Here is a 143,329-nt window from a genome sequence, read left to right as displayed (position 1 = left end):
TCTTTGTCTCTCTACTTCTTTGTCTCTCTGCCTCTCTGTCTCTTTGTTACTCTACCTCTTTGTCTCTTTGCCTCTCTGTCTCTTTGTCTCTCATTATGTCGATTATCTTCCTGACTCTCTTTTGTTCCTCATTAAATAATCTGACGCTCCGATCAGAGGATGAGATGTTGTTGTGATCCTCAGCTCGTCTCGTCCAATAGAAACGCTCGTCTGCCGTAGCTTTTAATATTCCATAAGACATGTCCGCCTGTCATAGTTTACAGTATATGCGTGTGTGTGTGGTGTGTGTGGTGTGTGTGTGGTGTGTGGTGTGTGCGTGTGTGTGGTGTGTGTGTGTGTAGGTTACTTCAAGGTCTTTCTGCTGCTCTATCACATTCCAGCTTTTCTAGAGCAGCGGGGAAAAAATAAGTTTGACAACTATTTCCCTCAAAGACGAAACGAGAGATATTCAGATTATTAGAGGTGTCAGCGACGTCTCCGGCGGAGGAGCGGCCTATCGGGCGACGGCCTGTCGGCCTATCGGGCGCCGGCTCCACCGGGGACGCCGGGTCTCAACCGCTCGACTGGCAGCATAATTACGGCGTGGACCGTAACTGTAAACGCATGCAGAGTGACTCCAGACGTGACATTGAGTTGTGGATTTATGGATCAATAACAAGTCATAACCCCCCCCCCCTCCCCCTCCCTCTCATGGTGGTTTATGAGGACGCCGTTATTACCGGCCGGGCGCGTGTGTCACGTCCTCTCGTCGGTCGTTTCTCTGTCAGCTTCCTTCTGCCGCAGCAGCTCTGTGCTGCTCAGGGTTTAAGGGTTTAATGGTTTACCCGGGACGGGGAACCAGACTACTACACGTCCCTGTATACTTTATCATATATTGGAGATTTAAACCTTTCATAAATCACAACTTGCTTGAGGAGCATCCGGCTCCCTCGTGTGGCTGACAGGTGAACTGCAGGTAGAAATATGAATTAAAAGTCGCTCTTTGTCTTCTCGTAATCACGGCTTTGACGGAAAAGATCGTGAAATACTTAATGAGCTTTAATAAAAGATCGTAAATTAGAAGTCGACCCGCCGGCACAGATCTCGGCGCACCGGGTGGTTGGTTGCCGGGTCACCGTGGCGACGATCGGCACAACGACGTGAATCATGTCGGTTTGTTTGAAGAAGAAAAACAATCTGCAGACAGCGAGAGGAAAAAGATTCAATCAGCACACACACACACACACACACACATACATTTCTTCCCCTTCTCATTTGATCTCAGCTGTAAACCACAAGATTCTCTCACAAGCTCCTCCTGCTCCTCCTCTTTTTATTCCTCCTATTCCTCCATCTCCTCTTCCTCTTCCTCCATTCTCCACCTCCTCCTCTATCCTATTCTTCCTTTTCCTCCTCCACCTCTTCCTCCATCCTCTTCCTGCTCCTCCTCGCATCTTCATCATCTTCATCATCTTCCTCATCTTCATCAGGGGAACAATTTGCCGCTGATTGCTCTCACTGTGTGAGTGAATGTAATGCAGGAGGAGGAGGAGGAGGAGTAATTCCACCAGGCACACATACTCCCGTTGTGACACCCGAGGACACGTTGGAGACATTTTTAAGCGTTTGTTGCAGAATTTGTTTCTGCTACTTAATTCTGCAATTATATATTAATTTTATTTTATTTATTTCATTCATACATTTGAGAAATGTAATACATTTTATTTCTTACATTTTTTATTTGTAATTTTATATTACAATCTTTTTAAATTAATTTGTTTTACTTTGTATTACTTTTAAATCGTTTTTGTTTTTTGTAAATTTTGTAATTTTTTTATGTTTAATTTTTATTTAGTATTATTGAAATACTTTTTTGTAATTGTTTAAATTGTATTTTTTTTGGGGCATTTAAAAAAAAAAAAACTTCTTTTATTTCTTTGTATTTCTTTTCGCGTTATGAAGCCTCACGTTCTGGAACACGTTTTATTTGACCATGACCCTGAAGTGACACGAATAACGTCTCCGGTAGAGACCTGTCTATCACCCTGTAGCCCCGCCCCTAATGCGCACACTCACATGAACGCATCACGAGGTACCCCCCCCCAAATAAAAAAATAAATAATAATACAAAATACATAAATTAAAGAATAAAATAAAATAAATGTGAATGAAATGAATTAAAAACATTAATAATTTAAATAAAAAAAATAAAAAATACATAAATGAATGAATAAAAAAGAAAAGTATATTTAAATATATAAATGCATCCTCCTCCTCCTCCTCAAACAGTTCCAGATCGATGAGCCATCAACCTGTGTCGCCCGGAAGAATCTGACAACAAAGCTCGAAGAAGCAACGACGTTTCTCAAAGAGCAGCTGGTGAAACGAGGAGGAGGAGGAGGAGGAGGAGGAGGAGGAGGAGGAGTCACTGCGACACAGGGGGGGGGGCAGTCATTAAGGGTCAGACTCTCTGGTTTGCTGGCTTATCAGGAGGTGGAGGGTTGTTCTGCTCGGGGCTCATGTGTGGAGCAGAGATACAGAAAGAGGGGAGGGAAGGGAGAGAGAGAGCGAGAGAAGAAGAGTAGATGGAGGGAGAGAGAGAGAACAAGAGGGGAGTGGAGGGAGAGAGAGAGAACAAGAGGGGAGTGGAGGGAGAGAGAGAGAACAAGAGGGGAGTGGAGGGAGAGAGAGAGAACAAGAGGGGAGTGGAGGGAGAGAGAGAGAACAAGAGGGGAGTGGAGGGAGAGAGAGAGGGGAGATGGAGGAGAGAGAGAGAACAAGAGGGGAGTGGAGGGAGAGAGAGAGAACAAGAGGGGAGTGGAGAGAGAGAAGAAGAGTAGATGGAGGGAGAGAGAGAGAACAAGAGGGGTGGGAGAGAGAGAGAGAACAAGAGGGGAGTGGAGGGAGAGAGAGAGAACAAGAGGGGAGTGGAGGGAGAGAGAGAGAAGAAGAGTAGATGAGGGAGAGAGAGAAGAAGAGGGGAGTGGAGGGAGAGAGAGAGAACAAGAGGGGAGTGGAGGGAGAGAGAGAGAACAAGAGGGGAGTGGAGGGAGAGAGAGAGAAGAAGAGTAGATGGAGGGAGAGAGAGAGAAGAAGAGTAGATGGAGGGAGAGAGAGACGGTTCATATGCAGCTCGTCCCCATAGACCAGGGGTCCCCAAACTTTTTCCTGAGAGGGCCACATAACGTTTCCCTTGTCTGCTGGAGGGCCAGGGGGGGGGGGGGGGGGTGCTAGTGAGAGGTGAGAGTGTGCTCACCTGTGCGTGCAGACAGCATTTAACGGAGCGGAGCAGCTCTGATCGCTCTTTTAATGAAGTATTGATACTAAAAATATGCTAAATCACATCGTTTTTAACGTACGGGTACTTTGTTAGCATCGCTACACTGTGCAGCGTGACAGCAGCAGATGTAGCGGACTAACATTCAAGCTAACCTAACTTCCCAAACGCTGTGGACATCTGAACGCTGATTGGCCGAGACTCGACACGTCTCTTCAAAGATGTTCTATTGTGAAGAAGAGCACCACTTCACATTTTCTCCGCGTCTCACTGCAATCTCAACGGCAGCGGGCCAGGTGAACAAAATAATGAATCGGAACGCGTCTCTGGTATTGTTCAAGGGGCCGGACCAAATGTGGAGGCGGGCCGGATTCGGCCCGCGGGCCGTAGTTTGGGGACCACTGCCATAGACCATGGAGGGATTATACTCAGAGAGAGAGAGAGAGAGAGAGAGAGATGCCAAGACTCTGCCTACAGCAGGGCTCTCAAGTGTCACGCATTGAGCGTGAGACTCACGCATTTAGGTCTTAAGTCACGCACTCCCGCCACACGTCGTATTTCTCACGCTGAAAAAAACTCTCGGCTATTTAATGTTTTAATGTGCCGCAGCGCGCAAACATGAGCCGCGCTGCCCTCACCGTGGAGAAATCAAGCGCTCCCCTGGAGTTCTGCTGTGAGGAGCCACTTATCAGCCAATCAACAAAAAGAAATGGGCCACAATAGCCAATCAGGAAAAAATCTGCATCTGGGTAAGATTGAATCCAGCAACCAATGAAAATAAAGCATCCTGGAATTGAGCGACGAACGAAAATATCCGAAAATTTCGTTGTGGGGGTGTGTGTGGGGGTGGGGGGGGGGTGCTGCTGATGGAAATGTCACTCTTGCCTGTCTTCAAAACTTGAGAGCCCTGCTACAGTCTTCTACACACTCACACACACACACACACACACCTACACACACACACACACACACACACACACACACACACACACACACACACACACACACACACATCGTCATGTAGACTCTGCAGCAACCTGTACAGGAGGAACACGAGCCAGGTGCGCTCCATTCATTGTTTGGGGGCGGGGGGGATTGTCGCTGTGTGGAGATCCACTCTCATTCTCTCTCACTCACTCTCTCTCACTCACTCATTCTCTCTCTCTCACTCTCTCTCACTCACTCTCACTCTCTCTCACTCTCTCACTCTCTCACTCTCTCACTCTCTCTCACTCACTCTCACTCTCTCTCACCTCACTCTCTCACTCTCTCACTCCTCACTCTCACCTCTCTCTCACTCACCTCACTCACCTCTCACCTCTCCTCACTCACTCCTCACTCTCTCCTCACTCTCTCTCACTCACCTCTCTCTCACCTCACTCACCTCTCTCTCACTCACTCACCTCTCTCACCTCCTCTCACTCCTCTCTCACTCACCTCTCTCTCTCACTCACTCCTCACCTCTCTCACCTCTCTCACTCACCTCCTCTCCACCTCACTCTCCTCTCACCTCTCTCACTCTCTCACTCACTCACTCTCACTCACCTCTCTCACCTCTCTCACTCCTTCACTCTCTCACCACCACTCACCTCTCTCACTCTCTCACTCACCTCACTCACTCACTCTCTCTCACCACTCTCTCCTCACCTCTCCTCACTCCTCACCTCTCTCCTCACCTCACTCTCCACCTCCTCTCACTCCTCACTCACTCACTCACCACTCACTCTCCTCACTCTCTCTCTCACCTCACCTCTCACCTCTCTCACCTCTCTCACCTCCTCTCACCTCTCACCCTTCACCTCTCTCACCCACCACTCTCCTCTCCTTCACCACCACCTCACTCTCCTCTCACTCTCTCCTCACCTCTCCCACTCACTCCTCACCTCTCACTCACCTCTCTCACCTCCTCACCCCACCTCACCTCTCTCACCTCTCTCACCTCTCTCTCACTCACCTCACCTCTCCTCTCACCTCTCCCACCTCACCTCTCTCACTCTCTCTCACCACCTCCTCACCCTTCACTCACCTCTCCTCACTCTCTCACCACCTCTCACCTCTCTCACCTCTCTCTCACCTCTCACCACCTCTCACTCTCTCACTCCTCACCTCACTCTCCTCTCACCTCTCACTCACCTCTCTCACCTCTCACCCTCTCACTCACCTCTCTCACTCCTTCACTCACCTCTCTCTCACCCTTCACTCACCTCTCACCTCTCTCACTCACTCTCCTCACTCTCTCTCCTCACTCTCTCCTCCTCTCTCACCTCACCTCTCCTCCTCACTCCTCTCTCTCACCTCTCTCACTCTCTCACTCTCTCTCCTCTCTCCTCTCCTCTCTCACTCTCACTCTCTCTCACTCACTCTCTCTCACTCTCACTCACTCACTCTCTCACTCACTTTCACTCTCTCTCACTCTCTCACTCCTTCACTCACTCTCACTCTCCCTCCTGCAGCTGCTCTACGCTTATCCTCTTTAGCAGCCCCGAGAGAACCCACACAATACTGTATATTGTATTATGTCATAATTTGAGGGCTTCAGAATTCACGTTGAAGCCGGTTTGACACCAGTTGGTTCTGACGTAGCATGATGAGGCTAGTCGTGCTAACACGCCGTCTGCAGCAGCAGCAGTTCCACCATCTGTTCACCCTCTGGGTGGTGACTAAAGGTCACGTCTTCATCTTCATCTTCTCTCCTTGGTTTCAATCCAGATGGACGAACAAAGCACTAACGTCTCTTGACCTCATGACCTTCAGGACTCAGGCCAGGACACAAATACCTCGTTGTAATTACAGGTCTTCTGAGGGGCGATGGACATCTGTGTGCTCCTAGGGGGGGGGGGGGGGTCTCAACGAATACACGATGAACGTCCATTAAACCGCCTCCGCCGCTCCTCGTGATTCACGCTAGTGCCGCCTGCACGCCGGCCCCAGCTCCGCTCGGCCCGCCCGCCCCAGCTCCGCTTGGCCCGCCCGCCCCAGCTCCGGCTCCGGCTCCAGCTCCGGGCTCCGGCCCCAGCTCCGGGCTCCGGCCCCAGCTCCGGGCTCCGGCCCCAGCTCCGGCTCCGGCTCCGGGCTCCGGCCCCAGCTCCGGCTCTGGGCTCCGGCTCGCTGCCCAGCCCGGCTCGGGCCCGCCCCAGCTCCGGCCCCAGCCTGGCCCGGCCCGCCCCAGCTCCGGCTCGCCCGGGCCCCAGCTCCGCTCCGGCCCCAGCTCCGGCCCGCCCGCCCGCCCGCCCGGCCCGCCCCAGCTCCGGGCTCCGGCCCCAGCTCCGGGCTCTGGCTCCGGGCTTCGGGTCTTTAACCAGCAGCCAGAGGAACGTTTTGGGCCATAATTGGCACTCGATTGAAATTGATATGATGCAACGTGTTGAGAGCTGTGGATGGTAAGCACATTATGCTTTGTGGGTTGGAGAGGGAGGAAGAAGAGGGAGGAAGAAGAGGGGCAGAGGGAGGAAGTGGGCAGGCCTTGCCAACAGTAGGTTGTGTTGCATCATCTTGAACGGCGTGGCGTTGTATCGGGGGGGGGGGGGGGGGGGGGTCTGGTGTTGTGAGACTCTCCATGAGGGAATTAATTATGAAGAAAATAAAATGTCAACCATGAGGTCCAAAGAAACCGGCGGCGGGTTTGCTGAATCGGTGTCGCGCCGCACGTCTCCTCCCTCCAGGAGCCACGGCCTCCTCCCTCCTCCCTCCTCCCTCCAGGAGCCACAGCCTCCTCCCTCCTCCCACATTTTCGATTCTGACTTGAATGCAACACGACTTTTCGTTTTTGAGAATTCGTCGTATATATAGGTATATATTAAATTATTTATATATTTATATATATAACATTATACGTATTTATTAATGTTAATATATTAAATACAATATATCTATATATTTATATATATACAAACATATTAATTGATATATTTATATATTAATTTATATACAGTATACATATATACCTGTCGTCCTGTGTGGTACAGTGCGTATCCTCAGGTGTTAATTTATTAAATAATGTATTAATTATTAATTTATACATCTATATTTTAATGTTTATATCTATATATATATATGTATATATATATTCTTCTTCTTCCTCTTCTTCTTCTTCCTCTTCTCTCTGCAGGGCGAGAGAAGAGGAAAGGTCCCATGATCTCTGCCGGCGATGCCGAATTCCCGCGAGACTACCACACGCTGGCCGGCGGCGGCCGGCGTTTCCATGACAACGCCAACGGGGGGTTCACGTCGTCGTCTCTGGACCGCCGGCACAACGCGGTGGCCGCCAAGAGCCTGGAGGCCCTGAACAGCATCCACAAGGCGGACATCGAGCGGCAGAGAGACGCCCTCATGGACCTCCAGAAGAACTCCTTCTCCAGCAGCACCGGGGGCCTGGGGCCCGGCAGCGGCCCCGCCCGACAGGTACACACACTGCAACACACAGGACGACAGGTACACACACCTGAGGACACACACTGCAACACACAGGACGACAGGTACACACACCTGAGGACACACTAAGGATGGGAGGTTTCTGTTTTAAAATCGCCTTAAATTCTTCTTGATGTGACTTTTTATTTAACCAGATACATCCCTGACCTTTGACCTCCCATGTGTATATATGTATACATATATATATATACATATATGTATATATATATATTTATATCTATATATACACTACCGTTCAAAAGTTTGGGATCACCCAGACAATTTCGTGTCTTGTATGAAAAATCACACTTTTATTTATCAAATGAATATAAAATGTAGTCAAGACATTGACAAGGTTAGAAATAATGATTAATATTTGAAGTATTAATTTTGTTCTACAAACTTCAAGCTCAAAGGAAGGCCAGTTGTATAGCTTATATCACCAGCATAACTGTTTTCAGCTGTGCTAACATAATTGCACGGGTTTTCTAATCAGACATTAGTCTTCTAAGGCGATTATCAAACACAATATACCATTAGAACACTGGAGTGATCGTTGATGGAAATGGGCATCTACAGGACTGTCTCAGAAAATTAGAATATTGTGATGAAGTTCTTTATTTTCTGTAATGCAATTAAAAAAACAAAAATGTCATGCATTCTGGATTCATTACAAATCAACTGAAATATTGCAAGCCTTTTATTCTTTTAATATTGCTGATTATGGCTTACAGCTTAAGAAAACTCTAAAATCCTATCTCATAAAATTTTAATATTTCCTCAGACCAAGTAAAAAAAAAGATTTATAACAGCTGAGTGTTTGTCAAGGCTCAGGAAACCCTTGCAGGTGTTTCGAGTTAATTAGACAATTCAAGTGATTTGTTTAATACCCTACTAGTATACTTTTTCATGATATTCTAATATTTAGAGATAGGATATTTGAGTTTTCTTAAGCTGTAAGCCATAATCAGCAATATTAAAAGAATAAAAGGCTTGCAATATTTCAGTTGATTTGTAATGAATCCAGAATGCATGACATTTTGTTTTTAATTGCATTGCAGAAAATAAAGAACTTCATCACAATATTCTAATTTTCTGAGACAGTCCTGTATACACCTCTGGAGATATTTCATTAGAAACCAGACACTTCCACCTAGAATAGTCATTTACCACATTAACAATGTAGAGAGTGTATTTCTGATTAATTTAATGTTATCTTTATTGAAAAAACAGTGCTTTTCTTTGAAAAATAAAGTCATTTCTAAGTGATCCCAAACTTTTGAACGGTAGTGTATATCTATATATAAATTCAGAATATTTATGCATACTATTCATGCATATATATGTATATATATATAAATATACAAACATATATATATATTATTTATATATACTATATATATATATTATTTATATATACTATATATATATGTTTGTATATATATGTATATATATATACAAACATATATATATATATGTAGAAATATTTCGTGCAGATTTCTGTCTGACAACAGGAGGAGAGTGCAGCCTTCAGGGGAGGAAGGAGCCTCTGAGTGCTTTCTGTTGGAATACACACATACACCACACACACACACACCACACACACACGCCACACACACACACACGCTCGCCGTGGGGCATTACCTCTTTGTTGTCCTCGTCTTCGGGCTCAGATTAACAGAACTAGCTGCATGAAAACAAAGTTGTGTGTTTGTTTATTGTTTCGTGTTCTGGCCAATCAGGAGGCTCTGGGTTCGGAGGCTCTGGGTTCGGAGGCTCTGGGTTCGGAGGCTCTGGGTTCAGAGGCTCTGGGTTCAGAGGCTCTGGGTTCAGAGGCTCTGGGTTCGGAGGCTCTGTGTTACGACCTCAGACACTTAGGAAGTAGGACCCAATTGCACGACCCGGGAGACAGAGATAAAGTATTTGTAAGTACTTTATTTTTCGGTTCGGCAGTGAACAAAATGAAAGCGCTCACGTAGTGAGGGATCAAAAACTTTTCAAGAGCATAACATAACCCGACCTGATCATGGCAAAAGACCAGACGAACTGACAAGGAACACTGGGAGACAGGGGAATTTAAGCACATGGTAACAAGACACAGGTGGGACCAATCAGGGCGGGCTGACACTGATGAGCATAGGAGACAGGTGTGATGACAGGTGAAAACAATCAGGAAGCCTGGAATGAGAGAAAGCGAACATAAATGACATGAACCTCTCTAGCATATCTGTCGGTGCACAACAGTACCCCCCCCTCTAGGGCCAACTCCTGATGGCCCAGGCTGATTGTAAAAGTCGTGGATAAGAGTCTTGTCTACGATAAATGAAGCAGCTATCCAGCTTCTAGCCTCAGGACCGTAACCCTTCCAGTCTACTAGGAATTGCTTGCCCTCCCCTATTACGGACCTCCAGTAGCTTACGGACCTTGTAAACGTCACCCCTTCAAAGAACTGGGGCGGTGGAGGGGCTTGAGGCGGAACAAGTGTGCTCACACACCGGCTTGATTTTACTAACGTGAAACGTTGGGTGCACTCTCAAGGTCCTGGGAGTTGCAAGCGATCGACGCCGGGTTGATGACTCTGGACACTGGAAACGGACCCACAAATCTCGGAGCCAGTTTCTTTGAGGCGACATGGAGTGGTAAGTCTTTGGTAGAGAGCCAAACCTTTTGGCCTGGACTGTAGGAGGGAGCGACCCTGCGATGAACGTCCGCAACAGCCTTCATCCGAGCTGAACTGGAGAAGAGACTGGCAGCACCAGCCCAAACTCTGCGACAACGCCTGATCATGGCATGTGCCGATGGAACCTCACCTCTTCCTCGTTGTTAGGGAAAAGTGGAGGCTGGAAACCATTGACACAATGGAATGGAGAGAGACCTGTGGCCGAGGAAGGGTATTGTGGGCAACCTCGACCCATGTGAGGTGGTCACCCAGGTGGTCTGGTTCCGGAGACGAGACAACGAGCGTAGTCTCTAGTTCTTGGTTCAGACGCTCCGACTGTCCATTTGACTGAGGGTGATATCCTGATGACAGGCTGACGGTGGCACCTATGAGTCGACAAAACTCTTTCCAGAAGGCGGAAATGAATTGTGGACCCCTGTCGGAAACAATGTCATTAGGGAATCCATGGATCCTGAACACGTGATTCATCATGACCTCTGCGGTGACTTTGGCAGAGGGAAGCTTGGTCAATGGGATGAAGTGAGCCATCTTTGAAAATCGATCAACCACTGTTAGAACCGTAGTCTTGCCTCTGGATGAGGGAAATCCTGTCACAAAATCCATCGAAATGTGTGACCAAGGACGATGGGGAATCGGCAGCGGCTGGAGCAAGCCCATCTTAACTTGAGATGAGGTCTTATTACACGCACACACCGGACAAGCCGCTACATACTGGCCACATTTTTCTTCATGGATGGCCACCAGAAACGTTGTTGAATCCTGAACATTGTTCTTGCTACTCCCGGATGGCACGAAAGCACAGATGAGTGAGCCCAGTGGATGACCTTGGAGTGAAGAGCCTCAGGAACAAACAGCAGATTGTTGGGACACTCGCTAGGCGCTGGATTCATGACATTTGCCTCTTTAACGACTGACTCCACTTGCCAGGAAAAGGCTCCGATCACCCAGTTAAGTGGAAGGATGGTCTTGGGCTCACCGCAAGTGGTTCGGGATCGTAAAGACGAGACAAAGCATCGGGTTTTGATTCTGAGACCCGTGACGAAAAGATAGTGTGAAGTAGAATCTACTAAAGAAAAGTGTCCACCTGGCCTGACGGGAGTTGAGACGCTTAGCCTTTCTTATATATTCTAGATTCTTGTGATCTGTCCAGACTAAAACGGTTGCTCTGCACCCTCTAGCCAGTGTCTCCATTCCTCGAGGGCAGCTTTACAGCTAACAATTCCTTGTTTCCCACGCCATAATTCCGCCTGCCGTTGTCAACTTCCGCGACAGGTAAGCACATGGATGCATCTTGTTGTCTTCTGCAGAACGTTGAGACAGTACTCCTCCAATTCCCTCATTGGAAGCATCCACCTCGACCATAAACTGGCGCTGGGGATCTGGAATGGTGAGTATGGGAGCTGATGTGAATCTATCTCTGAGAAGTTTGAAAGCAAGATCCGCCTGGGGGTCCACTTGAAGGAACCTTAGGAGAAGTCAGAACATGCAGAGGAGCAGCAACAGAACTGAAATTCCTAATAAACTTCCTATAGAAGTTAGCAAATCCTAGGAACTGCTGAACCTTTTCCTGGAGTCTGGAGTGGGCCACTGGGATACAGCGCTGACTTTCGCAGGATCCATTTGGATATTATTAGTGAGACTATGTATCCTAAGAAAGACACCTCTTCTGTGTGGAACTCGCACTTCTCTGCCTTGACATATAGCTGATTATCCAGTAGTTTCTGCAAAACTTGGCGGACATGGTTAACATGAGATTTAGCGCCTGGGGAGAAAATCACTATGTCATCCAGATACACAAACACTGAAATATTCAAGAATTCCGCAAAACCTCATTCACAAAAGCTTGAAAACAGCCTGTGCATTGCACAGTCCAAAAGGCATTACCAAGTACTCATAGTGACCATTCTGAGTGTTGAATCCAGTCTTCCACTCATCCCCTTGTTTTATTCTAACCAAGTGATATGCATTTCTTAAATCCAACTTGGTGAATATCTTGGCCGTTTGAAGCAGTTCAAAAGCAGATGACATGAGTGGCAGAGGATAGCGGTTTTTCACCGTAATGTCATTTAGTGGACTGTAGTCTATGCAAGGTCTCAGAGACCCGTCTTTCTTTCCACAAAGAATCCTCCGCTGGAGACGATGAAGGACGGATAATCCCTGATTTGAGTGAAGAGGAGATGTATTCATCCATTGCTGTTCTCTCAGGTCTCGAAATCGAGTAAAGTCTCCCTTGGGAATGGGGGCTCCCGGTACGAGATCAATGGGACAGTCAAAATCTCGGTGAGGAGGTAGCGACAAGGCTTTAGACTTGTTAAAAGCTTCTTTTAAATCATGGTAACAGGAAGGTACCTTCTGTAGATCAGGATAGTCAGGGTGATCTATAATGATCCTACTAGAGTCTGTTGGTGCATTACCAGGTTGCGAAAGTTTACACCTGCCCTTACAATCCTCTCCCCATTCCTTAACTTTCCCTGAAGGCCAGTCTATGTGAGGATTGTGGATCTTCAGCCAAGGAAACCCCAAAATAATCGGGTACTGATTCGACTCAAAAATATGAAATTGCATGCTCGGTATGGTCCTTATTTATAGTAATCCGTATGGGCTCAGTGCAATGGGTAACTGTGAACAACAAGCGGCCGCCTAAGGCACTGGCACTAACAGGATGAGATAGCGGGACAGTTTTTATCTTTAGCTGTTTGACTAGGCCCCAGTCTATAAGGCTTTCGTCAGCCCCTGAGTCTATTAACACACCCTGGTCAATGGTCTGATTGTTAATACAAATGTCTACCTGAGTAACAGGTCGAGGAGGGAAGTCTGCGGAAAACTTGCTCACCAGCGCCTCCTTTGACTGGTGAGCACGATCTTTCCCGGCACGAAGCGAGTTGATGACCCGGCTGGCCGCAGTAGAAACAGCAACCCTCCTGAGACGGCGCTGCCTCTCCTCCAGAGAAAGCCTGGTTCTTCCAAGCTGCATGGGTTCACCGGAGTCATTCGGAAGTGTAGTCCTCTGATGGTCCGGTAACATGAGCTGGAAATCCTCCGCTGGCGGCGCGACCCTCCGAGGCGAATTCTGGAAGCTGGGAATAACATCTCGGTTGCGCGACGCCCTCTCTCTTTCGAAGACGGTTATCGATCCGGATGGCTACAGCGATGAGGGATTCCAGATCCCGGGTGTCTCCAGTGGAGCCAGCTGGTCCTTTATCGGTTCCGAAAGTCCTGTCATGAAGGCGTCACGAAGAGCCGGAACATTCCATCCGCTGTCCGCTGCTGCTGTACGAAACTCGATGGCATAGTCAACCACCTGACGGTTGAGCTGACGTATTTGAAACAGTCTTCTGCTGGCCTCCGTAGCAGGCGATGAGTGGTCAAAAATGCGCCTCATAGTCTCTATGAAATCGCCAATGAGTAACATAGTTCGGTGTCTCTAGACCATTCTGCAGTAGCCCAGGCTGCAGCTCTTCCCGTTAAGTGAGACACAATAAACGCCACTTTACCATGCTCAGATAAAAAAGCTGCTGGGTTGTGTTGAAAATGCAGATCACACTGTACCAGAAAGGCTCTGCAATGAAGAGTCTCCGAAAATCTCTCCGGAAGAGCCAGCCGTAACGGGAGGAAACAGCCTGACCTGGGTCGTCAGCTGGAGTATTGACAGGCAAATTCTCAGCTGTGGATGACGTCACCGGAGGAGCAGTCTGTTGATGAGTGAAAAATTATTCATTTGGGCAACCAGTTGTTGCATCTGTGTAGATAATTCTTCCTGAACCCGGCCTGGCCCTCTCAGCTCTTGTATTTCCGGCTGACTTTGTCCAGTTTTTCCTCGTGATGAAAAATCGTCACGCCTGTACCGACAGAGCGGCGTGAAGCGTTTTGGGTCGGCTGGGTCCATAATGTGGTCAGTCTGTTCTGTTACGACCTCAGACACTTAGGAAGTAGGACCCAATTGCACGACCGGAGACAGAGATAAAGTATTTGTAAGTACTTTATTTTTCGGTTCGGCAGTGAACAAATGAAAGCGCTCACGAGTGAGGATCAAAAACTTTCAAGAGCATAACATAACCCGACCTGATCATGGCAAAAGACCATGACGAACTGACAAGGAACACTGGGAGACAGGAATTTAAGCACATGGTAACAAGACACAGGTGGGACCAATCAGGGGCGGGGCTGACACTGATGAGCATAGGAGACAGGTGTGATGACAGGTGAAAAAGCCTGAATGAGAGAAAGCGAACATAAATGACATGAACCTCTCTAGCATATCTGTCGGTGCACAACACTCTGGGTTTAGGCTCCTCGTCTCATGGCTTCTCATTCCAGTTGACACACACACACTTTAATGTTTCCTACAGGATCAATTATTTATTTTTATTTTGTATTTCATCTTTTTTACAGGATGGATTAGTTTTACGGTTTTTAAAAATATTTAATGTATTTTTAAAAGATCCATTTTTGGGGGGGAATCGGTTCATCAGAATTGTTTAATTCATGATTTAAATTATTATTATGAAAAACATTTCTTTAAATGTATTATTTAAAAAATGTACTGGATAATTTTTAGCGGTTTATCATTGTTTTTCTTGTTCTTATTTAATCTCTTTTAATAATTAGATAGATAGATAGATAGATATATACTTTATTAATCCCCAAGGGGAAATTTGTCGTAGCAGTAGCAGCACCAATAAACCAAACACACATGAATAAAAAATAAAAAATAAAATATAAAAACAGGGATGAAAGATATAGAAGCATACAAAGCAAAATATAAAATAAAATATATATGTATATATACAACATATATGCATAAACAATACACAATACTAATGACAATTAAACTAAATATAAAAACATCAAATATAGACAGTGTGCAAAATGCAAAGTGTGTGTATGTGTGTAGTGCAAATGAAATGTGTGTGTATGTGTGTAGTGTAAATAAAATAAATGAAATGTGTGAAGTGCAGATCAACATAGTGTGGATATGAAGTTATTATTGTAGTTATTACACTATGATCTGGCAAGAGGTGATCTGTTGTAGAGCCTTATAGCCGCCGGCAGGTTCTCCTGTATCTGTCCTTGTGGCAGCGGAGCGTGAGGAGACGTCTGGAGAAAGTCCTCCTCTGGCCCTGTAGGAGGTGGTGGAGAGGGTGGTCCGGGTGGTCCGGGTGGTCCAGTATGGACACCAGTTTCTTCAACGTCCTCCTCTCCACCACCTGTTCCAGGTGCTCCAGCTGGCAGCCGATGATGGAGCCAGCCTTCCTAACCAGTTTGTTAGACGGCTGGTGTCACTGCCCGATGCTGCCCCCAGCAGACAATGGCAAAGTGCAGCACACTGGCCACAACCGACTGGTAGAATAACTCCAGCATCTTGCTGCACACGTTGAAGGATCGAAGCTTTCTCAGGAAAAAGAGTCGACTCCTCCCCTTCTTGTACACAGCGTTGATGTTGGCCTTCCAGTTCAGTCGGCTGTCGATGGAGACGCCCATGTACTGGTCCTCCTCCACCAGGTACTGGTCCTCCTCCACCAGGTACTTGTCCTCCTCCACCAGGTACTGGTCCTCCTCCACCAGGTACTTGTCCTCCTCCACCAGGTACTTGTCCTCCTCCACCAGGTACTGGTCCTCCTCCACCATGTCCACGTCCACTCCCAGGACACTCAGAGGGGGAGGAGCTCTTCCTCCTGAAGTCCACCACCATCTCTCTGGTCTTGGCCACGTTCAGCCGAAGGTGGTTCTCATCGGCCCACTTTACAAAGTCGCTCACCACTGCCCTGTACTCCTCCTCCCGTCCATTCCTAATACACCCGACCACTCCAGAGTCATCAGAGTACTTCTGCAGATGGCATGACTCCGTGTTGGACTGGAAGTCACTGGTGTACAGGGTGAAGAGGAAGGGAGACAGAACAGTTCCCTGTGGGGCTCCAACATCACAGACCACCGTTCCAGACAGCACACGCCCCATTCTGACAAACTGTGGCCTGTGAGGTAGTCAGTGATCCAGGAGATGGTGGACGCTGCCACCACCAGCAGCTTCTCACTCAGCAGCAGTGGCTGGATGGTGTTAAATGCACTGGAGAAGTCGCAGAGAAGTGTGACTCAGAGAGACAGTTCGTTCCATCCAGGTGCGATTGAGGTTGCAGCAGGTAGATGATGGCGTCGTCCACTCCCACATGAGGCTGGTAAGCAGATTGCAGAGGGTCCAGCGACGATTTCACCTGCGGCCGGAGGTGGGCCAAGACCAGCCTCTCCAGCACCTTCATCACATGGGAGGTGAGGGCGACCGGTCGGTAGTCGTTGAGGCCAGATGGTGCTGACTTCTTTGGGACAGGGACCAGGCACGACGTCTTCCACAGCACCGGGACCTCCCCCAGCTTCAGGCTGAGGGTGAAGAGGCGCTGCAGGACACCAGACAGCTGGGTGGGCAGGTCTTTAGGACCCTGGGGCTGATGCCATCAGGACCTTCAGCTCTGCGCTGGTGTAGTTTCTCCAGCTGTCTTCTCACCTGGTCAGTCGTCACAGAGAGGGGAGGGGGAGGAGCCCATTGTTATTGAGGGCTCGGTGGATGTGCAGCTCAGCAGGGGGACAGAGGGGAGGTGTTTGGGAGGTGTGATGTGGAGGAGACAGGAGAGGCTGTGAACTGAACCTGTTGAAGAAACAGTTGAGCTGGTTGGCCCTCTCCAGGAGCCCCTGGCTGTCTCCTCCCACCTTGAAGCCAGTTATCTGCTTCATGCCAGACCACACCTCCTTGTGTTGTTCAGCTGGAGTTTGGCCTCCAGCTTCCTCCTGTAGGAGTCCTTGCCTCCCTGAGCTGCACCTTCAGGTTGCGCTGGGCTTTCCTCAGCTCATCCCTGTCTCCAGACCTGAAAGCAGCTTTCTTCATGTTAAGAAGCGCCTTCAGGTCCCTGGTGATCCAGGGCTTGTTGTTGGGGAAGCAGCGCACAGTCCGTGATGGGATGGTGGTGTGTTCACAGAACTTGATGTATTCCGTGATGCAGTCGGTCATACTGTTGATGTCCTCCCCGTGCGGTCCACACAACACATCCCAGTCCGTTGACTCGAAGCAGTCCTGTAGAGCGTCATCAGCCTCCAGAGACCACCTCCTCACAGTCCTGGTGGTCACAGCCTCTTCACCAGAGGAACAGACCTGGTGTCAGCCGGACCAGGTCATGATCAGACCTGCCGAGGGGGGGGGGGGCAGTGGCGCTGTATGCGTCCTTAGTATTAGCATACAGCAAGTCCAGAGTTCTATTGTTCCTTGTTGGGCAGTCTATGTATTGATGGAAGGTTGGCAGAGCTTTTTCCAATGTGGTGTGGTTAAAGTCACCAGTGATAGCCATGAATGCTCCAGGCTGATGATTCAGCAGAGCAGACACAGTGGAGTGGATGGTGTCCACAGCTTCCTCAGCGTCAGCTGATGGCGGCACGTACACGACAACCAAAATGGCGGACGTGAACTCTCTCGGCAGATAGTACGGGCGCATCCCCACGGCCAACAGTTCAATGTTCGGCTACAGAAGCGCTCCTTCACGCACACATGGTCCGGGTGGCACCACCGTTCATTCACATAAACAGCGATCCCGCCCCCCCTCTTCTTACCGCTCTGTGTAGCGTCTCTGTCAGCCCGAACAGTCCTGAAGCCGGGCAAAGACGCGCTGTGATCCGGATAGTCCGCGTGCAGCCACGTCTCAGTGAAACACAAGAGGCTGCTCTCACGGAAGATCCTCTCAGACATTACCAGCGCGCCGAGCTCATCCGTCTTATTCGCCAAAGACCTCACGTTCCCCGTTATGATCGCCGGTACCGAGGGTTTGTATCTCCTCGTTTTAGCCCTCCTCTTGGCCCCGCCCTGCAGCCCGAGCTCTTCTCCGTAGCTCCACCGGGATCTCAGGTCTGTCTCCAGGCAGAAGCTGCGGCCTGCACAGCGATCAGCTGAGCGAGTAGACGACGGACCCCGTCATTGTTTGTAGTGGCCCTCCGATACACACGACAAAGTGAACAAAAACCACGGGAAAAGTTGCGAAAAAAGTAGTTGTAGTCCATTGTCCGACCGTAACTTAGACCAACGTGAAAGAAAAGGAAAAGAAAAAGAGAGGAAAAGTGGAGAAAAAGACAATACAATAAAAAGCGACTGGGCAGCTACTGCGACAGGCAGCCGTTGGCACGGCGCCATCTTGTAAATCTCACAATAGAACATTCTCTAATTTACAACCTCCATAAACAAAGATGTAAATCCAACCTCAACGTCTGTTTTTGGCATCTTCAGGCTCTGACAAGAGGAGTAATTATTTTACTGAACATCTGTGTGTGTGAGAGAGAGAGAGAGGGAGAGAGAGAGGGAGAGAGGGAGAGATGGGGAGAGAGGTTGAGAGGGAGAGAGAGAGAGAGAGAGAGAGAGAGAGAGAGAGGGAGGGAGAGATGGGGAGAGAGGTTGAGAGGGAGAGAGAGAGAGAGAGGGAGAGATAGAGGGAGAAAGGCTTGTGAAGAAGTAAATAACTTCCCGTGGAGAACTTTTACTTTTCTGTTCCTGTGTTGATTAGGAGCTCCAGAGCTATGCTAGCCTTCCCCTCCGCTTCCAGTCATTGTGCTAAGCTAAGCTAAGCTAAGCTATGCTTTGCTGAGTGACTTTGCTCTTTCTCTTCTGGGTCTCAGCAGATGTGGAGCGCTGTTCCTTTAAGGCTCCTTCTCCAAGCCGCCGTCAGCTTCTGTCCATCACGTCTCCTCCTCCTCCTCCTCGTCTTCCTCCTCCTCCTCCCTCCTCCTCTCTTTGCTGTTTCTATTCACCCAAACCACACCGTCTATCCCCCGATGAAAAAGGTGGACTGACACACCGAGAGAGAGAGAGAGAGAGAGGGGGAGAGATATGGAGGAACAGGTGGAGGCTGCCATCGTCATGGCAACCCGCCGTTTCTTCTCCATATAAGGCGAAGCGGGTGATATCGGGAGGTTGGCAATGCCTGAGCTGTGGAGGGAGGCACATGCTGCTCTGAGTGAGAGGTAACGGGAGAGAGAGAGAGAGAGAGAGGCAGGGGAGGAGGAGGAGAGGGACGAGAGAGCGAGAGAGAGAGGGAGAGGGAGAGAGATGCTAAGTGCCTCTGTGGCGTTGCTACCGGTACCATCGAGGGGAGACTCGGGGCGCGGGAAAGACACCGAGCCGCAGTGAAGAAGAGGAGGAAGAACAAGATGGAGAGGAGAGGAGGAGCAGGAGGAGGAGAGGAGGAGGAGGAGGCAGCCGGCCGACCGGCTCAGTAGCAGCAACGGTAACGAACCGCCGCTCTGCAGCGGCAGGGGTGTGTGTGTGTGTGTGTGTTGGTAATCTGTGTGTGTATACATGTGTGTGTGTGTGTTGGTAATCTGTGTGTGTATACATGTGTGTGTGTGTGTGTTGGTAATCTGTGTGTGTATACATGTGTGTGTGTGTGTTGGTAATCTGTGTGTGTATACATGTGTGTGTGTGTGTGTGTTGGTAATCTGTGTGTGTATACATGTGTGTGTGTGTGTTGGTAATCTGTGTGTGTATACATGTGTGTGTGTGTGTTGGTAATCTGTGTGTGTATACATGTGTGTGTGTGTGTGTTGGTAATCTGTGTGTGTATACATGTGTGTGTGTGTTGGTAATCTGTGTGTGTATACATGTGTGTGTGTGTGTTGGTAATCTGTGTGTGTATACATGTGTGTGTGTGTGTGTGTTGGTAATCTGTGTGTATACATGTGTGTGTGTGTGTGGTAATCTGTGTGTGTATACATGTGTGTGTGTGTTGGTAATCTGTGTGTATACATGTTTGTGTGTGTGTGTTGGTAATCTGTATGTGTATACATGTGTGTGTGTGTGTTGGTAATCTGTGTGTGTATACATGTGTGTGTGTGTGTGTGTTGGTAATCTGTGTGTGTATACATGTGTGTGTGTGTGTGTTGGTAATCTGTGTGTGTATACATGTGTGTGTGTGTGTGGTAATCTGTGTGTATACATGTGTGTGTGTGTGTTGGTAATCTGTGTGTGTATACATGTGTGTGTGTGTGTGTTGGTAATCTGTGTGTGTATACATGTGTGTGTGTGTGTGTTGGTAATCTGTGTGTGTATACATGTGTGTGTTGGTAATCTGTGTGTGTATACATGTGTGTGTGATGTAATCTGTGTGTGTATACATGTGTGTGTGTGTGTGCAGTGGCATGTAGTGCATGTGACAGGTAGACCGTCACAACTCGTCCCTCCCTCCCTCCTAACTACATGTGTGTGTGTGTGTGTTGTAGGGAACAAAGATGGCTACTTGTAATGCAGGTCAGACTCACTCTCTTCCTCATCTCTCTCTTCCTCATCCCTCTCTTCCTCTCCCCTTCATCCCTCTCTTCCTCATCTCTCTCTTCCTCATCCCTATCTTCCTCATCTCTCTCTTCCGTTTCCCTCTCTTCCTCATCACTCTCTTCCTCATCTCTCTCTTCCTCATCACTCTCTTCCTCATCTCTCTCTTCCTCATCTCTCTCTTCCTCACACTCTCTTCCTCATCTCTCTCTTCCTCACACTCTCTTCCTCATCTCTCTCTTCCTCATCTCTCTCTTCCTCATCACTCTCTTCCTCATCTCTCTCTTCCTCATCCCTCTCTTCCTCATCTCTCTCTTCCTCATCCCTATCTTCCTCATCTCTCTCTTCCGTTTCCCTCTCTTCCTCATCTCTCTCTTCCTCACACTCTCTTCCTCATCACTCTCTTCCTCATCTCTCTCTTCCTCATCCCTCTCTTCCTCATCCCTCTGTTCCTCATCTCTCTCTTCCTCATCTCTCTCTTCCTCATCCCTCTCTTCCTCATCTCTCTCTTCCTCACACTCTCTTCCTCATCCCTCTCTTCCTCATCCCTCTCTTCTTTAAGTGATTGAGGAGCTACTCCCCGAGTCTCGGTGCTGTGGGAGTTTCTGTGTGAGACGGTTTATGGAGAAAAAACACAATAAAAATAAAATGGTGCATTAAATTATTCGTTGGCAGATTTCAACGTTTTCCAATTCAAACAAAACGCCGGATTACAGACAGGAAGTGAGTTAAAAGCTACAGACAGGAAGTGAGTTCAAAACTACAGACAGGAAGTGAGTTAAAAACTACAGACAGGAAGTGAGTTATAAACTACATACAGAAAGTGAGTTAAAAGCTACAGACAGGAAGTGAGTTAAAAACTACAGACAGAAAGTGAGTTAAAAACCACAGACAGGAAGTGAGTTAAAAACTACAGACAGAAAGTGAGTTAAAAGCTACAGACAGGAAGTGAGTTAAAAACTACAGACAGAAAGTGAGTTAAAAACCACAGACAGGAAGTGAGTTAAAAACTACAGACAGAAAGTGAGTTAAAAGCTACAGACAGGAAGTGAGTTAAAAGCTACAGACAGGAAGTGAGTTAAAAACTACATACAGGAAGTGAGTTAAAAACTACAGACAGGAAGTGAGTTAAAAGGTACAGACAGGAAGTGAGTTCAAAGCTACAGACAGGAAGTGAGTTAAAAACTACAGACATGAAGTGAGTTAAAAACTACAGACAGGAAGTGAGTTAAAAATTACAGACAGGAAATGAGTTAAAAGCTACGGACAGGAAGTGAGTTAAAAGCTACAGACAGGAAGTGAGTTATCTTTGTACAGTGTATACTGTGTGTACATTGTGTACAGTGTGTACATTGTGTACATTGTGTACTGTGTGTACAGTGTGTACAGTGTATACTGTGTGTACAGTGTGTACAGTGTGTACTGTGTGTACATTGTGTACAGTGTGTACATTGTGTACTGTGTGTACAGTGTGTACAGTGTGTACTGTGTGTACATTGTGTACAGTGTGTACATTGTGTACTGTGTGTACTGTGTGTACAGTGTGTACATTGTGTACTGTGTGTACAGTGTGTACAGTGTGTACTGTGTGTACAGTGTGTACATTGTGTACTGTGTGTACAGTGTGTACAGTGTGTACTGTGTGTACATTGTGTACTGTGTGTACATTGTGTATTCATGTTTTAAAACAACACTTTTAATGAGGACTTGTTGCAGTTTGTCTGAATCCGGGTAAACATATTTTGTTGTTGTTGTTTGTTTTCTTTTTATTCTGCACACGTTTATTTATTAATTTATTAAAGAACCAAACTTTTAATTGATCTCTTTAATCCACCTTTGTGTTTTTATTCAGCAGATTTAATGAATATCCCTTAAAACTTAAAGTACTAGATTGTAAAATCGTTCTGGTTTAACTTTATATTTTATTAGTAAAGAGTTGAAGCTCGATGTCTGATCAAGAGATTCAATAGATTCAATAGATTCAATGAAATCAATAGATTCAATAGATTCAATGAAATCAATAGAATCAAACATTTTGTCCACTTAGTTCTTTCTAGAACTTTTGTTCTCATCATTTTTGAATTCAGATAAAAAAATACTGAGTAAAAAAGTAAAACATTTGTAAAAAGATATTTTCATTTGTATTCTTGTTTCACGTGGGCGGGTTTTAAGTTGAAGACGCACACTAAATCAGAAAAACATGGCGGCCGTTGACCTTTGACCTTTTAAAATCGTCTGGAGTTTTTTTATTCGTTCTTTGAATATTCTTTTTAACTGCTGTTTTTGTCGAGGGAAAAGCGGCAAAAAGCGCCGTACTGTGTGTTTCAAAGTTCAGAACGCGTTGAGTTGAGGCTCTTGTGATGACGGCAAACGGTACACCTTTCACAATAAAAGCCTTTAAAATACATTTGTAAAAAAAAGTGAGTATTTAGCATTTCCGTGTTTTTTATTTTGCTCGGCTACTGCACGTGCTCCAAACAGATTCTCTAAATGGAAGTTAATGAAATGGTGGAGTTTAAAGTCTCAAAAACTGGTATTTAAAGATTTTGAGGGAACTAGAATCTGACTGTGTAGCTTCATCAGACAAACATACCTGCATACCGACAACCAAATAAATAAAGTATTTGGTTGTCGGTATGCAGGTATGTTTGTTTGACTGAAGCTGACGCACCACACGGAGCTCTGAAATGAAATGTGGGTCAGAGCGACCCGCGGGCCCGTCCGTCTTTTATTTAAATATCCTTCAACTCCATTTTTCAAATAAAGTGAGATGGATTAAAGAAGTCGCAGCCGAGAGACAAAACGTGGCTCCCAGAGCAGCTGCTCACGCAGGAACGACGTTCCACCGACACCAGAGAGTCATCGCTCGGGAACTCCTGGTCTACACAGCAGAGGTGATGAAGTGTAGACTCAGACAACAACATCACTCATCCGTGCTTTTACTTTGAAGTCACATTGAAGTTCCTTCAATTGTTTGCAAGTCGATTGTTGTGGCCGAGGAACAATGTGTATTTAAACTATAAAGATGTGTAGTTCACTGCAGTTGTTCCTGACACTATTATGAATTACATATGGAACACAATCCACTGTGAGTGTAGTTGGGAATGTGGTCAGACTCGAGTAAACATTGAGAGATTCATCACGAGAACGTGTCAAAGAACTGAGACCTTGTGTTTATGTGATGAGTCCGTGTCGGGTGTGTCTTTGTAATCATGTAGCTGTGTAACAATAATGTAATTATGGAAGATACATGTTGCTTACAGGCTAAATATTGGAGAGATAAATATACATGTTGCTAGCAGGATAAAGTATTAGAGCTGTAACGATAAATGTCGCTAACAGGCTAAAGTGTGAGAGAGATGAAGAGACGGCTGTGAGCTCACGTTCAGTCACCAGTGTGGCATAAAGCATGGTGGAGTTAGCAAGACGACTAGCGGACGGCTCGCTACTTAGCTAGCTTGTGAAATTCCTCCACGCTTTAACTGTTCCCAAAAAATGATCCGAACAAAGTTGTTACCCGTTTGCCGATAGCGATGTGCTTTCCTACGGCGTGACACGAGTGTGTGGATGACGCATGAAGTTGGTTACATGTTACTTATTTAGCGGGCTGGCTAGCTGGCTAGCCACCGTGCTAACGTCACCATGTTTTCATGCTACGCTGGAGACAGAAAATGAGCCCGACAAAAAACAACTGGCTGTGAATGAAGAGCGGGTGGGAGTTCCGGAGACTAGCAAGCTAACTAGCAAGCTAACTAGCGAGCTAACTATCCAGCTAACTATCCAGTTCTGAAGATGGACAAGCCAGCATGCTAACTAACTAGCCTGATCCGCTGAGTGTGAACCCACCAGGAGGAGGCTGCCCTGCGTGGCGGCTCCTTAATCCAGGACGTGGATCTTGTTAATCCGGCTCCTGGGTCCACGGCAGCCAGCGCTGCAGCTCGGGAGAGTTTAGGAGCTCCGTCATTAGTGTGTGTGTGAAGTCACTGCAAACATTTGATTCATTGCCTGGGAGGCAATTACAAGCAATTAAAGTCCTATTATGACGGCAGTGAAGGACGACGCAAGTTAATCTGATATCATCACAATAATTACCCCCCAGACTAATGAGCAAAGGAAAACGGAAAATTATTGGTTTGTTTCACGACAATTTGTGTTTCTCAGCAAAGTGGTGGAGACTTTTTCGTATCACTGCATTGGAGTAAAACATTTTATTTATATATATATATATATATATATATATATATAAAATGATCTTTTTAGCCTTCGTTAGCCAACATTTGTGGCGCCTCGTGCACGTCTCACTTTGTGCTGTTTAGCAGCTTCACACATGAGGAGATGTCTCACACTCGCTAATTCTTCCTCCTCTCCTCTCCTCCCCCATTTTCCTTTTCTCCTTCCCTGCCTCCTTCCCCCTTAGCAACAACCAAACTACTGGAGCTTCAAGGTCAGTGCCAACACTGTGTGAATGCGTCCCTCTGTGTGCATCCCATAACTTCTCATTGGGTCTTTGCCCGATCGCCTTTTCCCGTTGCATTCAGTGTCGGCGATGCACTGTTTAGTTATCTTGCACTGCATGCGAATTCAAGTAAATTCTTCACTTAAAATGGAGATCGATTGATTTATTCCCATATTAATAAACATTGTAAACATGAGTTTATGTCTTAATCTCTAGCTTCAAGTCTTCTTCTATACATTCTCTCTATTGTCCACCAGGGGGCGACTCCTCTGGTTGTATAGATGTATATGCTTCATGTGTTAAAGCTGCATTCTCTCTATTGTCCACCAGGGGGCGACTCCTCTGGTTGTATAGAAGTCTATGCTTCATGTGTTAAAGCTGCATTCTCTCTATTGTCCACCAGGGGGCGACTCCTCTGGTTGTATAGAAGTCTATGCTTCATGTGTTAAAGCTGCATTCTCTCTCCTGACCACCAGGGGGCGACTCCTCTGGTTGTATAGAAGTCTATGCTTCATGTGTTAAAGCTGCATTCTCTCTCCTGACCACCAGGGGGCGACTCCTCTGGTTGTATAGAAGTCTATGCTTCATGTGTTAAAGCTGCATTCTCCTCCTGACCACCAGGGGGCGACTCCTCTGATTGTATTGAAGTCTACAGTCTGAGATTTTGTTACACATTAGTGACATGTTTCAGGAATTATTACAAATTAAATTAAACTTTATTCATGACAATTTTTATTTAAATGAAATCTTCTGTAGCTTCGTGAGTTTGATGAAAATATTCAGCGACACATTCAAAATCAAATGTTGGGCATTGATCTCCTGTATTTAGGCTGAGGACAGCCCATTGGTCCCACGCCCGACCAATGGGCTGCTCCAGGGGGCGGGACTTACCCAGGAGAGCGTGATAACGAGCACACGGTGCAGATGGATGGATGCCGCGATGCTATTGGTCGGTTCCAGGTCATAAATAACCACGCGTCATATCGAGTCATATATCAAGAAAATATTTGGATATAGAAATAACCATCATCGTTCATTTTCTTTCACGCATGTGTGTGTCTGTGTGTCTGTGTGTCTGTGTGTGTGTCTGTGTGTGTGTCTGTGTGTGTGTGTCTGTGTGTGTGTCTGTGTGTCTGTGTGTGTGTGTGTCTGTGTGTGTCTCTTGTGTGTCTGTGTGTGTCTGTGTGTGTGTGTCTGTGTGTGTCTGTGTGTGTGTCTGAGTGTGTGTCTGTGTGTCTGTGTGTGTGTGTGTGTGTGTGTGTCTGTGTGTCTGTGTGTGTGTGTGTGTCTCTGTGTGTGTCTCTTGTGTGTCAGTGTGTCTGTGTGTGTGTGTCTGTGTGTGTCTGTGTGTGTGTCAGAGTGTGTGTCTGTGTGTGTGTCTGTGTGTGTGTCTGTGTGTGTGTCTGTGTGTGTGTCTGTGTGTGTCTGTGTGTGTGTCTGTGTGTGTCTGTGTGTGTCTGTGTGTGTCTGTGTGTGTGTCTGTGTGTGTCTGTGTGTGTCTGTGTGTGTCTTTGTGTCTGTGTGTGTATGTGTGTGTGTATGTGTGTGTGTCTCTGTGTGTGTCTGTGTGTGTGTGTGTGTGTGTTTGTGTCTGTGTGTGTATGTGTGTGTGTCTCTGTGTGTGTCTGTGTATGTATGTATGTATGTGTGTGTGTCTGTGTGTGTGTGTGTTATTCTTCTCACTCGACAAACGCACCGTCTCTCTTTTCCATCTCCTCCTCGTCGATGCTGGTCGGCAGCTCGCTCACGATTGGTTATCCCCCCCCCCCTCCTCCGGGGGAGTCGGGGGGGGGGGGGGGGGGCGTGTCCTCCTCCGATGCAACACAAACCCCTGCAGCAGTGGGACCCGCCGTGTGTGTGTGTGTGTGTGTGTGTGTTTAACAGTCCCCCACTGGTCCCCTTTGATGTTTCACTGGTTTGCCAGCTCACTAAGTACGCACGCGCACAGACACACACACACACGCGCACACACACACACACACACACACACACACACACACACACACACGTACACACACAGATAATCACACATCGAGGAGCCGTCGTACGTTGCTGTATAATTTTCTCCTTTTCGAAGCTTCACTGGTACAAATATTAACGTTCTGTTTTTCATCTCTCGTTCTCTGGAGGAACGTACCATTGTGGCGGGTGTGTGTGTGGGGGGGGGGGGGGGGGGGTTCTATTCAGCAACCATCTTCGTTTTCCGCTGGAATTATCGGGCGGCTAATTTTTCTCCGTCTCGTTAGAGGCGAGGCTCGTTTAAAGAAGTGTCGTCCCCGCCGTTCTGTAATGCCACCTAACGACACGGAGAGCGCTCATTAGCATATATATTACCCAGCATGCCTCTCTTTATGTGATAATGTAAACGTGATGGAGCTGCAGCTGTTGTGCATGTTGTCATTGTACCAAAAGTTCTTCTGAAGAGAGAATATCAAATATCGAATGCAGGGAGGACCACCATGCTTGATCATGATATTGATATAAATAAATATATATACATTCTGGTTTTCTGAACAGAAGAACTCTTTATTTTAATTACCATATTTAAATGACGTCATCAGGTGGCTCCAAACATTCCTGCCCACTGGAAAACAAAATGTACACGACCGGTCAAAAGTTTGGGGTCACGTAGAAATGTCCTTATTTCTCAAAGCACTGTTTTTTCAAAATGAAGATAACATTAAATGAATCATAAATACTCTCTCCATAGTTAATGTGTAAATGTCTATTCTCTGGTGTGTCATGAAGTCTCTACAGAGGTGAGTAGAGGCCCATCTCCAGTGTTCTAGTGGTACATTGTGTTATCGCCTTAGAAGACTAGCGGAGGGGTAGAAAACCCTTTAAATGTGAGCGCAGCTGAAAACAGTTATGCTGCTGAGTGAAGCTATAAAACTAGCCTTCCTTTGAGCCACAAGAAGAACTACCTTAATATTTACAATAAGAATCATTATTTATAACCTCCTCAACGTCTTTTTTGCAATTAATTTGATAAATAAAGTGTGAGTTTTCAATGAAAACACGACATTGTCTGGGTGACCCCAAACCTTTGAACTGTCCTGTATATTTCTTCACTATCATGGAGGCGGAGCCAAGAAGAATGTCTTTGGCATCCCTACCAATTAGGTTTCCCGTCTCTTTTTGTTGTGCTTCATAAAGTGACATCATAGCTTTCATTCAGAGACTTTTACAAACTGCACAACGTAAAAAAACTAATAAATAGTTGATCGTGTACCAACGAGTCGTTTAACCCGATGAAGACGACACGCACCAGAGCGTCCGGCCGGAGGGTCTGAGGCCCCGTTTACACGATGGGAAAACGCATATTTTTTCATGCGTTTTGGCCTTTCATTTACACAAAAACGGAGGTTTTATCACGGAAAACGATCATTTCTAAAAACTCCGGCCAAAGTGGAGATTTCTGAAAACTCCGTTTTTGTGTTTGCGTGTGAACTAAGTCAAACGGAGTTTTAGGTTGTCAAACGTCACAGTATGCGACTAAAAATGCTTCACGTCATGTGAGCGTTCTATGTTTACAGTTAGTTTGGCCGCTCCTACCAGGGTTGCCAGGTCTGTGTGTACCAGCCCAATATCAGAACTCAAAATATGCCCGTGCCAAACCATATACACTGCTTTTAAAGTGTGTGTATGTGGACATGTCCAATGTCCATGTGTGTACGTGCTGATCTGGAGTCAGTTTGGTAGGATTTGTGTATAAATAAATTATTTCATTTAAAATATGGATTTTTATTTAAAGATATTCATGTAATTTGCATGCAAAATAGGTCTACCCGAACCAGCGGACAACAAATTCAACCCGCGGCAACACTTCAAAAGTAGCCCAATTCCGCGGGAAAACCGCGGACCTGGCAACATTGGCTCCTACGTCCAGTATCGACTGCCTTCATTTTCGTTGTCAGGTGCGCCCGAGTTATTTCCTCCTTGACATGAGGATACTCCTCGGATGTCTCGAATCTTGAGAATTCTGATTGGTTTGCATGTCTTTATCCTTTTCGTTACACTGCCGACTACAGGTTTGGCATAGTTATGACGGCGCCCGGGGGCGTATGGCGCGAGTTCATATAAACAGAAACTTTTTTGAAAATGACCTTGTGTGTACGACGTTATTTTTGAAAACGGAGGGGCAGAAATCTTCGTTTCTGTAAATACCCGGCTATGTGTAAACGTGGCCTGAGCCTCCAGAGCCCGGCCAGCGCCCTGCTGTCGATACGATGCTCGCTGGAGGACGTCTCCTCCCCGATCTGAGGCGTGGTTCAGCCACCGCTAAAAGGCTTACGCCCCGGATGATGCACGTGGCCAGAACCACTTATTGACACATCGCCGCCATCTGCCAAGACGGCGATGGTTCGCTCAGCAGACGGCGTGCAGAGCAAATAACGGGACGACGGAGTCTCCAAGAGGATTAAGTGATGTAGACACGAAACGGGAGCGAGCGGCGTATTAAACGGCGCATTAAAGACGTATTAAACGGCGTATTAAAGACGTATTAAACGGCTTATTAAAGACGTATTAAACGACGTATTAAACGACGTATTAAACGGCTTATTAAACGTCGTATTTAACGTCGTATTAAACGGCTTATTAAACGACGTATTAAAGACGTATTAAACGACGTATTAAACGACGTATTAAACGACGTATTAAACCGCGTATTAAAGACGTATTAAGCGACGTATTAAACAACGTATTAAGCGACGTATTAAACCGCGTATTAAAGACGTATTAAACGGCGTATTAAACGACGTATTAAACGGCTTATTAAAGACGTATTAAACGGCGTATTAAACGACGTATTAAACGACGACAAGACGAAGCGTATTAAAGACGTATTAAACGACGTATTAAACGACGTATTAAACGGCTTATTAAAGACGTATTAAACGGCGTATTAAACGACGTATTAAACGTCGTATTTAACGTCGTATTAAACGGCTTATTAAACGACGTATTAGACGAAGTATTAAACGACGTATTAAACCGCGTATTAAAGACGTATTAAACGACGTATTAAACGACGTATTAAATGACGTATTAAACCGTGTATTAAACGACGTATTAAACGACGTATTGAGCGATGTATTAAACGACGTGTTAAATGACGTATTAAACGATGTGTTAAACGACGTATTAAACGACGTATTAAACCGCGTATTAAAGACGTATTAAGCGACGTATTAAACAACGTATTAAGCGACGTATTAAACCGCGTATTAAAGACGTATTAAACGGCGTATTAAACGGCATATTAAACGGCGTATCAAACGACGTATTAAACGACGTATTAAACCGCGTATTAAAGACGTATTAAGCGACGTATTAAACAACGTATTAAGCGACGTATTAAACCGCGTATTAAAGACGTATTAAACAATGTATTAAACGGCGTATCAAACGACGTATTAAACGACGTATTAAACCGCGTATTAAAGACGTATTAAACGACGTATTAAGCGACGTATTAAACGACGTATTAAACGACGTATTAAACGACGGACCCTGATGCAAAACGTTTTATTTTACACGTGATGTGTTCAAGGACCGTTGTAAAGATTAAAATCTGACAATAATGAAGATAGTTTGGAGAAAACATGCTTTTCAATCCATCAGGCAGGTTTTGGGCTTCAGAGTATTTGTTCACTTCCTCTCCATCTGCAGAGAGGTGTTTACCAGAGGAGTCGCCCCCTGGTGGTCAGGAGAGAGAATGCAGCATTCACACATGAAGCATGTACTTCTATACAACCAGAGCAGTCTCCCCCTGGTGGTCAGTAGAGAGAATGCAGCTTCAACACATGAAGCATAGACTTCTATACAACCAGAGGAGTCGCCCCCTGGTGGTCAGGAGAGAGAATGCAGCTTTAACATACAGTATAAAGCATGTACTTCTATACAACCGGAGCAGTCTCCCCCTGGTGGTCAGGAGAGAATGCAGCTTTAACATACAGTATAAAGCATGTACTTCTATACAACCCGAGCAGTCTCCTCCTGGTGGTCAGTAGAGAGAATGCAGCTTTGCAACTAAAGCAATACGAGGTGGGTCAATGTCCCTCCGGGGACAATCCGAAGTTTGTCTTGCGTCCTCCACCATAACTTATCGCTGCAACCGAAGACACTTCAAAATGACAACGGAGACTTCTGGATGTTTGTCAGGGGGGAGTGTATGTGTGTGTGTGTGTGTGTGTATGTGTGTGTGTGTGTGTGTGTGTGTGTGTGTGTGGGGGGGGGGGGGGGGTCCACAGAGACGTCTTGTTTAGCTTGTTATTGACTCCTGTGGGAAATATGAACGCCAGATTTCTTTCTTTCTCTGTTTCCACCTGAAGAAGAGTTGTCCCCCCTCTTCTAACTCCTGACTGTCTTTCAGTCTCGAACCCCCCGGGCGACCCGACTCAGCCCGACTCAGCCGGCCCTCGCCGACCAGGCCGGCCGGGTCTCCTTCGCCTCGGCCGAGAACCTCGGCGCCATGTCGGAGGCCGACGCCCCCGCCGGCTTCAACCGGATGAACCGGCTCCGCCAGAGCCTCCCATTGGCCCGCTCCTCCAGCCACGCCAAGCTCAGGGCGCCAGGTACGGGGGGAAGGAGGGAAGGAGTGAGGGAAGGAGTGAGGCAAGGAGGGAAGGAGGGAGGGGAGGATGGAGTGAGGGAAGGAGTGAGTTGTCATAAGAGAGTGAAGCCACCAGGAAACATGTTTATATTTGTAAACATGCTAACATGCTACATGCTACATGTTAGCATGTTTCCAGCAGCGACTTCAAGAGGTTCCTAGAGTGACTGTCTGGAGCTCAACTGGATGTTTAATTGACTCTCTACCCCCCCCCCCCCCCCCCCAGGGGTCTTGTTCCTGCAGCTCGGGGACGAGACCCGCCGGGTCCACCTGACCCACGAGCTCACCAGCCTGGACACGCTGAGGGCGCTCATCGTGCACATGTTCCCCCAGAGGCTCACCATGGCCATGCTCAGGTACCTCACACAACAACAACAACAACAAGTAAACACCATGGCCATGCTCAGGTACCTCACACAACAACAACAACAACAATAAGTAAACACCATGGCCATGCTCAGGTACCTCACACAACAACAACAACAACAACAAGTAAACACCATGGCCATGCTCAGGTACCTCACACAACAACAACAACAACAACAACAAGTAAACACCATGGCCATGCTCAGGTACCTCACACAACAACAACAACAAGTAAACACCATGGCCATGCTCAGGTACCTCACACAACAACAACAAGTAAACACCATGGCCATGCTCAGGTACCTCACACAACAACAACAACACCAACAAGTAAACACCATGGCCATGCTCAGGTACCTCACACAACAACAACAACAACAAGTAAACACCATGGCCATGATCAGGTACCTCACACAACAATAACAATAACAACAACAAGGAGGAGAGATGTGGTTTTAGTGACTTTTATGGAAATCCACTGCTTTTAATATTAAATGAATAAATATAAAATTACAACCTTTACCAGATTAATAATTTCACTATTAAAACCCCCAAAATAATTTAAAATCTATATATAATTATCTGTGTATAATTATTGTAAAAATCTCCATACAAATCTTTATATAATTATTGTATATAATTATTATAAATATATATAAAAATCTGTATATAATTATTCTAAAAATCTCTATAAATATCTCTATATAATTACCTGTATATAATTATTGTAAAAATCTATGAACATAAAAAATCTGTACATAATAATTATATAACGACTCAAACTTAAAGCTGGGCTCTGATGTGTCTCCACATTAAAAGCCTTGAGATTAAAGTCTTTACTTTGGGGTCCTTGAGGAGGGAGAGCTCTGCAGGACCTCCGTGATCTGGACTCCGTGATCTGGACTCTGTGATCTGGACTCCGTGATCTGGATCACGAGATCACGGAACAATCCATTTGTTATTGAAACTGAATTCAGTCTCAGTGAGCTGCTCCTGAACGCATCATCTCACTCTTCCGGTAAGCTCTGGTTGCCAGCTCAACAGCGAGCATGACTTCTTCTTCTCTCCCTCCCGCTCCCTCTTGCTCAGTGTGTCTCATGTATAGTTATCCCCCTGCCTCCCTTAATGATAACGATACATGCAACAAGTGTAGTTTATTTGCTAGGTTGGAGGCAGGTCTAAGTGGGTTAGATGCACGGCTCCGCGCTATCGAAGCTCAGACAGCTATGCTAGTTAGCCCGCCCTCTCCCGTAGTCGGCGCGGAGCTACAGTCAGCTGTTAGCTGTGCCCGCGGTAACCGTGCAGCCGGATGGTTGGGTAACTGTTCGCAGGAGTAGTAAGTCTACACAGAAGCCCGCTGTGCACCAACCACTTCACGTTTGAACCAGTTTTCCTGCTCAGCGACACACCCGCTGAGGAACACACCCTGGTTATCGGGAGCTCTATAGTCAGGAACGTGAAAATAGCGAAGCCACGGACCAGAGTCGTGTGCCTCCCGGGGCCAGAGCGGGCGACGTGGAGTCTTGTTTGAAGCTGCTGGCTAAGGATAAGCGGAGATACAGTCAGATTGTAATACACGCCGGTGGTAATGACGCCCGAGCCCGCCGGTCGGAAGTCACTAAAATTAATGTGGAATCGGTGTGTGCTTATGCCAAGACGTTGTCGGACACCGTAATTTTCTCTGGCCCTCTCCCAAATTTGCAGACAGACGAATTGTATAGCCGAATGTCGTCTTTCAACCACTGGCTGTCGAGGTGGTGCCCAGCGAATAATGTGGGCTACGTAGACAACTGGAAGACTTTCTGGGGAAAACCTGATCTGATGAGGAGAGACGGCATTCATCCCACGTTGGACGGAGCGCGTCTCATTTCTGCGAATATGACCAAGTTGATCACCGGACTTAATCTATGACAACCCAGGGTTCAGATCAGGAACCGGGAGCAGAGTTGTAGTTTAACACCTTCTCTGCTCTTCCATTCGAGCAGTTACCCACCCTTGACTTTAGAGTAGAGACTGTGTCTGTCCCACGGCCACTTCAATTAAATAAATCAAAAGTAAGCAGAAGAGGAGTCGTACACAATAACCTTATACAAGTTAACACAATTATTTCAGCAGTGCAACAAAATAGGTCTATTAAATGTGGTCTCCTAAATATTCGATCTCTGTCATCTAAAGCTGTGTTACTGAATGATTTAATATCAGATAATCACATTGATTTATGTTGCCTAACTGAAACCTGGCTGAGCCATGAAGAATATGTCTGCCTGAATGAATCGACTCCTCCAAGTCATATTAATACTCACATTCCTCGAGGCACCGGTCGAGGAGGTGGAGTAGCAGCCATCTTTGAATCGAGCCTATTAATTAATCCTCAACCAAAATTACACTACACCTCATTTGAAAGCCTTGTTCTTAGTCTTTCACATCCAACCTGGAAAACACTACAGCCAATTCGATTTGTGATTCTGTACCGCCACCAGGTCCATATTCAGAGTTTATATCTGAATTCTCAGAATTTATATCAAGTTTGGTTCTTAAAACCGATAAAGTTATTATTGTTGGAGATTTTAATATCCATGTGGATGTTGATAATGATTGCCTTAGTGCTGCATTCATCTCCTTGTTGGACTCGATTGGCTTCTGTCAGAGAGTACAGAAACCCACTCACAGCTTTGGCCACACGCTTGATCTTGTTCTTACTTATGGCGTTGACATTGAGCATTTGAACGTCTTCCCACAGAATCCTCTTCTGTCAGACCACAACCTCATAACTTTTGAATTTATACTACCGGAGTGTACTCCGTTAGTCAAAAGTTTCTACACTAGATGTCTAACTGATAGTGCTGTAGCTAAATTTAAAGAAGCGATTCCTTCTGTATTTGATTCGATACCACGTCTCAATATAACAGAGGACTCCTGGTCTAACTTTAGTCCGTCCCAGATTGATCATCTTGTTGACAGTGCCATAGGCTCTCTGAGAATGACACTGGACTCGATAGCCCCTCTGAAGAAGAAGACAGTGAGGAAGAGGAGGTTTGCTCCCTGGTATAACCCTCAGACCCGCAAACTGAAGCAAACGTCACGAAAGCTTGAACGCATATGGCGTTCAACTAATCTCGAAGAATCCCGCTTAGTTTGGCGAGATAGTCTTAAAACATATAAGAAGGCCCTCCGTAATGCCAGAGCAGCCTATTACTCATCAATAATAGAAGACCTTATACATGCTTCCTTTGGGCAATATTATCAGGAAACACTCCATAAACTTTCATTGTTATGCAGATGACACTCAACTATATTTATCGATAAAACCAGAGGAGAGCAACCAACTCTGTAAAATTCAAGCATGTCTTAAAGACATAAAAACATGGATGACCTGCAACTTCTTGATGTTAAACTCAGACAAAACCGAAGTAATTTTAATCGGCCCTGAGCACCTCAGAGATCAATTATCTGGTGATGTGGATTCTGTAGACGGCATTGCCCTGGCATCCAACACCACTGTAAAGAATCTTGGCGTTATCTTTGATCGGGACTTGTCCTTTAACTCCCACGTAAAGCAAATCTCAAGGACTGCATTCTTTCATCTACGTAATATTTCAAAATCAGGCACATCTTGTCTCAAAAGATGCAGAAAAATTGGTTCAGCGTTCGTTACTTGAGACTGGATTACTGCAACTCCTTATTATCAGGCTGCTCTAATAAATCTCTTAGGTCCCTCCAGTTGATCCAGAATGCTGCAGCTCGTGTTCTCACTAAAACTAAGAAAAGAGATCACATCACTCCTGCACTAGCTGCTCTGCACTGGCTCCCAGTAAAATCAAGAATCACTTTTAAAATTCTTCTCTTAACCTACAAAGCCTTGATTGGTGATGCTCCATCATATCTTAAGGAGCTTGTCGTACCATATTGCCCCACTAGAGAGCTACGCTCACTAAATGCGGGACTACTTGTAGTTCCTAGAGTCTTAAAAAGTAGAATGGGAGCCAGAGCCTTTAGTTATCAAGCTCCTCTTTTATGGAACCAGCTTCCAATTTCAGTCCGGGAGGCAGACACAGTCACCTCGTTTAAGAGTAGACTTAAGACCTTCCTCTTTGACAGAGCTTATAGTTAGGGCTGAATCAGGTTCACCTGGTCCAGCCCCTTGATATGCTGCTATAGGCTGACAGCTGCCGGGGGACGTTTTAGGATGCACTGAGTACCTATCTCCTCTTTTTTCTCTCCTTAAGGATGAATTTTCATCTCTCAATCACACGTTACTAACTCTGCTTTCTGCCCGAAGTCCTTTGACTTTACGTCTCATGGGGTCATCGGACCCTATGAGACGGCATAGATCCTATCTGCCTGATGGATCGTCTGGGTCGTGGAATTCCTGCTCATGACTACGCCACTGTCCTGTTGAGACTCCGCCCACTCCTCCTCCCCACCGCCATCTGCCTGATGGATCGTGGAGGTCTCCATCGTGGAATATGCCTACTATGAACTATTCATACACTCTGTCATATTCATTGAATGTATTTTAACTCTAAATCTGTCCTTCTGTACACATTACATCTATTGCATCTGTCCATCCTAGGAGAGGGATCCTCCTCTGTTGCTCTCCTGCAGGTTTCTTCCCTTTTTTTCCCCCCTGAAGGGTTATTTGGGAGTTTTTCCTGGTCCGATGTGAGGTTTTGGGGCAGGGATGTCTATGTGTACAGATTGTAAAGCACTCCGAGACAAATTTGTAATTTGTGAAATTGGGCTATACAAATAAACTGAATTGAATTGAATTGAATCCATTTGTTATTGAAACTGAATTCAGTCTCAGTGAATCCACATCCGAGTTGGAGGTGTTTCCTTGAGGTCTGAAGCTACCTGAGTCCACAGACTCAGACCTCTCACCTCGGTTCCCCCTGCTCGTCGTATTCCGAGTGGGTCTAGACTATTGATCGGAGCCTGATGTGATTATTGATCTGCAGGTCACCCAACACGGCTCTGCTCATCAAAGACGAGACCCGGAACGTCTTCTACGAGCTGGAGGACCCGCGGGACGTCCAGGACCGCTGCGTCATCAAGATCTACTGCAAAGAGCCCATCTACGGGACCTACCCGGGGCTGGCTAACGGAGACCTGCGGGTAAGAGGGCTTCTATACAACCGGAGGACTCGCCCCTGGTGGTCAGGAGAGAGAATGCAGCTTTAACACATGAAGCGTATACTTCTATACAACCAGAGGAGTGGCCCCCTGGTGGTCAGGAGAGAGAATGCAGCTTCAACACATGAAGCATAGACTTCTATACAACCAGAGGAGTCTCCCCCTAGTGGACAATAGAGAGAATGCAGCTTCAACACATGAAGCATAGACTTCTATACAACCAGAGGATCTGAGGAGATCAGTCTATAAAGCTGGTGAAACAGATGTGTGTGTTCTCGTTGATGCGTTCGAGGGCTTCGTTCTAGAGGAACTCGTCTTCTTTTCTGTGGGTTTATTGACGAGCCACTAAAACGTTTTCTCATTTCCATAATCGTCTCGTTGTGATTATGGAAATCAGAAGACGTTCCGTAATTTGTGGGATTTCAGAAGCGAAATGCTGTTTTTATAGAATAGAATGAATTATAAACGACACATGAAGAAATGAATGTTAGGAGGGGAGTTGTCTACAGTGGGCGTTGTTGATTTTGTTGATTTTGTTGTTGTTGTTGTTGTCAATCGAAACACCCGTAGTGCACAGCCGCCTGCTAATGTGTTTAGAGGTCAACTGTTTACATCAAACCAGCCTTAAGTCGTGTGTGTGTGAGTGTGAGTGAGGGGCTGTTGCTAGGATACGAGAATAATGATCGTGGCCCCAGAGTTATTAGTTCAGCCAAAATGTCGTCCACTAGCGAGTTCCATCTCTCCTTCCCTCACTCCTCTCCTCACCCCTTCCCTCCCTCCCTCCTTCCTCTCTCAGTCTCTCTATTATCTCTTCCATCTCTCCTTACGGTTCAGTTCGTTAATCTTTCCCGTTGATCTTGAGTCTTCGACCTTTATTTTGAAAGGGAACATCTCGTTAAGGAGCATCTCGTTAAGTGCTTCTGCCCGGTGAGTTCTACTGGCTGCTGATCAGAAGTCATGTGACTCAACGGGCCAATCAATGCAGGCTGGTACATTCCCGACAATCCGTCTTCAAACTCCGTGGAGCTGAAGACGAGTCTTCATCTCATCTTCATCGAAATGTGAATTGATTTGACTTGATGACATCATCGGTCACATCGTTCAGCAGATCACTAAAAAACTAATGTTTGTTATAATAATTATGATGATAGTGACAATTGAATAACAATCTGAATATCATGATTGTTATTCTTATTAATACAATATAAAATAGTTTAAATAATAATAATACTGCCTGTTGTTGTGTCCTCACAGAGGGAGATGGTCTACGCTCCTCAGGACTCCTCCCCCAACCGCCGCCTCAGCAACGCCCACATGTCTTCCTCCCAGCACTCGTCTTCCTCCGCCTCCCCTCAGGCCTCGCCGTCTCGGGCCCGCCTCCTCTACGGCGGCGGCAGACCCTCCTCCTACGCCGGGCCCCCCCCCCACACCCACTCACTGCCACACCCACACCAACACCCCCAGTCCCACCACTCCTCCCCCCAACAGCAGCAGCAGCAGCAGCAACAACAACAACACCAACAACAACAACAACAACAACTACTACTCCAGCAGCAGCAGCTCCTCCACCAGCCGCACCACGCCCAGCAGCCCTTCTGCACCTCCTCCAGCGCCATCCTGGAGCGCCGGGACGTGAAGCCGGACGGCGAGGGGGGCGGGGCCCGCAGCGTGGTGCTGCTGCGGGGGGACGAGCGCGGGATCTACGCCGACCCCTACTCCCTGAGCCTGGCAGGAGGTCCTCACTCCCCTCTCCCGGCCAGAGCGGCGGACCCCTATGGCTCCTTATACCGGCGCGCAGGCGGAGGAGGAGGAGGAGGAGGAGGCGGAGGATCAATGCGTTCGCTCGCCTCCTACACGGCGGCCGCTCTGCAAGGCGAGCTGATGGAGAGCGGCGCCCTCTACAGGGCGGGAGGGCCGCTCTACAACGACGCCTACGCCGCGTCCATGTTGGCCATGGGGCTCCGGGTGGTGCCCCCGCCCGCCTCGCCGCAGAAGACCCCCGACATGAGGGAGTCGTACGGGGCCACGCTGCCCGGCCGGGGCTCCCCCGGGAGGCAGAGCTCGAGGAGGGACTCCGCCACCTCCTCCTCCCCCTCCTCCGTGTTCGGGGACGGTCCCAAGGCCCGGGGCCAGGGCTTGGGCCTCACCTCGGAGCAGCTCTGCTTGATGGCCGGGCCCGGAGGGGAGGGGGGGGCCGGCCCCCCCGGGGGCTTCGGGGCGCCGCCGCCGGGGAATGAAACCGAGACCAGGTCGGCCATCTTTTCTCATCGTGTACTTTTTATATTTACCTCACGACCACACGTAGTTTAATCTCTAACGAACCTCGGTCCAATAAAATAGTTTAATCGACATTTATCATACGTCTTCTTTTATTTTTAACACATTTATTTATGACATTTCTTTTTAACATATTTCTTTATGACATTTCTTTTGGACATATTTCTTTGTGACTTATTTCTTTATGACATTTTTAAAAACATTTATTTTGACATTTATTTTTCTGATATTTCTTCATGACCTTTTTGGGACATTTACTTTCGATATATTTATTTTTTACATATTTCTTCATGACTTTTTTGGGACTTTTGACATATTTCTTTATGACATTTAAAAAAAAGATTCATTTTAAATAAAAAAATGTGATATTGATTTTTTACATATTTCCTTGAAAATTTTTTTGCCGGCTCCTCAATTTTAATTTTCTGTACAGAATTCATAAATATTGCCGTGAAATAAGCTAAAAACAATGAGGAACTAGAACGGGCACTTGGTAGAGTGCATACCTTCGCATATCACAAGATTGGGCACTGAATTATGAACATGTTGGCGTTAGTTGCATGACAATTGGATAGAAATTGACCGTGCTATGGTAAAAATAAGATTTTGACCTTTTCATGACCTTGACATTGACCTTTGACCCGATTGATCCCAAAATCGAATCAAATGGTCCCCGGATAATAACCAATCATCCTACCAAATTTCATGCGATTCTGTTTAATACTTTTTGTGTTATGCGAGGAACACGCATACAAATAAATAAATACACGGCGATCAAAACATAACCTTCCGCATTTTCAATGCGAAGGTAATCATAGTAAAGCTACTTTTGGCTGATTTTCTTGTCCCGGCGAATATTTAAAGTGATTATTGTGATTATTGGTGAACACATTCCTGTGACGTCGCTGACGGGAGACTGTTGTCGTATTTATTATGCGATGCCTTCAGGGAGCGGATGGAGGCGATGGAGAAGCAGATCGCCAGCCTGACGGGGCTGCTGCAGAGGGTGCTGAGCAGAGCGCCGGAGGCAGAGAGCCCGTGAGACACACACACACACACACACACACACAGACACACACACACAGACACACACACACTGTATTCAAAACCATCCCTATTTTCCACCTAGTGCGCTATTTATAGTTTTATATGATTTTATACTTTGTTCATACATTTATATATTTGTATATATATATATATATATTTGATATGTATGTACAGGTATATATATATCTAAATATATTTTCATTTGTATGTTTGTATATATTTTATGTATATATTTTGTAGTATATTTTCATATGTATGTTTATATATATTTTTTAATATATTTAAATATATTTGTTTAAATATATTTTATTTATATATTTAAATATATTTGATATTTTGAGGACTTCATAAAAACTTTCAATAAGACTTTTTTTGGAAATGACCCACAATGCATAGCAATATGATGCTAAACACAGTGGTTATATATATATATATATGTACTTCACCACTTGCCTCTTCCAGGGAGAAGATGGAGTCGGCCAGTGACTGCTCAGGAACTGACAGTAAGTGACCCCCCCCCCCCCCCCCCCCCCCGCCGCCTGTTTGATAGCCACATGAATTCACTCTTCTGCCACTATTTCATTTTTTCTCTGCCTAATTCTTAAAAGTGCTTCACCTGTGATTGTAATGGCTGCAAAGCTTCTTTGTGTGTGTGTGTGTGTGTGTGTGCGTGTGAGTGTGTGTGTGCGTGTGTGTGTGTGTGTGTGTGCTCCTTGCCGCTGTGTAACTGCTGCTCATGCTTCTTGTTTTAGCCGGACGCACACACAACAAAAAAGGTACCTATGTGTTCCTGAAGTGTCTGAAGGTTTCCCTCTGGCTCCGCCCCCCTGTGGTGTCTCCCTATGTATCCCTGTTAGCTTGTGAAAAGTGTGTGTGTGTGTGTGTGTGTGTGTGTCGTCCTGAAGGATTGACCTCCCTCTCAGCTATGTGTCCTTCCCTTCCCCCCTCGTCTCCTGTCTCCTTCAGTAAGAAGAGTTGCATTTATTTAAAAACCAAAACAAGCTCCTCCCCTTTTCCACCGAGTCGTTTCTGGTTGGTCGGACGTGATCCTGACCTTAAAAAAATAAAAGAAGAGTTTATTTCCTCCACAAACCGCTCGTTCTCTTTGATGGAAAGCCGAACATCGGTTCAGATAAAGAAGAGAGATTTAAATCGCCTGTGGGGATCCGGTCATCTTCAACCTGCTGGCCTCCTCTTCGTTTCATGAGACATCCTCTGAAGCGTCTTCACCGCCCAGCTTCTCCTGCTGGGGACACGGAGAGGAGGAGGAGGTCATCGGCGAAGAGGACCCACAATGCAACTCTTAATCTGTTCTCCGCTGATTTCCCTCCTTCCATCACGCCATCTTCGTCATTTCAAAATGATTAACCAAGTGTTGGAGGCCCTCGTGTTCTTCTTCTTCTTCTTCTTCTTCCCTCCCCCTCCGTTGGATCTAACCGCTGCTTCCTGCCGGTAGCTCCGCCTCCGTCCGCCCCGTTGGCCCTGATGCCTCCTCCGCCCTCGAGGGCCCACCAGCCCGTCACCGTGTCCCGGCTGCAGATGCAGCTCCACCTTCACGGCCTCCAGCAGAACACCAACGCGCTGCGCACACAGCTGTCGCAGCTACGCAACATGCAGGTGTGTGTGTGTGTGTGTGTGTCCTCAGAAGAACCAGTTTATTAGGTACACCCACATATAAGAGGTGGTTTGAGGTGCGATGTTTTTAATATATGTTGAATGCAACTTTATTTAAAATACTTTGAGATGAATATTATGTATGAAAGATGAAAATGAAGTATGATTATTTTAATTGATATATATTATTAGTATATTAATTATTATTAATGATTATTATTATTTTATTATTATTATTAATGTTTTTCTTGATATTATTTTATATTCTTATAATCATTATTATTTATTTTATTTTATTATTTGATATTGTTATCATTATTAGTTTTTTAATTTGATATTATCTATTTTATTATTAATGATGGTTATGATTATTATTATTAATGTTTTTCTTGAAATTATTTTATATTCTTATAATCATTATTTATTTTATTATTATTTGATATTGTTATCATCATTATTAGTTTTTTACATTTTTATTTTAATTTTATTTTAGCATTATTATTCTTTTATACTATTACTATGCAATCAAAACCGCTCTAAAACAGTATAACCTACATAAATAAATGCAGGCTTGTTGTTGTTGTTGTTGTGAACACGCCTCCCTGTCGCCCCAGCTGGAGAACCAGGACTCGGTGTTGTCCCTGCTGCGGCAGACGGAGTCTGAGCTGAGCCTCATGATGCTGGACGCCATGCGGACCCAGGAGGACCCGCTGCAGAGACAGCGCCTCCTGGTGGAGGAGGAGAGGCTCAAGTACCTCCACCAGGAGGAGCTGCTCATCCAGCAGCTGCAGTGAGTCCCGAGGGCCTTGGAGGAGGTGGAGGAGGAGGAGGAGGTGTTGAGTGACTTGTGTGTGTGTGTGTGTGTGTGACGCTCCTTCCTCAGCGACCTGGAGAAGTCGGTGGAGGAGCTGCAGAGGAACTCGTCGGTGAACCACGGCCTGGTGACGGAGCAGCAGGTGGAGCAGAAGAGCAAAGAGCTGAGGACGCTGGGAGAGACGCTCAGCGAGCTCAAGAGTAAGAGCGAGCGTGTGTGTGTGCGTGTGTGTGTGTGTGGCACAGCCTCACACACACACACACTGCCCTCCTGACTCTGCCCCCCCCCCCCCCATGCAGACCAGTTCCCCGGCCTGCAGAGTAAGATGCGGGTGGTGCTGCGGGTGGAGGTGGAGGCGGTGAAGTTCCTGAGGGAGGAGCCTCACCGGCTGGACGCGCTGCTGCAGCGCTGCAACGCCATGACGGACACGCTCAGCACGCTGCGCAGGTACGGGAATCAACGCGCCCCCGGTGTCCCGTTACCGGGCCGCACACCTCACCTTTCTCCTCCAGAGTCACACCTCACTCCTTAGTTCACCTCAAGGCCCCAAAGCTCCAACCGTGGTCTCCTCCGTCAGGTAGTTCTGCATCAGCGTCTTTACTTTGACTTATTCTCACACGGAGAAGTAGTGTCAGAATTATGTTTAAATCAGGAAAATATACAAAATACGACATTCAAGACAGAGTGAGAGAGTAAAGGTTGTATAGATAAAATTATATATATATATATAAATATATAAACATATATCTAATTATATATATATATATAATATAATTATATATATTTTTCATTTTCATTTAAAAGAAACATTATAATAAATTAGGGCTGCAACAACGAATCGATAAAATCGATAAAAATCGATTATTAACCCTTGTGTTGCCTTCGGGTCATTTTGACCCGATTCAATATTTAACCCTCCTGTCGCCTTCGGGTCAATTTGACCCGATTCAATGTTTAATGTCGGTGTTCTTTCGGGAGTCAACAAACAAACATAAAGTACCTCACACTTAAACTTGGAAAACAATATTAATTCTAATAATTTTCTGGAGATTTTAATAGCTGGGGTCATATTGACCTCAAGGGTAAAATATGTTAGTAAATATAAAGGTAACAGGAGGGTTAAACATTGAATCGGGTCATATTGACCCGAAGGCGACAGGATGGTGAAACATTGAATCGGGTCAAATTGACCCGAAGGCAACACAAGGGTTAAAATAGTTGGCAACGAATTTCATTATCGATTCGTTGTGTCGCGCGATTATTACGGCCCTCAATAAGTCGCGGAGTATAAAAAAAAGTTGAGTTGAGCGCAGAGCGACGCAGGAGAAATCAGAGCGGAGGGAGAGGAGAGACGGAACGCTGCGTTGTTAGAGCCAATCAGCGCTGAGCTGCTCCTCTGTTGATGAATCTAATTGGCTGCTGCTGCTCACGTGGCGCTGGATGCGGAAGTCATTCACGTAGTCGGAGACATTCACGGAGCTGAGTGCGCCTCCGGGTGATGTTATGAACCCCGACACCAGGGCGCTACATGTCACGGCGTGTGTGGCATTTCCACAAGAGTATAACGTAGAAAACGTGGTTATTTATTCCGTGGCGGATAGCGGAAAATATTTTTCCACGGAGAAAGGCAGCGGAGATAAGCCACGCCCCCACTCGCTGTGAGCGCTGGGCTGTGCGTGCAGACAACATTTAACGGAGCGGAGCAGCGCGTGCGCTCTGATCGCTCTTTTAATGAAGTATCGATACTAAAAATATGCTAAATCACATCGTGTTTAACGTACGGGTACTTTGTTAGTATCGCTGCACCGTGCAGCGTGACAGCAGTAGATGTAGCGGACTAACATTCAAGCTAACCTAACTTCCCAAACGATGTCGACATCTGAACGCTGATTGGCCGAGACTCGACACGTCTCATCAAAGATGTTTTATTGTGAAGAAGAGCACCACTTCACATTTTTTCCGGGTCTCACTGCAATCTCAACGGCAGCGGGCCAGGTGATAAAAATAATAAATCGTAAGGTGTCTCTGATATTGTTCAGGGGGCCGGGCCACATGGGGACCACTGCTCAGGAGAGGAAAGCTGTCAGTCTGTTTGTGACGGGTTCATCACCATGGTGACCAGTGAACAGGTTCATACTGCTGACCAGTGGATCTCCAGGACCTTTCCATGACTTTAAACCAAATTTCCATGATTAAACATTTTGTGAAAACTCTGTCTATACGTGACAAAGTGAGAAGATGTAGTGTTTAAAATAACAATGATAATTCCAAAGCATACCGTATATATTCCGTGTAAATTAACATTTGAATAAAACAAATTTGCATTACTTTTCCAAATATTTTGGGATTTTATTTTTTTAAATTACTTTTCTAGGCCTGCTAATAGCCATTTAAAAATTCCATGACTTTTCCAGGTTTTCCATGACCGTACGGACCCTGTTTTGAATAAAGGGTTAAAAATTAAAGTTTTTTAGTTTTTTTATCCGATTAATCGATTAATCGATAAAATAATCAACCGATTAATCGATTATCAAAATAATCGTTAGTTGCAGCCCTATAATAAATTATATATTTTATTCAAATTTCAATTTCTTCGTCAATTAGTAATCTTTCTTCTTTCTTCTGCCTTTTTACAAAGAATAGATTAGGAATAATTTAGTTAGATATATATAATATAATCCTGTAGATCAGTTAATTATACATATATAATATAATCCCGTGTCCCGTGTGTATTGTAGTGTCTTGTATCCGTCCTACATGTACAGACACGTGACGGAGGGCGGGTGGAGGGGCCCCGAGGACCTGGCCTGCCAATCACAGAAGAGGGCGGAGGACCCTGATCTGGTCCCCCTCGGCCCGGCAAGCTGGAGGACCGTGGGCGAGGCGGAGTCCTCGGGCCCTGAGCAGACCCTCCAGACCCCCGTGACCCCCCAGACCCCCGTGACCTTCAGGAACCGGGTCCAGGACGAGCTGCCGAGTCGGCGTCCCGGCGATAAGTCTGTGTCGGCCGAAGTTCGACTGGTAATCGGATCAATGCACATTGCTATTATTATTATTATTATTATTATTATTATTATTATTATTATTAATAATAATATTAGTATTATTATTATCAGCATTATTATTATTATTATCATTCATGACTGTAAATATTCTTTAAAACTAAAAAGTCTTAAAAGGTGCTTAAATGTCACACGGCAGTCGTCACTTTGTCATAATATTAATAATAATGCTGAAAATAATAATAATCATCGTAATAATATTAATGATACTATGAATAATAATAATATTGATAAGAATAATAATGATACAAATAATCATAGTAATAATATTAATAATGTTATGAATAATAATAATGATAATAATCCTCGTAATCATAACAATGATAATAGTAGGAATTAAAATAATTATAATAATAGTTATAATAAAATAATAATAATGATAATAGCAATAATTCAAGGTATGTAATATAATTATAATAATTCCATATATGCAATGCTTGGGATGCTAGAGATGCTAAAGATGCTAGAGATGCTAGGGATGCTAAATATGCTAGATATGCTAGGGATGCTAGAGATGCTAGAGATGCTAGAGATGCTAGGGATGCTAGAGATGCTAGAGATGCTAAAGATGCTAGAGATGCTAAAGATGCTAGAGATGCTAGAGATGCTAGAGATGCTAGGGATGCTAGAGATGCTAGGGATGCTAGGGATGCTAAATATGCTAGAGATGCTAGAGATGCTAAAGATGCTAGGGATGCTAGAGATGCTAGAGATGCTAGGGATGCTAGGGATGCTAGAGATGCTAAAGATGCTAGGGATGCTAGAGATGCTAGGGATGCTAGGGATGCTAGAGATGCTAGGGATGCTAGGGATGCTAGAGATGCTAGGGATGCTAGGGATGCTAGGGATGCTAGAGATGCTAGGGATGCTAGGGATGCTCGGGATGCTAGGGATGCTCGGGATGCTCGGGATGCTAGGGATGCTCGGGATGCTAGGGATGCTCGGGATGCTAGGGATGCTAGGGATGCTCGGGATGCTCGGGATGCTAGGGATGCTCGGGATGCTAGGGATGCTAGGGATGCTCGGGATGCTAGAGATGCTAGGGATGCTCGGGATGCTCTGGATGCTAGGGATGCTCGGGATGCTAGGGATGCTAGAGACTCGGGATGCTTGGGATGCTCGGGATGCTAGAGATGCTAGGGATGCTAGGGATGCTAGGGATGCTCGGGATGCTAGAGATGCTAGGGATGCTAGGGATGCTAGAGATGCTAGAGATGCTAGGGATGCTAGAGATGCTTGGGATGCTCGGGATGCTAGGGATGCTAGGGATGCTAGGGATGCTCGGGATGCTAGGGATGCTAGGGATGCTAGAGATGCTAGGGATGCTAGAGATGCTCGGGATGCTAGGGATGCTAGAGATGCTAGGGATGCTAGGGATGCTCGGGATGCTAGAGATGCTAGGGATGCTAGAGATGCTAGGGATGCTAGGGATGCTCGGGATGCTAGGGATGCTAGGGATGCTAGGGATGCTAGGGATGCTAGGGATGCTAGAGATGCTAGGGATGCTAGAGATGCTCGGGATGCTCTGGATGCTAGAGATGCTAGGGATGCTAGAGATGCTAGGGATGCTAGAGATGCTCGGGATGCTCGGGATGCTCTGGATGCTAGAGATGCTAGAGATGCTAGGGATGCTAGGGATGCTAGAGATGCTAGGGATGCTAGAGATGCTAGAGATGCTAGGGATGCTAGAGATGCTAGGGATGCTAGAGATGCTCGGGATGCTCGGGATGCTCGGGATGCTAGAGATGCTCTATCCGTCCTGAGTGTCATGGCTGGTTGGCTCCAGGCGGCGGAGCGTGACTGGGAGGAGAAGCAGGCCAGCCTGACCCAGTTCAGCGCCCAGGACATCAACCGGCTGCTGGAGGAGACGCAGGCCGAGCTCATGAAGGCCATCCCGGACCTGGACTTCGCCGCCCGCCACATCAACAAGCCGGCGGTGCCCCCCAAGCCCCACATCACCGTCCCCATAACCTCCGGCGCGGCTGCGGCGGCTTCCCCCGGGACCAGCGGGACCCCGGCAAGCTCCGCCTCTTCCACCGCCTCCACGGCCACGCCCAGCGGGGACCAGCAGCCCGGCAAAGTGCAGCTGGCCGCCCAGAAGCTGAACAGCTTGGAGGGGGCGGGTTCGCATCGCGGGGCGGGTGGGTGCTCTCTTCATCAACATGTACATATGTATTTATATATGTGTGTAAACCATCTTCTCACGTGGCCTCGTGTTCCCAGTGGACCTCAACGTGACCCGGTGCCGGACGGAGAAACCCTCCAAGTCTCCGCCTCCTCCGCCTCCTCGCCGGAGCTTCCCGTCGGCTCACGGCCTGACGACCAACCGCACCGGAGACGTGATCCTCACCACCAAGAACACCAAGGTGACGGGTCAAATATATATATACATATATGTATATTTATGTTTATATATATGTTTTAATTTTATGTTTTTATAAATATATGTATATATATTAGGGCTGTGAAACGATTACAATTTTTAATCAGGTTAATCACAGGTTTTTGTGGATTAATCATGATTAATCACATATTACCGATATTCTCGGTATATTTTGTGAGAACATAGAGATTTATGACAAAAGACGGATATATACATTTATACATTCTTCTATACAATGGTGCTGCAACTCAGCAGTTATTTAGCAGTTTTCTTCCATATGGAACATTAATACATCTTCATCCTAAACAGAATGTTTAACCCTCCTGTTACCTTTCGGGTCAATTTGACCCCATTCAATGTTTAACGTCGGTGTTCTTTGGGGTCAATTTGACCCCAGGCTGTTTTTCACTGTGTCAAACATATCAGAAATATCAATTTTTTATTTATTTAAAGGGCTATTTAGCTAGTCAACAAACAAACATAAAGTACCTCTCACTTAAACTTGGGAAGCAATATTAATTCTAATAATTTTCTGGAGGTTTTAATTGCTGGGGTCAAATTGACCCCGAGGGTAAAATATGTTAGTAAATGTAAAGGTAACAGGAGGGTTAAACAGAACATGTTTCTCTTGTTTGTCAACCATTAACTCCACCATGATACAATCTAAAGGTGGACAGATTGACAAGTGACTTTTTTTTTGCTCGGTCCCGATGCGCGCACGGAGCTCTGTGGCGCGAGACGGAGATCGATAAGTGTTAACGCAACGCGAAGAGACAGAAATGACATGCTGCTGTGGAGATACGATCAACAACAGACGTTTAGTTTAATAAAAGAACAAAGACGTGCTATAGAGAACATGTCAGGGGGCGGGCCAATCTCTTTAATGTCATGCGATCTACCGACACTACGCCGCGATCGACTGGCAGGTCGCGATCGACGTGTTGAGACCCTGATCTACAGGAAGTAGAAGTCGTAACAAGGTTTCCGGAGGTGAACCTGCGGAAGGATCATTACCGATGAACAGACCGTCTGCATGAGAGCGGACAGAGTTCAGATTGAAGTGGTGTATTGGAAGCTCATTTTGCAAGTGACTTTTTTTTCGTCCCGACGACCAACAACAGACAGATTGGAAGCTCATTCTGCGCATGCGTTAAATGCGTAAAAAAAAAAAAACTAGTTAAACCTGTAATTGAATTAACGCGTTATTTTTCAAAGCACTAATATATATATATGTTTTAATTTTATATTTTTTATAAATATATGTATATATATATATAAAATATATATACATATAAAATATACATATATTTATATTATTTAATATATATGTATATATATATATTTTAAATATATATATAGATATTTAAAATATACAACATATAGATATTTTTATTTTATATTTTTAATATAATTGTATTAGATGTATTATATAAGGAAATATGATAAATATATTAAATGAGTTCGATGTATACAGTATATATATTTAAAATAAATAATATATATATTAATATATTCATATATATAATATGTATATTAATGTATATATTTTATATGGATATACATATTATTAATTACATTTTTTAACAGATATAGATATATTTTTAACATTCTCCCTCTCAGATGGAGGAGGATGGCGACCTGCCTCAGACTCTGGTGAAGCTGAGGCGGACCGCCTGCGACGCCCCCCGACCCGCCTCCACTCCGCCGGTGATCACAGCATTGGCGCTTTATGACGACGATGACGATGCCGAAGAGGAAGAGGAGGAGGAGGAGAAGATCTTCGCGGAGCTGGAGGTAGGACGGTCCTGTTGGCCCACGAGGTCCACGCCTCACACCTGTGGTAACGTGTCTCTCTCACACAACACAAGATGTTTCAGAGAACGCCCGTAAGAGGTGGTAGTAGTCGGTCGGGCGCCGTGCAGGCCGACGCCCACTCCTGCACCTTTGGGTCCCTGGGCAGAAAGGTAACAAACAGATGACCTCTGACCTCTGTCTCCTCCCTGCTTCACTCAGCCTTCACTCCTTCATGAAGAACCTTTTACTGTGAGTGTGTCGAGAGAAACTAACCACAAGTGGGGAGGAGACGCCCCCTGGTGGTCAGGAGAGAGAATGCAGCTTTAACACATAAAGCGTAGACTTCTATACAACCAGAGGAGTCGCCCCCTGGTGGTCAGGAGAGAGAATGCAGCTTTAACACAAGAAGCATAGACTTCTATACAACCAGAGGAGTTGCCCCCTGGTGGTCAGGAGAGAGAATGCAGCTTTAACACAAGAAACATAGACTTCTATACAACCAGAGGAGTCGCCCCCTGGTGGTCAGGAGAGAGAATGCAGCATTAACACAAGAAGCATAGACTTCTATACAACCAGAGGAGTCGCCCCTTGGTGGTCAGGAGAGAGAATGCAGCTTTAACACATGAAGCATAGACTTCTATACAACCAGAGGAGTCGCCCCTGGTGGTTAGGAGAGAGAATGCAGCTTCAACACATGAAGCATATACTTCTATACAACCAGAGGAGTCGCCCCTGGTGGTCAGGAGAGAGAATGCAGCTTTAACACAAGAAGCATAGACTTCTATACAACCAGAGGAGTCATCCCCTGGTGGTCATGAGAGAGAATGCAGCTTTAACACATGAAGCATAGACTTCTATACAACCAGAGGAGTCGCCCCTGGTGGTCAGGAGAGAGAATGCAGCTTCAACACATGAAGCAGATTTTTATATTTTAAGACTTTTTTCCTCTTCAAGTTTCAACCTTTCTTCACACTCAAGGCTCTACGCACGTCTGTCATCGTTAGCAAAAGTAAAATAAACGTAACTCCTCCCCCTTCTCTGCACCCACAGAACAGCAGTAGCTCCCCGGGGCCGATGAAGGGCCCCACCGTGGCCGCCCGGCTCAAACACCTGCAGCAGGGCAGCCTGGAGAGGCCCAAAGCCCGCAAGCAGAAAGAGGACTACCCCAAGGCCGTGGGCCAGCAGCAGGTGTTCCACTTCTAGAGAGGAACACCTGGATCCAGAGGAACACCTGGCTACAGAGGAACACCTGGATCCAGAGGAACACCTGGCTACAGAGGAACATCTGGCTACAGAGGAACATCTGGATCCAGAGGAACACCTGGATCCAGAGGAACACCTGGCTACAGAGGAACATCTGGCTACAGAGGAACACCTGGATCCAGACGCAGAAACCACAGCACACACAGCGGGATTCATTCTTGTCTTTTCACTTCCTGGATCTAGAGATCTCAAGTTATTGATATTATTGTTATGATTTCCTTGAAGGAAGCTGTGGGCGGGGCTTAATTCATCCACACTCTTCCTCTTCCTTCACAGTAACGCCACGGAATAATTTCATGTCTCAGAGTGATGACCCACTCCTCCCCCCTTCCGGGTCAGAAAGGGGCGTGTCCAACAGTAAGAAGGGGGCGTGTCAAACAGCCAAGCTAGAATTGCCTTTAGCTCCGACGCTACGACTTTATTATGCAAGACGAGAGGCAGCAGCTTCCTGTGGAGTGCAATAACACATTTATGAAGGTAAACGGAGACGAGCAGAAAGACATAAGCAGCTAACTGCTCAGCTATTTATGAAACGAATATCACTGATTTTAATTTTGGCAAATCTGAAGTTAAAAGTTTAATTTAATAATTTCAAAGTATAAATCCTAAAATAATGATATTCTGAATCATAACTATTCACACCGCTGCGATGCAAAATAAAAGGTTTTAGTCGTCGTGGTTGAAGGGGACAATAACGTTTTTTAATACGTCCGTTCTCACGACCTGATTGGTCGGTTTACGCTTCGACTCGACGATGTGAAAGAACTTCAAAATGAAACGTCTCCGTTCAACATGACTCCGCTCAGGAAGAGATAAACCGGCCAATCACAGCGGAGCGTGTGTGTGTCATGTTGCCGACTCCGAACCTTTTTAACGTGAAGCTCCACCCGTCTTATCTGCCCCCTGCAGGCACTCCAAGCCCCCCCCCCCCCCGTCCTTCACGGTCCTCTTAAACCTCTCCTCTTTACCTCCCCTGTCTGCTCCCTTTCTTTCTGTCTTGTTGGTTCTTCCTCATCTCCTGCTCTCTTCTCTTTTTGTATCCTCATCTCCTTAATTTGTCTCCTCTCTTTCAGTTCCTTTCCTCCTCGATTCCTCTCCTCTCGACCAAGCAGGAGGTTTCGTCTCCTCTCCTCATCTTTCCTTCCTCTCTTTCCTCGGATACATTCATCGTTCCTCCTTTCCTCTGTGTGAGGAGGAGGTAGAAGAGGAAGATGAGGAAGAGGAAGATGAAGAGGACTAGCTCACAGTTTCTAGCTGCAGCTCAGCCTCTCGTCTCTCCTCGAGCTCGAGGACAGTCACACGATGCACCAAAAACCCACCGGCCAATCCGGAGAGAGGAGAGAGGGGGAGGGGAGAGAGGGGTGTAGAGGGGGGGGGGGGGTCTCACAGAAAACCTCGTCAGACTCACATGTGACATTGAACAAAAACTTGAAACACACGTTTGTACATTTTTATTATTATTCTCTTTCCTTTTCACTGTTTCTTGTTTCCATTTAAACGTATCTTTTTGTTTATGTTTTAAAATCTCTGCTTGCTTCTTTTTTATGGGGGGGGGGGGGGGTCGACTGCAGTGCTAAGATCTATTATATATATATATATATATTTATTAATTTCTCTTCCAGCTGAAACGCACTCATGCTTTATGGCTGATCTCCTTCAGTTTTTTCCTTCACATAATTCTGTGTCAGCAGTCTCTCTCTCCTCTCTCTCTCTCTCCTCACTCTCTCTCCTCTCTCTCTCTCTCTCCTCTCTCTCTCTCTCTCTCTCTCTCCTCTATCTCTCTCTGTCTCTCTCCCTCTCTCTCTCTCTCTCTCTCCTCTCTCTCTGTCTCTCTCTCTCTCTAAAGATAAACGTTTCGGAGGTAATCGCACGACGTCCGCGTCCCAAATTACTGACAAATGTCAAAAGTCGCTGAACTTCCGTGAAGTTCGACACTGAAATAAGAATTTTCGCCCGTTTCGCCTCGGGTGCGAACGCGTTCGATTTCCAACGTCGTGCAGCAGGAATCGCTTCCCAACTTCCCGGGTGTTTTCTAAATCGGCATTTTGACGGATTCACGTTAATCTCACTGGGAAAACTGATCTTCATGTGTCAGAGTTTCCACTTAAAGGGCCGGCGTGCAGCAAAAGAAATGGAATATAAAAGTTATGAAGTCTGTTTTCGTTGGTACAGAATCACCTGGAACTAAGAATCAATGTGTTTGTCACTACTTTAGAATGAGTTGTGACTACGGTGGCCCAGAACAGACAAATCAAACACTGTTTAAATTGGTTGCAATCTGCAATCTCACCACCAGAGGGAGACAAATCCGGTACACTGTCCCTTTAAAAGAGAAGAAGAATGAAATCTATAGAGATCAACTTGCAGTTTAATTGACGATATATTGTTTATTTTTACCACCTAGTATATACATTAATGTATATTAGTATTCAGAAGAACAGAGTTAAACTATAACCGGAACCACTTCACAGATATATTGTATGTATATTATAAAACCATTTTTATGTTCTTGTTTTTAAAGAAATTGCTTTATTAACATGTAAAAAAGAAAAAAAGCATCATCTATGTTTTATATAATCAAGGTTTCTTTTTGTATTTTTATACTTGAAGAAGATAATTCATAACCATGCGACACATTTATTCTGTAAAATTATTATTTTTCTGATTTTAAAAGATTACTTTTTATTTTTTTATTTTTTGTTCAACCACCATCGAAACCATGGAAACCATGATCACACGTTGTGGCAGACGAGTTATATATATATATATATAAAAAAAGAAAAGCACATCTTCCTCTTATAACAAACAGTTTAAATTCTATTGATGGTTCATGATGAATGTGAGTGTTAAAAAAATATTTGTGGATGTGCAAAAATGTAGATAAACCCAAATGATATATTACAAGATTTTACGTGGACATTTTTTTTAGAAGGAACCAATCTAATCCAAACGGCATGCATACTGTAAACATTCCTGGAAATCTGCACGCGAGGTCAACAGAGGTCAACCTCTTGTCAAACGTATACTTGTGAGTGTGAACTACACATGTACAGCTTATAGTTTTGTATTATGTTGAAAACGGGTGGCGACGCCCCTTTTACCGTCAGAATATCATAAAGATGATTATTATTAATATTATTATTCTAATATGGACTACTACTGTTCCTCTGACAGATGCTTGCTGTGTGCGGTAAGTTGTTGTTTGTGAATTGTGAAGAAGAATGAAACTCTTACTACCGAGTCAGTATAACTTATAAACAACTTCAACAGAGCAACAACGAAACAAAAATAATAACACAACAACTTTGTGTACGGAAAGAAAGAAAAAAGAGAGAGTTGCTGCTTCGTGTGAGAAAAACCAACCAATCCAAAAAAATGAAATAAAGGTTTCTGCTTTTGTAACTTCCTGTTGTGTTTTTGTTCTTCCTGTTTACAGTAAATGTGTCAGTAAACGTGACAGTAAAGGTGGCATTAAAGGTGGCAGTAAAGGTGACAGTAAACATGACAGTAAAGGTGTCAGTAAAGGTGGCAGTAAAGGTGACAGTAAACATGACAGTAAAGGTGGCAGTAAAGGTGGCAGTAAACGTGACAGTAAAGGTGGCAGTAAAGGTGACAGTAAAGGTGACAGTAAAGGTGACAATAAAGGTGGCAGTAAAGGTGACAGTAAAGGTAGCAGTAAAGGTGAAAGTAAAGGCAGTAAAGGTGACAGTAAAGGTGGCAGTAAAGGTGACAGTAAAGGTGACAGTAAAGGTGGCAGTAAACGTGACAGTAAAGGTGACAGTAAAGGTGACAATAAAGGTGGCAGTAAAGGTGACAGTAAAGGTGGCAGTAAAGGTGACAGTAAAGGTGACAGTAAAGGTGGCAGTAGAGGTGGCAGTAAAGGTGACAGAAAAGGTGACAGTAAAGGTGGCAGTAAATATGACAGTAAAGGTGGCCATAAAGGTGGCAGAAAAGGTGGCAGTAAAGGTGGCAGTAAAGGTGGCAGTAAAGGTGGCAGTAAATATGACAGTAAAGGTGGCAGTAAAGGTGGCAGTAAATATGACAGTAAAGGTGGCAGAAAAGGTGGCAGTAAAGGTGGCAGTAAAGGTGGTAGTAAATATGACAGTAAAGGTGGCAGTAAAGGTGGCAGTAAAGGTGACAGTAAAGGTGGCAGTAAAGGTGGCAGTAAATATGACAGAAAAGGTGGCAGTAAAGGTGACAGTAAAGGTGGCAGTAAAGGTGGCAGTAAATATGACAGTAAAGGTGGCAGTAAAGGTGGCAGTAAATATGACAGAAAAGGTGGCAGTAAATATGACAGTAAAGGTGGCAGTAAATATGACAGTAAAGGTGGCAGTAAATATGACAGAAAAGGTGGCAGTAAATGTGACAGTAAAGGTGGCAGTAAAGGTGGCAGTAAAGGTGACAGTAAAGGTGGCAGTAAAGGTGGCAGTAAAGGTGGCCGTAAAGGTGACAGTAAAGGTGGCAGTAAATATGACAGAAAAGGTGGCAGTAAATGTGACAGTAAAGGTGGCAGTAAAGGTGACAGTAAAGGTGGCAGTAAATGTGACAGTAAAGGTGACAGTAAAGGTGGCAGTAAATATGACAGTAAAGGTGGCAGTAAAGGTGGCAGTAAACATGAAAGTAAAGGTGGCAGTAAAGGTGACAATAAAGGTGGCAGTAAAGGTGACAGTAGAGGTGACAGTAAAGGTGGCAGTAAAGGTGACAGTAGAGGTGACAGTAAAGGTGACAGTAAAGGTGGCAGTAAATATGACAGTAAAGGTGGCAGTAAAGGTGACAGTAAAGGTGGCAGTAAAGGTGGCAGTAAATATGACAGTAAAGGTGGCAGTAAAGGTGGCAGAAAATATGACAGTAAAGGTGGCAGTAAAGGTGGCAGTAAATATGACAGTAAAGGTGGCAGTAAAGGTGGCAGTAAATATGACAGAAAAGGTGGCAGTAAAGGTGGCAGTAAAGGTGGCAGTAAAGGTGGCAGTAAATATGACAGTAAAGGTGGCAGTAAAGGTGGCAGTAAATATGACAGTAAAGGTGGCAGTAAAGGTGGCAGTAAATATGACAGAAAAGGTGGCAGTAAAGGTGGCAGTAAAGGTGGCAGTAAAGGTGGCAGTAAATATGACAGTAAAGGTGGCAGTAAAGGTGGCAGTAAATATGACAGAAAAGGTGGCAGTAAATATGACAGTAAAGGTGACAGTAAAGGTGACAGTAAAGGTGACAGTAAATATGACAGTAAAGGTGGCAGTAAAGGTGACAGTAAAGGTGGCAGTAAAGGTGGCAGTAAACATAAGAGTAAGGGTGGCAGTAAAGGTGGCAGTAAATATGACAGTAAAGTTGGCAGTAAATATGACAGTAAAGGTGGCAGTAAAGGTGGCAGTAAATATGACAGTAAAGGTGGCAGTAAAGGTGACAGTAAATATGACAGTAAAGTTGGCAGTAAATATGACAGAAAAGGTGGCAGTAAATATGACAGAAAAGGTGGCAGTAAAGGTGGCAGTAAATATGACAGTAAAGGTGGCAGTAAATATGACAGTAAAGGTGACAGTAAATATGACAGTAAAGTTGGCAGTAAATATGACAGTAAAGGTGGCAGTAAAGGTGACAGTAAAGGTGGCAGTAAATATGACAGTAAAGGTGACAGTAAAGGTGGCAGTAAAGGTGGCAGTAAACATGACAGTAAAGGTGGCAGTAAAGGTGGCAGTAAAGGTGGCAGTAAATATGACAGTAAAGGTGGAAGTAAAGGTGACAGTAAAGGTGGCAGTAAATATGACAGTAAAGGTGGCAGTAAAGGTGGCAGTAAAGGTGGCAGTAAACATGAAAGTAAAGGTGGCAGTAAACATGAAAGTAAAGGTGGCAGTAAAGGTGACAGTAAAGGTGGCAGTAAAGGTGACAGTAAACATGACAGTAAAGGTGACAGTAAAGGTGGCAGTAAAGGTGACAGTAAAGGTGACAGTAAAGGTGGCAGTAAACATGACAGTAAAGGTGGCAGTAAAGGTGGCAGTAAAGGTGGCAGTAAAGGTGACAGTAAATGTGGCAGTAAACATGACAGTAAAGGTGGCAGTAAACATGACAGGAAAGGTGCCAGTAAAGGTGACAGTAAATGTGACAGTAAACATGACAGTAAAGGTGGCAGTAAAGGTGACAGTAAAGGTGACAGTAAAGGTGGCCGTAAACATGACAGTAAAGGTGACAATAAAGGTGACAGTAAAGGTGGCAGTAAAGGTGGCAGTAAACATGACAGTAAAGGTGGCAGTAAAGGTGACAATAAAGGTGACAATAAAGTTGACAGTAAAGGTGACAGTAAAGGTGACAATAAAGGTGACAGTAAAGGTGACAGTAAAGGTGACAATAAAGGTGACAATAAAGGTGACAGTAAAGGTGACAGTAAAGGTGACAATAAAGGTGGCAGTAAAGGTGACAGTAAAGGTGACAGTAAACATGACAGTAAAGGTGGCAGTAAACATGACAGTAAAGGTGGCAGTAAAGGTGACAGTAAAGGTGGCAGTAAACATGACAGTAAAGGTGGCAGTAAACATGACAGTAAAGGTGGCAGTAAAGGTGACAGTAAAGGTGACAGTAAAGGTGACAGTAAAGGTCTAAATGAGTCACTAAACAGTAAAAATACACTAAATTAAATACGGTATAAAATGCTTTATTTGTTGAAATTGCAGAAGCAGATTAACTCATTCTTACACTTCGTATTAAAATAATTTAATTATATTACAAATCTTCAGCTTAAATCTTCGAGCGGTGATTGAGATGTTTTAAAAATCATGTAAAGAAAAAGCTCTCTACTTGAACTTTGCATTTAATGATTTTTTAAATGTTACGTAAACATCTTCACAAACTATGACGTCATCATCGAGCTTTGACGTCATCATCGAGACGTCATCATCGAGCTAAGATGTAATCACGAACTATGACGTCATCATCGAGCTATGACGTCATCATCGAGCTATGATGTCATCATCGAGCTAAGATGTCATCACGAACTATGACGTCATCATCGAGCTATGACGTCATCATCGAGCTATGATGCCATCATCGAGCTAAGATGTCATCACAAACTATGACGTCATCATCGAGCTATGACGTCATCATCGAGCTATGATGTCATCATCGAGCTAAGATGTCATCACGAACTATGACGTCATCATCGAGCTATGACGTCATCATCGAGCTATGATGTCATCATCGAGCTAAGATGTCATCACAAACTATGACGTCATCATCGAGCTATGATGTCATCATCGAGCTAAGATGTCATCACGAACTATGACGTCATCATCGAGCTATGACGTCATCATCGAGCTATGATGTCATCATCGAGCTAAGATGACATCACCGAGCTATGATGTCATCATCGAGCTGTGACATCATCATCGAGCTATGACGTCATCGAGCTATGACACCTCCGAGCTATGACGTCGTCATCGAGCTGTGACATCATCACGGAGTGGCCGGCCGTGGATCAGCTGTTCAGAGGGAAATGTCTGAGGACACGTGCAGCTGCTGCCCCGGAGGCCAGCGGGCGCTGCGGCGGGCGCCGTCCGCACGCCGGTATGGCTGATTCCTTAAATCTGAGGGCGAAGAACAATGAAGAACAATGAAGAACAATGAAGAACAATGAAGTATCACATACCATAAGCTCCAGTCTTTATTATATATAGATGTAGTATGTACAATATGTACAATATGTACAATAGCAAAATATACTTTTTTATGGAGACTCAGGGCGGATGCATTCAAGAATGAAGTTGTAACATTATGAGAAAAATAAGTCTTTATTTTAAGTGAAATGATCACGAGAACAAGTTCTAATTTTCTGAGGAAAATCATATAAAAAGTATGAAAATAAAACCGTAAAACCAGAAGTTTAAGAAGTTGAAGAAGAAGTTTAAGAAGAAGTTTTAGAAGACGTCACCTGGTCGATGAAGACCGAGTCACAGAGGAGACGAGACGGACGTCTGGCAGAGCGAGCAGAGAAAGGAACCGACTTCAAGGCTGCAGGAGCCAAGGAGAGGAGGGAAGGAGGGAGAGAGGAGGGAAAGAGGGGAGGAGGGAAGGAGAAAGGGAAGTTGGGGAGGGAGAGGGTTAAACGAGGGACAAACGAGGAAGTAGAAGTAGGAAGGAGAGGACAAACGAGGAAGGAAGGAGAGGACAAAGGAAAGAGACGTTACTCTTCAGAGAACAACCAGAGTGAAAGGAACCAGGAGTCTGTTTGAGTCAAGAGGTCAGAGTCATCTCCTCATCTCCTCATCTCCTAGACCAAGAGCTCAGGAAGGCCATTTCCCCAAATAGAGAGCTGTCCCTTTAAGACATGAAGCAGAGTCTCCAGGTGTATCAGGGCCTCGTACCTGTGATGATGTCCTCGATGGCCCCGTCCTTGCCCTCCCTCACCAGAGGAGACACCTGCCTCCTCTTCAGCTCGGCTATCAGGTCCATCTGAGGCGGTTTGGACGACACGAAGACCTGAAAGACCAGAACCTTCAGAAGAGGACTGGATCCTCTGATGTCCGTCAGTTCAAGCTACAAAGAGGAACTTTATACTGTGATGGTTCTGGCCCCCCTGTGGACTATAGTGGTAGTGTTGGTTCTGGTGCCCCCTGTGGACTATAGTGGTAGTGTTGGTTCTGGTGCCCCCTGTGGACTAAAGTGGTAGTGTTGGTTCTGGCGCCCCCTGTGGACTAAAGTGGTAGTGTTGGTTCTGGCGCCCCCTGTGGACTAAAGTGGTAGTGTTGGTTATGGCGCCCCCTGTGGACTAAAGTGGTAGTGTTGGTTCTGGCGCCCCCTGTGGACTAAAGTGGTAGTGTTGGTTCTGATGCCCCCTGTGGACTAAAGTGGTAGTGTTGGTTCTGGTGCCCCCTGTGGACTAAAGTGGTAGTGTTGGTTCTGATGCCCCCTGTGGACTAAAGTGGTAGTGTTGGTTCTGGTGCCCCCTGTGGACTAAAGTGGTAGTGTTGATTCTGGCGCACCCTGTGGACTAAAGTGGTAGTGTTGGTTCTGCTGCCCCCTGTGGACTAAAGTGGTAGTGTTGGTTCTGGCGCCCCCTGTGGACTATAGTGGTAGTGTTGGTTCTGGCGAGAGTCGTTACCCTCTTGGCTTCGGGTTTGGGGGGCGTGGTCGGGGCGTCGCAGGTCAGCTGTCTGGCCCTCTGCTCGTTCTCCTGCTCCGCTTGCTGTCGGAGGAAGACATAATGTTCTTTTTGGGGTTCTCCTCGTGACTTAATTCAGGGATGAGTGAGGGGGTGACCTCTGACCTTGTAGGCTCTGATGAACCGGAGGAACACGGTGAAGAAGGCGGAGGGGGGCGTGGCTTTAGAGCTCTCTCCAAAGTACTCCACAGCCGAGTCATAAACATCCTGCAGGACAAGAACAGAGACTTCAGATGGAATAAATATAAATATATACATATATATATATATATATGTATATATTTCTGGTATTAACAGCCTTTTACTGCATTATATATATTTTTATATATATTATATAAATATACATTCATAATATATCTAATAAATATAAGTATAAAATATATATATATTTATATTTATAAATATATATATTCATATATATATATATCATATACATTTTTATATCTTGTATTCATTATATATATATTAGTGCTGTGAAAACTAACGCGTTAACGCGTTATGATTAAATTACCCCCCGTCAACAACTCTTCTCGGCTCGCGCGCGGCAGAGCTCCGATGCTGGCGCGCGCACTGGTGAGCAAGTGATGTGCACCCCTGTGTATAAATGTATATATGTGATTAATCATGATTAATCCACAGAAACCTGTGATTAACCTGATTAAAAATTGTAATAGTTTCACAGCCCTAATATATATATATATAAAATATATATATTATATGCAAAATATATATAAATATATAATCCAATAAAAGGTTAATTTGGGCCGACCTGGGCGGTTCTCCCGTCAGATGTGAGCGAGTGGAGCAGCTCGGCGTTGCTGCTGAGGAACGTCTGCAGAACCGGGTTCTCCTTCTCCACGGAGAACTCCCTCCTGGTCGCCTCCATGCCGCTCTGCAGCGCCCGCACGTCCTGCAGGATGCTGTCGAGGGAAACTACAAGAGAGCCGAGCTCAACTCGACATCACAATGTCTGGTTTGAGGTTTTTATGGATATATATATTCTATAACTATAACTCAACAATATGACGTCACAACCGTGATGTAACGTCGTCCTGCACTGTTGAAACAACACAAAGTACACACTATGATGAACATTTTATATGTATTCTCTCTCCTGACCACCAGCGGGCGACTCCTCTGGTTGTATAGAAGTCTATGCTTCATGTGTTAAAGCTGCATTATCTCTCCTGACCACCAGGGGGCGACTCCTTTGGTTGTATAGAAGTCTATGCTTCATGTGTTAAAGCTGCATTCTCTCTCCTGACCACCAGGGGGCGACTCCTTTGGTTGTATAGAAGTCTATGCTTCATGTGTTAAAGCTGCATTCTCCTTCCTGACCACCAGGGGGTGACTCCTCTGGTTGTATAGAAGCCTATGCTTCAAGTGTTAAAGCTGCATTCTCTCTCCTGACCACCAGGGGCGACTCCTCTGGTTGTATAGAAGCCTATGCTTCAAGTGTTAAAGCTGCATTCTCTCTCCTGACCACCAGGGGGCGACTCCCTTGGTTGTATAGAAGTATATGAGTCATGTGTTTAAGCTGCATTCTCTCTCCTGACCACCGGGGGGCGACTACATCCCATATTGTCGCTCACCCAGCGCCGCCTTGTCCAGGAAGTGCAGCTCGGTGAAGAAGGCCCGGGCGTCGGGGTATTTCTCCTGAATGACGCCGACGATGAAGTGCAGTAGCGTCTGCTTCCGGTCTGTCGACTTTGTGTCCGACAGCTTGAGAAAAGAAAACAACAACAACAACAATTACAAGTGAGATTTGTTCAGCGTAGATGTTTTATGGTTCCTCACCAGGTCTAAGCTCTGCAGCCGGAAGCCGTACGCCGCCCCCCGCTTGCTGCTGTTCATGTAGTTCCCAAACGCTAAGATGACCTTTATAAGCAGAGACACAAACAATGTCGTCAGAGAACAACAAACAACAAGTAAACAAGTGGAATCGTCTGCAGCAAGCACGAAGAGGAGAAACATGAACGCTTTGTTTCCTACAAATTAAATATGTTCTTACAATTCGACCAAGGAAAGTAAAAACACAGTAAAAACACAATTAAAACACCATTTTAAAAAAGTAAAACACAATTAAAACTCAATAAAAACTGAATTTAAAAAGTTGAAAAACATAAAAACACAACAACAACAAAAGAAAAACACAATAAAAACACAATAAAACATAATACAACCACAATAAAGAAGCAGTGAAAACACAGTAGAAGCACAGTAGAAGCTGCCCTCACCTCGAGGATCTTCTTCAGCTTGCCGGAGGACTTGATGGACATGGAGGCGGCGATGATGGCGTCCAGTTGCTGCCGGAGAGAGAAGAAGAGCAAAGAGGTGGAATAGTCACCTCACAGGAGATCACATGACCCCCCCCACGTCACCTCACAGTAGATCACATGACCCCCCCCTCACGTCACCTCACAGTAGATCACATGACCCCCCCCCCACGTCACCTCACAGTAGATCACATGACCCCCCCCCACCTCACAGTAGATCACATGACCCCCCCCCCACGTCACCTCACAGTAGATCACATGACCCCACGTCACCTCACAGTAGATCACATGACCCCCCATGTCACCTCACAGTAGATCACATGACCCCCCACATCACCTCACAGTAGATCACATGACCCCACGTCACCTCACAGTAGATCACATGACCCCACGTCACCTCACAGTAGATCACATGACCCCACGTCACCTCACAGTAGATCACATGACCCCACGTCACCTCACAGTAGATCACATGACCCACGTCACCTCACAGTAGATCACATGACCCCACGTCACCTCACAGTAGATCACATGACCCCACGTCACCTCACAGTAGATCACATGACCCCCCCCACGTCACCTCACAGTAGATCACATGACCCCACGTCACCTCACAGTAGATCACATGACCCCACGTCACCTCACAGTAGATCACATGACCCCACGTCACCTCACAGTAGATCACATGACCCCCCCCCCATGACACCCACCGGCTGCAGCAGCTGCACGCTCTCGGGGAAGTTGCCCATGAAGGTGAGCGTGCCGACGCGCTGCGGGAGCCGGGGGATGCGCCTGAAGCGCAGCATGAAGCGGTCCTCCTCGCTGAGGGCCTCCGGGGGCCGGCCCTCGCACTCGTAGGCGTGGATGAGCCGCGCCTCGCCCTCCGTGGGGATGAAGCGCTCCAGCAGCTCCAGGAAGTCCAGGCTCAGGGCCCTCTGGTTGTACCTGCAGGGGGGGGGGGGGGGGGGTTAAAGACCAGCACAGACCAGGAGGGTCACCTGACCCGGGTACCTACGTCTCGATGGCGCAGCAGATGTCGGACGCCGCCACGCCTTCCTTGCGCAGCGTGATGGCGAGGTTCTTGGCCCTGTTGGGCTCCATCAGGGACACCTTGCTGGGGGTCTTGTGGGCCCGTTTCATCTTGAGGGTCCCCGGGTCCGCGGGGGCCGCCTGGGCCTTGGTCTTGAACTGCTCCTCAAAGGTCTCCATGTTGAGCTCCTGAGACGAGACGAAGGGACGGGATTTACAGTTGGTTTGTTACTGCAGCAAAAGGAGAGGAACAATTAAATATAATCTTAATTAATGAATAAATCATGTATAAATATATATACTTAAATATATATATATACATTTTAAATATATATATATATACTTATATATATATATATATATATATATATTGAAGGACATTTATATATTAATATATACATATATATATATATATTAATATATATATATAATATATATGTATATATATTTAATATAAATATATATATATATATTAATATATATAAATATATACATAAAGAATATGTGTAATTGTTAGTCGGGATTAAAAGTTGGTTTGTTACTGCAGGAAACAGAGAGAAAAAACAATTCAACATGTTTTTAAATAATAAATATATCATGTATAAATATATACAAAAATAAAATAATTTATATTTATATATAAGTAAATATATATCAATATACATTTATATATATAAATATATATTTATATATAAATATATAAAAAGAAATAATATATATAAATACATTACAAATATATAAGAAAATACATAAATATATATAATATGAGAAAAACATATATATTAAATTACAAAATATTTATATATATTTATATATATATATAAATATATTTATATTATAAATATATTATAATATATTCCCTTATATATTTAAAAGAAAATGTATTTAAATATATATATATATATATATATATTTTAAATATGAATAAATAAATGGAGACTCGACTGAGAAACAACACGGTTTAGTTCAGAGGACTCAAACGGGTCAAACGGGTCAAACTGGTAGAACCTCTAGGACGTTGTCGTCGTCCAGCTCCGTGAAGATGGTCCCGGCCACCTGGTTGGATTGGAGCGGCTGCCAGTTCAGCAGCGGCATGCAGTATTTAGTTTGAATGGCCTTCTTCTTCCTGCAGCCTGGAGGGAGAGAAATAAGAACGGTTAGACTGTGATTATTATAATACTACATATTATTATTACAGGGAAATAAGGTTTATTCTCCTGACTTTCCTCTAATATTCTTTCATGTTATTATTATGTTTATTGTTTTTATTTAACTGCTACTTTGGTCAATTGTTTTTTAAATATGCTGATTTATACATTTGAATTATTTGGTTTCCCCCCTGTAATATATATACATAGTTGTACCACTTATTTAAATTAAATACTGTTTTTAAGGATCTGAACATAAAAAGCGTTTTTGGCAGATAAAAATCAAACTTACACACAAAAAAACACAAAGCGGTCGAAGTGATAATGTGACAGTTTCAGGTAAAAACTCACCTGAGCCGCCGTCTAAGTGGGTCGTACCACCTCCAGGATGCAGCAGGGGTGGTGGAGCCGCTGGGGGTGGTGGCGGTGGAGGAGGGGGAGGTGGAGGAGGAGGAGTTCCAGTTGAGCATGGAGGTGGAGGAGGAGGAGGAAGAGGAGGAGGAGTTGTGTCTTGAGGAGGAGGAGTTGAGCCTGGAGGAGGAGGAGCCTCAGAGATGGGAGGCTGAGGATCAGTGGAAGGGGGCGGAGCCTCAAGGTTTTCACCTGAATCGTCTTCTTCTGCTGTCGGGGAACAACGAGACGTTCATTACTTCGATCAAAGCTCAGGATATTATAGTTTTCTATCAATAACTCCCTGAATCCTGAATATCTCCTCGTTCGGTTTATTTGCGTCCACTCACTTGGTTGCGTTGCCTGGACGACGGGGACCAGCTGCAGGTCCAGGCGTCCGGAGGAGGAGCGCTGCAGTCGGACCAGGCCCAGCTCCACCAGAGCCTGAACTTTGACCTCCAGCTCCTTCAGGGCCTCGGTGGCCCGGTCCCTCTCTCTCTCCTGCTCACGCTCGAGCTCGCTCTCTCGTTCTCGCTGCTGCAGGAGAGTCACCTGAGAGCCGGATTCACGGAGACCCTCCTACGACACACAGGAAGTAGTTCTATGTATCCATGACAACATCACTAATGCATCACCATATCTCCTCTGGTTGTATAGAAGTCTATGCTTCATGTGTTAAAGCTGCATTCTCTCTCCTGACCACCAGGGGGAGACTCCTCTGGTTGTATAGAAGCATATGCTTCATGTGTTAGAGCTGCATTCTCTCTCCTGACCACCAGGGGGTGACTCCTCTGGTTGTATAGAAGTCTATATAAAAGGACTCTAGTTGTACTGTTGCTTTAAATACAAATGGACTTGGAGGCGGGGCCTCTACCTTGAGGAGCTCCGCCTCCTTCGTGGTCTGGATGAGCTTCTTCTCCATGGCCGACACGTTCTCCATCGCCTGCCTCTCGCGCTCCTGAAGCCTGCAGCTCAGCTGCGGAGGAGGGTCATGCGTTGCGAGTTCAGTGTGCGTGTGCACGTGTGTGTGTGTGTGTGTGTGTGAGCAGCACGTCTACCAGGGCGTTGTGCTCCTGCAGCTCCTCCAGGTGCTCCAGCAGGGCGCTCTTGGCCTCGGCGTCCTCCAGCAGGGCGCCCACGTCGAACACGTTGTCCAGGTAGGCCTGGATCTGCACCAGCAGCCGGTCGCTCAGCGTGAACTTTAACCTCTGGGCGTGAAGAAGAAGGACAGCGAGTTACGGCGAGTCGCCACGCTGATAATAACGTTTCAAGGTGTCGGGTCAAAGGTCAAAGGTCGAACGGGCCTCCAGGTAGTCGTCCAGCCCGTGGCGAGTGAACTCGTACTGGAGGTGGACTCTGAAGTTCATGTTCTCCACCGAGTGGACCACGATGTTGATGAACTGCATACAGGCCACCTGGTGGACAGACGGAGGAACTGCTTCATGTTACTGGACTCTATGTATACATTATACAAAATATATATATATATTTTGATACATTATATAATGTATCATTTATATTCTTCCATTTACAGAAATCCAGTGAGAAAAGGCTTCTGTGCATACATTTTATAAATTCATAAAAAATAATATATATACACTACCGTTCAAAAGTTTGGGATCACTTAGAAATGTCCTTATTTTTCAAAGAAAAGCATTGTTTTTTTCAATGAAGATAACATTAAATCAATCAGAAATACACTCTATACATTGTTAATGTGGTAAATGACTATTCTAGGTGGAAACGTCTGGTTTCTAATGAAATATCTCCAGAGGTGTATAGAGGCCCATTTCCATCAACTATCACTCCAGTGTTCTAATGGTACATTGTGTTTGCTAATCGCCTTAGAAGACTAATGTCTGATTAGAAAACCCTTGAAAACCCTACAGGAGGAAGCTGGAGGCCAAACTCCAGCTGAACAACACAAAGGAGGTGTGGACCGGTATGAAGCAGATAACTGGCTTCAAGGTGGGAGGGAGACAGCCAGGGGGCTCCCTGGAGAGGGCCAACCAGCTCAACTGTTTCTTCAACAGGTTCAGATCACAGCCCCCCCCCCCCCCCCCCCATCTCCTCCACACATCACACCTCCCAAACACCTCCCCCTCTGTCCCCCCTGTTGAGCTGCACATCCACCGAGCCCTCAATAACAATGGGCTCCTCCACCCTCCCCCCTCTCTCTGTGACGACTGACCAGGTGAGAAGACAGCTGGAGAAACTACACCAGCGCAGAGCTGAAGGTCCTGATGGCATCAGCCCCAGGGTCCTAAAGACCTGCCCACCCAGCTGTCTGGTGTCCTGCAGCGCCTCTTCACCCTCAGCCTGAGGCTGGGGGAAGTCCCGGTGCTGTGGAAGACGTCGTGCCTGGTCCCTGTCCCAAAGAAGTCAGCACCATCTGGCCTCAACGACTACCGACCGGTCGCCCTCACCTCCCATGTGATGAAGGTGCTGGAGAGGCTGGTCTTGGCCCACCTCCGGCCGCAGGTCAAATCATCGCTGGACCCTCTGCAATTTGCATACCAGCCTCATGTGGGAGTGGACGACGCCATCATCTACCTGCTGCAACGAGCTCAGTCGCACCTGGATGGAACCGGTGTCTCTGTGAGAGTCACTTCCTTTGACTTCTCCAGTGCATTCAACACCATCCAGCCACTGCTGCTGAGTGAGAAGCTGCGGGTGGTCGGTGTGGACGCGTCCACCATCTCCTGGATCACTGACTACCTCACAGGCAGACCACAGTTTGTCAGAATGGGCCGTGTGCTGTCTGGAACGGTGGTCAGTGATGTTGGAACCCCACAGGGAACTGTTCTGTCTCCCTTCCTCTTCACCCTGTACACCAGTGACTTCCAGTACAACACGGAGTCATGCCATCTGCAGAAGTACTCTGATGCCTCTGCAGTGGTCGGGTGTATTAGGAATGGACGGGAGGAGGAGTACAGGGCAGTGGTGAGTGACTTTGTAAAGTGGGCCGATGAGAATCACCTGCGGCTGAACGTGGCCAAGACCAGAGAGATGGTGGTGGACTTCAGGAGGAAGAGCTCCTCCCCCTCTGAGTGTCCTGGGAGTGGACGTGGACATGGTGGAGGAGGACCAGTACCTGGTGGAGGAGGACCAGTACATGGTGGAGGAGGACCAGTACCTGGTGGAGGAGGACCAGTACCTGGGCGTCTCCATCGACTGAACTGGAAGGCCAACATCAACGCTGTGTACAAGAAGGGGATGAGTCGACTCTTTTTCCTGAGAAAGCTTCGATCCTTCAACGTGTGCAGCAAGATGTTGGAGTTATTCTACCAGTCGGTTGTGGCCAGTGTGCTGCTCTTTGCCATTGTCTGCTGGGGGAGCAGCATCGGAGCCGGTGACACCAGCCGTCTTAACAAACTGGTTAGGAAGGCTGGCTCCATCATCGGCTGCCAGCTGGAGCACCTGGAACAGGTGGTGGAGAGGAGGACGTTGAAGAAACTGCTGTCCATACTGGACAACCCGGACCACCCGGACCACCCGTCTCCACCACCTCCTACAGGGACAGAGGAGGACTTTCTCCAGACGTCTCCTCACGCTCCGCTGCCACAAGGACAGATACAGGAGAACATGCCGACGGCTATGAGGCTCTACAACAGATCACCTCTTGCCAGATCATAGTGCAATAACTGCAATAATAACTTCATATCCACACTATGTTGATCTGCACTTCACACATTTCATTTGTTTGCACTACACACATACACACACGTTTCATTTGCACTGCACACATACACACACTCTGCATTTTGCACACTGTCTATATTTAATCTTTTTGAATTTGATTTGATTTGTCATTGATGTTGTGTGTTGTGTATGCATGTGTGTTGTATATGTACATATATATTTTGTTTTGTTTACTTTGTATACTTCTATATCTTTCATCCCTGTTTTTTATATTTGTGTTTTGTTTTTGTTTTTATTCTTGTGTGTTTGGTTTATTGGTGCTGCTACTTGTAATGACACATTTCCCCTTGGGGATTAATAAAGTATATATCTATCTATCTATCTATCTATCTATCTATCTATCTATCTGTCAAGCATGGTGGAGGTCATGTGATGGTCTGGGGCTGCTTTGGTGCTGGTAAAGTGGGAGATTTGTACCAGGTAAAAGGGATTTTAAATAAGGAAGGCTATCACTCCATTTTGCAACGCCATGCCATACCCTGTGGGCAGCGCTTGATTGGAGCCAATGTCCTCCTCCAACAGGACAATGACCCAAAGCACACCTCCACATTGTGCAAGAACTCTTGAGGGAAGAAGCAGGCAGCTTGCTGTCTGTAATGGAGTGGCCAGTCACCAGATCTCAACCCCATTGAGCTGTTGTGGGAGCAGCTTGACCGTATGGTCCGCAAGAAGTGCCCATCAAGCCAATCCAACTTGTGGAGGTGCTTCAGGAAGCGTGGGGTGACATTTCAACAGATTACCTCAACAAATTAACAGCTAGAATGCCAAAGGTCTGCAATGCTGGAATTGCTGCAAAAGGAGCATTCTTTGACGAAAGCAAAGTTTGAAGAAAAAAATTAATACTTCAAATACAAATCATTATTTCTAACCTTGTCAATGTCTTGACTATATTTTCTATACATTTTGCAACTCATTTGATAAATAAAAGTGTGAGTTTTCATGGAAAACACGAAATTGTCTGGGTGATCCCAAACTTTTGAACGGTAGTGTATATTTATTTGTATTGTTATCTTAATGATATTGTTTTAATGCATATATTGTGTTTTAGCATGCTTTTGTGGAAAAGGAAATAAATATTTTTAATATTTGGGTAAATTGGAAAAAGTACAATTTAAATAATAAGAAATGTTATTAAAAAAGATATATATTTTAACTAAATTTCCTTTAAAGAATTATAATAATAAAAACTTTTTTTATGTAACAATCAAATATATAAATGTTTATTACATTTATTATTATTATTTAAATTTAGCTTTTTCCAATCTAGTATTATCTAAATTTGCCCAAATATGTAAAATTTATAGATATAAATTAACTGAATTCAAATTGAGTTGAATATATCTTTTTTCACAAAAACATGCTAAAACTTAATATCTGCATTTTTGTGCAGCGAAAAAAGAGGAATTATTAAAACAGACAGCCTCTTGTGGTCGGAAAGAGTATTACACCAACAACAAAAATCATCTGAAAAATATTTCATAGATTTTTTTTTTTTTTTACATGCTCCTAGCAGACAAATTATACCATAATTTGATTATCTGTGTCATTATTAAATCAGAGGGAGGTTCTCGTCACCATGAAGTCGATGTTGCTGTCTTCATGGCTAAAATACTCCATGAGCCTCTCGAACCGACTTCTCTCTCCACACGCCTGAAGAAAAAACAATAACAACAACAACAATGAGTCAACAGAATTATTATAACGAATCAGTCTGATCACTAATTAATCATTAATAATCAACTTGATGTGTAAATAAATAAATGCATCAGGCTGAAGTCCTCTGAGATGAACAATAACCTTCAGGTGTGTCTCCACATGTGCCCACAAGGGGGCAGTGTGCTCACAACGAGAGGAACACAATACAATGGAAACTTGTGATCCAGGTCATCCGGTCAGGGTTGACAGAGGAGAGCGCCTCTGTTTGTTTGTTTGTCTGTTGGGAGTAAAGTTTTCAGGGACAAAAACAAACGATAAACAACAATAAAACCAGCGCCTCACTTTTCTTCCTGCAGGATTTAATTATTTATGCATCACACAAACGAGGCGGTGGCTAAATGATCAATGTTTTTTACCAGCACCCCCACCCCCCTCTCTGACTCCGCCCCCTTTCGATCCACTCATGTCCTGCATAATGCATCCGACCTGACAGCCAAAACAAAGCCGACGTTCAGCTGCTGGGACACATGATCCTGCTTCTGTACCTCCGCCATCGTTTCTCTCCACAGTTGAGCAACAATAAGTTTCATGTTTACTTTGCCAATATTCTCGAGAATTAAACTAATTTATTTCATTTATTGTCTTTAATATCTTTATTATCTTTTATTTATTTAAAAAAAGTATTATCTTTATTATCTTTTATTTTATTCATTTATTTAAAGCAAATCTTTAATATTATCTTTAATAACTTTATTATATTTTATTTTATATTTAAAAAAAATTATAATATTATCTTTAATATATCTATTATCTTTATTATCTAAAGTGGTAGTGTTGGTTCTGGTGCCCCCTGTGGACTAAAGTGGTAGTGTTGGTTCTGGTGCCCCCTGTGGACTAAAGTGGTAGTGTTGGTTCTGGCGCCCCCTGTGGACTAAAGTGGTAGTGTTGGTTCTGGTGCCCCTGTGGACTAAAGTGGTAGTGTTGGTTCTGGTGCCCCCTGTGGACTAAAGTGGTAGTGTTGGTTCTGGTGCCCCCTGTGGACTAAAGTGGTAGTGTTGGTTCTGGCGCCCCCTGTGGACTAAAGTGGTAGTGTTGGTTCTGCTGCCCCCTGTGGACTAAAGTGGTAGTGTTGGTTCTGCAGCCCCCTGTGGACTAAAGTTGTAGTGTTGGTTCTGGTTCCCGCTGTGGACTAAAGTGGTAGTGTTGGTTCTGCTGCCCCCTGTGGACTAAAGTGGTAGTGTTGGTTCTGGTGCCCCCTGTGGACTAAAGTGGTAGTGTTGGTTCTGGTGCCCCCTGTGGATTAAAGTGGTAGTGTTGGTTCTGGTGCCCCCTGTGGATTAAAGTGGTAGTGTTGGTTCTGGTGCCCCCTGTGGACTAAAGTGGTAGTGGTGGTTCTGCTGCCCCCTGTGGACTAAAGTGGTAGTGTTGGTTCTGGCGCCCCCTGTGGACTAAAGTGGTAGTGTTGGTTCTGCTGCCCCCTGTGGACTAAAGTGGTAGTGTTGGTTCTGCAGCCCCCTGTGGACTAAAGTTGTAGTGTTGGTTCTGGTTCCCGCTGTGGACTAAAGTGGTAGTGTTGGTTCTGCTGCCCCCTGTGGACTAAAGTGGTAGTGTTGGTTCTGGTGCCCCCTGTGGACTAAAGTGGTAGTGTTGGTTCTGGCGCCCCCTGTGGACTAAAGTGGTAGTGTTGTTTCTGCTGCCCCCTGTGGACTAAAGTGGTAGTGTTGGTTCTGCAGCCCCCTGTGGACTAAAGTTGTAGTGTTGGTTCTGGTTCCCCCTGTGGACTAAAGTGGTAGTGTTGGTTCTGCTGCCCCCCTGTGGACTAAAGTGGTAGTGTTGGTTCTGGTGCACCCTGTGGATTAAAGTGGTAGTGTTGGTTCTGGTGCCCCCTGTGGATTAAAGTGGTAGTGTTGGTTCTGGCGCCCCCTGTGGACTAAAGTGGTAGTGTTGGTTCTGATGCCCCCTGTGGACTAAAGTGGTAGTGTTGGTTCTGGCGCCCCCTGTGGACTAAAGTGGTAGTGTTGTTTCTGATGCCCCCTGTGGACTAAAGTGGTAGTGTTGGTTCTGGCGCCCCCTGTGGACTAAAGTGGTAGTGTTGGTTCTGGCGCCCCTGTGGACTAAAGTGGTAGTGTTGGTTCTGGCGCCCCCTGTGGACTAAAGTGGTAGTGTTGGTTCTGATGCCCCCTGTGGACTAAAGTGGTAGTGTTGGTTCTGGCGCCCCCTGTGGACTAAAGTGGTAGTGTTGGTTCTGGCGCCCCCTGTGGACTAAAGTGGTAGTGGTGGTTCTGCTGCCCCCTGTGGTCTAAAGTGGTAGTGTTGGTTCTGGCGCCCCCTGTGGACTAAAGTGGTAGTGTTGGTTCTGGCGCCCCCTGTGGACTAAAGTGGTAGTGTTGGTTCTGATGCCCCCTGTGGACTAAAGTGGTAGTGTTGGTTCTGGCGCCCCCTGTGGACTAAAGTGGTAGTGTTGGTTCTGATGCCCCCTGTGGACTAAAGTGGTAGTGTTGGTTCTGGCGCCCCCTGTGGACTAAAGTGGTAGTGTTGGTTCTGGCGCCCCCTGTGGACTAAAGTGGTAGTGTTGGTTCTGGCGCCCCCTGTGGACTAAAGTGGTAGTGTTGTTTCTGATGCTCCCTGTGGACTAAAGTGGTAGTGTTGGTTCTGGTGCCCCCTGTGGACTAAAGTGGTAGTGTTGGTTCTGGCGCCCCCTGTGGACTGAAGTGGTAGTGTTGGTTCTGGCGCCCCCTGTGGTCTAAAGTGGTAGTGTTGGTTCTGGCGCCCCCTGTGGACTAAAGTGGTAGTGTTGGTTCTGGCGCCCCTTGTGGACTAAAGTGGTAGTGTTGGTTCTGGCGCCCCCTGTGGACTAAAGTGGTAGTGTTGGTTCTGGCGCCCCCTGTGGTCTAAAGTTGTAGTGTTGGTTCTGGCGCCCCCTGTGGACTAAAGTGGTAGTGTTGGTTCTGGCGCCCCCTGTGGACTAAAGTGGTAGTGTTGGTTATGGTTTTAAGTGCATCTCCAATAATAATAATGAAGAGGATCTGAATTCAGACTTCCTTGTTGCTGGGCAGGTTTCAAACCCTCCAGACATCACTAATAATAGAGCCTCCTGGTTCAGGTCCGTCTGCGTCGGATGAACAGTTGCTGCCGAGGAGGTCAGAGGTCGACTCAACAAGTGTTCCACATATCTACGTAGGCCTCTTCAGGGGGGCGGGACTACTGGGCCGGGCAGCTGACGGACGGACGGACGGACGGGGGAGGGGGAGGGAGTGGGTGGGTAGTAGGAGTCTAAAGAACCTCTTTGAAGCTGTCGAAGGCGGAGAGGATGATGTCATGACCGCCTCTCACCAGGCACACGGCCGCCAGCAGCTCCAGAACCAGAGCTTTTGTCCTGAGGAGCAGGAAGGGTGCATTTAGTCCTCAGAACTTCATGAGCTCACGTCAGATATTATATATATATAAAAACATAACAATAAACATATATATAATATATATATGTATATATATATACATATATATATATATAAAATCTAATATATAAATCAGAATCAGAATCAGAAACACATCAGAATCAGAAAGAATGAATGTTTTACACACATTTTTTTTTTTTTTTTTGTGGTGTTTTTTTTGGGACATGACACACAAACATCAACACAAGGAGGGAGGAGGAGGAGGGAGAGGGAGGAGGAGGGGGGAGGAGGAAGGAGAAGGAGAGAGAAGAAGGAGGAGAGAGGAGGGTGGAAGAAGGGGTGGGTCCAGTCAGGTCCCAGTCCCATGATGAGCCGACCCGACCGCCGGAAAAAAGCTATTGGTGGGCGGAGGTGGTGATGGCGATGGGATGCTCCCTCCTCCCGGGAGGGGACAAGAGGGAGTGTCCAGGGGGGGGGGAGGGTCGGCAATCTTCTCTGGCCCTTCAGTGACCTGGAAGACAGGACCTGGGGGGGGCAGCAGATTAAAACGATAACCCTCTCGGCCGAGGGTTGGTGTACCTCGGGTTCCGGTTGTTGAGACTGAGCGTGATCTCGTTGACGCAGCGGGGATGCTTCATCACCTGGTTGAACCCAGACTGACACACACAAACACACAAACACACACACACACACACACACACACACACACACACACACACACACACACACACACACTGACTGTAATCATATCAATTTTATTTTTTTAATCTTCGAATTAAAAGTAAAATTCTGCCATGAAAAAGAAAACAATATTTTTAGACAGAAAATGATCCTTGTGATTTTATTTCTGAATAAAAATATAAAGTATAAACATGATATAAACCAAGTTCTTTTAATATTTTGTCAAATAATTAGATATTAGCTGAAATATTTAAAGTAATAATACATGTTTCTTTTACTTTTCAACCCATTTTTTAAGTTATAACTTTATTTATATTTTTTTATTTGATTCAAGAATTAATAATAATTTCGTTTAGTATCTCTTTATCATATTTTCCTTCTTAATGACAAACAGTATGAATTTCAACAACTCTTTTAAATGTGAAATAATAAAGACTAAAGAATGATATTGTTTATAATGTAAAGTAATAATATTTAGCACCTCTTAATTTGGATTTATGTCAAATTAGAGAACGTAAATCACTTTTATTTGTTTACTTAACTTGTTTCGCTTCACATAGTTTAGTTTCATGTCGAATAGATACAAAATATGATCAAGAAAGTAAAAGTAAAAATGTGTAATTGTAGAGTTAGGAAACAGCGAGGCAGTAGACGTAGTTGCAGTCGAGGTAGTTTACTTCAACTCCACATAACATGTACAATACTTGTGCATCAAGATAGCAGCGTGACAACAACCCACTTCCGGAAACGGAAGCCCTAGACTAAATAACCCGCCACTCTTAAAGGCACAGTAGCTCTTAGGTGAATGTCTCTCACCGTCTGTATGTGGGTCACCACACAGGCCCCCCCAGAATTCACCAAACCAAAAGTGCAATAGACAAAAGTCAGTGAACAGAGTCTGACTCAAAAAGGCAAAGTCAACCAAACCAAAAGTGCAATAGACAAAAGTCAGTGAACAGAGTCTGACTCAAAAAGGCAAAGTCAACGTGGCGGGCGGACCAAACGGCCGAAACGGCTGCGCTCCGCAGCAGGGAACACAGGTGGGGCGGGGGCAGGGACAGAGGTGGGGGCAGGGGGCGGGGCTGAAACAGGCGCCCGGCGTGGGGAGGCAGGGCCAACTGGACGGGCTCATCAATGTCTAAATGAGCAGGCTTGAGACGGTCGATGGCGACTCTCTCTGGCCTGCCCCCATCCACAACAAAGTTCTTAGCGCCCGCTTCCAGGACACGGAAGGGCCGTCGTGGGGGGTCTGCAGCGGAGACCGATGGCTGTCATGTCGAATGAAGACATACCTCGCCGCTGGCAGGTCCCTGGGGACATAGGACTGGGGGAGGCAGTGGCGAGTCGTCGGGACCGGCAAGGCATCGGCGACGCCCGGGACACAGTCCGGTGAGAGGCGGACCAGGGAGCAGTCGCGTCCGGCAGAAACTCCCGGGACCGCGAGGGCTGGCCGTATACCAGCTCGGCGGACGAGGCCTGGAGGTCTTCTTGGGGCAGAGCGGAGACCAGGCACGACCTGAGCGGTCAATCCAGTCGGCGCCGTAAGAAGGCCGCGCAGAGCAGCCTTCATGTCACGATGGAACCTCTCACAAAGTCCATTAGCCTGCGGATTATGCGCCGTAGTACGGTGAATCTTCACCCCCAGGTGCTCAGCAACTGTAGTCCAGAGCTCCGAGGTGAACTGGGGGCCCCGGTCGCACGTGATGTCACCCGGTGTGCCAAAGCGGGCCACCCAGCCCCGATGAATGCCCGGCGACCTCCGCTGCTGTAGTGGAGGACAGGGGGACAGCTTCCGGCCACCTGGTGGTCCTGTCCACCATGGTGAGAAGGTAAGTATATCCGCGGGAGGGGGGCAGGGGGCCCACCAGGTCCACATTTACGTGGTCGAAGCGCCTCTCCGGCACCACAAACGGTGCCAAAGGGGCCTTTGTATGGCGGTGCACCTTAGCACGCTGGCACGCAACGCAAGAGCCAGCCCAGGCTCTAACGTCCTTCTGGAGACCAGGCCAAACAAACCTGACGCCCACCAGCTTAGTCGAGGCCTTCACCCCAGGGTGGGAAAGGCCGTGGATGGTGTCGAAAACCCGCCACCGCCAGGCAGCAGGCACCAGCGGGCGCGGTTGACCGGTAGAGGTGTCGCAGAGGAGGGTGGCGTCGGCTGTGTCGAACACCACGTCCTCCAGCCGTAGTGCAGTAGGAGCCGACCGGAAGGCTTGAATGTCTGAGTCCGTGGCTTGGTCCGCCGCCATAGCGCATAGTCCCCAAGTGGACGGACCCGCGACCACCGAGAGAGGCAGTCGGCGACAAAGTTGTCCTTGCCCGACACGTGCTGGATGTCCGTGGTGAACTCGGAAATCGCGAGAGCTGGCTGCTGGCGCCCGACCACGGTTCCGCGGTCTTGGCCATGGAGAACGTCAGCGGCTTGTGATCCACGAACGCAGTGAAACGCCTGCCCTCCAACAAGAACCTAAAGTGTCTGGTGGCAAGGAAAAGTCCCAGCAGTTCCCTGTCAAAGGTGCTGTATTTGCGCTCGTTTTCACGGAGCTGTTTGCTGAAGAACGCCAGCGGCTGCCAGGCACCCCCCACCCACTGCTCGCACACCGCCCCCACCGCGTAGTCAGAGGCGTCCGTGGTGAGGGCGATGGGGGCAGCGGGAGATGGGTGCGCCAGCAGAGCAGCATCGGCCAGCGCGGCCTTGGCCACAGTGAAGGCTATGTCCATCTCCGAGGACCAGTCCAACCCATCCTTGGGCAGCTTTCCCCGCAGGGCCTCGTACATAGGGCGCATGAGGTGGGCAGCATGGGAAAGCGGTTGTAAAGTTCACCATGCCCAGAAACTCCTGTAGAGACTGTACGGTGCGGGCGAGGGGAAACCTGCGACCTCCACCCTGGCGGGAAGGGGGACGGCTCCCAGCGGAGTGATGTGGTGGCCGAGGAAGGTGATGGACGACAGGCCAAACTGGCACTTAGCTGGGTTGACGATGAGGCCATGTCCACCGAGTCGCTCGAACAGCTGCTGGAGGTGAGTCATGTGATCCTCCCTGGATGCACTAGCCACTAGAATGTCATCTAAATAAACAAACAAAAAAGGCATGTCTCGAAGAACGGAGTCCATCAGGCGCTGAAACGTCTGCGCCGCCCCTTTGAGGCCAAACGGCATACGTAAAAACTCAAAAAGTCCAAAGGCGTGATGACGGCCGTCTTTGGGACATCCTGTGGGTGGACTGGCACCTGGTGGTATCCCCGCACCAGGTCCACCTTGGAGAAGACGACGGCCCCTGCCAGGTGGGCAGAGAAGTCCTGTATGTGCGGGACGGGGTACCCGTCAGCAGCGGTGGCATTGTTAAGGCGACGGAAATCGCCGCACGGGCGCCAACCCCCGTCGGCCTTAGTAACCATGTGTGGGGGACGCCCATGGACTGTTTGATCGGCGCACAATGCCGAGGCGCTCCATGGTCGAGAACTCCCCCCTGGCGATCGCAAGCTTGGCTGAGTCAAGGCGGCGGGCCCGGGCGTGAACAGGGGAACACGGTGGTGATATGGTGCTCACGCCATGCTTAGCCACTGGAGTCGAGAACGTCGTTGCGGTGAGGACGGGGAACTGGGCGGTAGGCGCTGATCGGGTCCCGGTGGCCAGCGTGTTTGACAGGCAGAGCCCAGCCCCCAGCGTACATAGTGCGAGAGGCAAAGAAGGGCATCAATCAGGTGGCAGTTCCGTCCACCAGCAGGCTGAAAGCACTGAGGGAATCTGCGCCCAGGAGGCGTGGATACCGCAGCCACAACAAAGTCCCAGCGAAACGGCCACCAAAACACACCTCCACTTGCCTGGTGCCGTAAATGCGTATGGGCGATGCCGTTAGCAGCGTCCATCTGGGGCCGTGTCCACCGCCATGGTGTCCACGGGTTGAGCTGGCAGGATGCTGCGTTGTGCGCCGAGTCGACCAGCAGCCGCCGGCCAGACAAGGAGTCAGCGATGAATAACAGCTTGCAGTCACGGCCGGCGCCCGTAGCCGCTAACGAGCGCCGGCCCTGGACAACCTGCTGCCGGTTGGCCAGGAAAACCCTGTCTGCTTCAGCAGCCAGAGCGCGATAGTCCTTGGACGAGGCGAGGGGGGAACTGGCCAGTGCCGTGCGTACAGGCACTGGGAGCTGCCTCAGGAAAATGTGCGTAAAAAGGAAAGAGGGATCAGCCGATCCTAGCACGGCTAGCATTTTTTCCATCATCTCCGACGACCTGCTGTCGCCGAGGCCGTTGAGGGAGAGCAGGCGGTCCGCCTTCTCCAGTTCAGACAGTTCGAAAAGTTTCAGAAGGAATGTCTTTAGTGCTTCGTACTTGCCGGCAGCCGGTGGAGCTTCCAGCAGCATCATCGCTCGTGCTGTCGGAAGCATCCGGCCACCACCACGTGGAAGTACTTCGTGACATCCTGCTTTATTCCTCTGAGCTGGAATTGGGCTTCTATGTGCTGAAACCACGGCCGTGGGTTATGCTGCCAAAAGTCTGGCAACTTGACGGTAGCGGCGTAGACGTTAGCCATGTCGTTAGCCCCGGCGTTCGGTGCGGGCGGTGCGGCGGGAACGTTAACCACGGCGACTTCGTTTTCGTTGTCGGACATGTCGTATTCACTCACGGGGTCACCAGTGTAGAGTTAGGAAACAGCGAGGCAGTAGACGTAGTTGCAGTCGAGGTAGTTTACTTCAACTCCACATAACATGTACAATACTTGTGCATCAAGATAGCAGCGTGACAACAACCCACTTCCGGAAACGGAAGCCCTAGACTAAATAACCCGCCACTCTTAAAGGCACAGTAGCTCTTAGGTGAATGTCTCTCACCGTCTGTATGTGGGTCACCACATAATATCTTATTATTATTATGAAGAGTCGCCCTCTGATGGTCAGGAGAGAGAATGCAGCTTTAACACATGTTTAATAACTGCTGTCAGTACCTGGTAGTTCATGATGGCCCGTAGACACATGACACAGAGGTGCACGTCGTCCGTCTGGCTGGCGGCCCGAGAGCTGCGCTGGCCTCTCCTGTGATGGAGAGAGGTCAATCTGCAGGTGAGAGAACCGTCAGGTCCAGGTTCCTTAGACACTAAGGTCCAGGTTCCTGAGAGAACCTTTCAGGTCCAGGTTCCTTAGACTCTAAGGTCCAGGTTCCTTAGAGAACGATTTCCTGACAGTTCTTTAGAGAAGCTACGAAGAACAAATGCTGGCCCCCTGGTGGTCAGTACCTGACGGTGAAGGCCTTGCCGGCCTTGGAGGCGCTGTGCGTGGGGGAGTTGCTGGCGCTCCTGCTCAGATCCTCCAGCGAGCGCTCCGCGCTCTTCTCTGAGGGCGGCGTGCCGTGGTCCGGCGCCTCCACCTCGTACCTGCTGAGAGTCACATGACACGGCGTGAGAGACGGCGGCGGCTCGGGCCGGCGCGACAAAAGGACGCCCGGCGGATACCTACGAGACGGCGCTGTGGGCGAAGGAGAGGTAGTCCACCAGAACGTCCAGGCCGCGGTTCTCCTCGTCGAGGAACTCCTGAGCCCAGCTGCAGGGAGGAGAGGTTGAGAGGAGGAGCATCAGGTTGAGAGGAGGAGCATCTTCATGTCATCTTCACTGTCATATTGAGAGGAGGAGCATCAGGTTGAGAGGAGGAGCATCTTCATGTCATCTTCACTGTCATATTCATTCAGATTATTGTTGTCTTCTTTTTTAACATATTAATTTCACATGTCTTACCGAGAACATCTTTAAATTATTCTAGCTCAGTTTTATCCTCTTTTTTTCTCAATTGAATTTTTCTTATGACGCCTGAGAATCATTGACCTCCAGTCACAATCATTATATATATTTTTATTATTATTTTCTGAAGTCCAATTTTAAGATAATAAAACTACAAACTTTTAAAATATGTTTAAATATAATATATATATTTGTATATATATATTATATATAATTTATATACATGTATATACATATATATACTTAAATAATTAGTTTTTAATATATAAATATATATTTTTATATAAATATATAAATAACTAGTTTTTAACATATATATACACTAAATAAAATTGTTTATAAAATAAATATATATATAAATAATTAGTTTTTAATATATATATGAATATATTAATAATTAGTTTTAAATATATATGTGTACTTAAATAATGTTTCTTATATATAAATAATATATATATACTTAAATAATTATTTTTGACATATAAATAATTAGTCTTTAATATATAAATTTAAATATATAAATAAGTAGTTGTTAACATGTATATATATATAAATAAGTATTTATATATATATATATATATATTAAAAGCAATTTTAAAAAAGTTTTTCAATATAATGTGTTGCTTTAATTTATTGTATTCACACCTAGATAAACATTAGTTTAGTTAAAATGTCCTTGAGAGACCCCACCGTGTTCCTCCTCCTGTCAGAAGAGTTGCATCAAGAGCCAAGAGGAGACTCACCCGATGGAGTTGGTCCTCAGGGAGATCTCCAGCTCTCTGAGGGTCTGAGTGGATTCCTGCACGCGTCGCTTAAACTGAACGAGGGGAGATGTGAAGTCAGTGAGAACAAATGAAATCACATTGAAAAGAAAATCACCATGAACTCACAAGTTCTCCCTGATCTCTCAAATCAAATCAAATCATGACGGATGTAATTAAATCAAAAAGTAGCAAACTGATGTCATCTAAATACAAAATGTCACCCGAGTCATTTTATTTACTGAAAGATTTAACGTCTGCCAAACCAATATATATATATATATATACAGTATGTATATATAAATACATATATATATACAAGTATATACATGTAAATATATATATATACATATTTTATATATATATGTATATATATATATATATATATATATTTATTGAACCACTTTGGTGATTGCATCATCAGGATCAAAATCAATTCAAATTCTCCCCCGTGCTCCCGATCAACATTCAACCAATCAGCACGATGGACTTATCTGTTCATTTAATTTAATGTGCTTCATGTACTATAGGGAAAATAATGAAGAAGAAATTCATTAAGAAAATAGCAGGATAAATTGCTTATGTGTATGAGTGTGTGTGTGTGTGTGTGTGTGTGTGTGTATGAGTGCATGTGTGTGTGTGAGTGTTTGAGTGTGTGTGTCATTCTCTGCCACAAAGATCATTATAATGATGTCACCTTCCGACTGACCCCCCCGTGGTCCAGGTGACTCTTCAGCTTCTCCAGATAAGCAGACGGTGGATTCTTCACTTGAAACCGCTCCTGAAACACACACACAAACACACACACACACACACAAACACACACACACACACACACAAACACACACACTCTCTCTGTAACTCTGATTGTGGTGCTGCACAGTGTGATTACGCAACATCTTTTATGCAAATGAGCTGTGATCTCGATGAGCCTCCCCCCCACCGGTCACGTGACCCACCTGGTCACAGATCAGATCCCACTTCTTCTCCTGGTCGTACTGGCTGAGCAGCTTCACTTTGTCTGGAGGGAGATTCATCGTGCCCTGAACACCGGAGCATCGCATTATATAATAATAATATATAATAATTATAATATAGAAAATATAATAATATATAATAATATATAATATATTTTAATATATGATAATATATCATAATATATAATATATTATAATAGATTATAATATATAATATATTCTGGTTGACACGGAGAAGAACAATGACACATTAGAAATGTTGCTCTGTTTGCAACAATGAGAACAAACTGTTCCACACTCACACACACACACACTCACACTCACACACACACACACACACACACACACTCACACACACACGCACACACTTTATAACAGGTCTAATCCGTGTCTCTTATCTTCGTCACACCTCCCGATGATGAAGAGCGACTCTGAGGAATGTGACGCGGTCGCAACATTGTGAAGATTTCTACCGTGTGACGTGCAGAGACCAGGACCAGGACCAGGACCGGGACCGGGACCAGGACCAGGACCGGGACCGGGACCGGGACCAGGACCAGGACCGGGACCAGGACCAGGACCGGGACCGGGACCAGGACCAGGACCAGGGTCACGTAGAGAGCACATGCTAATCAATGTTGCTAAGAGGCGGGATGTGAATGTGATCGATCAGCCTGACGATCAATATGTGGCGGTTCTAACGGACCCGCCCACAACCAGCTGACTCTCATGCTTCAGAGACTTAAAGTGAAACCAAAAAGGGACTACAAATATATACATTATGGTTGTATAGAAGCCAAGCTTCATATGTTAAAGCTGCATTCTCTCCTGACCACCAGGGGGCGACTTCTCTGGTTGTATAGAAGTCTATGCTTCATGTGTTAAAGCTGCATTCTCTCTCCTGACCACCAGGGGGCGACTCCTCTGGTTGTATAGAAGTCTATGCTTCATGTGTTAAAGCTGCATTCTCTCTCCTGACCACCAGGGGGCGACATTGTTCCTGCCCAATGAAACGCGGTTTCACAGCGATGGAAACGGGAGAGGGCGGAGCGGCGATCATTCATCTACACGACGCCGCGTTGAAAGAGAAGACACAGCAAGCCCCGCCTCCAGAGCCCCGCCTCTGGAGCGCCGTAGCCGGGGTGAAGGGCGCCGGCTTTACGCTCCAATCACCTAAATCTGCATTTTGAAACAGAGTTGGAGGCATTTCGTAATCCTTGAACACACTGAGGAGGTTATTGTGCAGGTTGTCACGGCGACAGTGTGTAAAGCATAGACTTCTATACAACCAGAGAAGTCTCCCCCTGGTGGTCAGGAGAGAGAATGCAGCTTTAATAGATATTTGATATATATTCTGATCATTCATGTGTCGATGTTTTCTTCGTTACACAAACACAGATTTATAAATCCTTCGTTCGTTGGGAAATATGTAAAATGTTATGTCAAACACTGGAGGAGGGGGGGGGGGGCGTCACAAACATCGCAGCACTGATATCGATTCTCTCAGTTTGAAAACACTGCAGTGGTTCCAGACTACCCCCCCCCCCCCCCCCCACACACACACACTTTGGGCCAGTTTGCAGCATCTCTCACTTTTACTGGCTGGTTTGTATGCAGACAGAGTTTCTTCTCCAAAGAACAGGAGATTTTAGTGTAGAGTGTGAGTGTGTGTGTGTGTGTGTGTGTGTGTGTGTGTGTGTGTGTGTGTGTGTGTGTGTGTGTGTGTGTGTAAGTTAAGGCTTCATATGCAAACAGCTGCCTGCATGCAAAAGCAGAGGCTGGTTTCTGGGATGTCTGGTCGGCTGCAGCAGCTTCACTCTGAGTGATGAACATTAAAAGAATGAAAGTATTTTGACCAGAAGTTCGTGAACTTTAACGTTCTGACTCCATTTTGATGTGTTTCTTTGTTTTCTTTCAGAAACGCTGTGTCACATGTCCGTCACAGCTCAAAGCTCATTGGCCAACTGTCAACAGCTCAGACAACCACTTTTCAATGTGACGACTCAGACTGAAGAAGGCTCCAAGCCGTAACGTCGTAAAGTCGTAACGTTTACACATCTACCACTTTTCGTCTTTGCGTTTTTACGACTTTGCATCTTTGCGTCTTTACGTCTCTACGTCTTTTGATCTTTCTCTCTTTACATCTTTAATCTTTACGTCTTTCCGTTTTCACGTCTTTAATCTTTTCGTCTTTACGTCTTTTGATCTTTATGTCTTCACATCCTTACGTCTTTGCGTCTTTACGTCTTTAATCTTTACGTCTTTACGTGCTCACGTCTTTAATCTTTTCGTCTTTACGTCTTTTGATCTTTATGTCTTCACGTCCTTATGTCTTTGCGTCTTTACGTCTTTAATCTTTACGTCTTTAATCTTTACGTCTTTAATCTTTACGTCTTTACGTCTTTAATCTTTACGTCTTTACGTGTTCACGTCTTTAATCTTTTCGTCTTCACGTGTTCACATCTTTAATCTCTAATCTTTATGTTGTTTATTGCTCCTCAGCCAGAGGAATGCAGCCGGCCTCATGTTGAAACGTCAGTGACCAGAAAATCCAGTTCCGTGGAACGCAGGTCGCCGGTGAGTCAGCGGCTCGAGTCGATAAAACGTACGTTAAATTTCATCCTCCGGAGAGATGAGCGACACGATGTCTCACTGCCTCCGATGTACGGCTGGAAGACTTCAAGGTGTGAACAGCTTCAGGATCGTCACCAATAATATAGTTTATAAAATTACGTTATATAATAATGTTCTCATTTTGGGGCGTATCCTTCAAATAAAAATAAATAAATGAAATAAATAAAATAAATAAAATAAATAAAATAAATTAAATAAATGAAATAAATGAAATAAATGAAATAAATAAAATAAATAAAATAAATAAAATAAAATAAATAAAATAAATAAAATTGAATTAATTAAATTCACCATATCCCCCTCCCCCGTTCATTCTTCTACAGCCTAGTGCTAAAGCTCCAGTATAAGGCCTCTTGTGTACCTGTGTACCTGTGTACCTGTGTACCTGTGTACCTGATGTACCTGTGTACCTGTGTACCTGTGTACCTGTGTACCTGTGTACCTGATGTACCTGTGTACCTGATGTACCTGTGTACCTGATGTACCTGTGTACCTGTGTACCTGTGTACCTGTGTACCTGTGTGTACCTGTGTACCTGTGTACCTGTGTACCTGATGTACCTGTACCTGATGTACCTGTGTACCTGATGTACCTGTGTACCTGTGTACCTTGTGTACCTGTGTACCTGTGTACCTTGTGTACCTGATGTACCTGTGTGTACCTGTGTACCTGTGTACCTTGTGTACCTGTGTACCTGTGTACCTGTGTACCTAGTGTACCTGTGTACCTGTGTACCTGTGTACCTGTGTGTACCTGTGTACCTGTGTGTATGTGTGCCTGTGTGTACCTGTACCTGTGTGTACCTGTGTGTACCTGTGTGTACCTGTGTGTACCTGTGTGTATCTGTGTCTACCTGTGTGTACCTGTGTGTATCTGTGTTGACCTGTGTGTACCTGTGTGTACCTGTGTGTACCTGTGTGTATCTGTGTGTATCTGTGTGTACCTGTGTGTATCTGTGTACCTGTGTGTACCTGTGTACCTGTGTACCTGTGTGTACCTGTGTGTGTACCTGTGTGTATGTGTACCTGTGTGTACCTGTGTGTATGTGTACCTGTGTGTACCTGTGTGTATGTGTACCTGTGTGTACCTGTGTGTGTACCTGTGTGTACCTGTGTGTATGTGTACCTGTACCTTTGTGTACCTGTGTGTACCTGTGTGTACCTGTGTGTACCTGTGTACCTGTACCTGTGTGTACCTGTGTACCTGTGTACCTGTGTGTACCTGTGTGTACCTGTGTGTACCTGTGTGTGTACCTGTGTGTACCTGTGTCTACCTGTGTGCCTGTGTACCTGTGTATCTGTGTGTACCTGTGTGTACCTGTGTGTGTACCTGTGTGTGTACCTGTGTACCTGTGTGTAATGTGTGTGTACCTGTGTGTGTACCTGTGTGTACCTGTGTGTACCTGTGTGTGTACCTGTGTGTACCTGTGTGTGTACCTGTGTGTACCTGTGTGTGTACCTGTGTGTGTACCTGTGTCTACCTGTGTGTACCTGTGTGTACCTGTGTGTACCTGTGTGTACCTGTGTCTACCTGTGTGTACATATGTGTACACCTGTGTGTGTACCTGTGTCTACCTGTGTGTACCTGTGTGTACCTGTGTGTACCTGTGTGTACCTGTGTGTGTACCTGTGTCTACCTGTGTGCCTGTACCTGTGTGTACCTGTGTACCTGTGTGTACCTGGTGTACCTGTGTACCTGTGTACCTGTGTACCTGTGTGCCTGTGTACCTGTGTACCTGTGTACCTGTGTGCCTGTGTGTACCTGTGTGTACCTGTGTACCTGTGTGTACCTGTGTGTACCTGTGTGTATGTGTACCTGTACCTGTACCTGTGTGTACCTGTGTGTATGTGTACCTGTGTGTATGTGTAACTGTGTGTATGTGTACCTGTGTGTACCTGTGTATGTGTACCTGTGTACCTGTGTACCTGTGTGTACATGTGTGTACCTGTGTGCCTGTGTGTACCTGTGTACCTGTGTGTACCTGTGTGTGTACCTGTGTGTATGTGTACCTGTACCTGTGTGTATGTGTACCTGTGTGTATGTGTGCCTATGTGTATGTGTACCTGTGTGTACCTGTACCTGTGTACCTGTGTGTACCTGTGTACCTGTGTGCCTGTGTACCTGTGTGTACCTGTGTGTATGTGTACCTGTGTGTACCTGTGTGTACCTGTGTGTACCTGTGTGCCTGTGTACCTGTGTGTGTACCTGTGTGTACCTGTGTGTGTACCTGTGTGTACCTGTGTGTGTACCTGTGTGTACCTGTGTGTACCTGTGTGTACCTGTGTATCTGTGTGTATGTGTACCTGTGTGTACCTGTACCTGTGTGTATCTGTGTGTATGTGTACCTTTGTGTACCTGTGTGTACCTGTGTGTACCTGTCTACCTGTGTACCTGTGTACCTGTGTGTACCTGTGTGTATCTGTGTGTACCTGTGTGTACCTGTGTGTACCTGTGTACTTGTGTACCTGTGTAGGTGTGTACCTGTGTAGGTGTGTACCTGTGTAGGTGTGTACCTGTGTACTTGTGTACCTGTGTGTACCTGTGTGTACCTGTGTGTACCTGTGTGTACCTGTGTGTACCTGTGTGTACCTGTGTGTACCTGTGTGTACCTGTGTGCGTGTGTGTGTACCTGTGTACCTGTGTGCCTGTGTACCTGTGTGTACCTGTGTGTGTACCTGTGTACCTGTGTGTACCTGTGTGTACCTGTGTACCTGTGTACCTGTGTGCCTGTGTACCTGTGCCTGTGTACCTGTGTGTACCTGTGTGTACATGTGTGTACCTGTGTGTACATGTGTGTACCTGTGTGTGTACCTGTGTACCTGTGTGTGTACCTGTATGTGTACCTTTGTGTACCTGTACCTGTGTGTATGTGTACCTGTGTGTATGTGTACCTGTACCTGTGTGTACCTGTGTGTATGTGTGCCTGTGTGTACCTGTACCTGTGTGTATCTGTGTGTATGTGTGCCTGTGTACCTGTGTACCTGTGTGTGTACCTGTGTGTACCTGTGTCTACCTGTGCGTACCTGTGTGTACCTGTGTACCTGTGTGTACCTGTGTGTGTACCTGTGTGTACCTGTGTGTACCTGTGTGTACCTGTGTGTGTACCTGTGTGTACCTGTGTGTACCTGTGTGTGTACCTGTGTGTGTACCTGTGTGTACCTGTGTGTGTACCTGTGTGTGTACCTGTGTACCTGTGTGTACCTGTGTGTACCTGTGTGTACCTGTGTGTGTACCTGTGTGTACCTGTGTGTGTACCTGTGTGTACCTGTGTGTGTACCTGTGTGTACCTGTGTGTACCTGTGTGTACCTGTGTGTACCTGTGTGTGTACCTGTGTGTACCTGTGTACCTGTGTGTACCTGTGTGTACCTGTGTGTGTACCACCTGTGTGTACCTGTGTGTACCTGTGTACCTGTGTGTGTACCTGTACCTGTGTGTATGTGTGCCTGTGTGTACCTGTGTGTACCTGTGTGTGTACCTGTGTGTACCTGTGTGTACCTGTGTGTACCTGTGTGTACCTGTGTGTACCTGTGTGTGTACCTGTGTGTACCTGTGTGTGTGTACCTGTGTGTACCTGTGTGTACCTGTGTACCTGTGTGTACCTGTGTGTACCTGTGTGTGTACCTGTGTGTACCTGTGTGTGTACCTGTGTGTACCTGTGTGTACCTGTGTGTACCTGTGTACCTGTGTGTACCTGTGTGTACCTGTGTGTGTACCTGTGTGTACATGTGTGTGTACCTGTGTGTGTACCTGTGTGTGTACCTGTGTGTACCTGTGTGTACCTGTGTGTGTACCTGTGTGTGTACCTGTGTGTACCTGTGTGTACCTGTGTGTACCTGTGTGTACCTGTGTGTGTACCTGTGTGTACCTGTGTGTACCTGTGTGTGTACCTGTGTGTACCTGTGTGTACCTGTGTGTACCTGTGTGTGTACCTGTGTGTACCTGTGTGTACCTGTGTGTACCTGTGTGTACCTGTGTGTACCTGTGTGTACCTGTGTGTACCTGTGTGTACCTGTGTGTACCTGTGTCTACCTGTGTGTACCTGTGTGTACCTGTGTGTACCTGTGTGTACCTGTGTGTACCTGTGTGTACCTGTGTGTACCTGTGTGTACCTGTGTGTGTACCTGTGTGTACCTGTGTACCTGTGTGTACCTGTGTGTACCTGTGTGTGTACCTGTGTAGGTGTGTACCTGTGTACCTGTGTACCTGTGTACCTGTGTGTGCACCTGTGTGTACCTGTGTGTACCTGTGTGCCTGTGTACCTGTGTACCTGTGTGTACCTGTGTGTGTACCTGTGTGTACCTGTGTGTACCTGTGTGTACCTGTGTGTACCTGTGTGTGTACCTGTGTGTGTACCTGTGTGTACCTGTGTGTACCTGTGTGTACCTGTGTACCTGTGTGTACCTGTGTGTGTACCTGTGTGTGTACCTGTGTGTGTACCTGTGTGTACCTGTGTGTACCTGTGTGTACCTGTGTGTACCTGTGTGTGTACCTGTGTGTACCTGTGTGTACCTGTGTGTACCTGTGTGTACCTGTGTGTACCTGTGTGTACCTGTGTGTACCTGTGTGTACCTGTGTGTACCTGTGTGTACCTGTGTGTGTACCTGTGTGTGTACCTGTGTGTACCTGTGTGTACCTGTGTGTACCTGTGTGTACCTGTGTGTACCTGTGTCTACCTGTGTGTGTACCTGTGTGTGTACCTGTGTGTACATGTGTCTACCTGTGTGTACCTGTGTGTGTACCTGTGTACCTGTGTGTACCTGTGTGTACCTGTGTGTACCTGTGTGTGTACCTGTGTGTGTACCTGTGTGTACCTGTGTGTACCTGTGTGTACCTGTGTGTACCTGTGTGTGTACCTGTGTGTACCTGTGTGTACCTGTGTGTGTGTACCTGTGTGTACCTGTGTGTACCTGTGTGTACCTGTGTGTACCTGTGTGTGTACCTGTGTGTACCTGTGTGTACCTGTGTGTACCTGTGTGTACCTGTGTGTACCTGTGTGTACCTGTGTGTACCTGTGTGTACCTGTGTGTGTACCTGTGTGTACATGTGTGTACCTGTGTGTACCTGTGTGTACATGTGTGTACCTGTGTGTACCTGTGTGTACCTGTGTGTACCTGTGTGTGTACCTGTGTGTACCTGTGTGTACCTGTGTACCTGTGTGTACCTGTGTGTACCTGTGTGTGTGTACCTGTGTATACCTGTGTATACCTGTGTGTGTGTACCTGTGTATACCTGTGTGCCTGTGTGTGTGTACCTGTGTGTGTGGACCTGTGTGTACCTGTGTGTACCTGTGTGTACCTGTGTGTACCTGTGTGTACCTGTGTGTGTGTACCTGTGTCTACCTGTGTGTACCTGTGTGTACCTGTGTGTACCTGTGTGTACCTGTGTGTACCTGTGTGTGTACCTGTGTGTACCTGTGTGTACCTGTGTGTGTACCTGTGTATCTGTGTACCTGTGTGTACCTGTGTGTACCTGTGTGTACCTGTGTGTACCTGTGTGTACCTGTGTGTGTACCTGTGTACCTGTGTGTACCTGTGTACCTGTGTGTACCTGTGTGTACCTGTGTGTGTACCTGTGTGTGTACCTGTGTGTATGTGTACCTGTGTGTATGTGTACCTGTGTGTACCTGTGTGTACCTGTGTGTACCTGTGTGTACCTGTGTGTACCTGTGTACCTGTGTGTGTACCTGTGTGTACCTGTGTGTGTACCTGTGTGTGTACCTGTGTGTGTACCTGTGTGTACCTGTGTGTGTACCTGTGTGTACCTGTGTGTACCTGTGTGTACCTGTGTGTACCTGTGTGTACCTGTGTGTGTACCTGTGTACCTGTGTGTACCTGTGTGTACCTGTGTGTGTACCTGTGTGTGTACCTGTGTGTGTACCTGTGTGTACCTGTGTGTGTACCTGTGTGTACCTGTGTCTACCTGTGTGTGTACCTGTGTGTGTACCTGTCTGTGTACCTGTGTGTGTACCTGTGTGTACCTGTGTACCTGTGTGTGTACCTGTGTGTACCTGTGTGTACCTGTGTGTACCTGTGTGTACCTGTGTGTACCTGTGTCTACCTGTGCGTACCTGTGTGTACCTGTGTGTACTTGTGTGTACCTGTGTGTGTACCTGTGTGTACCTGTGTGTACCTGTGTGTGTACCTGTGTGTACCTGTGTGTACCTGTGTGTACCTGTGTGTACCTGTGTGTACCTGTGTGTACCTGTGTGTACCTGTGTGTACCTGTGTGTACCTGTGTGTACCTGTGTGTGTACCTGTGTGTACCTGTGTGTACCTGTGTGTACCTGTGTGTGTACCTGTGTGTGTACCTGTGTGTACCTGTGTGTGTACCTGTGTGTGTACCTGTGTGTGTACCTGTGTGTACCTGTGTGTACCTGTGTGTACCTGTGTGTACCTGTGTGTACCTGTGTACCTGTGTGTACCTGTGTGTGTACCTGTGTGTACCTGTGTGTACCTGTGTGTACCTGTGTGTACCTGTGTGTGTCTGTGTGTACCTGTGTGTGTACCTGTGTACCTGTGTGTGTACCTGTGTGTACCTGTGTGTACCTGTGTGTGTACCTGTGTGTACCTGTGTGTGTACCTGTGTGTACCTGTGTGTACCTGTGTGTGTACCTGTGTGTACCTGTGTGTGTACCTGTGTACCTGTGTGTACCTGTGTGTGTACCTGTGTGTATATGTGTGTGTGTGCCTGTGTACCTGTGTGTACCTGTGTGTACCTGTGTGTACCTGTGTACCTGTGTGTACCTGTGTGTACCTGTGTGTACCTGTGTGTACCTGTGTGTACCTGTGCGTACCTGTGTACCTGCGTGTACCTGTGTGTATCTGTGTGCCTGTGTACCTGTGTCTACCTGTGCGTACCTGTGTGTGTACCTGTGTGTACCTGTGTGTACCTGTGTGTACCTGTGCGTACCTGTGCGTACCTGTGCGTACCTGTGTGTGTACCTGTGTACCTGTGTGTACATGTGTGTACCTGTGTGCCTGTGTACCTGTGTACCTGTGTACCTGTGTGTACCTGTGTGTACCTGTGTGTACCTGTGTACCTGTGTGTACCTGTGTGTACCTGTGTACCTGTGTACCTGTGTGCCTGTGTACCTTGTGTACCTGTGTACCTGTGTACCTGTGTGTACCTGTGTGTACCTGTGTGTACCTGTGTGTGTACCTGTGTGTACCTGTGTGTACCTGTGTGTACCTGTGTGTACCTGTGTGTGTACCTGTGTGTACCTGTGTGTACCTGTGTGTACCTGTGTACCTGTGTGTACCTGTGTGTACCTGTGTGTACCTGTGTGTGTACCTGTGTGTACCTGTGTGTACCTGTGTGTACCTGTGTGTACCTGTGTGTACCTGTGTACCTGTGTGTACCTGTGTGTGTGTGTACCTGTGTGTGTACCTGTGTATACCTGTGTACCTGTGTGTACCTGTGTGTACCTGTGTGTGTACCTGTGTGTGTACCTGTGTGTACCTGTGTGTGTACCTGTGTGTGTACCTGTGTGTGTACCTGTGTGTACCTGTGTGTACCTGTGTGTACCTGTGTGTGTACCTGTGTGTACCTGTGTGTACCTGTGTGTGTACCTGTGTGTACCTGTGTGTACCTGTGTGTACCTGTGTGTGTGTGTGTACCTGTGTGTGTACCTGTGTGTACCTGTGTGTGTACCTGTGTGTACCTGTGTGTACCTGTGTGTACCTGTGTGTACCTGTGTCTACCTGTGTGTACCTGTGTGTGTACCTGTGTGTGTACCTGTGTGTGTACCTGTGTGTACCTGTGTCTACCTGTGTGTACCTGTGTGTACCTGTGTGAACCTGTCTACCTGTGTGTACATGTGTGTACCTGTCTACCTGTGTGTACCTGTGTGTACCTGTGTGTACCTGTGTGTACCTGTCTACCTGTGTGTACCTGTGTGTACCTGTGTCTACCTGTGTACCTGTGTGTGTGTACCTGTGTGTACCTGTGTGTGTGTACCTGTGTGTGTACCTGTGTATACCTGTGTGTGTGTACCTGTGTGTACCTGTGTAGGTGTGTACCTGTGTACCTGTGTAGGTGTGTACCTGTGTACCTGTGTAGGTGTGTACCTGTGTACCTGTGTACCTGTGTGTACCTGTGTGTACCTGTGACCTGTGTGTACCTGTGTACCTGTGTGTACCTGTGTACCTGTGTGTACCTGTGTGTACCTGTGTGTGTACCTGTGTGTGTGTACCTGTGTACCTGTGTACCTGTGTGTACCTGTACCTGTGTGTATCTGTGTGTATGTGTACCTGTGTGTACCTGTGTACCTGTGTGTATGTGTACCTGTGTGTATGTGTACCTGTGTGTACCTGTACCTGTGTGTATGTGTACCTGTGCCTGTGTGTATGTGTACCTGTACCTTTGTGTACCTGTACCTTTGTGTACCTGTGTGTATGTGTACCTGTGTGTACCTGTGTGTACCTGTGTACCTGTGTATGTGTACCTGTGTGTATGTGTACCTGTGTGTACCTGTGTGTACCTGTGTGTACCTGTGTGTATGTGTACCTGTGTGTATGTGTGCCTGTGTGTATGTGTACCTGTGTACCTGTGTGCACCTGTGTGTACCTGTGTGTGTACCTGTGTGTACCTGTGTGTACCTGTGTGTGTACCTGTGTGTACCTGTTGTGTACCTGTGTGTATGTGTACCTGTGTGTACCTGTACCTGTGTGTATGTGTACCTGTGTGTATGTGTACCTGTGTGTACCTGTACCTGTGTGTATGTGTACCTGTGTGTACCTGTGTGTACCTGTGTGTGTACCTGTGTGTACCTGTGTGTACCTGTGTGTACCTGTGTGTACCTGTGTGTATGTGTACCTGTGTGTATGTGTACCTGTGTGTACCTGTGTGTACCTGTGTGTATGTGTGCCTGTGTGTACCTGTACCTGTGTTGTACCTGTGTGTATGTGTACCTTTGTGTACCTGTACCTGTGTGTATGTGTACCTGTGTGTATGTGTACCTGTACCTGTGTGTACCTGTGTGTACCTGTGTGTATGTGTACCTGTGTGTACCTGTGTGTACCTGTACCTGTGTGTCCCTGTGTACCTGTGTGTGTACCTGTGTACCTGTGTGTACCTGTGTGTACCTGTGTGTACCTGTGTGTGTACCTGTGTACCTGTGTGTGTACCTGTGTGTGTACCTGTGTGTACCTGTGTCTACCTGTGTACCTGTGCCTGTGTCTACCTGTGTACCTGTGTGTACCTGTGTGTACCTGTGTGTACCTGTGTGTACCTGTGTGTACCTGTGTGTGTACCTGTGTGTACCTGTGTGTACCTGTGTGTACCTGTGTGTACCTGTGTGTACCTGTGTGTACCTGTGTGTACCTGTGTACCTGTGTGTACCTGTGTACCTGTGTGCCTGTACCTGTGTGTGTACCTGTGTGTGTACCTGTGTGCACCTGTGTGTACCTGTGTGTACCTGTGTGTACCTGTGTACCTGTGTGTGTGTACCTGTGTGTACCTGTGTCTACCTGTGTGTACCTGTGTCTACCTGTGCGTACCTGTGTGTACCTGTGTGTGTACCTGTGTGTACATGTGTGTACCTGTGTGTACCTGTGTGTGTACCTGTGTGTACCTGTGTACCTGTGTGTGTACCTGTGTGTACCTGTGTGTACCTGTGTGTACCTGTGTGTACCTGTGTGTACCTGTGTGTGTACCTGTGTGTGTACCTGTGTGTACCTGTGTGTACCTGTGTGTGTACCTGTGTGTACCTGTGTGTGTACCTGTGTGTACCTGTGTGTACCTGTGTCGACCTGTGTACCTGTGTACCTGTGTGTACCTGTGTACCTGTGTGTGTACCTGTGTGTACCTGTGTGTACCTGTGTGTACCTGTGACCTGTGTACCTGTGTGTGTACCTGTGTACCTGTGTGTGTACCTGTGTGTACCTGTGTGTGTACCTGTGTGTACCTGTGTGTACCTGTGTGTACCTGTGTGTACCTGTGTGTACCTGTGTGTACCTGTGTGTACCTGTACCTGTGTACCTGTGTACCTGTGTACCTGTGCGTACCTGTGTCTACCTGTGTACCTGTGCGTACCTGTGTGTGTACCTGTGTGTACCTGTGTGTGTACCTGTGTGTACCTGTGTGTACCTGTGTACCTGTGTGTACCTGTGTCTACCTGTGTGTACCTGTGTGTACCTGTGTGTACCTGTGTGTACCTGTGTGTACCTGTGTGTACCTGTGTGTGTACCTGTGTCTACCTGTGTGTACCTGTGTGTACCTGTGTACCTGTGTGTACCTGTGTGTATCTGTGTGTACCTGTGTGTACCTGTGTGTGTGTACCTGTACCTGTGTGTATGTGTACCTGTGTGTACCTGTGTACCTGTGTGTGTACCTGTGTGTACCTGTGTACCTGTGTACCTGTACCTGTGTGTACCTGTGTACCTGTGCATACCTGTGTACCTGTGTGTACCTGTGTGTACCTGTGTGTACCTGTGTGTACCTGTGTGTACCTGTGTGTATCTGTGTTGACCTGTGTGTACCTGTGTGTACCTGTGTGTACCTGTGTGTACCTGTGTGTACCTGTGTGTACCTGTGTGTACCTGTGTGTACCTGTGTGTACCTGTGTGTACCTGTGTGTACCTGTGTACCTGTGTGCCTGTGTGTACCTGAGTATACCTGAGTGTGTACCTGTGTGTACCTGAGTACCTGTGTGTGTACCTGAGTGTACCTGTGTGTGTACCTGTGTGTACCTGTGTGTGTACCTGTGTGTACCTGTGTGTACCTGTCTACCTGTGTGTACTTGTGTGTACCTGTGTGTGTGCCTGTGTACCTGTGTACCTGTGTGTATCTGTGTACCTGTGTGTACCTGTGTGTACCTGTGTGTACCTGTGTGTACCTGTGTGTACCTGTGTGTACCTGTGTGTACCTGTGTGTACCTGTGTGTGTACCTGTGTGTACCTGTGTGTACCTGTGTGTGTGTGTACCTGTGTATACCTGTGTGTGTGTGTACCTGTGTACCTGTGTGTACCTGTGTGTACCTGTGTGTACCTGTGTGTACCTGTGTGTGTACCTGTGTGTACCTGTGTGTACCTGTGTGTGTGTACCTGTGTGTACCTGTGTGTGTACCTGTACCTGTGTGTACCTGTGTGTACCTGTGTGTGTACCTGTGTGTACCTGTGTCTACCTGTGTGTACCTGTGTGTACCTGTGTGTGTACCTGTGTGTACCTGTGTCTACCTGTGTGTACCTGTGTACCTGTGTGTACCTGTGTGTACCTGTGTACCTGTGTGTACCTGTGTCTACCTGTGTGTACCTGTGTGTACCTGTGTGTACCTGTGTGTACCTGTGTGTACCTGTGTGTACCTGTGTGTGTACCTGTGTGTACCTGTGTGTACCTGTCTACCTGTGTGTACATGTGTGTACCTGTGTACCTGTGTGTACCTGTGTGTACCTGTGTGTACCTGTGTGTGTACCTGTGTGTACCTGTGTGTACCTGTGTGTACCTGTGTACCTGTGTGTGTACCTGTGTGTACCTGTGTCTACCTGTGTGTACCTGTCCGTACCTGTGTACCTGTGTGTGTACCTGTGTGTACCTGTGTGTACCTGTGTGTACCTGTGTGTACCTGTGTGTACCTGTGTGTGTACCTGTGTGTACCTGTGTGTGTACCTGTGTGTGTACCTGTGTGTGTACCTGTGTGTGTACCTGTGTGTGTACCTGTGTGTACCTGTGTACCTGTACCTGTGTGTACCTGTGTGTATGTGTGCCTGTGTACCTGTACCTGTGTGTATCTGTGTGTATGTGTACCTTTGTGTACCTGTACCTGTGTGTATGTGTGCCTGTGTGTACCTGTACCTGTGTGTACCTGTCTCTCTACCTGTGTGTACCTGTCTCTCTACCTGTGTGTACCTGTCTCTCTACCTGTGTACCTGTCTCTCTACCTGTGTGTACCTGTCTCTCTACCTGTGTGTACCTGTCTGTCTACCTGTGTGTACCTGTGTGTACCTGTGTCTACCTGTGTGTACCTGTGTGTACCTGTGTGTGTGTGTGTGTGTGTACCTGTGTGTGTGTACCTGTGTGTACCTGTGTGTACCTGTGTGTGTACCTGTGTGTACCTGTGTGTACCTGTGTGTACCTGTGCCTGTGTACCTGTGTGTGTACCTGTGTGTACCTGTGTGTACCTGTGTGCCTGTGTGTACCTGTGTACCTGTGTACCTGGTGTACCTTGTGTACCTTGTGTACCTGTGTACCTTGTGTACCTTGTGTACCTTGTGTACTTGTGTACTTGTGTACCTGGTGTACCTGTGTACCTGTGTACCTGGTGTACCTTGTGTACCTTGTGTACCTGTGTGTCTACCTGTGTGTGCCTGTGTACCTGTGTGTGTACCTGTGTACCTGTGTGTATGTGTACCTGTGTGTATGTGTAACTGTGTGTATGTGTACCTGTGTGTACCTGTGTATGTGTACCTGTGTGTGTGTGTACCTGTGTGTACCTGTGTACCTGTGTGTACCTGTGTACTGTGTACCTGTGTGCTGTGTGTACCTGTGTGTACCTGTGTACCTGTGTGTGTACCTGTGTACCTGTGTACCTGTGTACCTGTGTGTGTACCTGTGCCTGTGTACCTGTGTACCTGTGTACCTGTGTGTACGTGTGTACCTGTGTACCTGTGTAGGTGTGTACCTGTGTACCTGTGTACCTGTGTAGGTGTGTACCTGTGTAGGTGTGTACCTGTGTACCTGTGTACCTGTGTAGGTGTGTACCTGTGTAGGTGTGTACCTGTGTACCTGTGTACCTGTGTACCTGTGTACCTGTGTACCTGTGTACCTGTGTGTGTACCTGTGTGTACCTGTGTGTACCTGTGTGTACCTGTGTGTACCTGTGTGTATCTGTGTGTACCTGTGTACCTGTGTAGGTGTGTACCTGTGTACCTGTGTGTACCTGTGTGTACCTGTGTGTACCTGTGTACCTGTGTGTACCTGTGTGTGTACCTGTGTGTACCTGTGTGTACCTGTGTGTACCTGTGTGTGTACCTGTGTCTACCTGTGTGTACCTGTGTGTACCTGTGTGTACCTGTGTGTACCTGTGTGTGTACCTGTGTCTACCTGTGTGTACCTGTGTGTACCTGTGTGTGTACCTGTGTGTACCTGTGTGTACCTGTGTGTACCTGTGTGTACCTGTGTGTACCTGTGTGTGTACCTGTGTGTACCTGTGTGTGTACCTGTGTGTACCTGTGTCTACCTGTGTGTACCTGTGTGTACCTGTGTGTACCTGTGTCTACCTGTGTGTACCTGTGTGTACCTGTGTGTGTACCTGTGTACCTGTGTGTACCTGTGTGTACCTGTGTGTACCTGTGTGTACCTGTGTGTACCTGTGTGTACCTGTACGTACCTGTGTACCTGTGTACCTGTGTACCTGTGTACCTGTACCTGTGTACCTGTGTGTACCTGTGTACCTGTGTACCTTGTGTACCTGTGTACCTGTGTACCTGTGTACCTGTGTACCTGTGTACCTGTGTACCTGTGTGTACCTGTGTGTACCTGTGTACCTGTGTACCTGTGTGTGTACCTTTGTGTACCTGTACCTGTGTGTATGTGTACCTGTACCTGTGTGTATGTGTACCTGTGTGTACCTGTACCTGTACCTGTGTACCTGTGTACCTGTGTGTACCTGTGTACCTGTGTACCTGTGTGTACCTTTGTGTATGTGTACCTTTGTGTACCTGTGTACCTGTGTACCTGTGTGTACCTGTGTACCTGTGTGTACCTGTGTACCTGTGTACCTGTACCTCTGTACCTGTGTACCTGTGTCTGTACCTGTGTACCTGTACCTGTGTACCTGTGTGTACCTTGTGTACCTTGTGTACCTGTGTACCTGTGTACCTGTGTACCTGTGTAGGTGTGTACCTGTGTACCTGTGTAGGTGTGTACCTGTGTACCTGTGTAGGTGTGTACCTGTGTACCTGTGTGTGTACCTGTGTACCTGTGTGCCTGTGTACCTGTGTGTACCTGTGTGTGTACCTTGTGTACCTTGTGTACCTGATGTACCTGTGTACCTTGTGTACCTTGTGTACCTGTGTACCTGTGTACCTGTGTACCTGTGTACCTTGTGTACCTGTGTACCTGTGTACCTGTGTACCTTGTGTACCTTGTGTACCTGTGTACCTTGTGTACCTGTGTACCTTGTGTACCTTGTGTACCTGTGTACCTGTGTACCTGTGTACCTGTGTACCTGTGTACCTGTGTACCTGTGTACCTGTGTACCTGTACCTGTACCTGTGTGTACCTGTGTGTACCTGTGTACCTGTACCTGTGTACCTGTGTACCTGTGTACCTGTGTGTACCTGTGTGTACCTGTGTGTACCTGTGTACCTGTGTACCTGTGTACCTTGTGTACCTGATGTACCTTGTGTACCTGTGTACCTGTGTACCTGTGTACCTGTGTACCTTTGTGTACCTGTGTGTATGTGTACCTGTGTGTATGTGTGCCTGTGTGTATGTGTGCCTGTGTGTATGTGTACCTGTACCTGTGTGTACCTGTACCTGTGTGTACCTGTGTACCTGTGTGTACCTGTTGTGTACCTGTGTGTATGTGTACCTGTGTGTACCTGTACCTGTGTACCTGTGTGACCTGTGTGTACCTGTGTACCTGTGCGTACCTGTGTGCCTGTACCTGTGTACCTGTGTGTACCTGTGTACCTGTGTGTACCTGTGTGTACCTGTGTGCCTGTGTCTACCTGTGTGTACCTGTGTCTACCTGTGTGTACCTGTGTACCTGGTGTACCTGTGTACCTGTGTACCTGGTGTACCTGTGTCTACCTGTGTACCGGTGTACCTGTGTGTACCTGTGTGTACCTGTGTGTACCTGTGTGTACCTGTGCGTACCTGTGTACCTGTGTGTATCTGTGTGTACCTGTGTGTACCTGTGTGTACCTGTGCGTACCTGTGTGTACCTGTGTACCTGGTGTACCTGTGTACCTTGTGTACCTTGTGTACCTTGTGTACCTTGTGTACTTGTGTACTTGTGTACCTTGTGTACCTGTGTACCTGTGTACCTGTGTGTACCTGTGTGTACCTGTGTCTACCTGTGTGTACCTGTGTACCTGTGTACCTGTGTACCTGTGTACCTGGTGCACCTTGTGTACCTGGTGTACCTTGTGTACCTGTGTACCTGTGTACCTGTGTACCTGTGTGTACCTGTGTACCTTGTGTACCTGTGTACCTGTGTACCTGTGTGTACCTGTGTACCTGTGTGTACCTGTGTCTACCTGTGTGTACCTGTGTGTATGTGTACCTGTGTGTATGTGTACCTGTGTGTACCTGTGTGTATGTGTACCTGTGTGTATGTGTACCTGTGTGTACCTGTGTGTATGTGTACCTGTGTGTATGTGTACCTGTGTGTACCTGTGTGTACCTGTGTGTACCTGTGTGTACCTGTGTGCCTGTGTGTATGTGTGCCTGTGTGTATGTGTACCTGTGTGTACGTGTACCTGTGTGTATGTGTACCTGTGTGTATCTGTGTGTACCTGTGTGTATGTGTACCTGTGTGTACCTGTGTGTATGTGTACCTGTGTACCTGTGTGTACCTGTGTGTATGTGTACCTGTGTGTACCTGTGTGTACCTGTGTGTACCTGTGTGTATGTGTACCTGTGTATACCTGTGTGTACCTGTGCATACCTGTGTATACCTGTGTGTACCTGTGCATACCTGTGTGTGTGTGTGTACCTGTGTGTACCTGTGTGTACCTGTGTGTGTACCTGTGTGCACCTGTGTGTACCTGTGTCTACCTGTGTGTACCTGTGTGTGTACCTGTGTGTACCTGTGTGTGTGTACCTGTGTGTACCTGTGTGTGTGTGTACCTGTGTGTACCTGTGTGTACCTGTGTGTACCTGTGTGTATGTGTACCTGTGTGTGTACCTGTGTGTACCTGTGTGTACCTGTACCTGTGTGTATGTGTGCCTGTGTGTACCTGTTGTGTACCTGTGTGTACCTGTGTGTACCTTTGTTACCTGTGTGCCTGTGTACCTACCTGTGTTGTGTATCTGTGTGTACCTGTGTGTACATGTGTGTACCTGTGTGTACCTGTGTGTACCTGTGTGTGTACCTGTGTGTACCTGTGTGTACCTGTGTGTACCTGTACCTGTGTGTACCTGTGTGTACCTGTGTGTACCTGTGTGTGTACCTGTGTGTACCTGTGTGTGTACCTGTGCGTACCTGTGTGTGTACCTGTGTGTACCTGTGTGTACCTGTGTGTACCTGTGTACCTGTGTGTACCTGTGTGTACCTGTGTGTGTACCTGTGTGTACCTGTGTACCTGTGTGTACCTGTGTGTACCTGTGTGTACCTGTGTCTACCTGTGTGTACCTGTGTGTACCTGTGTGTACCTGTGTGTACCTGTGTGTACCTGTGTCTACCTGTGTGTACCTGTGTGTACCTGTGTCTACCTGTGTGTACCTGTGTACCTGTGTGTACCTGTGTGTACCTGTGTGTACCTGTGTGTACCTGTGTGTACCTGTGTCTACCTGTGTGTACCTGTGTCTACCTGTGTGTACCTGTGTGTACCTGTGTGTGTACCTGTGTGTACCTGTGTACCTGTGTGTACCTGTGTGTGTGTACCTGTGTGTACCTGTGTGTACCTGTGTGTACCTGTGTGTACCTGTGTGTACCTGTGTGTACCTGTACCTGTGTACCTGTACCTGTGTGTACCTGTGTGCACCTGTGTGCCTGTGTGTACCTGTGTGCCTGTGTACCTGTGTGTATGTGTACCTGTGTACCTGCGTGTACCTGTGTGTAACTGTGTGTACCTGTATGTGTACCTGTGTGTACATGTGCGTACCTGTGTGTACCTGTGTACCTGTGTGTACCTGTGTGTACCTGTGTGTGTACCTGTGTGTACCTGTGTGTACCTGTGTGTACCTGTGTGTGTACCTGTGTGTGTACCTGTGTGTACCTGTGTGTGTACCTGTGTGTACCTGTGTGTGTACCTGTGTGTACCTGTGTGTGTACCTGTGTGTGTACCTGTGTGTACCTGTGTGTACCTGTGTGTACCTGTGTGTACCTGTGTGTACCTGTGTCTACCTGTGTGTACCTGTGTGTACCTGTGTCTACCTGTGTGTACCTGTGTGTGTACCTGTGTGAACCTGTCTACCTGTGTGTACCTGTGTGTACCTGTACCTGTGTGTATGTGTACCTGTGTGTACCTGTACCTGTGTGTACCTGTGTGTATGTGTACCTGTGTGTATGTGTACCTGTACCTGTGTGTACCTGTACCTGTGTGTACGTGTACCTGTGTGTACCTGTACCTTTGTGTACCTGTACCTGTGTGTACCTGTGTGTACCTGTGTGTATGTGTACCTGTACCTTTGTGTACCTGTGTGTATGTGTACCTGTACCTGTGTGTACCTGTGTGTATGTGTACCTGTGTGTACCTGTGTGTACCTGTACCTGTGTGTACCTGTGTGTACCTGTGTGTACCTGTGTGTACCTGTGTGCCTGTGTGTCCCTGTGTGTATCTGTGTGTACATGTGTGTGTACCTGTGTGTGCCTGTGTGTACCTGTACCTGTGTGTACCTGTACCTGTGTGTACGTGTGCCTGTGTGTATGTGTACCTGTGTGTACCTGTACCTTTGTGTACCTGTACCTGTGTACCTGTGTGTGTGTACCTGTGTGTACCTGTGTGTACCTGTGTGTACCTGTGTGTACCTGTGTGTACCTGTGTGTACCTGTGTGTGTGTACCTGTGTGTGTACCTGTGTGTACCTGTGTGTACCTGTGTGTACCTGTGTGTGTACCTGTGTGTACATGTGTGTACCTGTGTGTACCTGTGTACCTGATGTACCTGTGTACCTGTGTGTACCTGTGTACCTGTGTGTACCTGTGTGTACCTGTGTACCTGTGTGTACCTGTGTGTACCTGTGTGTACCTGTGTACCTGTGTACCTGTGTACCTGTGTGTACACCTGTGTGTACCTGTGTGTGTACCTGTGTGTACCTGTGTGTACCTGTGTACCTGTGTACCTGTGTACCTGTGTGTACCTGTGTGTGTACCTGTGTGTACCTGTGTGTACATGTGTGTACCTGTGTGTACCTGTGTGTATCTGTGTGTACCTGTGTGTACCTGTGTGTATCTGTGTGTACCTGTGCGTACCTGTGCGTACCTGTGTGTACCTGTGTGTACCTGTGTGCCTGTGTACCTGTGTGTACCTGTGTGTGTACCTGTGTACCTGTGTGTACCTGTGTGTACCTGTGTGTACCTGTGTACCTGTGTCCCTGATGTACCTGTGCGTGTACCTGTGTGTACCTGTGTGTACCTGTGTGTACCTGTGTGTACCTGTGTGTACCTGTGTGTACCTGTGTGTACCTGTGTGTGTACCTGTGTGTGTACCTGTGTGTACCTGTGTTGCCTGTTGTGTGTACCTGTGTACCTGTGTGTACATGTGTACCTGTGTGTACCTGTGTGTACCTGTGTGTACATGTGTGTACCTGTGTGTATCTGTGTGTACCTGTGCGTACCTGTGCGTACCTGTGTGTGTGTACCTGTGTATACCTGTGTGTGTACCTGTGTGTACCTGTGTGTACCTGTGTGTACCTGTGTGTACCTGTGTACCTGTGTGTACCTGTGTGTGTACCTGTGTGTACCTGTGTGTACCTGTGTGTACCTGTGTGTGTACCTGTGTGTACCTGTGTGTACCTGTGTGTGTACCTGTGTGTGTACCTGTGTGTACCTGTGTGTGTACCTGTGTGTGTACCTGTGTGTACCTGTGTGTACCTGTGTACCTGTGTGTACCTGTGTGTGTACCTGTGTATACCTGTGTGTGTGTACCTGTGTATACCTGTGTGTGTACCTGTGTGTACCTGTGTGTGTGTACCTGTGTGTACCTGTGTGTACCTGTGTGTGTACCTGTGTGTACCTGTGTACCTGTGTGTACCTGTGTGTACCTGTGTGTACCTGTGTGTACCTGTGTGTACCTGTGTACCTGTGTGTGTACCTGTGTGTACCTGTGTGTACCTGTGTGTACCTGTGTGTACCTGTGTGTACCTGTGTGTGTACCTGTGTGTACCTGTGTGTACCTGTGTGTGTACCTGTGTGTACCTGTGTGTACCTGTGTGTGTACCTGTGTGTACCTGTGTGTACCTGTGTGTACCTGTGTGTATCTGTGTGTACCTGTGTCTACCTGTGCGTACCTGTGTGTGTACCTGTGTGTACCTGTGTGTGTACCTGTGTGTACCTGTGTGTACCTGTGTGTACCTGTGTCTACCTGTGTGTACCTGTGTGTACCTGTGTGTGTACCTGTGTGTACCTGTGTGTGTACCTGTGTGTGTACCTGTGTGTGTACCTGTGTGTACCTGTGTGTACCTGTGTGTGTACCTGTGTACCTGTGTCTACCTGTGTGTACCTGTGTGTACCTGTGTGTACCTGTGTGTACCTGTGTGTGTACCTGTGTGTACCTGTGTGTACCTGTGTGTGTACCTGTGTGTGTACCTGTGTCTACCTGTGTGTACCTGTGTGTACCTGTGTGTGTACCTGTGTGTACCTGTGTGTACCTGTGTGTACCTGTGTGTACCTGTGTGTACCTGTGTGTACCTGTGTGTACCTGTGTGTACCTGTGTGTACCTGTGTCTACCTGTGTGTACCTGTGTGTACCTGTGTGTACCTGTGTGTACCTGTGTGTACCTGTGTGTGTACCTGTGTGTACCTGTGTGTACCTGTGTGTGTACCTGTGTGTACCTGTGCGTACCTGTGTGTACCCGTGTGTACCTGTGCATACCTGTGTGTGTACCTGTGTGTACATGTGTGTATGTGTACCTGTGTGTACCTGTACCTGTGTGTACCTGTACCTGTGTGTACGTGTACCTGTGTACATGTGTGTACCTGTGTGTGTACCTGTGTGTACCTGTGTGTACCTGTGTGTGTACCTGTGTGTGTACCTGTGTGTGTACCTGTGTGTACCTGTGTGTACCTGTGTGTACCTGTGTACCTGTGTGTACCTGTGTGTGTACCTGTGTGTGTACCTGTGTGTGTACCTGTGTGTACCTGTGTGTACCTGTGTGTACCTGTGTGTACCTGTGTCTACCTGTGTGTACCTGTGTGTACCTGTGTGTACCTGTGTGTACCTGTGTGTACCTGTGTGTACCTGTGTCTACCTGTGTGTACCTGTGTGTACCTGTGTCTACCTGTGTGTGTACCTGTGTGTGTACCTGTGTGTACCTGTGTGTACCTGTGTGTACCTGTGTGTACCTGTGTGTACCTGTGTGTACCTGTGTGTACCTGTGTGTGTACCTGTGTGTACCTGTGTGTACCTGTGTGTACCTGTGTGTACCTGTGTCTACCTGTGTGTACCTGTGTGTACCTGTGTGTACCTGTGTGTGTACCTGTGTGTGTACCTGTGTGTACCTGTGTGTACCTGTGTGTACCTGTGTGTACCTGTGTGTGTACCTGTGTGTACCTGTGTGTACCTGTGTGTGTACCTGTGTGTACCTGTGTGTACCTGTGTGTACCTGTGTCTACCTGTGTGTGTACCTGTGTGTACCTGTGTGTACCTGTGTGTACCTGTGTGTACCTGTGTGTACCTGTGTGTACCTGTGTGTACCTGTGTGTGTACCTGTGTGTGTACCTGTGTGTGTGTACCTGTGTGTACCTGTGTGTACCTGTGTGTACCTGTGTGTACCTGTGTGTACCTGTGTGTACCTGTGTGTACCTGTGTGTGTACCTGTGTGTACCTGTGTGTACCTGTGTGTACCTGTGTGTACCTGTGTGTGTACCTGTGTGTGTACCTGTGTGTACCTGTGTGTACATGTGTACCTGTGTACCTGTGTCTACCTGTGTGTACCTGTGCGTACCTGTGTACCTGTGTGTACCTGTGTGTACCTGTGTGTACCTGTGTGTACCTGTGTGTACCTGTGTGTACCTGTGTGTGTGTACCTGTGTGTACCTGTGTGTACCTGTGTGTACCTGTGTGTACCTGTGTGTACCTGTGTGTACCTGTGTGTGTACCTGTGTGTACCTGTGTGTACCTGTGTGTGTACCTGTGTATCTGTGTGTACCTGTGTGTATCTGTGTGTACCTGTGTGTACCTGTGTGTACCTGTGCGTGTACCTGTGTGTACATGTGTACCTGTGTGTACCTGTGTGTACCTGTGTGTGTACCTGTGTGTGTACCTGTGTGTACCTGTGTGTACCTGTGTGTACCTGTGTGTACCTGTGTGTACCTGTGTGTACCTGTGTGTACCTGTGTGTACCTGTGTGTACCTGTGTACCTGTGTGTGTCTACCTGTGTGTACCTGTGTGTGTACCTGTGTGTACCTGTGTGTACCTGTGTGTGTACCTGTGTGTACCTGTGTGTGTACCTGTGTGTACCTGTGTGTACCTGTGTGTACCTGTGTGTACCTGTGTGTACCTGTGTGTGTACCTGTGTGTACCTGTGTGTACCTGTGTGCCTGTGTGTGTACCTGTGTGTGTACCTGTGTGTGTACCTGTGTGTACCTGTGTGTGTACCTGTGTGTACCTGTGTCTACCTGTGTGTACCTGTGTGTGTACCTGTGTACCTGTGTGTACCTGTGTGTGTACCTGTGTGTACCTGTGTCTACCTGTGTGTACCTGTGTGTACCTGTGTGTACCTGTGTGTACCTGTGTGTACCTGTGTGTACCTGTGTACCTGTGTACCTGTGTACCTGTGTACCTGTGTACCTGTGTGTACCTGTGTGTGTACCTGTGTGTACCTGTGTGTACCTGTGTGTGTACCTGTGTGTACCTGTGTGTACCTGTGTGTACCTGTGTACCTGTGTGTACCTGTGTGTACCTGTGTGTACCTGTGTGTACCTGTGTACCTGTGCGTACCTGTGTGTACCTGTGTGTGTACCTGTGTGTACCTGTGTGTACCTGTGTACCTGTGTGTGTACCTGTGTGTGTACCTGTGTGTACCTGTGTGTGTACCTGTGTGTGTACCTGTGTGTGTACCTGTGTGTACCTGTGTGTACCTGTGTGTACCTGTGTGTACCTGTGTGTACCTGTGTACCTGTGTATACCTGTGTGTGTACCTGTGTGTGTGTACCTGTGTGTACCTGTGTATACCTGTGTGTGTGTACCTGTGTATACCTGTGTGTGTGTGTACCTGTGTGTACCTGTGTGTACCTGTGTACCTGTGTGTACCTGTGTGTACCTGTGTGTGTACCTGTGTGTACCTGTGTGTGTACCTGTGTGTACCTGTGTGTACCTGTGTGTGTACCTGTGTGTACCTGTGTGTACCTGTGCGTACCTGTGTGTACCTGTGTGTACCTGTGTGTATGTGTACCTGTGTGTATGTGTACCTGTGTGTACCTGTGTGTACCTGTGTGTGTGCCTGTGTACCTGTGTGTGCCTGTGTGTACCTGTACCTGTGTGTACGTGTGCCTGTGTGTATGTGTACCTGTGTGCCTGTGTGTACCTGTGTGCCTGTGTACCTGTGTGTACCTGTGTGTATGTGTACCTGTGTGTACCTGTGTGTACCTGTGTGTACCTGTGTGTACCTGTGTGTACCTGTGTACCTGTGTACCTGTGTGTACCTGTACCTGTGTGTACCTGTGTGTACCTGTGTGTATGTGTACCTGTGTACCTGTACCTGTGTGTACCTGTGTGTACCTGTGTGTACCTGTACCTGTGTGTACCTGTGTGTACCTGTGTACTTGTGTACCTGTGTACTTGTGTACCTGTGTAGGTGTGTACCTGTGTACCTGTGTGTACCTGTGTGTACCTGTGTGTACCTGTGTGTACCTGTGTGTACCTGTGTGTACCTGTGTGTACCTGTGTGTACCTGTGTGTGTACCTGTGTGTACCTGTGTGTACCTGTGTGTACCTGTGTGTACCTGTGTGTACCTGTGTGTACCTGTGTGTACCTGTGTGTGTACCTGTGTGTACCTGTGTGTACCTGTGTGTGTGTACCTGTGTGTACCTGTGTGTACCTGTGTGTACCTGTGTGTCTGTGTACCTGTGTGTGTACCTGTGTGTGTACCTGTCTGTCTACCTGTGTGTGTACCTGTGTGTACCTGTGTGTGTACCTGTGTGTGTACCTGTGTGTACCTGTGTGTGTACCTGTGTGTACCTGTGTGTGTACCTGTGTGTACCTGTGTGTACCTGTGTGTACCTGTGTGTGTACCTGTGTGTACCTGTGTGTACCTGTGTGTGTACCTGTGTGTACCTGTGTGTACCTGTGTGTACCTGTGTGTGTGTGTGTACCTGAGTGTGTACCTGTGTACCTGTGTGTGTACCTGTGTGTACCTGTGTGTACCTGTGTGTACCTGTGTGTACCTGTGTCTACCTGTGTGTACCTGTGTGTGTACCTGTGTGTGTACCTGTGTGTGTACCTGTGTGTGTACCTGTGTCTACCTGTGTACCTGTGTACCTGTGTGTACCTGTGTGTACCTGTGTGCCTGTGAGTACCGGTGTGTACCTGTGTACCTGTGTGTACCTGTGTGCCTGTGTGTACCTGTGTGTACCTGTGTACCTGTGTGTACCTGTGTGCCTGTGCCTGTGTACCTGTGTACCTGTGTACCTGTGTGTACCTGTGTGTACCTGTGTGCCTGTGTACCTGTGTGTACCTGTGTGTGTACCTGTGTGTACCTGTGTACCTGTGTGCCTGTGTGTACCTGTGTAGGTGTGTACCTGTGTACCTGTGTAGGTGTGTACCTGTGTACCTGTGTACCTGTGTACCTGTGTACCTGTGTACCTGTGTATGTGTGTACCTGTGTAGGTGTGTACCTGTGTACCTGTGTGTACCTGTGTACCTGTGTGTACCTGTGTGTACCTGTGTGCCTGTACCTGTGTAGGTGTGTACCTGTGTACCTGTGTACCTGTGTACCCGTGTACCTGTGTGTACCTGTGCGTACCTGTGTGTATCTGTGTGTACCTGTGTACCTGTGCGTACCTGTGTGTGTACCTGTGCGTACCTGTGTGTGTACCTGTGTACCTGTGTACCTGTGCCTGTGTACCTGTGTGTACCTGTGTGTATGTGTACCTGTGTGTACCTGTGTGTATGTGTACCTGTGTGTACCTGTGTGTATGTGTACCTGTGTGTACCTGTGTGTACCTGTGTGTATGTGTACCTGTGTACCTGTGTGTATGTGTACCTGTGTGTATGTGTACCTGTGTGTACCTGTGTGTACCTGTGTGTATGTGTACCTGTGTATGTGTACCTGTGTGTACCTGTACCTGTGTGTACCTGTGTGTACCTGTGTGTACCTGTGTGTGTACCTGTGTGTACCTGTGTGTGTACCTGTGTGTATGTGTACCTGTGTGTACCTGTACCTGTGTGTATGTGTACCTGTGTGTACCTGTGTACCTGTGTGTATGTGTACCTGTGTGTATGTGTACCTGTGTGTACCTGTGTGTACCTGTGTGTGTACCTGTGTGTATGTGTGCCTGTGTGTACCTGTACGTGTGCCTGTGTGTATGTGTACCTGTGTGTACCTGTACCTGTGTGTACCTGTGTGTACCTGTGTGTATGTGTACCTGTGTGTATCTGTACCTTTGTGTACCTGTGTATGTGTACCTGTGTATGTGTACCTGTACCTGTGTGTATGTGTACCTGTACCTATGTGTACCTGTGTGTGCACCTGTGTACCTGTGTGTACCTGTGTGTACCTGTGTGTACCTGTGCGTACCTGTGCGTACCTGTGTGTACCTGTGTGCCTGTGTACCTGTGTGCCTGTGTACCTGTGTACCTGTGTGTACCTGTGTGTACCTGTGTGTACCTGTGTGTGTACCTGTGTACCTGTGTGTACCTGTGTGTGTACCTGTGTGTACCTGTGTGTACCTGTGTGTACCTGTGTGTACCTGTGTGTATCTGTGTGTACCTGTGTGTACCTGTGTGTATCTGTGTGTACCTGTGCGTACCTGTGTGTGTACCTGTGTGTACCTGTGTGTACCTGTGTGTACCTGTGTGTACCTGTGTGTACCTGTGTGTACCTGTGTGTACCTGTGTACCTGTGTGTACCTGTGTACCTGTGTGCCTGTACCTGTGTACCTGTGTACCTGTGCGTGTACCTGTGTGTACCTGTGTGTACCTGTGTGTACCTGTGTGTACCTGTACCTGTGTGTATGTGTACCTGTGTGTATGTGTACCTGTACCTGTGTGTACCTGTGTACCTGTGTGTACCTGTGTGTACCTGTGTGTGTACCTGTGTGTACCTGTGTGTACCTGTGTGTACCTGTGTGTGTACCTGTGTGTACCTGTGTCTACCTGTGTGTGTACCTCTCTGTGTACCTGTGTGTACCTGTGTGTACCTGTGTGTACCTGTGTGTGTACCTGTGTGTGTACCTGTGTGTACCTGTGTGTACCTGTGTGTGTACCTGTGTGTACCTGTGTGTGTACCTGTGTGTATACCTGTGTGTACCTGTGTGTACCTGTGTGTACCCGTGTGTACCTGTGCATACCTGTGTGTGTACCTGTGTGTACCTGTGTGTACCTGTGTGTACCTGTGCACCTGTGTACCTGTGTGTGTGCCTGTGTACCTGTGTGTACCTGTGTACCTGTGTGTGTACCTGTGTGTACCTGTGTGTACCTGTGTGTACCTGTGTGTACCTGTGTGTATGTGTACCTGTGTGTACCTGTACCTGTGTACCTGTGTCTACCTGTGTACCTGTGTGTACCTGTGTACCTGTGTACCTGTGTGTACCTGTGTGTGTACCTGTGTGTACCTGTGTGTACCTGTACCTGTGTGTACCTGTGTGTATGTGTACCTGTGTGTATGTGTACCTGTGTGTACCTGTACCTGTGTGTACCTGTGTGTGCCTGTGTGTACCTGTGTGTACCTGTGTGTGTACCTGTGTACTGTGTGTACCTGTGTACCTGTACCTGTGTACCTGTGTGTACCTGTGTGTACCTGTGTGTACCTGTGTGTACCTGTGTGTGTGTACCTGTGTACCTGTACCTGTACCTGTGTACCTGTACCTGTACCTGTGTACCTGTGCCTGTGTACCTGTGCCTGTGTACCTGTGTACCTGTACCTGTGTACCTGTGTACCTGTGTACCTGTGTACCTGTGTGTACCTGTGTGTACCTGTGTGTACCTGTGTGTACCTGTGTGTACCTGTGTGTACCTGTGTCTACCTGTGTGTACCTGTGTGTACCTGTGTGTACCTGTGTGTACCTGTGTGTGTACCTGTGTGTACCTGTGTGTACCTGTGTGTACCTGTGTGCCTGTGTGTACCTGTGTGTATGTGTACCTGTGTGCCTGTGTGTATGTGTGCCTGTGTGTATGTGTACCTGTGTGTACCTGTACCTGTGTGTACCTGTGTATGTGTACCTGTGTATGTGTACCTGTACCTGTGTGTATGTGTACCTGTACCTATGTGTACCTGTGTGTACCTGTGTGTACCTGTGTGTATGTGTACCTGTGTGTATCTGTGTACCTGTGTGTACCTGTGTGTACCTGTGTGTACCTGTGTGTACCTGTGTGTACCTGTGTGTACCTGTGTGTACCTGTGTGTACCTGTGTGTGTACCTGTGTGTACCTGTGTGTACCTGTGTACTGTGTGTACCTGTGTACCTGTGTACCTGTGTCTACCTGTGTATACCTGTGTGTGTGTACCTGTGTATACCTGTGTGTACCTGTGTGTACCTGTGTGTGTGTACCTGTGTGTACCTGTGTGTACCTGTGTGTGTGTACCTGTGTGTACCTGTGTGTGTACCTGTACCTGTGTGTACCTGTGTGTACACCTGTGTGTGTACCTGTGTGTACCTGTGTCTACCTGTGTGTACATATGTGTACACCTGTGTGTGTACCTGTGTCTACCTGTGTACCTGTGTGTACCTGTGTGTACCTGTGTGTACCTGTGTGTACCTGTGTCTACCTGTGTGTACCTGTGTGTACCTGTGTGTACCTGTGTCTACCTGTGTGTACCTGTGTGTACCTGTGTGTACCTGTGTCTACCTGTGTGTGTACCTGTGTGTACCTGTGTGTACCTGTGTACCTGTGTGTACCTGTGTGTACCTGTGTACCTGTGTGTACCTGTGTGTACCTGTGTGTACCTGTGTGTGTACCTGTGTGTACCTGTGTGTACCTGTGTGTACCTGTGTGTACACCTGTGTGTGTACCTGTGTGTACCTGTGTGTACCTGTGTGTACCTGTGTGTGTACCTGTGTGTGTACCTGTGTGTACCTGTGTGTACCTGTGTGTACCTGTGTGTACCTGTGTCTACCTGTGTGTGTACCTGTGTGTACCTGTGTGTGTACCTGTGTGTGTACCTGTGTGTGTACCTGTGTGTGTACCTGTCTGTGTACCTGTGTACCTGTGTACCTGTGTACCTGTCCCTATGTTGTACCTGTGTACCTATGTACCTGTACCTGTACCTCTGTACCTGTGTACCTGTGTACCTATGTACCTGTACCTGTGTACCTGTACCTGTGTACCTGTGTGCACCTGTGTGTACCTGTGTGTACCTGTCTCTCTACCTGTGTGTACCTGTGTACCTGTGTACCTGTGTGTACCTGTGTACCTGTGTACCTGTGTGTGTACCTGTGTGTACCTGTGTGTACCTGTGTCTACCTGTGTACCCTGTGTACCTGTGTGTACCTGTGTGTACCTGTGTACCTGTGTGTACCTGTGTGTACCAGTGTGTACCTGTGTACCTGTGTACCTGTGTGTGTGTACCTGTGTGTACCTGTGTGTACCTGTGTGTGTACCTGTGTGTACCTGTGTGTACCTGTGTGCACCTGTGCACCTGTGTACCTGTGTGTGTACCTGTGTGTACCTGTGTGTATGTGTGCCTGTGTGTACCTGTACCTGTGTGTATCTGTGTGTATGTGTACCTTTGTGTACCTGTACCTGTGTACCTGTGTGTACCTGTGTGTACCTGTGTGTACCTTTGTGTACCTGTACCTGTGTGTATGTGTGCCTTTGTGTACCTGTACCTGTGTGTATGTGTACCTGTGTGTACCTTTGTGTACCTGTGTACCTGTGTACCTGTGTAGGTGTGTACCTGTGTAGGTGTGTACCTGTGTACCTGTGTACCTGTGTAGGTGTGTACCTGTGTACCTGTGTAGGTGTGTAGGTGTGTACCTGTGTACCTGTGTACCTGTGTACCTGTGTGTACCTGTGTGTACCTGTGTGTACCTGTGTAGGTGTGTACCTGTGTAGGTGTGTACCTGTGTAGGTGTGTACCTGTGTACCTGTGTAGGTGTGTACCTGTGTAGGTGTGTACCTGTGTAGGTGTGTACCTGTGTACCTGTGTACCTGTGTGTACCTGTGTACCTGTGCCTGTGTACCTGTGTGTACCTGTGTACCTGTGTACCTGTGTAGGTGTGTACCTGTGTAGGTGTGTACCTGTGTACCTGTGTACCTGTGTAGGTGTGTACCTGTGTACCTGTGTACCTGTGTACCTGTGTACCTGTGTACCTGTGTACCTGTGTAGGTGTGTACCTGTGTAGGTGTGTACCTGTGTAGGTGTGTACATGTGTGTAGGTGTGTACATGTGTGTAGGTGTGTACCTGTGTAGGTGTGTAGGTGTGTACCTGTGTGTACCTGTGTCTACCTGTGTGTACCTGTGTGTACCTGTGTACCTGTGTGTACCTGTGTGTGTACCTGTGTGTGTACCTGTGTGTACCTGTGTGTACCTGTGTGTGTACCTGTGTGTACCTGTGTGTACCTGTGTGTACCTGTGTGTACCTGTGTGTACCTGTGTGTGTACCTGTGTCTACCTGTGTGTACCTGTGTACCTGTGTGTGTACCTGTGTGTACCTGTGTGTACCTGTGTGTACATGTGTGTACCTGTGTGTACCTGTGTGTGTACCTGTGTGTACCTGTGTGTACCTGTGTACCTGTGTACCTGGTGTACCTGTGTACCTGTGTACCTGTGTACCTGTGTACCTGTGTACCTGTACCTGTGTACCTGTGTACCTGTGTACCTGTGTACCTTGTGTACCTGTGTACCTTGTGTACCTGTGTACCTGTGTACCTGATGTACCTGTGTACCTGTGTACCTGTGTACCTTGTGTACCTGTGTACCTGTGTACCTGTGTACCTGTGTACCTGTGTACCTTGTGTACCTGTGTACCTGTGTACCTTGTGTACCTGTGTACCTTGTGTACCTGTGTACCTGTGTACCTGTGTACCTGATGTACCTGTGTACCTTGTGTACCTGTGTACCTGTGTACCTGTGTACCTGTGTACCTGTGTACCTGTGTACCTGTACCTGTACCTGTGTACCTGTGTACCTGTACCTGTGTACCTGTGTACCTGTGTACCTGTGTACCTGTGTACCTTGTGTACCTGTGTACCTGTGTACCTTGTGTACCTGTGTACCTGTGTACCTGTGTACCTGTGTACCTGTACCTGATGTACCTGTGTACCTGTGTACCTGATGTACCTGTACCTGTGTACCTGTGTACCTTGTGTACCTGTGTACCTTGTGTACCTGTGTACCTGTGTACCTGTGTACCTTGTGTACCTGTGTACCTGTGTACCTTGTGTACCTGTGTACCTGTGTACCTGTGTACCTTGTGTACCTGTACCTGTGTACCTTGTGTACCTGATGTACCTGTGTACCTTGTGTACCTGTGTTGTACCTGTGTACCTTGTGTACCTTGTGTACCTGTGTACCTGTGTACCTGATGTACCTGTGTACCTGTGTACCTGTGTACCTGTGTACCTGTGTACCTGTGTACCTGTGTACCTGTGTACCTGTGTACCTTGTGTACCTTGTGTACCTGTGTACCTGTGTACCTGTGTACCTGTGTACCTGATGTACCTGTGTACCTGTGTACCTGTGTGTACCTGTGTACCTGTGTACCTGTGTACCTGTACCTGTGTACCTGTGTACCTGTGTACCTTGTGTACCTGTGTACCTTGTGTACCTGTGTGTACCTGTGTACCTGTGTACCTGTGTACCTGATGTACCTGTGTACCTGTGTACCTGTGTACCTGATGTACCTGTGTACCTGTGTACCTGTGTGTACCTGTGTACCTGTGTACCTGTGTACCTGTGTGTACCTTGTGTACCTGTGTACCTTGTGTACCTGTGTACCTGTGTACCTGTGTACCTGTGTACCTTGTGTACCTTGTGTACCTGTGTACCTGTGTACCTGTGTACCTGTGTGTACCTGTGTACCTGTGTACCTGTGTACCTGTGTACCTGTGTACCTGATGTACCTGTGTACCTGATGTACCTGTGTACCTGTGTACCTTGTGTACCTGTGTACCTGTGTGTACCTGTGTACCTGTGTACCTGTGTACCTTGTGTACCTTGTGTACCTTGTGTACCTGTGTACCTGTGTGTACCTTGTGTACCTGTGTACCTGTGTACCTGATGTACCTGTGTACCTGTGTACCTGTGTACTGTGTACCTGTGTACTACCTGTGTACCTGTGTACCTGTGTGTACCTGTGTGTACCTGGTGTACCTGTACCTTGTGTACCTGTGTACCTTGTGTACCTTGTGTACCTGTGTACCTTGTGTACCTGTGTACCTGTGTACCTGTGTACCTGTGTACCTGTGTACCTGTGTACCTTGTGTACCTGTGTACCTTGTGTACCTTGTGTACCTGTGTACCTGTGTACCTGTGTACCTTGTGTACCTTGTGTACCTGATGTACCTGTGTACCTGTGTACCTGTGTACCTTGTGTACCTGTGTACCTTGTGTGTACCTGTGCCTGTGTACCTGTGTACCTTGTGTACCTGTGTACCTTGTGTACCTTGTGTACCTGTGTACCTTGTGTACCTGTGTACCTGTGTACCTGTGTACCTGTGTACCTTGTGTACCTGTGTACCTTGTGTACCTTGTGTACCTGTGTACCTGTGTACCTTGTGTACCTCGTCCATGACGACCGGCACATTTTCAACATATTCCACATTCCTGTTTTTTTGCACTTGTGCGACACGAAGCCTGGACTCACCAGCACGGCCCCGAAGCGCCGCTCCAGCTCCTCCCCGGGCGGCACCGGGAGCTTGAGCCCCGCTCGTCTCTGGGGGCCCGCGGGGGGGGGCCGCCGCCTCCGGCCCCTGAGGCACCTCCATGCTGCCGGCTGCGTTGCCCATGATGGGAAACCAGAAATACCCCTCACCTCTCAAAAAGGAGGAGCATAACAAAGGTATCCTGTACCTAGTTGATCAAAGTGAGGGACCCGGCCTGTGACCTTTAGTTATTTCCATGACCCCCCCACTCCGCTGACCCCTCACCGCGCGTCCACCGTCTCAGACCAGGAGGGAAATCCACCCCCGACTCTGAATGAGATCCTGAAGCGTTATGAAACCCTAGAGAGAGGGGAAGGGGATATCCTGAGGGCGACAGAGCGGTGACAGCTGAGTGGACGAGGGGGGTTGGAGGGGGGGGGGGGGGGGGGGGAAGAGTTCGAGGAGGTCGGCGATGAGAAGGAAAAAAAACTATGAAGATGAGGCAGGAAAAGATAAGACTTCAGTTCTTCTGCCCAGGTGGAGAGAGACAAGTGAGAGGAAACGAGTCCAGGAGCTGCAGAGCCGGTCTCTGGAAGACTGGAAGACCCCCATCTGCTGGGGGGGGGGGGGGGGGCGGACACCCGGTGTCTCTGGAACAGGGACACGGAGAGAGAGAGAGAGAGAGAGAGAGAGAGAGAGAGAGAGAGAGAGAGAGGGAGGCGGGCGGCAGCGGCGCGTTGGTCCCTCGCAGCTCTCTGGGTCCTAGTGCCTCCAATTTCAAGGTGGAACGTGTGACGTAAAGCAACTTAAAGATAAAAACACCAAATACACGAACACGTCTCCTGAGGTGTCCTTTAGGTTTTGAGGGAACACATTTATATTTATATATAAGACGTTTAATCAAAGTCCAGTTTAAGTGAGTTAAACACAGGACTTTCACTCAGAAGACAAAAGAAACGTATTTAATTTAACCCTATAGGTTATGTGTGTTTATAAACACAATGTTTTTCTTTTCAGACTGAGCCCAGAGGCTCTGTTTTCCTGAGACAGTGAACGCCTCACGCTGTGGTTGGACATGTTGACCTGAATTAAAGTAAATATGACTCTTTTCATATTTAGGGTCAACATGCTGTGTCAGGACGTGTTTCCTTCAGGGTCGGGTCCGCTGTCGGCTGCATACGGGACCTTTGGGACGTTCATTCGTAATGAGCGTCACGTGACACCTGCGAGGCCACACACACCTGGTCAGCGGCACGAGGGAGCTGATGGAGAGCGACGCGTTCAGGGGCTTACAGGAAAGGTAGAACTTTAAAACTAATGATGAATAGAAAATAAATGAAAAATATGACATTCAAAGAAGATTTATGGCTGAACTTCACCGAGTTACAAAGTTGCAGAGAGAAAGAGGCAAATAAAATACTAGAGGGACGAATCGATTGGGCGATCAACAGAAAACTCATCTTTACATATATATATATATATATATATATATAAATATATATATATAATAACAGGAATATATATACATATATTATATATATACATATATTATATATATACAACCTATATTTATATATAAACATTATATCGACATATATTTATATATATATATATATATATATATATACAAACACACATCATTATAGAGATGAGGTGAAACCTGCTCCAGCCTATGGAGGACTCAAAATGACTTAATTATAAATAAATAAATGCACAAATAAATATAGGAATAAATAAATAAATGTATAAATAAATAAGTAAATACAGGAATAAATAAATAAATGCTTAAATAAAATGTATAAACAAATAAATGAATACAATAATAAATGTATAAATAAATAAATAAATACAGAAATGAATAAATATACGTTATAACTCAACAGGACATCATTAAATAAATGTATTTCTACATTTCTGTATTTCTTCATTTATTCATATCTGTATTTATGTGTCCACACGTATTTCTTCATTTATTTATGTGTGACATTTACGTGTCCGTATATTCAAATGAGCTGGGCGGTCCGAACCTCATTGTTGAACAGGATTGGTCAAGTCGGGGAGCAAGACAGAAGCAATCGATCCCTAGCACTTGGACCTGTAGACGAACAGCGTTTATTATGCGTTCTTGTCTGTACATTCTAAATACTACTGTTGTTGAGTCACGGAATGTAATTTAATGATATTTCCAGCCGAGAAGTTAGTAGTTTAAGCATCAAATCTGTGGTTGATTTATCGAGATTCAGCCTAATAAGGATATGCGACGGAGATTTGAGGTCCTGCTCGCGGGACCAGTGAGCTCCGGGCGCTCAGCGCGCTGTGTGGCCGCCGAGAGAAGCCTGATCTCGGCAGGACTTTTTGAAATGCTCCGCTGGCTCTGACTTCTCCGTAGCGGCTAAACATGAGATATAATTAGGTTTTGGAGGATCTAAAGAGCACAACGAGTTTATTATTTATTAAAAGATAACGTTACGTCAATTTGACTGAGGGTTAAGATTCATAACTTCATATTGTAGCGACCCTGGGTCAGGAAAGCTACGAGACGTTGTATATTTATTACTGTTTATTCGTAGCCTACGCCAAATGACAGGGAACACCGCAACACATTCTACTCCACTGTAAAGTATTTTACAGTGAATAATTGGAGTAAATTCATGAGCAAGAACAGTTGATGTGGTGACGTCACAAAACCAGAAAGACCGTCCTGCGTCCTCGAGAGTGGACTCCCAAGACCAGACTCCCAAGACCAGACTCCAAAGACCCGACTCCCAAGACCAGACTCCAAGAAAACACGAGTCTGTACTCAGTGTACTTGGAATTGATAAACGGCTGAAGTCAGAAAGCTGTCTAGGCTAACTTCTGCTAACGGTGAGCTGAGCGAGCCAACTTCAGCTTCATGTGCCAGGCAGAAGTAGTAGAGCACAACACACCAGGTGCATCACACTCCTGTGACCAATCATGCTTTAGACAGAGGTTCGGACCGCCCAGCTCATTTGAATATACGGACACGTAAATGTCACACATAAATAAATGAAGAAATACGTGTGGACACATAGAGAAATAAATAAATGAAGAAATACAGAAATGTAGAAATATATTTATTTAATGATGTCCTGTTTATTTATAACTTATATTTATTCATTCCTGTATTTATTTATTTATACATTTATTTAAGCATTTATTTATTCCTATATTTATTCATGCATTCATTTATTTATTCATTAATACTAAAGTCATTTTGAGTCCTCCATACCAGCCAGCTTCATTGACTGGTGTCTCTTTTAAAGGACACCGCTGCACCACACTGACCTCTAGAGGTCAGAGCGGCACATTGCAGCCAGAGGAAACGTTTCGTAAACATCTGCTTCTATGTCAAGTATTAATACAAATATAACTGCTATGAATGGTGGGTAGAAAGACGAGTCTTTAAGTTATTAAATGCACTAAAGTTTAGTTTAAAAGGTGAGTGCAAAAAACTATACATCAAAAATAAACAATCTGGAGGCCTATGTAACACGTTGACAACACGGCTCTCACGATGTTTATGAACGTATTTAAAACTCACCACTGCAACTACAGAAACCAAAACATTTATTAACATTTTATTTCTGAGAACACTTCAGTAGAGATGCATCAACAACATTTGTTCAAAAAAGTTATTTAATATATTATTGTTATTATAAAATAAAAAAACTACTTAAAAAACACATTCCGAGAAATGTAGAAAAAAAATATCAACAATGAATACCAGAAATCCTTAATGAAATTAATTAGAACCGCCGGTCCTCTGATTGGCTCAGAGTCGCCTCACACGGGATGTTGGCGAGCCGCCAGGAGCAGCGGAGCAGGAGGTGGGGTTGCTGCTCCTGCTCCGTGGAGCCGGCGGGAGCGAACGCCGGCAGCCCGAGTCCCGGAGCAGCCGCAGCACGTCGTGACGGAAGCGCCCGCCCACCAGGGCGTACAGGGCGGGGTTGAGGGCGCAGCGGGCGTACGCCAGCGAGCAGGTGACGTACTCCAGCAGCAGGCCGCAGAACGGGCCGGCCATCTTGCGCGACAGCACCGCCGCGTACGGCAGCTGGAACGCCACGAAGACCAGAACCAGCGCCACCATGAGCTTCAGGGTGCGCCGCCGGCGCCACCGCGTCCCCCGCCGCAGCGTGTCCCCTTCCCACAGCACGCGGGCTACCGACGAGTAGCACGCCACCATGACGGCGAGGGACACGCAGAAGACGGCGACGACGGCGCTGCCGGCGAAGGTTTTGAGCCGTTCGCATTTCACCGCGCCGCAGTACGCCTCGCCGTCGTGCCACGTGGCCTCGGAGTAGAGCGCCTCGGGGAGGCTGAGGAGCGCAGCGACGAGCCACACGGCGGAGGCGGCCGCTTTCCCGACCGCCAGGATGCGCCCGCGCAGCCGGAGCGCGGCGTGCGGCCAGGCCACCGCCGCGTAGCGGTCCACGCTGACGCAGGCCAGCAGCAGGAGGCCGCCGTGCGTGTTGACGGAGTAGCCGGCGCGCGCGGCGCGGTGGAGGGCGCCGGAGGGGGAGGAGCCTCGGCTCAGGGTGACGGCGGCCTGCAGCGGCAGCGTGAGGAGCAGCAGGAGGTCGGCCAGCGCCAGGTGGAGCAGGAAGACCTCGGTCACGGAGCGCAGCCGCAGGCGGCGGGAGACGGCGAAGGTGGCGATCACCAGGCCGTTCCCCGCCACGCCGAGCAGGAAGATCAGGCCGAAGACGGCGAGCTGGAAGGTCTTGATGGCGAGCTCCTGCTCGCCGGCCTCGCAGTAGTCCGACTCCCAGCCACCGCCGAAGTCTGTGGCGTTGCTGGCGTTCCACGAGTAGACGGAGAGGTCGGCGCTGTCGTAGTCCGCGTAGCCGACGTCGTCCCGGACGCTGAGATCCATCACTGGAACAAATCCACTTCTTATGTTTCAATGACGAGAAAATAAACTTCCCTGTGATTAAAATGCATCTCTGACACTTTGACCTCAATCTATTAATTTAATATTTCTAAGAAATTCTGAGAATTTCTAAGAAATGTTAAGAATGTTTAAGAAATTGTCAGATATTAATACATTTTTATAAATTTTAAAGAAAAGGACATTTTAATGACATTTTTACATTTTCATTTATTTATTGTAATTCGCTTTTGTTATGCAATTGTTCCCCCCTTTTTAAATATAACGCCGTCATCGCTCCAGGAACCAGCAGCTCCTCCACGGCGACGCTGAGCTGCAGCCGGTTCCCCTCCGACTCATTCCGCTCCGGTAGCGTGCGGCGGGCATCGGGCTGTTGGCTCGGGGGAACCCGGGGGCGCCGCCGCGGTCAACAGATCAGTCAGCGTCGCGTGCGAGAGGCCTTCAAAGGCCGTCTGCACAATCAGCTTTTATCATTTCATCTTCTACAAGCCGAGGAGGATACTCTGAGTCTCATTGTGCTCCTTATTTTAGATATTATATACATAAATATATATATATATATATATATATATATATATATATAGGATGTAGATATTAATAAGGAGGTTCCTTTTAAAAAGGTAAGAGAAAACTGTTAAGAGGAAATCTATTATTGGGATTTATCTGATATTTATTAATTTTATTTTAGTCAGGGAAGAAACAGAATGTGATTTAAACCTTATTATACTTTATTATAATTATTATTATCAGACAATCATTATTTGACGATAATCATGTCTGAGAGACAATAATGGCAAAAATGCCGTGTGGCCTGATGTATTAAGCACATTTTAAATAAAGTTTTGAAAGCTTAATTATCACATTAGTCCTGCAGATTCACCCAAAAACTAAAAGTTGTATTTTTAAATGTGAAAGGAAATTAAATTTTTTGTACAAACTACAGAACTATCACTTTATTATTAGAAATGTTAAGAAATTAAAAGGAAATTTTAAGAGATTTTTCAGAAATTTAAAAGAAATGTTAAGACATTGTTAAGACATTTTAGGACATTGTAAAGAAATTTGAAGACATTAAAACTAAATTTGTTAAGAGATTCTAAGACTATAAAGAACATTTAAAGACATTTTAAAGAAAGAGCGATGTTTTGAATACGCCTTTGAATGTTTTAATACACTCATTTTTACAAAGCGTGTGGATATGAGTCACATGTGAGTCGCGCTGCACGATGAACTGACTTCATGATGTAATATCATTGCGTGATTTAGTGAATATGTCAAAATATGTATTTTAATCTTTTTACATGCAAGCTCAGTCATGTTTATGAATGTATTTATTGTAAATTAATTTAATTTTTGCACTAAATATATACTTCTAATCTCCAAATATACATATATTGTTTTTAAAATATATGTATATATATATATATGTAAATATTACATTTTAATGTATGTATATTAGGGCTGTGAAACGATTAAAATTTTTAAGCGGATTAATCACAGGTTTTTGTGGATTAATCATGATTAATCACATATTACCGATATTCTCGGTATATTTTGTGAGAACATAGAGATTTATGACAAAAGACGGATATATACATTTATACATTCTTCTATACAATGGTGCTGCAACTCAGCAGTTATTTAGCAGTTTTCTTCCATATGGAACATTAATACATCTTCATCCTAAACAGAATGTTTAACCCTCCTGTTACCTTTCGGGTCAATTTGACCCCATTCAATGTTTAATGTCGGTGTTCTTTGGGGTCAATTTGACCCCAGGCTGTTTTCACTGTGTCAAACATATCAGAAATATCAACTTTTTTATTTATTTAAAGGGCTATTTAGGTAGTCAACAAACAAACATAAAGTACCTCACACTTAAACTTGGGAAGCAATATTAATTCTAATAATTTTCTGGAGGTTTTAATTGCTGGGGTCAAATTGACCCCGAGGGTAAAATATGTGAGTAAATGTAAAGGTAACAAGAGGGTTAAACGGAACATTTTTCTCTTGTTTGTCAACCATTAACTCCACCATGATACAATCTAAAGGTGGACAGATTGACAAGTGACTTTTTTTTTGCTCGGTCCCGATGCGCGCGCACGGAGCTCTGTGGCGCGCGAGACGGAGATCGATAAGTGTTAACGCAACGCGAAGAGACAGAAATGACATGCTGCTGTGGAGATACGATCAACAACAGACGTTTAGTTTAATAAAAGAACAAAGACGTGCTATAGAGAACATGTCAGGGGGCGGGCCAATCTTTTTAATGTCATGCGATCTACCAACACTACGCCGCGATCGACTGGCAGGTCGCGATCGACGTGTTGAGACCCTGATCTACAGGAAGTAAAAGTCGTAACAAGGTTTCCGTAGGTGAACCTGCGGAAGGATCATTACCGATGAACAGACCGTCTGCATGAGAGCGGACAGAGTTCAGATTGAAGTGGTGTATTGGAAGCTCATTTTGCAAGCGACTTTCTTTTCGTCCCGACGACCAACAACAGACGGATTGGAAGCTCATTCTGCGCATGCGTTAAATGCGTAAAAAAAAAAAACTAGTTAAACCTGTAATTGAATTAACTGAGTTAACGCGTTATTTTTCACAGCACTAATGTATATACAGGACTGTCTCAGAAAATTAGAATATTGTGATAAAGTTCTTTATTTTCTGTAATGCAATTAAAAAAACAAAAATGTCATGCATTCTGGATTCATTACAAATCAACTGAAATATTGCAAGCCTTTTATTCTTTTAATATTGCTGATTATGGCTTACAGCTTAAGAAAACTCTAAAATCCTATCTCATAAAATTTTAATATTTCCTCAGACCAAGTAAAAAAAAGATTTATAACAGCTGAGTGTTTGTCAAGGCTCAGGAAACCCTTGCAGGTGTTTCGAGTTAATTAGACAATTCAAGTGATTTGTTTAATACCCTACTAGTATACTTTTTCATGATATTCTAATATTTAGAGATAGGATATTTGAGTTTTCTTAAGCTGTAAGCCATAATCAGCAATATTAAAAGAATAAAAGGCTTGCAATATTTCAGTTGATTTGTAATGAATCCAGAATGCATGACATTTTTGTTTATTTAATTGCATTGCAGAAAATAAAGAACTTCATCACAATATTCTAATTTTCTGAGACAGTCCTGTATATATACACAAACATACTGTACATACATTTAAATAAATATATATATATATATATATATATACACTACCGTTCAAAAGTTTGGGGTCATCCAGACAATTTCGTGTCTTCCATGAAAACTCACTTTTATTTATCAAATGAATTGAAAATTGAATAGAACATATAGTCAAGACATTGACAAGGTTAGAAATAATGATTAATATTTGAAGTATTAATTTTGTTCTTCAAACTTCAAGCTCAAAGGAAGGCCAGTTGTATAGCTTATATCACCAGCATAACTGTTTTCAGCTGTGCTAACATAATTGCACGGGTTTTCTAATCAGACATTAGTCTTCTAAGGCGATTAGCAAACACAATGTACCATTAGAACACTGGAGTGATCGTTGATGGAAATGGGCCTCGATACACCTCTGGAGATATTTCATTAGAAACCAGACGTTTCCACCTAGAATAGTCATTTACCACAATAACAATGTATAGTGTGTATTTTTGATTAATGTTATCTTTATTGAAAAAACAGTGCTTTTCTTTGAAAAATAAAGACATTTCTAAGTGACCCCAAACTTTTGAACGGTAGTGTACATAAAATATGTTACAAAAAATACAATGAATACAGTATATATTCCATTTAAAAAAGATGTATATTAAAAAAAATACATATATATATTCATAAAAAATAATATATATTAATATAAATACATAAATAAATGAATAATAATAATTGTAATAAAAATAAATATATCATTTATATATTATATAATATATAATCACAATATATATAGATGGTTATGAAATAATATAAAATATAAAAATGATATAAAATATATAAATGTATCATACAATCTAGAATCAGTCCCTGAAGGGGTCTCGTGGTCTTACCTGAGCTGCTTGAGGTGTTCAGCGTGTCAGAATCTTTCCTCCTGGGTCTGAGATGCAGATCTGAGAAGCTGCCACCCTTTAAAATGAACCAACTGCAGCCAATGAAACCACTTCCTGTTTGCTGACCTCGGCATGCCCTCCTGGGTGAGCTGTTGTTTTCGTACCACTGAGACGTGTTTATAAGGGGTCAACATGGTGTGATGTGCACCCTGATTTTCACGCCCAGCGTGGAGCCGGAGGGTCGACGGCAGGGCGCCACTTTCAGGGCGCGACCGCTGCCGAACGCCAGGTCACGACCTCCCGCTCAGCGCTGAGGTCACGACCTCTGAAGTTATCACTGTTTATCTATTTATAGTGTTATGTTACTATTAATCGTGTTATTTCACTATGTATCCAGAGTGGAACACCTCACTGTGTCAAGAAATTAAAAGTTAAAATTTAAAAACAAAGAAAAGTTGAAGAAGATTTTCTAAATACAGATTACATTGTTGATGTTTCTGTTTCGGTTCTAAACTTCGTTGTTACATTACGTGGGAGCAACTCCTTAAATATCTTTACTTTACCGTGACACGTCAGCGACGACCTCTGACCTCTGACCTCTACAGAGAACTACATTCCGGCCGCCGTCCTTGACTGATACCTTAAAAGAATCTGTTATAACGACATCGAGTAGTTCAAGAACTGATAGTTTTACATTTGTTTTTAAAGTGTAGATTTTAACATCAAGTTTGATGACTTAATATGATATATATATATATATATATTAATATATATATATATTAATATATATATTAATATAAATATATATATATATATATATAATATATGCAATAGTCCAGGTCACTCTTCCGTGACCTCCAGAAGCAGCCGTTGGTCCGGCGGTCGGCACGGCGACCGCGATGTTATTTGGTTGCTACGCGTCCTTGATTTGCTTCTCTGAATTCCCTAGATGTCACTCATCACCGCCCCCCCCCCCCCCCCCCCCTGCCCACCCACAGCTTCCTGAGGTGGAGACTGAAGCCATTACGAGAAGCGCCCTGACATCCTGCAACATAAACCCCACAGAGAGCAGGAACAGGAAGTCAGGAACAGGAAGTCAGGAACAGGAAGTCTCTGCGTCTGACAGGCAGGAACACACTTTTGTGTTTAAACACACTTTATAAACTCTTTATACAAATTTACAAAAAAAACAAAAGATTATACAAACTGCAGGCAGCTTGTTGGTTTTCTTTGTGCCTCCACCATCATCATCATCATCATCATCATCATCATCGCATCACAACACACCGTCACCAGCACGGCCCCGTGGCGCTGTCGGTGTGCTCTGGGAGGTTCTGGGAGGTTCCGCCTCCTCCAGCTTCCTGTCCTCCAGAACCCGTCGCGGCTGCTAAGTGGAGGAGGAAATCCCTGAAGAGGGTTTGAGTGACTGAGGAAGAGCAGGAAACCACCAGAGCAAGAGAGAGCCATTACTAGAAGAGGGTTAGGGTCCACAGAGGGTCCACAGAGGGCCCCCAGAGGGCCCACAGAGGGCCCACAGAGGGTCCACAGAGGGCCCCCAGAGGGTCCACAGAGGGCCCACAGAGGGTCCACAGAGGGTCCCCAGAGGGCCCCCAGAGGGCCCACAGAGGGCCCACAGAGGGTCCACAGAGGGTCCACAGAGGGCCCACAGAGGGTCCACAGAGGGTCCACAGAGGGCCCCCAGAGGGCCCACAGAGGGCCCACAGAGGGCCCCCAGAGGGCCCACAGAGGGTGCACAGAGGGCCCACAGAGGGCCCACAGAGGGCCCCCAGAGGGCCCACAGAGGGTGCACAGAGGGTTCACAGAGGGCCCACAGAGGGTGCACAGAGGGTGCACAGAGGGTCCTCAGAGGGCCCACAGAGGGTCCACAGAGGGTCCCCAGAGGGTGCACAGAGGGTCCACAGAGGGTCCCCAGAGGGCCCGGAGGGACCCAGCACTTCCTCTTGATTACGGCGAGCAGAGAGAGAGGAACTGAGGAACACGGGTTGTGATTGTTTGTCTGTTTACTTTCATACAAACATCATAAACAACCAAAACATCTCAAATATATGATTTAATCAGTTCATCCAGCTGCACAAAGACTTCGATACAACCAGAGGAGTCGCCCCCTGGTGGTCAGGAGAGAGAATGCAGCTTTAACACATGAAGCATAGACTTCTATACAACCAGAGGAGTCGCCCCCTGGTGGTCAGGAGAGAGAATGCAGCTTTAACACATGACGCATAGACTTCTATACAACCAGAGGAGTCGCCCCCTGGTGGTCAGTTTAAACTGCAGTACATCGTGATGATGATTGTTTAATATCTTCTCACATCTTCTCGTCGCCTTCTGATGCAGACGGATGTTTAAAAAGTGTACGAAGGAAAGCAGGAACCTCTCTTCCCTCCACAGAATCCTTATCTGCCCTTCGTCTCCTCCTCTTCCTCTTCCCTCATCGGCTCATCAGACCACACATGCACAACCACAACACACACACACACACACACTGACACTCACACACACAGGGGGTTGGGCTTCAGGCGCCTCGGGGCCACCGGCCGGCCTGGAAGGCGACCGACCATCCCCTCGCCGCTCCACCATGATGCTGTACCTGCTCTTCCTCGTCCTCTTCCTCGGTGCGTATCTAACGTACTTACACATGTTTTTATTTAGCTTAAGGATTGTTGTTGTTGTTGTTGTTTACGCTCTTCCTGTTCGTTGGGCTCCATTGTTGTCCCTGAGTGTGTGCGGCAGCTCTCCTGAAACGTGACGCTCTGTGTCCTCAGGTACCGCGAGCTGCCTGACGGCCAACGGGCCGACAGAGGAGCCGAGCCCGGCGGGCGGGACCCCGACCCCCACGAGGGCCGGCGCCGGTGAGACCGCGTTTTTAATTATTCGTTTATTGTTTACTCGAAATATTGGAGAGCTCAACATGTTCCTTCTTGTTGATTTAAACATCCAGAGATTGAAGAAGGAAAACTTTTTAAAAGCAGAAGACGAGCGGGGAGCAGAGAATTATGAGACTTTCACTTTCCTTCACTATGGGAATCGATACAGGAGACAAATCCTGATTATAACGGCAACACAAACCAACGGAGCAGCACTTGCACTTTCATTTAGTTCACAATTTAAAAATAAAGTGCATCACAGACAGGAAATGAATCTAAAACCAAAATAAGCTAAACTTAAATCATAAACTCTCTGCATATATACAATTAATTGTTCAATAGAAATGTGATTTTTTTTCTTTTACTGTTTAAAACTAAATATGTCTCAATATTTCACTATTATAGAGCTAGACATCTATTTTAATTTATTTTACAAGAAACATAAAACCAAAAATAAGTTAATTTCAAGTCATAAATTCTCTGCATTTACAATTAATTGTTTTCTAAAAATGTGATTTTTTAAACCCCACCATGTACGATTTTTTAAACATTCTAATATTATTTTGAATCACTCTTTTGGCGATATTAACGATTATCGTGATGATATACATTGATCAGGAGCTCCGTGGGGATCTCACTGACTTCATCATATTTTGACAAATATTTCACAGAGATGAAGATTTCTTCGGCTGCAGGTCCGACCCACGCCGTCAACCTGACGCGCCACCTGGTGGACGAACTGGGCAACAACCAGACGTTCGTCGCAGAAGACGACGGTGAGCGGTTCCACCAACGAGAACCTGGAGTACACAGAACCATGAAGGAACCATCTGGAACCAAAAAGGGTTCTTCAGAGTGATGCCATAGAAGAATCAGTTCTGGTTCCACAAAGAACCTTTCAGACCAGGGTTCTGTAAAGAAATACTTTCATGATAATTATGAAGAGTTCTTCAAAGAACCTATAAAGGTTTCTCAAAGAACCCCCAACACATGGTTCTTTAAGGCACCATTTCTGCTTCCTTTAAGAACCTTTCTGACCAGGGTTCTCTAAAGAAACATTTCCTTAAAGAGTTCTTTAAAGAACCTATAAAGGTGTCTCAAACGGAGAATGGTTCTCCTGCAGGTGATGTTTCTTCGTAGAACCACACAGCCTCTTAAAGAACTATTTAAGAACCATATTTGTTCCGCGTGCCGCTCTGTGAGGACCTTTATTGTTGCTATAAATTGCTCTGCAGAAGCGTTTCAGGACCAGGACGACGAGTTCCTGGACCGACGTTGCCAGGAGGGGGCGCTAGAGGAGTTCAGTCACAGCTACTGTGGGGAACGCTTCCACACAGAGATGGAGTCCGTCCGCCCGGAGGACTGGTGCACGCTCACAGAGGTCATCAGGTGAGGAGGAGGCGGGACTTCAGGCGGTTTTATTATTTATTTTTCCCAAGAATACAAAATTAGCCACAAAACAAAAATCTGGATCGTCTTGGAGTCGCCCCCTGGTGGTCATGAGAGAGAATGCAGCTTTATTAAATGAAGCATAGACTTCTATACAACCAGAGGAGTCACTCCCTGGTGGTCAGTAGAGAGAATGCAGCTTTAACACATGAAGCATATACTTATATACAACCAGAGGAGTCACTCCCTGGTGGTCAGTAGAGAGAATGCAGCTTTAACACATGAAGCATATACTTATATACAACCAGAGGAGTCACTCCCTGGTGGTCAGTAGAGAGAATGCCGCATTAACACATGAAGTGTATACTTCTATACAACCAGAGGAGTCCCTCCCCGGTGGTGAGTAGAGGGAATGCAGCTTTAACACATGAAGCATAGACTTCTATACAACTAGAAGAGTCACCCCCTAGTTGTCAGGAGAAAGAATGCAGCTTTACCAATTGCGCATAGACTTCTATACAACCAGAGGTGTCGCCCCTGGTGGTCAATAGAGAGCACGCAGCTTTAACACATGACACATATAGTCGCCGCCTGGTGGTCAGGAGAGAGAATGCAGCTCTAACACATGAAGCATAAACTTCTATACAACCAGAGGAGTCGCCCCCTGGTGTTCAGTGGAGAGAATGCAGCTTTTACACATGAAGCATAAACTTCTATACACCAGAGGAGTCGCCCCCTGGTGGTCAATAGAGAGCACGCAGCTTTAACACATGACACATATAGTCGCCGCCTGGTGGTCAGGAGAGAGAATGCAGCTCTAACACATGAAGCATAAACTTCTATACAACCAGAGGCATCTCCCCCTGGTGGTCAGTGGAGAGAATGCAGCTTGACCTCCTGATTCATCCCCTGGTTTCTTCTCCAGACCTTACAATGAGATGATGCTCTGCTTGGAGAAGCTCTCTTCTCTGGTTGGCTGTTACTACCCAAACCCCGTCGTCCAGGACTTCTTCCTCTCCGTCCACTCAGGCTACTTCCACAACTGCTCCCAGGAGGAGCTCCTGGTGGCGGACGCCCCCCACCAGCTGGTGGTCGCCCTCACGCTGGTCCCCGTGAGCATCATCCCCGCCCTGGTCTACCTGGTGGTTTGCAAAAGTAGCGTCAAGGAGTGAGTCGTGTTGCACTCCAGAAGTTATGGAGCAGAACTTAAATCTAAAAGTTGGTGATATAAATCTCTTTTTTTTTTACATTGAATTTACATGACATGGTCTATACTTCACGTAGGGACACACGACGCATGAATATGTTCACATAGTTAAAGTGCCACCTAGTGGCTGAACTGGACTTTGTCGAATCCGCCCCAAACTTGTCGCGCTCGTTACAAGTCGCGGCCCGAGTCGAGTTCGACCGGCGCGTCCTCGGCCGAGCAGGCCGGCGTCCCGCCAGCTCCCCCGACCGGCGCGGGTGAGCGAGGACCCGTTCGACGCTGCTTGCAGCTTTAATTTTATATGCGTTTTGCTTTTAAAGGAGCAGTGTGTCGGAGTTAGTCGATCCAGTGGTGAAGTAACCAGCTGTTAAAGCTCTACACTGGCCCTTTAAATATGAATTCAAAATCAGTTAGCCTAGCTTAGCATCATATTAACATTATATGTTGTTTGTCTGTGAATAAAAGCTTTAATATTTGAGTGTCTTCTACACTGGAATACAGCACTCGATGAAAAACATGTATTATATATAAATACTATATATACCTTTAGTAGTATGATATCGAGGATTTCTATTTTCAGTAAATAAAGCCTGAAATCTGTTCTACTTGTTCTTGTTTTAGGAGGTTGACATTGTCAAACCTTTCTGATGACTAAATAATACAAATATATATTTTCTGGGTACATTTGAAAAAATTCTGCTCAATATTATACATTTTTTTAATTTTTACTTTTGACTTACTTTTATGATAATGAATTAATGTATGTGTTGACATAACTCAGACTTCTCTTCATACAAGGTGTTTTGTTTCTTATTTAAAGAAGCAGTTTATTCATGGAGCGGTGAGGAGACAACGACCTCATCACCTCTCTGTCTTATTGTCCTCATTTTCTTTCTTTTTGTAAATGTTTAAAGTTTCTCTGAGTTAATTATCGGTTAATGTATCTCTGAGTGACATATAAATAACATCTAATCACATATATAATTCAGAAATGTGTGTGTCTGACGTCTTTATCTTTAAATAAAACAAAATCCAGATTCAAGGGAGTTTATTTTGGATTAAAAATACATTTTATTGCCAAAGAAACCTCCTCTTTTACAATTTTTTTAAATTTATAACTTATTTGTTGAGCCAAACTACTTGAACTCAGTATTTTCAGGCACTTTATATCCCGGTGTCTTTTGGAGAAGTTACATTTACTTTGCTTTGTTCTTGTGGAAATAAATAAGCTGAACCAAACGCATGCAAAGCAACAAGAGACACGAACAACAAGGTTTCACCACCGGACGTTTCTAAAAGGATGAAGCTAATCCTAAATCCGTGGCGGTTCCTGGTGGTGCTTGTGTGCGTGTGTGTGTGTGTGTGTGTGTGTGTGTGTGTGTGTGTGTTTGCTATCCTTGTGAGGACACACAGGAGTGTCACAGTTAGAGCGTGATGACGTTGAGAGGCGGTTTTAGGGGGTTGTGGGTCAGAGTGGTTTAGATAACACATCAGGTCTATGAGAGACCTCACAAGTATAGAAGAGCCGGCATATTCTGTGTGAGCTCCATTTAAAAAGTACAGGAAAAGATTAACACAGACCATTGCTACAAAGTATATGAATATATATACACTACCGTTCAAAAGTTTGGGGTCATCCAGACAATTTTGTGTCTTCCATGAAAACTCACTTTTATTTATCAAATGAATTGAAAATTGAATAGAACATATAGTCAATACATTGACAAGGTTAGAAATAATGATTCATATTTGAAGTATTAATTTTGTTCTTCAAACTTCAAGCTCAAAGGAAGGCCAGTTGTATAGTTTATATCACCAGCATAACTGTTTTCAGCTGTGCTAACATAATTGCACAAGGGTTTTCTAATCAGATATTAGTCTTCTAAGGCGATTAGCAAACACAATGTACCATTAGAACACTGGAGTGATAGTTGATGGAAATGGGCCTCTATACACCTCCGGAGATATTTCATGAGAAACCAGACGTTTCCACCTAGAATAGTCATTTACCACATTAACAATGTAGAGAGTGTATTTTTGATTAATGTTATCTTTATTGAAAAAACAGTGCTTTTCTTTGAAAAATAAAGACATTTCTAAGTGACCCCAAACTTTTGAACGGTCGTGTATATATATATATATATATATATATTATTATACATATAATACATATATATATATATGTATTATTATAATATATTTTATATATTATATAGTATATATATAATATATAATATATAGTGTATTTATATATATATTATACATATATAGTATATATATATTATAGTATATATATTATACATAGATATATATATAGTATACATATATATTATATATATTATATATTATATAATGTATTATAGAAATATTATATAATATATAGTGTATATATATATATATATATATATATACATATACAGTATATACATATAAATATAATATATATTATATATATATATATTATATAGTATATATATAATACATAGATATATATATAGTATACATATATATTATATATATACATATATATAATATATAGTATATTTCTATATATATATATATTATACATATATATAGTGTATATATTTAAATATATTATAGTATATGTATTATATCTATTATATAGTATATATATTATACATACGTATATATATACAGGACTGTCTCAGAAAATTAGAATATTGTGATAAAGTTCTTTATTTTCTGTAATGCAATTAAAAAAACAAAAATGTCATGCATTCTGGATTCATTACAAATCAACTGAAATATTGCAAGCCTTTTATTTTTTAAATATTGCTGATTATGGCTTACAGCTTAAGAAAACTCTAAAATCCTATCTCATAAAATTTTAATATTTCCTCAGACCAAGTAAAAAAAAAGATTTATAACAGCTGAGTGTTTGTCAAGGCTCAGGAAACCCTTGCAGGTGTTTCGAGTTAATTAGACAATTCAAGTGATTTGTTTAATACCCTACTAGTATACTTTTTCATGATATTCTAATATTTAGAGATAGGATATTTGAGTTTTCTTAAGCTGTAAGCTGTAAGCTTCTTCCCGCTCCTTCCTCTTCCTCCTCCTCCCTCTTCCTCCCACTCCTCCTCCCTCCTTGCGTTGATTGTTGTTTGTCATGTCCAAATGTTGCACCTTCCACCAAAAAAAATTCCTCGTTTGTTTGTGAAAACATTCATTCTTTGGCAATAAACCTGTTTCTGATTCTGATTCTGATTCTGATTCTGATTCTGATAATCAGCAATATTAAAAGAATAAAAGGCTTGCAATATTTCAGTTGATTTGTAATGAATCCAGAATGCATGACATTTTTGTTTTCTTAATTGCATTACAGAAAATAAAGAACTTCATCACAATATTCTAATTTTCTGAGACAGTCCTGTATATTAATTCTCTCACATTAAAACATTGTCTTCTTAATCACGCTGCAAATATGTGACCATTTCAACCAAAGTTGGATCTTTTTAGAGACCTGAAAGGTAAAGTTATCCTTTTCTTTACAAGGACAGAAAGTCTTCCGTGTTAATCGATCCGGTAGGGAACCACAATGATCCCACGTGCTGTAACATTCACTGGAACCAAGAAGACCGTAACAACGTGGACCAAAAGTACACAACAAGTCTACACACTTTTGGCCAGAAAGGACACGGGGACACCAAGTGGCTCAGATGAGGTAAAGGAAAATTGCTGCAGATATTTTTTTTTACGACATGGATCTTTTTTTTTTAATTAAAGGCCGGAGTTCTTAAACTTAAACTTCTTAAAACATCTAAATAAGTGATTCACATCACCCGACAGTGACTATTGTTCAGTGAGAGATGAGGTGACATCAAACAGATTTGAGTCTTTACTCTTTCATTTTCAAGTAAAGTTTTTTTTAGGTATGACAGAGTGTATTTTATATGTTCAAGTGAAAATACCAAGACAATACACAACATGAAGTCAGAGCTTTTATTTTGAAATGATGATCAACAACCATGAAATAAGGCAGGTGAGTGTGTGTTTTTGGACATGTTGAGTTACACCATTTAAACACTTAGTTAACAATGATAGTGAAACTAAAAATATACGTTTAGCTTTTGGAAGTAGTATAAAGTTGATCCACACACACACACATCCACATACTTCTACATTTGACGAATGCAATAATTAACAATATGCAAATGTTTCCGACACTTTAGACTTGTGATATTTAGAAGCTCTAAAGCATTTACACGTTCGTCCCCAAACAGGTTAAGCATCTTGACCTCACTTACATTTATCTCATTTGTTTGTTTGTAACCATGAATCTGTTTAGATGATGAGGTTTTCACTCCGACCCGTCCTCCTAAAAATGAAGTTCCCACACAAGAAAACTGCATTTTTAAATTTGTTTCGAGGGGAACATTTCGTCATCTTCTGAGGTATTCAAATGAGTCAACGGCGGTCAGGTTGGATGAGGACGGGTCCAAAACGAGGCTGAGGGCCGTTGAATGAGAACGTAATAGTGTTGGCGAAGCTGCTAGAGGAATATAAATAACAATTAGGAACTATCCTCTTGGCACCATAAACATCTGCAGAATATTTAACGCCAATCGATCAAAAGGCAATTCACTCAAAAACATAAACCACCAAACAGATGACGATGCATGCCCTGAGGAGCGTGATTGTCTTGACCACAGGTGTCAAACACAAGGCCCGCGGGCAGAATCCGGCCCGCCGCATCATTTCATGTGGCCCCAGACAGCTTGAAAGACACGTGATCACATTTTTTAAAGAAATTGAAGAAACATTTCCCGTGCTTTTATTTTGAAGGTTTCAAATTAAATGGATTAATGTTGTAATATTAAAGACATTTTCTTATGCATAACATTTCTACACTCAAATAAACAATAATCATATGCAAAGAGAGTTATTTAACAATATGTTCGAGTAGTTTATAAAGTGTTTCCGGCCCTTTAAGAGGGCAGCCATGATGCTGATGTGGCCCACGGTCAAAATGAGTTTGACGCCCCTGGTCTTGACGATATTGCATCGAAACCCATCCAATAGTGGCTAAGTGCTTTCAGTCCGAACCACAGTGGTGCACCATCAGACCGATGATGCCGTCAGCTAGAGCAACGGCACGACTCTGGCGGTGCCGTAGAGAGCACCGCCAGCCCTGTTGCTCAACAAGACGTATTCATTGTAATGTGAGTCAGAAACTAACTACTCCTTTTTGGTTTTTCTCCTCCCGCACAGTCGAAGGCAAAGGAATCGTATTGACGCCACAACGACGGCCGTCATCATCAACAAGACTGCTACCAGACAGCAGGCGACATCCACGGAGTGAAAGGCGTACCAGGGCATCCGGTAGGACTCAGTGCGTAAGTGTGAAGCTCCTTTGTGCCTCATGACAAACTCAATCCAGTAAAGGGCCGTTTCCAGAGGATGCATCGGTTTATCCCGATGGAGAGCGGAGAGGCGCTTCATGTTAGTTGCGTAGGAGGGATTGTGGAGAACCTCTTGTATCGCTTCCAGAAAGCTGTGACGGGTGAGTCGGGTGGCATCCACCCCCTTGGCGGCGCCTCGCTCCTCCATCCTCAACACGTTCTCGAACTGGTCGAACAGAAGCGGCATGCCGATTATCGGCACCCCGTGGTACATGGCTTCGTAGATCCCGTTGGTACCACCGTGAGCCACGAAGGCGCGTATCTTTGGGTGACCCAAGAGGTCGTTCTGGGGCATCCACTTCACCAGGAGGGTGTTGTTGCCCAAATTCTTGGGGGGCTGCTTCATGGCATGCCTCCAAATGACCTTTTGGGGAATTTGGGCAAAAGCAGCAGCGATTTCAGAGGTGATTTCTTCCGGGAGGCCATTCACCAGCGTGCCAAGCGACATCAGGATGAAGCCGTGCTCTCCCGAACTCTGAACAAACTCCTCCAGCTCTGAAGATAAAGGCTGAGAAGACTTTGACTGGAAACCACCAATGTAGGCGATGTTTGGCATGGTGGGTCTGGGGAACTCGAAGACAAAGTCCACCCTCATGAGCCAGATGTCGGCTCCTTGTAGAAGTTCATAGAAGTTCACGTCTGGACCAAAGTACCGATCTACCAGTCTATCATAATGAGGGCATACTATAAACTTATCAATGCACATGTTGATAACATACTGGAATGTATTCTTGACCCGCTGCCCAAAGTTCATCTTATCTGATACGGCGTATCCTGACGTTGGAACGTAGGATGTTGGAGACGGAGCCACCACGAAATGTCCCTCCCCACTGGTGATCCATCTCACGTTGAAAACCGTCGGCAGCTTAAGTTCGTGAGCCACCAGAACTCCGACCGGCAACCCGGGGTCCAGGAGAACCACGTCATACTGCGTGTCACGAATACTCTGCATCAGAGTCTTGTTCTCGAACATTTCCACGGCCAGCATGCTGGCCTGTTGGTGAATGTTCGACAGCGTGCCGAGCATCTCCCAGTAGAACTTCACAAAGCCGCTGAGAGTCGCCCCCTCTTTGTGAATCGCCAGCATCTTGACCACGAAGCTCACAAAGAAGTCCTCCTGCTCGATGATGATGGCCGACGGCAAGGCGACGGTGAGGGAGCGGTAGTGCGGAGCGCTTTCTTTGATGTACCAGCTGGTGGCCGTGCGGACCACGGTGACCTCGTGGCCCCTGGCGTGGAGGCTCTGGATCAGCAGGTTCATGTTGACCCAGTGGCTCCCGTCCACCGGGAACACCAGAATCTTTCCGGCCTGGACGCCGGAGCTCATCAGGAGCGACGCCGTCGCCACCAGAAGCAGAGCGGAAGCAACCGTGACGCCCCCCATTGAACGACCTTGAGGCAAAAAACAAAACAAGCTCATAAAGCACTTTGAGAACACACTGAGAAAAATACATTATGGAGTTTTACAGAACTTAGTTCGGGAACAATGACCACGCCCCGAACGTAGCTCATTACCTGCTCACTAAGCATTTAAACCCAGCACACCTGTCCAGCTCCCCGTGACTCTGTCTCTACATCCCCCCCCCCCCCCCCAACCCCTTTGTTTAAAACATATCTTCCTCTCTCCATTACAGGAACGGGGGATTCCGCACTCCGAAGCTCCAAGAAGAGACAACCCCCACCCACGAGTCTCCACTCCCCGTTCCCACCAGCCACCGGGACACCGGCAACCACCATCACACCCCGCCGGCCTTCTCCCTCTCCCTCTCACCCATCTACCCCCTCTACCTCCCTTACCTCTTACACCCGACCTCCATCCCGTCCCCCTCGACCCATCCCTACATCCCTTCCCCTCGACCCCTTTTTCCTTTTCTTACTTTCGCAATAAACCGTTGAAACTCATATCGCTACCAGCGTGATCATTGTTAGTGAATCCCTGATAGGAATTTGACTTGTTGCTACACTTGAAGCCAGAAGGAAGTGACTCCATGAAAGCACACAGAGCCCGCCGTGGACAGGAAAATCTGGAATGTTGATTTAAGGGACCAAAGTCCAGAGGAATGCCTGAGCTAACCTATGCCAACTGTTACGCTGCATACATAATCTCCTCATCTGCATACAGCGAGGACTAAAACCACTGAAGTGGAGTCTCAGTTCATCGCATGCAACAGTTTTCTTTTCTGCACGTCTAACATCGGGGACTGTTCATAAAGAGGAATCTAACACCCGGGGCTCAGCCGCCTGCGGATCAGCAGCACAGCTTGAGCACAAGTCAAACAGAGTATCTCGGCTTCAGTAACGCCTTGAAGGCATTTGACCAGAGTTTTGAATGCATTGAGAAGAGAAGTGTGAGAACCTACCGTTAAAGTCTCCGACGTGGTGGAGGTGTGCTCTCTTGAGCCTGCTCTGGACCGGCGGAGCCCAAACGTCTGTGTGGGAAACAATCCAAAGTCCAAATGCTGATTATTCTGTTGCATCAGGAGGGGGAGGGGCTGTTGGGGGACGGTCCAACCAACGGACTGCAGTGTGCATGTTTGTCTTTGGAAGGGAGGAGAGGAAACCGACTTCAGCACGGAGTCCACCCCCGCTCACTCTTCCTACTGCTGGTGTCCTGCTGTGACCGGCACCACAAGCTCCCCCTGCAACAACAACAACAACAACAACAACAACAAAAGTAAAGCCGCTGATGAGAAACGTGGAAAAAAAACGTGAGTTATTTTTGTATATAATCTTTTCTAATATGTTCAATCCATTGAAGACATGTTTGGTTATTCTGGTCCCGTAGGAGCCTAACTGTTGGTTTAGTTTACCAAACCTAACTTTCGGTTTTGTTTACTAAACCTAACTGTTGGTTTAGTTATCTAAACCTAACTTTTGTTTTAGTTATCTAAACCTAACTTTTGGTTTAGTTGTCTAACCCTAACTTTTGGTTTAGTGGTCTCAACCTAACTTTTGGTTTAGTTGTCTAAACCTAACTTTTGGTTTAATTGTCTAAACCTAACTTTTGTTTTAGTTATCTAAACCTAACTTTTGGTTTAGTTGTCTAACCCTAACTTTTGGTTTAGTTGTCTAAACCTAACTTTTGGTTTAGTGGTCTAAACCTAACTGTTGGTTTAGTTGTCTAAACCTAACTGGTGGTTTAGTTATCTAAACCTAACTTTTGTTTTAGTTGTCTAAACCTAACTGTTGGTTTAGTTGTCTAAACCTAACTTTTGGTTTAGTGGTCTAAACCTAACTGTTGGTTTAGTTGTCTAAACCTAACTTTTGGTTTAGTTGTCTAAACCTAACTGTTGGTTTAGTTGTCTAAACCTAACTGTTGGTTTAGTTATCTAAACCTAACTTTTGTTTAAGTAATCTAAACCTAACTTTTGTTTTAGTTAACTAAACCTAACTGTTGGTTTAGTTGTCTAAACCTAACTTTTGGTTTAGTTGTCTCAACCTAACTGTTGGTTTACTTGTCTAAACCTAACTGTTGGTTTATTTGTCTAAACCTAACTGTAGACTGAAAGTCAAGAATAAGAGAGAGTCCGAAGCAGTTTCAAGTCTTTGGGCTGAAACCCACGTTGAACTTCTGCTTTCCCCAAAAGGAGAACAGCGCTCAGTGAAGGAAGGCATGACACATCTCATCCGGATCGCCCCCCCGACGGTCCTTCTGTAGCGATGTCTCCTCGTAGCGCCGTGCTGGGCCTGGTCTTCACCGCCGGCTGCTGCTTCATGTGCGCGGCCGACGTCGGGGACTTCTCTCCGTGCCTGCAGGTCTTCTACAGGTCTTGGCCCCCTAAAGGTCTGGAGGGGACCCCCATCTGCCAGCGGTTCCACAACCAGTACCGCTTCGCCACGCTGTACAGCCGGCCGCGGCGCTCCCCGTGGTTCTCGGCGTACTTGTACACCTCACCGGAGGGAAAGAGGCCGAAGTCCTTCTGGAAGTTTGAGCCTCAGGTGAGAACGTTTTCTTAAATGAGACACAATAAAACACTTTATTATTTTTTTCATACATTTATATTTTGTTCCTATCTGTTTGCTGTTTTGTTTTTAAGTCTGTAAAAAGTTTTGTGTCAAACTTATTTAAAATTCAAATCTTTTAATTTCTATTCTCGATAAAAAAAACTTTAAAGAGTGTTTCTATGAGAGGTGCTCTACTAATTACAACATATTAATATTATGATATCATCGTTCAGTCTCGATGTGACTGAATAAATATAGGTTAAACAATATATAATAATTGTTAGCGTCCCATAAAATAAGTAATTAAAACGGTCAGAGGTTAAATTTACTGTTTAGAAGATTAAATAGGATTCAACAGTTTATTCTAGAGTGAATATCTTTTTCATTTAACTGTTACAACACAACATATTGTGTTAAAACAATAAATTGTTCTTGAACATGATCAGAAATAAAAACAATGTTATACTGAAGTTCCAGTTTATCATTAGTTTTATAATATTTAACAAGGTGAAAAGAACTCCACACATGTAAGAACAAGAAAATGAGGAAATGACCCCAAATAAAGCAGAAGCGTCTCATGTTCATGATCTTTGAACTCAACTGAGGTCACGATGTTTAAACATCTACTTGAGTAGCTTTTTCTATAATTATACATAATTTTAACAAAGCTAGAATCTGGTTCTTTTGACAGAAAATGAATTAATGTATTCAATTTAAATGAAATAGAGGGATAATTATATTTCTGGCTTGAAGACTTGAAAACAGTCTTTGACGTTTTGTTTGCTTTGGCGACATTTGTGGCGACAAGCGGTAATGCAGGTGTGAGGTCAGTCGGTCGAAAGCACGCCGTTTCATCGTCGTGCTTCTCTTTGTTTGTTCAGCCAGACATAACAAAATTATAATGTATAGTTTATTCTGAAGGGACAGTTTTCATATAACAAGCAAATATTCAGAGAACTTGTGTTGTTAGCATTTAGCTGATAGCATCTCGTTATCTGATGTCACTCATCCTGTGACCACATACAGAAACAAGAAGGAGCATCTGGAACCAAAAATGGTTCTCCATAGTGATGCCAAAAAAGAACCAGTTCTTTAAAGAACCTGTAAAGATGCCTTAAAAAAATGGTTCTTCGTAGAACCACAAAGCCTTTTAGAGAACCATTTATGAACCATTGTCTCTCGGTGACCAGCTGGCCGACCCGGGGGCCAGAGGCGACATGGTCCCGTTCCCTCCGGGCCCCGTGGACCAGAACATGGTGGACAGCCAGGCGGTGGAGCTGGACTACATCAACTCCACCTTTTCCCGCGGCCACCTGAATCCGAGCCTCCACCACCGGAGCCACGAGGACCGCACCGCCACCTTCACCCTCGCCAACGTGGTTCCCCAGAAGGCGGGCTCCAACGACGGGCCCTGGAAGGCCCTGGAGCAGGCGGTCAACAGAACCCTGGCGGCGCACTGCCTCGGGGCGGCTCACGTGGTGACCGGCGCCATCCCGTACCGCGGCGCCGGCCGCTGGCTGGGGAACCGGCGCGTGGCGGTGCCGGAGTACCTCTGGTCCGCCTACTGCTGCCCGGAGTACAGCGCCAGTCTGCCGGTGGAGCTGCGGAAAGCGTTCCCGACGTACGCCGCCATCGGACGCAACGACCGGGACAGCGGCGAGGAGATCGTCCCCGTGAGCCCGGCGGCGAAGGAGCAGTTCAGAGGGTTCGATGTGAGGACCATGACTCTGGAGATCCTGGAGGGTCACCTGGGGGACCGGCTGGGGGGGGCGGTGAGGGTCTTCTATGAGCAGTGCTCTGGGTCGGACTGAGGATGCACACACACACTGACCCTACACACACACACACACACACACACTGACCCTGCAGACACACACACACACACTGACCCTGCAGACACACACACACACACACTGACCCTGCACACACACACACACACACACTGACCCTGCAGACACACACACACACACTGACCCTACACACACACACACACACACTGACCCTGCAGACACACACACACACACACTGACCCTGCAGACACACACACACACACTGACCCTGCAGACACACACACACACTGACCCTGCACACACACACACACACACACTGACCCTACACACACACACACACTGACCCTGCAGACACACACACACACACTGACCCTGCAGACACACACACACACACTGACCCTGCAGACACACACACACACTGACCCTGCAGACACACACACACACACTGACCCTACACACACACACACACACACTGACCCTGCAGACACACACACACACACTGACCCTGCAGACACACACACACACACTGACCCTGCAGACACACACACACACTGACCCTGCACACACACACACACACACACACACACTGGCCCTGCAGACACACACACACACACTGACCCTGCAGATACACACACACACACACACACACTGACCCTACACACACACACACACACACACACTGACCCTGCAGACACACACACACACACTGACCCTGCAGACACACACACACACTGACCCTGCAGACACACACACACACACTGACCCTGCAGACACACACACACACAATGCACCTGCAGACACACACACACACACACACTGACCCTGCAGACACACACACACACACTGACCCTGCACACACACACACACACAATGCACCTGCAGACACACACACACACTGACCCTGCAGACACACACACACACTGACCCTGCAGACACACACACACACACACACACTGACCCTGCACACACACACACACACACACAATGCACCTGCAGACACACACACACACACTGACCCTGCAGACACACACACACACTGACCCTGCAGACACACACACACACTGACCCTGCACACACACACACACACACTGACCCTGCAGACGCACACACACACAATGCACCTGCAGACACACACACACACACACTGACCCTGCAGACACACACACACACACTGACCCTGCACACACACACACACACTGACCCTGCAGACGCACACACACACACACACCTCCTCAAGGTACATCTTTGAAGGTTCATGCTAATTTAATGTAATTAAATCTCACAGATGATGTTTTAATGTGTCGTACGGCGACCTTGAGTGCCTTGAAAGGCGCCTTATAAAATAAATGTATTATTAATCTGCCTCTATGTTGGAGCTTTGATTGTAGAAGAACTTTAAAGGACTATAATACGTTTGTTTTCCTAAAATACATTCGGGAAGAACTGTGTTCAGCACTTTGGTGAATTTCATTGAGTGTTGGACATGAATACACAATTTGGTTGTTGTTGTTGATGTTTACCCTCTGGTAATTATATATATATAACTTTTGGCAATAAATGTAATAAGAATAATTCTATTAAATATAATATATATGTGCATATACATACATAGTTTAATATATATTATATATAGTACATTTATAGTACAGATATATAAAGTAAATGCTGTACGCAAAGTGTTTTACAGATTACATCAGAAACCAATTATAAAAACAATAAATGTAGGTAAATGAAAAGTAATCAGTAAATTTGATTTAAAGGAGAACGTTGATACCACCAGGAGGCTGTTAGCTTAGCTTAGCATTAAACCTTTACTTGTTGAGATGTGTTCTTTGGTTTTTCATTCGGTTCAAACCAACAAATGCAACACATTCATTTTAACATTAAAGGTACAGCAGGTTACCGTTGAACACAGCCACGCTGTTTCCCTTCATGTCCAGTCGTCAAGCATTTGGGACCAGAACTTTGACC

At 46.1% G+C, this 143,329-nt stretch overlaps 6 protein-coding genes across 12 annotated transcripts in view; 3 read left to right on the top strand and 3 right to left on the bottom strand.

Moving 5' to 3' along the window:
• Positions 1-53,185, top strand: part of LOC130203717 (SRC kinase signaling inhibitor 1-like) — a 66,113-nt gene extending 12,928 nt beyond the window's left edge. Inside the window, exons 1-20 of one of the 6 annotated variants that reach the window (XM_056430093.1) lie at positions 6,968-7,045; positions 7,365-7,657; positions 25,055-25,081; positions 31,470-31,671; positions 31,936-32,065; positions 37,034-37,190; positions 38,463-39,457; positions 40,434-40,523; positions 40,995-41,035; positions 41,285-41,308; positions 41,989-42,149; positions 42,761-42,936; positions 43,030-43,160; positions 43,260-43,407; positions 45,699-45,981; positions 47,809-48,163; positions 48,246-48,388; positions 50,026-50,199; positions 50,274-50,369; positions 51,250-53,185. In XM_056430093.1, the coding sequence (XP_056286068.1) occupies positions 7,388-7,657; positions 25,055-25,081; positions 31,470-31,671; positions 31,936-32,065; positions 37,034-37,190; positions 38,463-39,457; positions 40,434-40,523; positions 40,995-41,035; positions 41,285-41,308; positions 41,989-42,149; positions 42,761-42,936; positions 43,030-43,160; positions 43,260-43,407; positions 45,699-45,981; positions 47,809-48,163; positions 48,246-48,388; positions 50,026-50,199; positions 50,274-50,369; positions 51,250-51,402 (3,756 nt within the window). In that variant the 5' untranslated portion in view covers positions 6,968-7,045; positions 7,365-7,387 and the 3' untranslated portion in view covers positions 51,403-53,185. Of the gene's footprint in view, positions 1-6,967; positions 7,046-7,364; positions 7,658-25,054; positions 25,082-31,469; positions 31,672-31,935; positions 32,066-32,416; positions 32,429-37,033; positions 37,191-38,462; positions 39,458-40,433; positions 40,524-40,994; positions 41,036-41,284; positions 41,309-41,988; positions 42,150-42,760; positions 42,937-43,029; positions 43,161-43,259; positions 43,408-45,698; positions 45,982-47,808; positions 48,164-48,245; positions 48,389-50,025; positions 50,200-50,273; positions 50,370-51,249 lie in introns of those variants that run through there. The other 5 variants (XM_056430092.1, XM_056430090.1, XM_056430091.1 and 2 more) reach the window with 5 other exon arrangements.
• A 5,744-nt stretch (positions 53,186-58,929) lies between these two features.
• fmnl1b (formin-like 1b) lies at positions 58,930-116,130 on the bottom strand. Its single transcript, XM_056430356.1, has 27 exons — positions 115,780-116,130; positions 82,333-82,416; positions 82,071-82,154; positions 81,356-81,429; positions 80,335-80,418; positions 80,115-80,252; positions 79,827-79,935; positions 74,780-74,856; positions 74,088-74,181; positions 70,725-70,799; positions 66,752-66,862; positions 66,506-66,655; positions 66,322-66,423; positions 65,798-66,026; positions 65,626-65,678; positions 65,409-65,526; positions 64,918-65,042; positions 63,896-64,098; positions 63,591-63,825; positions 62,842-62,910; positions 62,402-62,482; positions 62,197-62,326; positions 61,374-61,537; positions 60,710-60,811; positions 60,554-60,628; positions 59,808-59,937; positions 58,930-59,030 (listed from the first exon to the last, which is right to left on the bottom strand). Exons 2-27 carry the CDS (start codon positions 82,408-82,410, stop codon positions 58,930-58,932), a joined length of 2,991 nt encoding a protein of 996 aa, XP_056286331.1. The 5' UTR covers positions 82,411-82,416; positions 115,780-116,130.
• Positions 116,131-119,363: 3,233 nt separating this feature from the next.
• On the bottom strand, positions 119,364-121,154 carry ccr10 (chemokine (C-C motif) receptor 10). The gene has a single exon (XM_056430358.1). The coding sequence runs from the start codon at positions 120,669-120,671 to the stop codon at positions 119,571-119,573; it is 1,101 nt and encodes a 366-aa protein (XP_056286333.1). The 5' UTR covers positions 120,672-121,154; the 3' UTR covers positions 119,364-119,570.
• Positions 121,155-127,275: 6,121 nt separating this feature from the next.
• Positions 127,276-131,240, top strand: LOC130203735 (receptor activity-modifying protein 3-like). The gene is made up of 5 exons (XM_056430122.1): positions 127,276-127,355; positions 127,506-127,592; positions 128,279-128,383; positions 128,843-128,996; positions 129,922-131,240. The coding sequence occupies exons 1-5, from the start codon at positions 127,319-127,321 to the stop codon at positions 130,166-130,168; spliced, it is 630 nt and encodes a 209-aa protein (XP_056286097.1). The 5' UTR covers positions 127,276-127,318; the 3' UTR covers positions 130,169-131,240.
• Positions 131,241-134,149: 2,909 nt separating this feature from the next.
• LOC130203687 (UDP-glucuronosyltransferase 1-2-like) lies at positions 134,150-138,077 on the bottom strand. Its single transcript, XM_056430048.1, has 2 exons — positions 137,984-138,077; positions 134,150-137,015 (listed from the first exon to the last, which is right to left on the bottom strand). The coding sequence occupies exon 2, from the start codon at positions 137,005-137,007 to the stop codon at positions 135,400-135,402; it is 1,608 nt and encodes a 535-aa protein (XP_056286023.1). The 5' UTR covers positions 137,008-137,015; positions 137,984-138,077; the 3' UTR covers positions 134,150-135,399.
• A 97-nt stretch (positions 138,078-138,174) lies between these two features.
• LOC130203688 (endonuclease domain-containing 1 protein-like) lies at positions 138,175-142,721 on the top strand. 2 transcript variants are annotated; one of them, XM_056430050.1, is made up of 3 exons: positions 138,175-138,331; positions 139,219-139,562; positions 140,759-142,721. In XM_056430050.1, exons 1-3 carry the CDS (start codon positions 138,310-138,312, stop codon positions 141,377-141,379), a joined length of 987 nt encoding a protein of 328 aa, XP_056286025.1. In that variant the 5' UTR covers positions 138,175-138,309; the 3' UTR covers positions 141,380-142,721. The 2 variants fall into 2 exon arrangements, with proteins under 2 accessions (XP_056286025.1, XP_056286026.1); XM_056430051.1 differs by having other exon boundaries at positions 138,176-138,331; positions 139,211-139,562.
• The last annotated feature ends 608 nt before the right edge of the window (positions 142,722-143,329 follow it).

Source organism: Pseudoliparis swirei, chromosome 13, assembly GCF_029220125.1.
Source record: "Pseudoliparis swirei isolate HS2019 ecotype Mariana Trench chromosome 13, NWPU_hadal_v1, whole genome shotgun sequence".
In the NCBI taxonomy this organism is placed as follows: Eukaryota; Metazoa; Chordata; class Actinopteri; order Perciformes; family Liparidae; genus Pseudoliparis; species Pseudoliparis swirei.
This window is presented reverse-complemented; position numbering and strand designations above follow the sequence as displayed.

What these genes read in the sequence shown, in the direction of transcription:
- LOC130203688 (XM_056430050.1), top strand. Translation starts at nt 138,310, where the DNA reads ATGAGAAACGTGGAAAAAAAAC. An exon ending in GAGAAACGTGGAAAAAAAAC is followed by an intron (nt 138,332 to 139,218) that starts GTGAGTTATTTT and finishes AAAGGAGAACAG; the next exon opens with CGCTCAGTGAAGGAAGGCAT. An exon ending in TCTGGAAGTTTGAGCCTCAG is followed by an intron (nt 139,563 to 140,758) that starts GTGAGAACGTTT and finishes CTCGGTGACCAG; the next exon opens with CTGGCCGACCCGGGGGCCAG.
- fmnl1b (XM_056430356.1), bottom strand. Translation starts at nt 82,410, where the DNA reads ATGAATCTCCCTCCAGACAAAGTGAAGCTGCTCAGCCAGTACGACCAG. An exon ending in CTCAACAACCGGAACCCGAG is followed by an intron (nt 74,182 to 74,779) that starts GTACACCAACCC and finishes CCTGCTCCTCAG; the next exon opens with GACAAAAGCTCTGGTTCTGG. An exon ending in CCTGGACAAGGCGGCGCTGG is followed by an intron (nt 61,538 to 62,196) that starts GTGAGCGACAAT and finishes GCTCTCTTGTAG; the next exon opens with TTTCCCTCGACAGCATCCTG.
- LOC130203687 (XM_056430048.1), bottom strand. Translation starts at nt 137,007, where the DNA reads ATGGGGGGCGTCACGGTTGCTTCCGCTCTGCTTCTGGTGGCGACGGCG.
- ccr10 (XM_056430358.1), bottom strand. Translation starts at nt 120,671, where the DNA reads ATGGATCTCAGCGTCCGGGACGACGTCGGCTACGCGGACTACGACAGC.
- LOC130203735 (XM_056430122.1), top strand. Translation starts at nt 127,319, where the DNA reads ATGATGCTGTACCTGCTCTTCCTCGTCCTCTTCCTCG. An exon ending in CTTCCTCGTCCTCTTCCTCG is followed by an intron (nt 127,356 to 127,505) that starts GTGCGTATCTAA and finishes CTGTGTCCTCAG; the next exon opens with GTACCGCGAGCTGCCTGACG. An exon ending in ACGCTCACAGAGGTCATCAG is followed by an intron (nt 128,997 to 129,921) that starts GTGAGGAGGAGG and finishes TTTCTTCTCCAG; the next exon opens with ACCTTACAATGAGATGATGC.